Source organism: Dipteris shenzhenensis, chromosome 14, assembly GCF_047967505.1.
Source record: "Dipteris shenzhenensis isolate YYH24624 ecotype China chromosome 14, Dip_SZ_1.0, whole genome shotgun sequence".
Classification (NCBI taxonomy): domain Eukaryota; kingdom Viridiplantae; phylum Streptophyta; class Polypodiopsida; order Gleicheniales; family Dipteridaceae; genus Dipteris; species Dipteris shenzhenensis.
In genome coordinates this window covers 39,132,254-39,276,432 of record NC_141609.1, presented here as the reverse complement: position 1 = coordinate 39,276,432, position 144,179 = coordinate 39,132,254, and the positions used below count along the sequence as shown (strand labels likewise).

The 144,179-nt window shown below is 42.6% G+C and overlaps 3 protein-coding genes across 5 annotated transcripts; 2 read left to right on the top strand and 1 right to left on the bottom strand.

Annotated features, from left to right (window-relative positions):
- Positions 1 to 5,767: 5,767 nt before the first annotated feature.
- On the bottom strand, positions 5,768 to 7,150 carry LOC147894603 (uncharacterized). 2 transcript variants are annotated; one of them, XM_087384962.1, is made up of 3 exons: positions 6,747 to 6,881; positions 6,373 to 6,677; positions 5,768 to 6,271 (listed from the first exon to the last, which is right to left on the bottom strand). In XM_087384962.1, exons 1-3 carry the CDS (start codon positions 6,867 to 6,869, stop codon positions 6,079 to 6,081), a joined length of 621 nt encoding a protein of 206 aa, XP_087241088.1. In that variant the 5' UTR covers positions 6,870 to 6,881; the 3' UTR covers positions 5,768 to 6,078. The 2 variants fall into 2 exon arrangements, with proteins under 2 accessions (XP_087241088.1, XP_087241087.1); XM_087384961.1 differs by lacking the exon at positions 6,747 to 6,881 and adding an exon at positions 6,914 to 7,150 and having other exon boundaries at positions 5,786 to 6,271.
- A 41,624-nt stretch (positions 7,151 to 48,774) lies between these two features.
- On the top strand, positions 48,775 to 103,966 carry ARP8 (actin-related protein 8). Of its 2 annotated transcripts, none has more exons than XM_087384713.1 (12): positions 48,775 to 49,059; positions 66,239 to 66,318; positions 66,554 to 66,624; positions 71,492 to 71,559; positions 84,458 to 84,519; positions 88,088 to 88,185; positions 94,484 to 94,565; positions 96,682 to 96,824; positions 96,949 to 97,097; positions 97,479 to 97,618; positions 97,811 to 97,929; positions 103,565 to 103,965. In XM_087384713.1, the coding sequence occupies exons 1-12, from the start codon at positions 49,028 to 49,030 to the stop codon at positions 103,667 to 103,669; spliced, it is 1,149 nt and encodes a 382-aa protein (XP_087240839.1). In that variant the 5' UTR covers positions 48,775 to 49,027; the 3' UTR covers positions 103,670 to 103,965. The 2 variants fall into 2 exon arrangements, with proteins under 2 accessions (XP_087240839.1, XP_087240838.1); XM_087384712.1 differs by lacking the exon at positions 48,775 to 49,059 and adding an exon at positions 49,182 to 49,670 and having other exon boundaries at positions 103,565 to 103,966.
- Positions 76,906 to 83,468, top strand: LOC147894602 (uncharacterized). The gene is made up of 3 exons (XM_087384607.1): positions 76,906 to 77,204; positions 77,319 to 77,698; positions 83,395 to 83,468. The coding sequence occupies exons 1-3, from the start codon at positions 76,906 to 76,908 to the stop codon at positions 83,466 to 83,468; spliced, it is 753 nt and encodes a 250-aa protein (XP_087240733.1).
- Positions 103,967 to 144,179: the final 40,213 nt, after the last annotated feature.

Below are 144,179 nucleotides of genomic sequence, written 5' to 3'. Positions count from 1 at the left end.
CAATTGATATTTAAAAACCAAAGATTCAATTAATTAAATCATTAGTATGCACCTGCTCACAATACTAAGGAAGAACAAAGACCATCATAAATAGTTCTAAAGCATTTTACATCAAGAATGAAAATACTAAATTGTCTGAAATCAATTTCATAGATTTTGTGTATGGTCCCATAATAATCCAACTACGAGGAGATAAGATTGGTATCCGAAGCACTTGCTCGACTATCTTGTGTGAAGTTAGCCATGACTCCACAATCATACGTGACTCTCTTTCAATCGATGTGTTCCACATAAAAATGTCATTGGTATGTTTAGGAGCTCTAGAAATATCAAAGACCCGCACTCCTGTCCATCAGATTTGTAACTCCTCAATCAAAGGTACCATGTACATGGCCTCAGACTCAGACATCACGTGCATTGCCCCTAAAATAGAATCTATCATGTCCACCAATCCTCATATCATCTGGCACATCCGAGAGACTATACTCCTTCTCAAAGTGTGAATGTATATGCACACCACCCTCCTCATCGTGTCTCAAGGTTTCATGTAAATATAAGATCTTGTCTCAAGATTTCGTGTCGTGTACGCATGCAATATTAATCACGAACTCAACTAGCATTGACTTTCCGATGATCCATCACCACGTGCACTACCAACGGTGGATAGTGGTTTGGGCTCCTCCCCATACATCCTTAAGTGGCACATGAAAATACAGCATTGATGCAATACTTCTCGCTTGCAATGAGTGCAATGACAATACAACCTCTCCGTAAGCCAATTTGCGCTCCCAAGCATTGGCGCATCATTTGACAAGCTTCCACTCCCTTCCATCTGCACACCTCCAAAATCACAACACAAAGTGCAAGGAAATCCCTTAAGATCCAAAAAATAGCCACCCATGGACTCCTTCCCTCTCCTCTTAGATCAAGTATCCTGAATCGTCGCTATATAGCGATGCTTTACTCTTTTTGTGTGAAGTTATATTAGCCATGACTCCACAATCATACGTGACTCTCTTTCAATCGATGTGTTCCACACAAAAATGTCATTGGTATGTCTAGGAGCTCTGGAAATATCAAAGACCCGCACTTCTATCCATAAGATTTGTAACTCCTCTATCAAAGGTATCGTGTACACGGCCTCAGATTCGGGCATCATGTGCATGCTCCTAAAAATAGAATCCATCATGTCCACCATACCCTCCTCATTATTTGGCACATTTGGGAGACTATACTCCTTCTCAAAGTGTAAAGGTATATGCACACTACCCTCGCCACCCTCCTCATCTTGTCTCAAGGTTTCGTGTAAATATAAGATCTTGTCTCGAGATTTCGTGTCATGTACGCAGGCAATATTAATCACAAACTCAAATAGCATTGACTTTCTAATGATCCATCACGACGTGCACCACCAACAGTGGGTACTGGTTTGGGCTCCTTCCCATACGTCCTCAAGTGGCACATGATGTCATACTTCTCGCTTGCAATGAGTGCAATGAAAATACAACCTTTCCGTAAGCCATACTCCTTCTCAAAGTGTGAAGGTATACACACACAACCCTCGCCACCCTCCTCATCCTGTTTCAAGGTTTCGTATAAATATAAGATCTTGTCTCGATTTCATATCGTATACGTAGGCAATATTAATCACGAACTCAAATAGCATTGACTTTCCGATGATCCATCACCATGTGCACCACCAATAGTGGATATTGGTTTGGGCTCCTCCCCATACATCCTCAAGTGGCGCATGACAATACGGCATTGATGCCATACTTCTCGCTTGTAATGAGTGCAATGATAATACAACCTCTCCATAAGCCACTCTGTGCCCCTGAGCATTGGTGCATCATCTAACAAGCTTCCACTCGTCCCTTCCATTTGCACACCTCCAAAATCACAACACAAAATGCAAGGAAATCCATTAAGATCCAAAAAATGGCCACCCATGAGCTCATTCCCTCTCTTCTTAGATCAAGTGCCCTGAACCATCGCTATATAGCGATGCTTTGCCCTGTTTTGTTACTATATATCCATGCTTTTAGGGTATAAGTATATAGCGACACTTTTAGTATATAAGTGTTGCTATATAGCAACCTTTAGGATATAAGTGTCACTATATAGTGACACTTAGGGTATGAGTGTTTCTATATAGTGACACTTTTAGGATATAAGTGTCGCTATATAGCAACGTTGGGGGACTAAAACCCAAAACCCTGTGCGACATCGTCTTTTCACAACTCTATTGCGAGAAAATAAAAAATCGCTCCCCCCACATTATATTCGGTGATCTCGCTTTCCTCCTCTATTTCCCATACTCCTCATCCCTACCAAGCCCCTCTCCCATTGACACTTGTGCTCCCTCTCCACCCTTCTCCCTCTCTACTTGTGTGAAAGGAAGTTTTTCAAGAAGGTGTGTCTCTTTAAGCAATGTAGATTCATTTTTTGTGAGATTTCATTTTGTGAGTGTTAAAGCATGTTTGTCCTTACATTGCTAAGCCTATGTGCTAACTTTCATGCTTGATTTTCATAGATTGAGGACAAAAAACAAGATTTGCTCTTCTCTTTTTGGTATTTCTCTTTCTCCTCTTTCCCTTCCTTCCGTGCTTTCTCCTGGTTTGTAGGCTTATGCTTGTCCCCTCAATCCAATCCCTTTGGAAAGTTGCTTGTCCAAACTCCTCCTTCCTCAATCCCTTTGGAAAGTTGATTCTCCAAACTCCTCCTTCCTCTAACTAGTTATCTAAAAAATGGTATGTTTCCTCTCTTTTGTAGAGCCACAGTCCACGAAACACCGAACATGACTGTTTCAAGTAAGAAAATACTTCCTCTTTTTTCTTTTTTTAATTTTCATTATTTGCATTGGCCTGCAGCTAGCGCTTTAAGTGATGGGTATAGGAACCTTCTCTTCTCTTATTCCCTCTTCTTCCCCTCTTTTCCTCTTTTCCTCCCTCTTTCCCCCCTCTTTCCCTCCCTCTCTTATTTCCTCTTCTTCCTCTCTTTTCTTTTTTCCCCCTCTCTTTTTTCATTCTCTTTTCCCCTCTTCCTTCCTTTTCCTTTTCTTTTCCCCTCTCTTATTTCCTCTCTTTCGTCCTCTTTTCTCTTCTTTTCATAAGCATATGCATTTGCCTATGCTTATGCTCATATGCTTATGCCTATGCATGAGCATATGCTCATATGCTCATATGCTTTTCCCCTCTCTTTTTTCCTTCTCTTTTTCTCTCTTCTTTCTCTTCTTTTCTTCTCTCTTATTTCCTCTCTTTCATTCTCTTTTCTCTTCTTTTCATAAGCTCATGCTCATATGCTTATGCTTATACATAAGCATATGCTCGTATGTTTATATGCTTTTTCCCTCTCTTTTTCCGTCTTCTTTCTCTTCTTTTCCCCTCTTATTTCCTCTCTTTCATCATCTTTTCTCCTATTTTCATAAGCATGTGCATTTGCCTATGCTTATGCATGAGCATATGCTTATATACTCATGCATAAGCATAAGCATAAGCTAACTAGTTATCTAAAAAATGGTATGTTTCCTCTCTTTTGTAGAGCCACAGTCCACGAAACACCGAACGGGACTATTTCAAGTAAGAAAATACTTCCTCTTTTTTCTTTTTTTAATTTTCATTATTTGCATTGGCCTGCAGCTAGCGCTTTAAGTGATGGGTGTAGGAACCTTCTCTTCTCTTATTCCCTCTTCTTCCCCTCTTTTCCTCTTTTCCTCCCTCTTTCCCCCCTCTTTCCCTCCCTCTCTTATTTCCTCTTCTTCCTCTCTTTTCTTTTTTTCCCCTCTCTTTTTTCATTCTCTTTTCCCCTCTTCCTTCCTTTTCCTTTTCTTTTCCCCTCTCTTATTTCCTGTCTTTCGTCCTCTTTTCTCTTCTTTTCATAAGCATATGCATTTGCCTATGCTTATGCTCATATGCTTATGCCTATGCATGAGCATATGCTCATATGCTCAGATGCTTTTCCCCTCTCTTTTTTCCTTCTCTTTTTCTCTCTTCTTTCTCTTCTTTTCTTCTCTCTTATTTCCTCTCTTTCATTCTCTTTTCTCTTCTTTTCATAAGCTCATGCTCATATGCTTATGCTTATACATGAGCATATGCTCGTATGTTCATATGCTTTTTCCCTCTCTTTTTTCCTTCTCTTTTTCCGTCTTCTTTCTCTTCTTTTCCCCTCTTATTTCCTCTCTTTCATCATCTTTTCTCCTATTTTCATAAGCATATGCATTTGCCTATGCTTATGCATGAGCATATGCTTATATACTCATGCATAAGCATAAGCATAAGCTAACTAGTTATCTAAAAAATGGTATGTTTCCTCTCTTTTGTAGAGCCACAGTCCACGAAACACCGAATGGGACTTTTTCAAGTAAGATTCCTCTTTTTTCTTTTTTTAAGTAAGATTCCTCTTTTTTCTTTTTTTAATTTTTGTTATTTGCATTGGCCTGCAGCTAGTGCTTTAAGTGATGGGCGTAGGAACCCTCTCTTCTCTTATTCCCTCTTCTTCCCCTCTTTTCCTCTTTTCCTCCCTCTTTCCCACCTCTTTCCCTCCCTCTCTTATTTCCTCTTCTTTCTCTCTTTTCTTTTTTTCCCCTCTTTTTTCATTCTCTTTTCCCCTCTTCCTTCCTTTTCCTTTTCTTTTCCCCTCTCTTATTTCCTCTCTTTTGTCCTCTTTTCTCTTCTTTTCATAAGCATATGCATTTGCCTATGCTTATGCTCATATGCTTATGCTTATGCATGAGCATATGCTCATATGCTCATATACTTTTCCCCTCTCTTTTTTCCTTCTCTTTTTCTCTCTTCTTTGTCTTCTTTTCTTCTCTCTTATTTCCTCTCTTTCATTCTCTTTTCTCTTCTTTTCATAAGCTCATGCTCATATGCTTATGCTTATACATGAGCATATGCTCGTATGTTCATATGCTTTTTTCCTCTCTTTTTTCCTTCTCTTTTTCCGTCTTCTTTCTCTTCTTTTCTCCTCTTATTTCCTCTCTTTCATCATCTTTTCTCCTATTTTCATAAGCATATGCATTTGCCTATGCTTATGCATGAGCATATGCTCATATACCCATGCATAAGCATAAGCATATGCTTTCTCTTTTTTCCTCTCTTCTCTTCTTTTTCATTCTCTTTTCCCCTCTTTCTTTCTCTTCTTTCTTTACTTTTCCCCTCTCTTATTTCCTCTCTTTTATCCTCTTTTCCCTTCTTTTCATAAGCATATTCATTTGTCTATGTATCTCTCTCATAAGCTGATGCTTATACATGAGCATATGCTCATATGCTCATGCATAAGCATAAGCATATGCTTTCTCTCTTTTCATAAGCATATTCATTTGTCTATGTATCTCTCTCATAAGCTGATGCTTATACATGAGCATATGCTCATATGCTCATGCATAAGCATAAGCATATGCTTTCTCTCTTTTTCTCTTTTTTCCCCTCTTTTCTTCTTTGCTTCTCTCTTTTCTTATTTTCCCCTCTTCTTTTTCCTTCTCTTATGCTTATGCTCTTTTCTCCTCTCTTTTTTCATTCTTTTCCCCCCTCTTCCTTCCTCTTCCTTCTCTTCTTTTTCCTCTCTTATTTCCTCTCTTTCATCCTCTTTTCTCTTCTTTTCATAAGCATATGCATTTGCCTATGCTTATGCATGAGCATATGCTCATATGCTTTTTCCCTCTCTTTTTTCCTTCTCTTTTCTCATCTTTCTTTCTCTTCCTTCTCTTCTTTTCCCCTCTCTTATTTCCTCTCTTTCATCCTCTCTTCTATACCTAGAGGTTAAGCCCAAAAAGACCCAAAGGAATATCCTACGTCGTCTCTACAAGAAAAAGAGGAGATTAAATGTGCAAGAAGAAAAAGTAACATTACAGCACTAGATCTCTGATTGTTACATGTAGATGATCTGAATGTGAATCCCTCATGGTTGCATCTACATCAACTTTACTTATTAAAATCGCTTGTAACAAACATAGAAGTTGCTCGCTTATCACAAGCTTAGTTTAGAAAGGACTTAGCCGTTTCTGCAGCAAACAAATTGACCACAATGTGTGTGAAAACTTCAATGTTCACTCTATAAAGGCATTGGTTGAGCGGATCACTAATTCTTATGGTCCTTGGATAATGCAACACCTTTCAAATCACCTTTCAAATATCTCTGAATGTAGAACTCTGCACATGCGACGTTCAATGTCCAGGAAATGGCTATGGAGTAGTCAGCGACGCTGAAAATTGGTATATGTAAAAGCGGTTGAAGGATCATAAGAACTATCCGAGTGTTTATGACTGCATACCTGCTCAAGGTTACAAGAACATTGGAGACCATCGATCAGCTCCTCTATTAAAAAGTTTGATGCTAGCCACAAAAAATCGCAGCTTGTTCGTTAAAACTCACCCCATCACGGCTGCTCTGATCATCCAGCACCTGTGCTCCAAAATTCGTCTCTGTTTCGCAGCCGTTAGCGCCATCGCCACTGCCCAAACCTGTAGGCAGCCTCCTACGGCCATGAAGGTTCGACCCAGCTGCTGGAACTCGCTGTTGAAGGTCATGACCGTTGACCCTGTGCTGGCTAGGACCAGCGATGCGGCCACGAAGACGTAGCCCATCTGACGGTGCAGCTGCAGGTTCCGAGCTCTGAAGGAGCTGCTGAACTGGAACGGCGCAACGATCATGAAAGCTAGACCTACAGCAGCATGCACCTGCGTACATAATGTGTTTTTCCAGCACTGAAGCTTAATTTCGAACGGAGTACAAAGCCAGAAGTTCACCTCATTTGAACTCGTCAATTTCAGTGCGTGCCTATTCAACCAAGCGTGAAAGCCAGCATCGAAATCGTCCAACATTACCCATAGTCTTGAGCAAGAACTGGAACTCAGTAAGATGCGTTCCATGGTTTCGTCAGTTTGAAACAAAGTAAAGCAATGCTATCGAGTACCTGCCAGACGGCGACATGTTTGGCGATGTGGAGGCCAGCAAGGTCGTGACGTCCAGCAGCGGCAGCTAAGGTGAGGTGCTTGTAAAGCTCAAAGCTACCGAGGACAAAAGGGATGGAGTAGAGGGCAAAGGGCACAGAAATCGCAATCATCCACCACCATCCCACCCTAGCTAAAATCACTTGCTCCATTCGAATTGTCCTAGAAGAAGAAGAAGAACAAGAAGAAGAAAAAGAAGAACAAGAAGAAGAAAAAGAAGAACTTCACGTTCAGGACATGATATAAGTCCAAGCCTCAAGGTGTGTTAATATATTAAAGAAATATGACATCCCTTTCAAAGAAGAAGAAAATTCTTATCTATGTTTATGAATTGGCTAGCCTACCTCATCCATGACATCCCTTTCCTCCGTGGCAAGCTAAAGGGCCTCAAGGTGTGTTGATATATTAGAGCTATATGACATCCCTTTCAAAGAAGAAGAAAATTCCGATATATGTTTATGAATTGGCTAGCCTACCTCATCCATGACATCCCTTTCCTCCCTAGCAAGCTAAAGGGCCTCAAGGTGTGTTGATGTTTATGAATTGGCTAGCCTACCTCATCCATGACATCCCTTTCCTCCCTAGCAAGCTAAAGGGCCTCAAGGTGTGTTGATATATTAGAGCGATAAGACATCCCTTTCAAGGAAGAAGAAAATTCCGATCTATGTTTACGAATTGGCTAGCCTACCTCATCCATGACATCCCTTTCCTCCCTAGCAAGCTAAAGGCCTTAGGCTAAGTTCACACCACGTGGCCACCATCCCTTCCAAACTGCATGAGCAACACAGGTGGCCGTCAAGTCTTTTGTTCACACAAGAAGATGGCCATCCTTTGGACTCACAGATGATTGATTCGTGTGCAATGTGTGGGACAGTGATGGTCATAATCAACGCCCATCTCTTGTCCAACCCCTACTGGCCGAGTTGCTCTCATGAGCTGTAAAGTGCATGCTCTTCATCGGTCCACTTAGGATGGCAATACTTCAGATATGATGGCCTCCACCCAATGTGAACCCAGTCTGTTATGTCAACCATAATTGTGCAAGTTTGAGCATGGTTATGGTGAGGTGGGAGACCAAGAGGGCTTGAGAGTGCAACGGTGCACACACGAAATAATGCCTAGGCAAAATAGACCTAGCATTATAGAAGGATGCCAGGAGGGTCAAAAGAGTAAGGTCCTTTGAAAGGACACTTGGCATAAAAGGGGTCCACATGGCATGCACTAGGTTCAGGGGAGATTTCTAGAGAAGGCTCCACAAGGAAATGAAGAGCAGAAGGAACTCAGGACAAGGGAGTTCACAGAGTATGAACGAGGGAGCACTGTATGAAGTCGTGGTTGGGTGGAGAACAAGAGAAGTCCTCGAAGGCGTAGCATTGGTATAAGAGCCAAGTCGATCTACAATTGCAATGCAAAGTAGGCCAGAAACGTATCTCCCTATTCCAACGACAAGGTGTGGATGGAAGCCTTGTAAAAATTATCATCATTCAGAGCTAAGTAGAGCAAACTCTCCCTCGTTGCAGTGGTTCCAAAGACAAGAATCAACCCGATCATATCAGATTTTTCCGCAACACCGTCTAGCCTCTTATTCTCTCCATTGCTATCACGAGTAGCATCATTGGCTATGATGAGTTAGAGACCCGCTTCGCTCGGTCTCAAAGTGGAATCTTAATTTCAAGTAATAAAATTTTAACAAATAAAATTCAATTTTCAAGACCCCCTCCACTTGGTTTGGTTCTATGCTCACTTTACTCAACGATTCAACTAGATGAGTGGCCATGGATGTTGATCACACAAAAAATCCCCCGCCCTGCAAAGACTCTCTCTCTCTCTCTCTCTCTCTCTCCCTCTCTCCCTCTCTCCCTCTCTCTCTCTCTCTCTCTCTAGCTCGCTCACTCGCTTATATAATATTTCTCTCTTCATAACATAGCCATGTGTGCTCTCTCTCCATTGAGTGTTAGAGAGAGGGAGAGAGAGAGGGAGAGGGAGGGAGAGATGGGGAGAGGTGGGGAGAGATGGGGCTAGAGATGTGGATGGAGTGAGTGGGAGATGGGGAAGCTTTCCTTGGGCAAGGCATGCAAGGAGGAAGAATGTGGGAGAAAGGGGCAAGAAGAGGGTGCTGCCTTCCCTTGCACTCAAAAGGAACTTTCACAAAAGACACCAACTTTAAAAACCACTCCATGCTCCAACTTTGAAGCTCTCCCGCTGCATGCCCTAGCTCTAGCGTTGTTCTATAACTCCCTCCCTAGGAGGCAATAGGCTCAGCTCAGCTCACTCCTCTTTGCCCAGCTCACAGTCCATGTGCTATTAATGTGGCACGTCCCTTGGGTTCCACATGGCTGAGGAATATGTTGAGATATCAAGCTCTACCCTCGACATATCTCCTGGATGACTATCATTTACGTCACCGCCTATGTTAGTTGTACTCGTGGTGTAGTTAGACTACCACGTATGTTTTTGGAACCACGTATTCTAGGGTTTGACATATAGGGTATTTCCCTCTTCTATTGTATTGTTGTTGTGTGCAAAAGTGAAGAAAGGCTTCACCCTCCAACCTTGTGTCCTCTCTCTTTTGTGTGTTGTGAAGAAAGCTGAACTTGAGTCTCCTATCTCTCTCCCTTATTCTTTACATGGTATCAGAGCCTTGTTCGTGGTAAGGAGCTCAAGAAAGCAAGCCAAGTTTGTGGTGTCCTGGTAAGAGGACCAGTGTTGCTTTCCTATTTCGAGTTTGGGAGCAAATCTCTGTAGGTAGCACAGCCAGAAGTGCAGGAGTGCACTGTTTCAGATTGAGAGGCCCTTCGCAGTGTGGCGAGAGCGCAGTATATGCTGCGGGAAAGGGCGAAGCCTTCGGTGACTTTATTTTTTTGATTTTAGGCCGTTTCGGGGCCCGTTTTGAAGGCGGAAGTTCTTCGCAGGCACTCAGAAAAAGGCCCTGTTTTTCGCTGTGCGACCACTGCGCGGCTAGTCGGTGGAAAGGTGCCACAGAAATTGCATCGTATGCCTGTGTGCAGAGATATTGGGAGTTGCAGATTCATGCCTGTTGCCTGTTGATGCAAAATCGTCACTAGGAAGTGACTGTGTGGAGAAATACCACTTTCGTCAGTGTTGCAGATCTGCCCCTGTGAGGCTTTTTGCAGAAGTTTTGCTATTTGCCCTTGTGAGGCATTTGCTGTGTTTACAGGTTGCTGTTGCAATTCGTGATTTGTAAAATGTCTGAGAATCTGTCTACCATTGTCAGTGAGAAACTTGACAAGAACAACTTCCAAGCATGGAAGTTCAGGATGACAAACTTCCTTATGGGAAAGGGAGTTTGGGAGTACATCAGTGGTGAAACTGCAGAACCAGTTTTGGGTGCTGCTCCCACTCCTGCTGAATTGAAGGCCTTTAAAGAATGGCATGAAAAAGCCAGAAAATGCCTGTATTGGCTGTCTGTTAGCATTTCAGATTCTATGATTGTGCATATACAGGATGTAGAGACGCCTAAGGAGGCATGGGATACATTGGTGAAGCTGTATAGCACAAATACCAAAGCACGAAAGATGCAGCTAAAGCAGGAGTTGCACAATGTGCAAAGGAAAAATCTGAATATAAATGAGTATTCCTTGAAGGTGAAAGGCCTTGCAGATTCTCTTGCCTCCATTGGAGCACCTGTTGATGATGAGGACTTAGTGTCCGTGACCTTGAATGGTCTTGGGAAAGATTATGCACAGTTTCGGACATCCATTGGAGTCCATGAAACATTTCCTGATTTTCAGGAACTTATTGCTCTCTTGCTGAGTGAAGAGCAAAGGAATGGTGGTTCAGCCACCTCAACTTCTCAAGAGACTGCTTTCTACTCGAATACAGGTAGAGGCAGGGGTAGAGGAAGAGGCCGTTTTGGTGGCCGTGCAGGAAATCAGAACCAACAGCAACAACAGGAAAACCAGTCCTATGGAGGAGGACGTGGTAGTTCTAGAGGCAGGGGGAGCCAAAGAGGCCATGGTTCATGGCAAAGGAACCAGCAAGTAAATAGCAGCACAGAATGCTATTATTGTGGAAAGCCTGGACACAAGGAGAATACATGCTATAAAAAGCAGAATGACATCAAAAGTGGGAAGTTGCAGCAAAGCAACTATGCATCATCAAGTGGGCATGGTGACAACAGAAATGAGCACCTTTTTGTGATGCAGCATATGGTTAACTCCATGTCAGGAGATGCTGCAGCTTGCAATGATGTTTGGTATGTTGATTCAGGTGCCTCTAACCACATGACCAGTCATGGTGAGTGGTTTCATGATGTTAGAAATTTGGATGAGCCAGGTTATGTTGAAACAGGTGATGATACTGCGCACCCAATTACGCAGGTTGGTAAAGTGCCATTGGCTATGCAGGATGGCAAAACGAAGTACTTGGCAGATGTACTTCATGTTCCAAAAATCACTAAGAACCTGGTTTCAGTTGGCCAGATGGTTGAGCAAGGTCTGCAGGTTAGATTTAATCCTGATGGATGCTTTGTTGAGGACTTGAAAAATAAGTGCCGCTTGGTTGCGAAAGGCAACAAAAATGGCAGAATGTTCACCTTGGATGTTGATATGCCTGAGGTGAAAGCTGCTATGTTTGCGCATGGGAGAGGTGTCATTGCAGATATTGAGATATGGCACAAGCGCATTGGGCACGTGAATATACAAAGGCTTAAATCTATGCAAACGAAAAACATTGTTGCAGGTTTGCCTAAATTCAGAGTTGAGGGAATGCAAAAGGTATGTGAAGCATGCCAAATGGGTAAGCAGGCCAGACATGCATTTCCCAAAAATGCTAAGGTGAGCAGAAGACCTTTGGAAGTGATCCATTCAGATGTTTGGACAACCAAAGCTGCTTCTATTGGTGGATGCCATTATTATGTGACGTTTATTGATGACTACACTAGGAAGGTGTGGATTTATTTTATGAAGCACAAAAGTGAAGTGTTCAGCCATTTCAAGGCTTTTAAGGCCATGGTTGAAAAAGAGAAAGGTGTGCATATTAAAGTGCTAAGATCTGATGGAGGGGGAGAGTACTTTTCAAAAGAATTTTGTGAATATCTGAAAGAACAGGGAATTCAAAGGAAGTACTCATGCAGGTCTACCCCTCAGCAGAATGGGGTTGCAGAAAGGAAGAACAGGCATATTGCAGAAGTAGGACAGGCGATCCTAAATGAGAAAAACATGCCTGATTATTTTTGGGCTGAAGCAGTAGCAACTGCTATTTATATTATGAACAGAACCCCCACTGCAGCTGTCCATGGCATGATGCCTGAAGAAATGTATACAGGCCAAAAACCAGATATTTCTCACTTGAAGGTATTTGGTTGCATAGCTGATGTTCATGTTCCTGATGAGAAGAGAACAAAGCTAGATCCAAAGGCAGAAAAATGCATCTTTATTGGATATGCTCTGCACCAGAAAGGGTATCGCTGTTATAACCCTTCCACTCGCAAAATGCAAGTGAGCAGAGATGTTGTTTTTGATGAAATGAGCAGCTGGTATGCACCAACTGTTGGTAGGAGATGCAGATGCAGGAAATGGGAATGCTGCAATAAATGCAGAGCAGCAATCTCAAGCCTTGAGTGGACCCAGAGAGTCCTCTACTAGTGGATCTAATGCATGGACAGGGAGATTGAGATCTAGTGAATCGTCACATGGCAGCCCTGATAGTGTTGTGCAGGTATCACATAAGGGAAAAGAAAAAGTAGACCATGCTCCAGTGTTTGATGTGTCTGCTGGTAGCTCTCATGTTGATGGAGAGTCAAGCGGCTCTGAAATGAGCCTTAATGAGGAACTTGGGATTCCTTCTGTTGTTACACCTGGTGCAAGGAAAAGCAGGCATGATTTAAAGACTCCTGCAACTGATCCAGTTGTACGGAGGTCCACTCGTATTAAGTATCCAGTTGACAGGCTGAGATATGATGGGTATACAGCACATCACTATGCTTATATGGTCAAGGTTCTAGAGGAGCCAGAGCCCACATGTTTTGAGGATGTAGCAGGGCATAAAAATTGGGAAGCAGCTATGGATGAAGAGATGGCTGCCTTGGATGCAAACCACACTTGGGATTTGATGCCTTTGCCTCATGATAAGAAGGCTATTGGCTGCAAGTGGGTTTACAAAGTAAAGCACAATGCTGATGGGTCTGTTAGCAGGTACAAGGCAAGATTGGTTGCCAAAGGTTTTGCGCAGACATATGGAATTGACTATGAGGAAACTTTCAGCCCAGTTGCAAGGATGGCAACCGTGAGAGCAGTAATTGCTATGGCTGCTGCAAAGGGATGGTCTTTGCATCAGATGGATGTGAAAAATGCCTTCTTGCATGGTGATTTGCAGGAAGAGGTTTATATGATGCAGCCAGAAGGTTATGAGGATAATTCACACCCCGATTTTGTATGCAGGTTGCGCAAAGCCTTGTATGGCTTAAAACAGGCGCCGAGGGCATGGTCAGACAAGATAGGGCAATATCTTGTCACTATTGGATTTCAGATTTCCAATTCAGATTTTTCACTTTATGTGAAAAGGACAAACAGAGGGATTGTGCTTGTAGTCATCTATGTTGATGACTTGATTATTACAGGTGATAGTGATGCAGACATTAATGAAGTGAAGCTGCTGTTGAAGCAGAAATTTGAGATGAAGGATTTGGGAGAGCTGCGTTACTTCTTGGGCATTGAGGTTATTAGATCCCCGAGTGGGATATGGCTGTTGCAAAGGCAATACGGTTTGGACATGCTGTCCAAATATGGGATGACAGGCTGTAAGCCTATCTCTGTTCCATTGGAGTAGAATGTGAAGCTCAATGCAGAGACAGGTGAGCTTCTTGAAGATATTACTATGTACAGGTGCATAGTAGGTAGCTTGATTTACATGACTATAACCAAACCAGATTTGAGCTATGCTGTGGGGCTGGTGAGTCAGTTTATGCAGGCACCGAGGAAGCCACATTTGGATGCGGCTAGGCGCATACTGCGGTATGTGAAGTCCACATTGCATTATGGACTGTTTTATGAAGCTGGGTGTGCATTACAGGTACATGGATACACAGATGCTGACTGGGCTGGTAGTGTCTGAGACAGGAGATCTACTAGTGGTTTTATGTTTTCCCTTGGGAGTGGTGCCATCAGTTGGAGCAGCAAGAAGCAGCCAACAGTTGCCTTGTCGAGCACAGAGGCTGAGTACAGGGGTGCAGCAATGGCTGCATGTGAGGTAGCTTGGTTACGGAAGCTACTTGCAGATATGGGACAGACAATTCATGCAGCAGTTGTCATTCATTGTGACAACATTAGCAGCATCATGCTTGCTAATAACCCAGTTTATCATGCTAGAACGAAGCACATTGAGGTGCATTATCACTTTGTGAGAGAGAAGGTTCTAGCTGGTGAGATTGATCTTGTCTATGTCAGCACTGAGGAGTAGGTGGCTGATATTTTTACGAAGGCATTGGGTACCGAGAAGCTTCGCAGATTTAAGAGCTTGCTTGGTGTATACGTGAGATGGATTTGAGCTTGAGGGGGAGTGTTGAGATATCAAGCTCTACCCCCGACATATCTCCTGGATGACTATCATTTATGTCACTGCCTATGTTAGTTGTACTCGTGGTGTAGTTAGACTACCACGTATGTTTTTGGTTTGGGTTCACATATGAACCACGTATTCTAGGGTTTGACATATAGGGTATTTCCCTCTTCTATTGTATTGTTGTTGTGTGCAAAAGTGAAGAAAGGCTTCACCCTCCAACCTTGTGTCCTCTCTCTTTTGTGTGTTGTGAAGAAAGCTGAACTTGAGTCTCCTATCTCTCTCCCTTATTCTTTACAGAATAGAAGAATAGATAAAAGAATGGAAGAATAGAAGACATGTATTTTTCCTAAGTTAAGGGCTCAGTCAATGCAAAGATAGACTAAAAAATGAAGGTTAATTTGGTCAAACTTTTCGATTCACCCTTCATCTTTGACATTGCCATAGTCATAGCCACCATAGCTCCATTGTCATAGCCAGCACCTCACCCTCCTCACCATAGCCAACCGCCTCCTCTTTCCTCCCCTCCCTACTTTCATCTTGCTTGGAGAAGAAACCTTAGAAAATCGAGGATCTCTTGGTTGTTCCCATTCAGCTCATTGACTTCCTCCACCACTTTGCCAATGATGTCAATTGTCAGTACCTTCAATTGTGTGCCGAGATCAAGCTTGAGGCCAAATCCCTTGCTCATTGCCTCTTTGAGGTTGCTCTTCTCTCCCATGATGGTGCTAGAGGGGCTTTACATGTGCCCCTTGTGCTGCATCACTCAGGAGCTCCAAAAGTCCCTCCGAAGAAGCGGGTTGATCCTTGCTAGAAAATATAGCAAGAATGGCGTTATCAAGTGATTCACATTTGTGCATGATTTGAAATGGGTGAAAGTTCTTTTGGGGATGATAGGATTGTAGACATGAACTGGTTCCTTAACATATTATCGAGAAATTGGGGGATTCCATTGAGTGCTTCATTAGATCCAATAATGGGGGTATGTTGGATGCACATTGCATCCTGCTACATGGGAGGGAAGTATAGAAAGAAGAGGCAGTAAATCAGTTGTATGAATGTACATAGATCAATGAAAGGAATGCAAAAATCATAGTGGAAGAGAGTGGTTGCACCCTTGCTGAAGGTGTTGATGGATGGAACTTTAATGGCAAGAGGGCTACTGCTAGGGCACTTGGATACATTGCTAAGGATGCAAACATCATTAAACAAATAATTAGGGTGAAGTTAACCCCAGTGATTGTGGAGGTCTTTACTGGAACACCCATGAGAGTTCAAGCATCTAATGCTTGGGTGCTCGCAAAAGATGGTATGAAATGATCTAGAACATCAAGGCCTCTCTCTAAAGCACCTTATCATTTGGAGGTTGGTCGCTCTTCCTGCAGAGACCTAGGAAGAGTAGAGAAAGGGAGAGCCAATCTCTATGCATGCACTTATGTTTGATATGGACCCACTACTTCTTGGGCAAGGCACCAAGAAAGACTACTCGTCGGCAAGGAAAAGCCCAAGGGTGGGGGATTCAAAATTCAAGCCCTCCTAGTGCTATGCTGAGTACTTGAGAGTGGAATAGGGTCTTCCTTTGTGCTCACTACATGGTATCTCTCCTAACTCCCCCTCCTCTCTTGCTCCTTCCACATGGCAACTCTTCCTTAAGAAATAGAATAGAAGGTTCTATTCTAGGTTGACTTTACTTTCATGGGATAAAACCTATGCTTTTTAGGGAATTTTCAAATTGCCTAGGTAAGACTTAGCATTCCTTGTACTTGGGAGAATTGTTTTTTCATAGGGTTGCATGCATATAAATGCATGGCATCTATACTGTGTGTGTCTTTATTTATTTTAAAACATAATTTTAAAAAATAAAACACATTTTGTAGAAACTTTTATGTCTAAGGTCTCTCTCTCTCTCTCTCTCTCTCTCTCTCTCTCTCTCTCTCTCTCTCTCTCTCTCTCTCTTTCTCTCTCTCAAATATAAATATTATGTGTGTGTGTGTGTCATGAAAATACATACAAACACAATTGCATGCACACATGTACACACACACACACACACACACACACACACACACACACAAACACACATAGATATATAGATATAGATATAGATACACACACACACACACACACACACACACAGAAACACACACACATGCATGCGCACATATACATACATGTATATGGTAGAAGATTGCAAAAGCTTTGCAATACAACTATGCCAAAAGCTTTGGAATGCAGCTATTATGTAAGATAGCATCCAAAAGCTAAGTGAGGATTGCATGCCTCTTTGATCTCTAAGAGAGTCCTATTGCAATCTTCATCAAGTGGATTTGTGGTCATATTAGAGCAAAGTGAAGTATGTGACAAAAGATCAATTTGTACCCAAACATATCAAACTTTCACATGCAAGTAGAAAAGCATTTAGATGCACATCTAGCATGATTTATTTATTTTTCCAAAGAGATGTGCGGTGACTTGTTTGTCACATATGTCATCTCAAATCCATGTTGAGGATTTTGCAATAAGCAATGATGCCTTTTTTTTGGGGGGGGTGGTTGTGTGTGAAAGAAAAATTCTTATTAGAAGAGAGTTACAAAAATTTGAAAATCCCACTCTCATGAAGCAGTTTGCATGGCCTTCCCAACGAAGGCAAAAACATCATTTCTTCTGGAGAAATAATTTTAAGCATCTAAAAAACTGTGTCGCACCTAACTGGAAAAGCTTGATGGGATCAGCATATGGTGGAATACAACCTGATTTCGAATAATTTAGCCAAATGTGAGGGATAACCCTTGCTTGGAGTAGATGCCATACTCACCATTGAGCATCGTCAACCTTAGCCTTGTCATCACAACTTTCCAAGTGAGAAAAATGTGGAGATTAGCAAAATTGAAGCAAATCTGTATGTGTCGCCAAAGCCTTCATATGAAAATACATCGCCAAAGAAGGTGATAGTGATTTTTAAGATTCACCCTACATAGATGGCAATAGGATGAGGCATCCTTCCACTTCGTTATTCTATGTTTGGTGGGAGCTTACACTAGAGCACATGCCACAATACAAAATGAAACCCCTGGAGGGTGTGAGTTTGTTACAAAAACTGAAATCAAACATGCTTACAAATTCAAGATTTACCAAAAACCATAGAAACCAAGAACTAGGAAACAAGTGGGAGAGAGAAGAGAAAGAGAGAGAGACACTGCATGGGGTCCAATTTGCCCCCCCTAGATGGTGGCTCTTGCTTCCCATCTAGAGTATTTATAATGGTAATTCCAAAAAGCAAAGAGCCAATAATAGTACATCCAAAAGCATCCCTTGTCCACAATTAGAGGGATTGCTCAACATACCTCCACGAGCTTAAAATATCACAAGGCTTAATATGCCCTCATCCACAATTAATAAAATAAATTAGCCCACGGCTTAAAATTCACTAATTTACAATATGGCGGCCCATGGCCTTTAATAGCCATTAGATACTTTAATCAATCCAAATCACCTTCACCATCTCCGTTCCTCGTTATCCAACTCATCATCTATATTCAAGCTGCCGATTACGTTAGTTGTTACAATCGATTGATGAATCATCACACTAACTAATCCCAACACAATTGTATGCTTGATATACAAACACACACCTTGCGACCAATTGCAATAACACTAGTAACACTAGCAACATTAGTATTAACATGGAATCACCCACAATACTAACCATCTAGCCTGGCAAAAACACAGGCAGTTACGTGTCCCCAACTAAACCCCACAAAGCATCCACTAGGACCCCTGTCACGTCTGATGCGCTCCTATGGAATACTTTGCCATACTCACACTTGACTAAAATAAAATAATTTCCATAGCAAGAAATATTGGAAATACAATTCCGTAACAGAGTACCCATACCCTACCTGCTCTTCATCCTCCAAGCACCCAAAGAATTGAGAGGAGCATAGGCTTCTTAGCCCAAGTGAGTTTCGAAAGGCAATGCTTGTAAGTGGTGAAAGGATAGTATTCTTATGGGATTGAGTCTGGAGAGTTCCTTCCCTACAGCATTCACCCAACCTTTCAGATCATCAGACCATCATACCACTTGGCTGGTTGCAAAAGCGGCAATAAGTTTTTCTTCCTTAGGGAAAGATTAAAACGTTCTACAATCATATTTAGAATCAAGAAAGATTGTGCTTGGAAATCCCACAAAGAGGACCATGTGTTGCTCCCTCTACTATTGAGCCTTTTTGCCAAATGTGAACTAACCTAAACTGGAGCCACTTGATTCATATTAGTCCATTTGGTAACCCAAATATTAAGGTGTAAAGAGTGATCAACTTCCAACTGGATTGCACCCTGCCACTCACAATCTCCTAAATCTTTTCACCAAATAGGAATGAGTTGAGATAGCAGTTCAGAGCTCTCTATGTTAACTGAGAAGTAAGATAACATGATATCCTACCAAGACAGATCCATTTGAGGACCTTGGCACCCAAACAGTTATCTAATGTCTCCTAACCCCCCCTCATCTAGGTGGGTTAAGCCCAAAAGTGACCCCACCTCTTAACTCTTAATCCTAAGTGGGAACCAAAAAATTCAAAATTTGAAATTCGAATTTTGAATTCCCTCTCTCCTCTCTCTCCTCCCTCCCTCCCTCCCCCTCCCTCCTCCCCCTCCCTCACTCCCCCTCCTCACTCCCTCCTCCCCCTCCCTCCTCCTCCCCCTCTCTCCCTCCCTCCTCCCCCTCCCCTCTCCTCCCCTCCCCCTCCCCTCTCCTCCCCTCCCCCTCTGCCTCCTCACTCCCTCCTCCCCCTTCCTCCTCCTCCCCCTCCCTCCCTCCCTCCTCCACACCTACTCCTCCTACCCTCCCCCTCCCTCCCTCCTCCACGCCTGCTCCTCCTCCCCTCCCCCTCCCTCCTCCTCCACTGGCTACTCCTCCCCCCTCCCTCCTACTCCTCCCTCCTCCCTCCCTCCTCCTCCACACCTACTCCTCCTCACCCTCCACACCTACTGGTTTGCCCTTCTTTCCTCCTCTTCAACTATTGGTCCTCCCTCCCCCATCCCTCTTTCTCCTCGCCCTCCCTCTTCCTGCATGCTACTCCTTCAAGCCTGCATCTCCACACCTTCTCCTTCTTTACACTCCTTTAGTCATGGCCCCATTCGAGGACGTCCCCAACAAGTACCACGTTCACTTAGAGTTGGAGGCTGAATATGCAAACACAACTAGTCTAGGATTAAGGGGAGCTTTCAAAATCCACAGTCTTCGTTTGCAAGAAAAGAAGCATCTCAACCTTTGGGTAGAAGGATCCTTGTATCCTTTACATCCTGCCAACCAAAAGAGCCCTCCTTTCCATACAATGCATGAGCTAGTTCAGTTTGTTGGAACTGGACATGCGGGGTTGCTTGGTTATTGCAATCAGTTAAATAAGCTCAGTCAATGGCTATGCAAGCAAGCAAGATGCGCAGAGCCCAATAAGAGATGCTAGTACATTTAGGAAATAGCACCATTGTTGTAATGCATAACTCTATGCAGGATCTTCAAAGGAAGGACCAGGATCTTCATGATAAAGCCAAAGCATTGGACTTGGAGTGAAATGCATCGGACTTGGAGAAACATAAATTCGAAGAGTCACTCTGTAAGCTAGTTGAGTCTAAAAAATGCTTGGAAAGATCTATATACAATCAAGTTCGACGAGCCATAGAGAAGGAATGAGAGAAGGCAGAAGAACGAGTGCAAAAGATGAAAGAAACACCTTTTGGATTGAAGGAGAGGAAAAGAAGGTACTTACATAACATGGATGCATTGGCACCCATTGGTGGTGCTAGAAAGAGGAGAGTCCAGGCTACAAGGTCGGTTATCAAATGTTCCAATGAGATTACACTCTTTTGTGCTACACTATTTGTGACTACATTTTTACTATGTGCAAGAGTGAAGAACGCTGCTAGACCCACTGGACGCCGCCTCCACCCTTCCTCCTCTAGCTCCACCACCTCCATGGCATCTACGTACACAAACCTATCCGGGCCTGGTGGCACCTCCCCTAACTCTCGTGAGCCCTCCCTCAACTCTTGTGAGGTCTCTTAAGACTCTCATGAGCCCTCCCCCAACTCTCATAAGCCCTCTCCCAGGTCCCGTGAGCCCACTTCCCAGTCTCATGAGCCTTCCCCTCCTCCCAAGTCCCGTGAGCCCACTCCCTAGTCTCTTGAGCCCACTCCCAAGCCCCAAGAGCATGAGCCTTCCCCTCAGCCTTTTCCCACCAACCTTCCCCTCAGCCTTAGCCTCAGTGTGACCCTCAGCCTTCCCCTCAGCCTCAGCCTTCCCCTTAGCCTCAGCCTCAGCCTTCCCCTTAGCCTCAGCCTCAGAGCCTAACCCTCAACCTTGCCCTCAGCCTTCCCCTCAACCTTCCCCTCCCCATGAGAGCGCTCCCCCAATCGAACAAAATGTGTTTGATAACCTCCCAAACATATAGAGGCTTCCTGAGGGCTAATAGACTGCTAGGAAGAGCACAATCTTCCCTCTCCCAGTGATACAGCCCATCATAGAGATGATACTTGTGCCCATGAAGAGGGTAAAGTAGACGCCGAGGAAGCCCCATCCCAAAGAAGGAAAAAGCTCAAGACGTCCGCAAGAGGAGGATTTGGAGGAGGATCAATGCAGACAAGAGCAGCGGAAGAAATTCAGGGTAGACAAGAGGCTGTGGGATCGTGTTCAGGTACCTATAAAGCCTCCACTAAGAGTTAGAAAGCCGTACATAGCAAAGCCAGGAGCATAGGCCCTAAGGGAGATCAAGCAAATGCAGAAGACCACTAACAACCTAATCTCGCATGCTCCCTTTCAACGTGTGGTACAAGAGATAGCACAGGGATATAAGGACGACATGCAATTCAGCACAAGAGTTATGGGGGCACTCTAGGAGGCTATAGAGCAAGTGACCACCACTCTGTTCGAGGACACCAACTTGTGTGCCATCCATGCAAAGCGCATCACAGTCATGGACAAGGACATGGCTCTGGCGAAGTGGCTACAGAGTGACCCAAGTTTGAAGCCCTAGATTCTCTTGCAGCCCACTCTTAGGACTTAGACCACCCCGGCCCTTGAAGGCACTATCTTGTATCTAAGGCCCAAGGGCTGATATTTTTTAATAAAATATATCGACATTCTCTACACTATGTATTTTCCATTTCTATGACTACAGTAACTAATCATTTTAATGTAAGTTTTGAATTCTGTCAAATCCGAAAGAAATTTCACCATTGCGCAGAAGGGAAAAGTACCCAGGACATTGCCAAGACCCCAGAAAGCCCAAAACCTACCACGGCACGAATTTGGGCATTCTGGACTTGTCAAAAATGCCCGAATTTGTGCCGTGGCAGGTTTTGGGATTTCTCGGGTCACCAGAGTGCCCATATTGGCACCGTGGAGGGTTTTGGGCTTTCTTGGGTCCTGGCAACGTCCTGGACACTTTTCCCTTCTGTGCGACAGTGAAATTCTTTCAGGATTTGACAGAAATGAACTTTCAATACCCAAAATTAGTGAAAATGATACTAAATTGGCTAGAAATGTATTAAATTAACACAATTAAAATGATGGAGAAAATATATCAAAACAAAATACAATGGAATTCATGATGAGCAATGATAACTTAAAACAAATAATAACGACATGTAGCCATGTATCCATTTAAATATATGTTTATATATACAGAAGGCCTCACAAGCTATCTTTCTTCGTGGCTAGTTCGAGTACATCAAGTATAGGAATCTTTGAATCCCCTAGTGGATTCCTAGATATAAATCTAGCCACAATAGCACTAACATCCTCCTCTCCTATTGCCAAAGACATAGCCATTGCTGTCAATGTCCTACCATGAATGTTCGATCCAAAGGCATTGATAGTAGCTAGGTGGTGTACCAAAATGACTTTGTCGGCATTTTGAGTAATGTTAGAGTATTCGATAGCGTGTGACAATGCCTTGCACTTCAATAGCTCCGAAGGACCTTGAGAAGAAAATTTGCTATGAAAGACCACGATATGCCCTACGACTTTGCCAAGGTAATGGGCCAAAGAATAATCTTGCCCAAATGCACTGTGAACATTACCCCATCGAGATGAGAATTCATCAAGCTCAAATGCATCTTGTAACAATTCAACAAACATTAGAAGACCGACAAAACAAATTATACTGAAAGAACATCAAAATAAAAAATATTGTTTGAACTTACCACTTCAGTGTCGTCGGCTTCTATCCCTTCCTCCTTTGCAATGTTGATGGAACCAGGTGCTCTGTGATGTTCCATTTGGGAGGTGGACGCTTTCTCCTGACCTGTGTTGGAGGTGGAAGCTTCTGCATGAGAGGGTTGTGCATTGTTTACAGACATGTCTGCTTCCCTCATTGAAACTAGTGTCATCAAGAGAAAGTCTTCCATTGTCTAGTCTTCGGTATCTAAAACCCCAGGATCTTTGACACTTGTGTCAACGTCAATCCCCGATAGGACTCCAAGTGCCTCATCCTCTCATAGTCCAAAAAGAATCTCTATGTCATGGAGGAATATGTACTCTTCTCCATCAATGATGAGGGGGGACAAGGACCATAATTCTGAGTCTGGGTCAGTGGTCTCCGATGCAGATTCTTGCTCTAGTGGGGGCTCTTGAAGTAGGCTCGATGCTTGAGCTACTTCCATCTCCTCTATTGGATCATCAAGACTCTCTTCCATGTAGATGTCCAAGTCTAGTCTAGGGACGACCAAATCAGCAGTTCTACTAGAGTGGGTGCTAGATGATGAGGTTTCTTCCTCTAAATTTCCTTCTTTGAGAAGGAAGATGAATGTCATCTCCCATGAAAGGAATTTGGTGCCTGTATTTACTGCGATCCTCACGTCTAGGATGTCTTGAACTTCGACCGTCCTAAACCCTTCGTCTGTAAGGTTGTCACAAAAGCATGCCAAGCACTTTAAAAACTTGGGTTCCTCTACGAACAGATACTATATGTAATCTATGGGAACCCATCTCTTTGAAGAGTGGTCAAGTGTATAATGCATGTAAAGGATGAGATCTGAGAAGTCATCCTTAGCTTGGATATATGTGCCTAGGACATCTAAAGTCCTATTAAACACTAAAAATAGCTCTTCCTCACGATGTGCAAATGCAGTTCATGAGATGAAGTCATGGAACGCAGTTCTAGCTAAAGCCATGGCAAATAGTAGTTGATGGAGGGAGTAACTTCTGAGGACGGGAGTTTCTATGGCTCTCTAAACATGAAAGTGAGAATGTGATGTAAAAAGGGCTCTTACCCCTTAATATATATCAAAACCCTAAAAATTAAAATTAATCATAAAATCCCCAAATTTTTTGAAAGACATTTACCATGAATTGAAAGGAGAAAACATTAAAAGAAATAACATTTTTATGTAATTGTCCATCATCTTTTGAAGCAATAACTAGGATTTGACAAACAAAAATTAAATGATGTACTAGTCAAACACATTGTTAGCAATCTTCAAAGTTGCAGGAGGAATGAAATTGGCACTATGCATGCACTTCTCCACACGGCGGTTGATCTTACCACAACATTTAAGGTAAAGTAGAAGGACTCTGACATGCTGTCCTCTGACCAATAGGTGTTCTTGCACATCTCTTAGAGTCCATTGCAATGTGACATTCACATTCTTGACATCTCCCTCTTCAACATCAATAGAGAAACTTCCCCTCGTATTGTCTTCATCATTAGAGTCTAGGGGAAGCCACCGGCCATTTGATTTCTTTCAGTGCTTGTACTTAGTGAACTTGCCTATGAATGATTCAACTGGTTCCCACTCCTCGAAGTCCGAAGGGAAAACATATGCCACCATGAATAAGAGCTCTTAGAAACCAAACACAAAATTTCCAAATGGACTCATTACACTTATAGGTAAAAAAGGTACATAGATAGAAAGGCTCACAGTGTGATGGTATGTTAGATTGATTGAATGATGGAAAAAGCTGCATATCTTTTCCCATGTAAACATGTTGCACTTTTGTGAGTCATCCTTTCTTCCCAAACTTGAACTTCAAGATGCACCCCTTCCACTCATGCAAGATGTCACCTCTCTTGCTCTTGGGAAGCTTATGTGGACCTTTGGATGATCCTTTCATCACTATCCAGTCATTTAAGCTGTAAGTGCAAGGGATCCACTCATCCAATGCATTTCTGATAAAGTGGAAGACACAAGAGGTCATAGCATTGCATTGTCTTGTAGCCTTGCTCCTCACCATGATTGCAGAGGTTGCAATAGCAAGAATGGGAGTCCTACACAAGGCAATGCAGCTCCAACAGAGGCATAAAAGAGGGAGAAGGAGAGGGACAGAGCAGCAGCAACAAAGGCACAAGAGAGGGAGAAGGAGAGGGATAGAGCAACTCCAATAGAGGCACAAAATAGGGAGAAGGAGAGGGACAGAGCAACAGCAATAGAGGCACAGGAGAGGGATAGAGCAGCTTCAATAGAAGCACAAGAGAGGGAGAGGGGAGAGAGAGAGAGAGAGAGAGATAGAGAGACAGAGAGAGGAGCTACAGCAAGCAGGCCAGAGCAAGAGGGAGCATAGAAAGAGAGGGAAGAGGGAAAATGCATGGGATTTGGTTCAAATGGAGTGATTTGGTAGGCTAGACCAGAACAGTGGGGTGTAGAGGCCCTAGAAAGAGGGAGGGGAGAAGAAAATTTTGCCAGAAGGGCCCTACCATCCCATTGAAGGCAGTTTTGGGCTCATGTGGGGGAGGTGCACCTAGTAGGAGGGTCAAACATGGGTTAAGAGGGGGGGGATGGTTTGGGTGGTCCCTAGTGTAAGGGGAGCAACTAATAGGGGCTCTCTGCAAGCCTGCCCACCCTCCACCTCAACATACCATTGCCCCACTCCTTCTAGCACTCTCATTGGTACACCTCAAATCACTCTCTAATCCCTTGAAATTAGGAAACACTAATTGGAGGCCCTTTTGAGACCCTAATGTATGCCTCATCTTTAGAACAAACCAATAAAGCCATTGGTTTTATGGCTACTCCTAGACCAAGGGGATATCCAAGGTATTGGAATATTTCTCCTGTTTGAATTACTATGAGTCCATATCCTTTGATCCATACCCTTGAATATTTCTCCTGCTTGAATTACTTTAAATCTTTATCCTTGGATCCAATTCAATGGCTATCCCAATGTAAGAAAAAGCCTAGAGTTTTGGCATGATTGATTTTACAGTCAGAGACCTTTGCAAAATCTGCATAAAGAGAGGATATTATCTAGGTATCATTGATCAACTCTAATTCCTAAAGCATCATGCAAGATGTAGATTTCAAAAATTGGAGTCCTCACGTTGCATATAGCATAATAGACTTTCACAATTGGGGGCTAGGTTTGGATAAAGCTCTTACACATTTGTAAGAATTCTAAGTTCACTTTCTATCCACTTTGACCTCCCTATTGCTTGAAAATACTTGTTTCGACCACATTAAAGTAGAGCTTGCAAGACTCGTGAGGTGGATGCACACAATTTAGAGTTTAAATTGTGGAAGTGTACAAACAAATTTCATCCACATGGATACAAGGGTTGAGCTCTATTCATCGAGATCAAGCATGTGAAAGTATAGATATGAGGGTGGCTAGATCACTTTTTGCTATTGGTAGGCCAAACTCCAAAATCAATGATTCTTCTACAAATTTCTATGAAAATCTTTTATTTTAAGCTTTTTGAAGAACCCACCATGCAACCAACACATATTTGTGCTCCACAACCTACCATTCTCCCCCAATCTATCATCTCAAACCAAATAGAGAGATACAATTAGTCTTAATTATTCCACGATATTTTCCCTTCCTAATGGCAACAACTCAACACGATGGGGTAGCATCTCTCTTCTTGTTACTATAGCTCGCAAAGAAGAATAGTGCCACCAATGACCAGAGTCCAAAACTCTCATAAGCTTGCCTCTTGAGAGATTTAGTTTGAAATATGTTCACATACATGGAAGATTTTGGCTATCAAAGGCATGCAAGGAGTTTCTCGATGCTCGAGTCAAAGTACAATCCGAACCAAAACCCAGAAAGTAAGTGCTAAAAATATCTGCATACCCATAAAAATATCTGCATTCGTAAGGATTCTTAGCAAATCAAATGGGAATGCCCTATCACACATAGAGAGCGACCTTGTCCTGTGAGTATAGTAGGGTGAGGACACCAAGGCATTCTCCAAAGTTGACCAAATTGAAAGCTTGAGCTGGCCACTCTTGAAGGCCAAAAGAGTAATTCGATCTAGTAAAACGAAGAGGAAGATCAACGTAGAATGTCCAATTGTAAAATCAGCATCTCATGCACTAGAACACATCTAGAGCCCTTTTCAAAATCAAGATCAGGCATGCTATTAAGGTGTAAACAATGTGAAAATGGCAAGTCGCAAGCGAGAGGTTCAACAAGGTACTATAACTAAGAGCTTATCTAGGTGTCACATTATGGTGATGGTGATGGTGGCAGAGCCCCTTCCTACTACTCCTCATTGTATTCTCTTGGAAAGGCCTCTACAACCTCCTAAGATATAGACACTCCAAGCTCTGAGCCAGCTTACACCCCTTGAAGGATCACCACCCCCTTGTCAAAAAAGCTCTCGAGCTGAATTCTCCTACTCACCAGAAAAGCTCTCGAGTTTGGCCTCTTGCAGACCTACGCCATCCCTTAGATCTCTCACATCCTTTAAATGAGTGACGATGCTACAAATAGCTTGGTCGAGGGATTATCAATGAAGGCCGAGGATCATTTTCCGTCCGTCAAAGAAACATCCTCCACTTTAACTACCTATTAACAACTCCAAGTATCTCTATGTCCTTTCCATCTTCATCTTACTGCCTACACCTGGCAAAGCTTTGGTGTTGTTTTTCTACTTATTGGTTGTTTTATTATTTCATATGCCTTTGACCTTCAACTATACTGTTGTAGAGTCTGGCAAGGTAGCTATGTTGTCCTCAACATCAAAATCCAAAAAGGTTGAATGAAACCTAAAGTCATCTGGAAACAATATTGATCATTGCAATGCTATCCTTAGGCTACCTCCATAGCATCATCGAGACAATCATAAACTATGTAGGGCCTCTTGGAAGCTACTACAACCTTTAGTGTTGCAATGGTTTGCCGATAATCATTCAGCCACTACCGTAGATACATATGATTCACTTAATTGCCTTGTCACAGGAGTTGCCAATATGATGATGGTCCAGAACTTGAAATTTGGGGTGCAGAATGCCCAGAGGAAGAATGATGCTTGTGCAACATCTACCCCAGAGGAGCTTTGGCTTGGGCAATTTGTTGCCTATTTGCAGCCTGGAAGGAGTGGAAGGCTAGGAAGAAGCATGTTGATGTAGACTATCAGTCATTCACCTTCAATCCAAAGTTGGAGGATAGGAAGCTCGAGGATGTCCTCGTCGGGTGGAGGGGAGAAGAATGCATAGTGTAAAGAGGATGTCCTGGTCGTGGAGGTGAGAAGAATGCACATTGCAAAGAGAGGGGGGGGTCTTGCACATTGGTCTCACAGACTTTTGAGTACATAGGAGAGTGTCTCTTGGCACATCTGGCTGGGGGTCTTGGGGAGGGGCAAGGAGTGACGGTCTTGGCAGCATCAACACTCCAATGGTGGGCTTTCCCATTGGGATGGTGTCCGCAATGCTCAGGCACAGAAAAACCTTCACGACCTTTGCTTCTTATACCACTCTGGTAAGTCTAAAAAGATTGTCGGCATCTCTCGTGTCTGCAAGACTTTCTACCTTGACCCCTTCGATGCTTCTGGCAAGTGTTGTATGGTGGATATGCAGGACGTCTCTCAATTCCCTCATGTCGTTAGTCTTAAACACCTCAAAAATGAATAGTGCCTCAAGGATTTCATCATGTTTTGGTAGCCCAAACTGTCAGTCGTGCCGGTCAGTGACGTTCAATGGGAGCGTATTTGCAAGCTTGTGGAGGAAGAACTTGACGAAGTCCCGAACGAAGACATTAGGACGGAGGAAGTAGCATAAAACAAGTCAAAGGCATTGAATGTTGGAAGTAAGAGAATCAAAGAGCAGAGCAACAATTGTATTGAGGGAATGAACTCGCATAGAAGGGACGAACCTAAAGAGGAGGATGTGTCCTTATGGAGGTCACGGAGAAAGACGAATAGGGGAGGGACAAAGCAGAGGTAAATGTGTGTAAGGAGACAATGGGAGGGGTGGCAGTAGAGAGGGGGGAAATGAGAGGGATTGGAGGAAGGCGAGCTTTAAAGAGCAAGCTATAGTGTTAGAGTGCAGGAGGTTCAAAATTCGAATTGGGATGCCCTTTAGTGCTTCCCTCTACTCCCAATTATGTGACAAGTGGTACCCTCTAGGCTCTCTCCACTCAATGACACATGGCATAGTATGGCCTCCCTCCCTCCTTAATATATAGTATGAGTAGCATGACCCATCTACGATGGGATCTATATATGAAAAGGAGTGGCTATATTTACAAACCCCAACATTTAAATGCTTTTTAATAAATTTCTAATCAAATCCCAATGAAGCCCTAGTAGTTCCTTTATCCATAAATTGATCCAGATTAATTGAATTACAATCATGAACTCTATTCAATCATCACTTTTTCATTTGAAGGTATAAATACTACATATTAGTATAAGTATAAATATTTATATGTGTGTGTGTGTGTGTGTGTGTTTAAAATAAAAAACCTTTTAACAACACGGCACACGAAGCTCAGATAAGGGTGGATAAAAAATTATTTATTATATGGTTGTTCATACAAAGTGTAAAAAATTATAACGCCGGTGCAGTCTTGACAAGCATCTTACTTATTGAAGAGGAGAATCTACATACCTGCCACCATCCAACAAGAAACCATGATAAGAATCACGTTAACTTAAGTTGGGAAGACAGGTGTCATAGACACTCCTCCCCTTGTTATCGGGGTCACAATAAATTAGAAACTTAGCCAAAACTTTAACCAGCAAAAAGTGTCCACGTGTAAAAGGACGGATTTATGCAAGTGTGGATTAAATCAAGTACAGGGTTAGGTTGCGTATTTCGGGGAGGAATCCAAAATATTTTAGTTATGAAAAAAACAAAGGGTGTATGGAAAACTTTGCTTGGGGGAACTAGTAAGGGAAGGAAACCATAAAAAATTTAAAAAGGGACTTTATTTATGGTAGTCATAAAGAAAGGGCAGGTAGAGTAAATCAAAGAAATTTGTTTAGCAAAGCGAAAAGATGGTATGTGGGGGGGTTTCTTAAAAAAAATTTGGGAGAGTAAGAAAGACTATATATTTTTAAGGAAAAATTTGGTAGAACTGTTGCACCTAGAGTAACAAATAAGGGTGAGGAGGGAGCGAGGCTTTATACACATTTTATTCTTTCAAGCAAGAGGGGGGATGTAGAAGTAGTTGGGTAGATTCCTATGAAGATAAGAGGGGGCAAATGAATTGACAAAACAAGGGGAAACAAAGGGGTTTTAGATTTAATTGGAGAGGGGGGTTGGAGAGAGAAGAATATATATGTAATTAGAGGGGGGTCATTTAACAAGGATAAAAACTCAGAGAGGGGGTGGGGGTGTAGATTAAAAATAAGTAGAGAGGAGGATGGGGGGGAATATATATATATATATATATATTACTGAGAATATATACGTAGAGAGGGGCCGTGGATGGAATACATAGAGAAATGGTGGGGATACCTTATAATATGAGACAAAAAAAGAAAAGTAAGTATTGAAGTTTGAACCTTTAAGGCCAAGGTCGCCGTGTGTAGCAAAAACTCGAGGAGCGCGTCAATGCGGAACTCGAGGGCTACGATGGTTTGATGAGTAGCTGAGCTTTATAGTGATCCAAACGGTCAGACTAGCAAAGCCTCCATAGTGGTCCAAAGACTCCACATGGTCAGCACGTCGTTCCGCATAGGAGTGTACTACAAGCTATTGCAAAAGGTACCATAGCTATCTAAGAGGGGCAGTAGAAGAGAGTGAGGTCTGTGCGCAGGGGGGAGACTGAGCTGTGGCAGCATCATGTCATGAGTGGAGAACTTGGAGAAGGTCTGCTTATAGTAGAAGGGCTTTTATAGGGTATGAAGAGAGTAGTCGAGTGGTCGATTAGGAGAGGGGGTCGCGGCTCGAGGTAGGTTAGGATAACAGGTGGACATATATAGTTTAGGGAGGCGGGTCAGCTAGGTGAGCATAAAAATGCATGTAGGTGGGTGGTTTAGAAAGTGCGGGGAGGGGGTCTAAATAGGTGAAGGTTTTATATAAAAAAATGTTTTTTTAAATAATTTAGGATTAGGATTAGGGGTTTAATTAAAGGGGTAAATAGGATTAGGGGTTTATTTAAAGGGGTTTAGCAATAGAAGAAAGATTTGGGAGTAGTTTTAGTTAAAGGGGTTAGTAGTAGATTAAATCAAGGGGGTTAGAACTTAACGGAAAAAAAATAAGGTAGAAAAAGGGGGTAATTAGGAAAAGAAGAAATTAGGAAAACATTAGGAAAGAGAATAAATAATTAGGAAAATTAGGGAAAATTTTAGAAAACATCATGAAATAAATAGAGAGAAAATTTAAAGAAAATAATTAGAAAAAATGAAAAATAATTCCAACTTAACAAGAAAAATATTGGACAAAATTAGGAAGGGGGATAATTAGGAAAATAAGAAACTAAGAAAAAATTAGGAAAGAGAAGAAATAAATAGGAAAATTAGGAAAAATTAGAAAACATCATAAAATAAATAGAGAGAAAATTTAAAGAAAATAATTATAAAAATTTATGAAATAATCAAGAGGAAAAAATGAATTTTAAAAAAAATACAAAGATAAATTAAAGAGAAATTAAGGAGACATTAATTAAAAACCAGAGAGAGAGAGAGAGAACGAGAGAGCGAGATAGAGAGAGAGAGAGAAGGGGGTCAAGGTCTAAAAAAGCGCGGAAATTATAGGAAGAGTGTGTGTGTGAGTGTGTGTGTGTGTGTGTGTGCGTGCGTGCGTGCGTGCGTGCGTGCGTGCGTGTGTGTGTGTGTGTGTGTGTGTGTGTGTGTGTGAGAGAGAGAGAGAGAGAGAGAGAGAGCGAGCATGGTGCCAGGGTCTATATATAAAAGAGAGGAAGGGGTGTGTGTGTGCGTGTGTGTGTGTGTGTGTGTGTGTGTGTATTTTCAAGAGGTTTCATTTGAACAATAGTTAAAATGCATTTAATCCAAGAAAACTTCTAAAATTAAAGAAATAAAATTTTGAAGGATAACCCCTATGAATGCATGCAACCTCATGTATTGAAGTCTGACAGTATTATTGTGGTCAAATGTGTGTATGTTGAAGATGTGTGTGTATGATGATAATGTTTGTACATGCACTTAGGAGTGTGTGTGGGCATTGTCTGTGCATTGTGGATGAGTGCATGTGCTATGGGTCAGCAAGTGCAAATGCCTGTATGCATCCGTGTGTTTATGTGTACTTGAATATATTTGTGTAGTCGTGTACATGCACATGCATGTGCGGGTGTGTGTGTGTGTGCACACGCGCACCCGCGTGCATATCATATGCACGTGCATCTCTGAATGCAAATGGGTGGAATATGCATCCCATGCACATGAGTATGTGAGAATTAGATGTGAGACCAAAGCAAAAAAATAGGAAGAGCTTGTTGGCCTATCTATTCTAATAAAATGATGAGTTGTACTTCTACAAAGTTGATCTCTTCTATAAACCCATCTTGGGAGAGATCAAATGCCTCATAGCAGTGGAATCGGTGAATCCTACTCAAGCTTAGCTACCTTTGATGTGTCTGCTTACGTAGTAATTGAGCATTTTGATATTGAATAGCACATTTGATGATTTAGCCATCGAGCATTCAAAAGGCTTGCTATTATCAATAAATTTTCCATGGCTGCTAGCTTTTGTCATGCTCTCCACCAAGTCTGCGAGCTCCAGAAGTATCAGAATGAGATCATCATGCTATAGTAGAACTTGAATGGAGGGACAGTGTCATGAATACAAACTTTTGGGTTGCTTTTATACACTGGATGCTTCTCTTCATCTTGTAAAGTCCAAAACTTTGAGTGTGGTAAAAAATCTTACCTTCACTGTAGGTTGTTGTGGCTATGGAACACCCTCTCCTTAAAGCATCCTTGCCTTTCTTCCTCCCTAGTGATGACATCCTCTCTCATTTGAGCTCCCTAGCTCTCGTTATGGCACCTTCCATCCCTACCATGGATCCTTCATAATGCTTCACTCTATTTCTTGTTTTGTCTGGACATGGGTGGTAGAAAGGTGTTGGGAAGGTCTCTTGGGCGGCAGGATGATGTGTTGGGCAATGCTTATGATGAAAGCAGGGGTTGAGGGGGAGGGGAACACTTGCATGTGCGACACCAATACCACTCCACTCCTCTTGAATTTCAAAAACCCCATGATTCGCTCATCAACATTCGCTCTGAAGAAGGATGCTTCCTTGCTTACCACATGGCACCCCCTTTTCTTGCCATGCTCTCTCACCTAGTGGCACATGGCACTGCTCCCCCTTGCCTCGAGCTTATGGTGACATATGGCAACTCTTCCTCAAGAAATAGAATACACAACTATGGCCTCATGCATAATCTTTCCTAATATGCTAAAAACCATTTCATCTTCATGAAAGATGATGCAAGTATACTCTTGATATCTATCCCAATCACCTTAAAGCTCATCACCATCTTTAAACTCTCTTGTTTTTCCCTTGGCACAATGGTACTTAAGCTCCTCAATTTTCCTCTTTACTTTCTCTTGCCTCTTCCTAGCTATCTCACCACCCCCTTGTCTCTACCTCTCTCTCAATTCCCCTCAAAGATTCATGGCCCCTTACCCTCTAGTCTTTCTCCCTTCATGATATTCACCCACTCTTGTAGCAAGTTCTCTCTTAGCCCCCTCACCTTCACTCCACCTTGCCCTCCCCTCTCCTTCTAGATACTTCCTCAACCCCCTTGCCTTCACTCTTCTTGTGGCTTTCCCCAAATCTCCCCTCTCCTCATGGTTGATCCCTCAACCCCTCAGCACTCCTCTCCTTGTGGCTACTCTCTCACATCCTCTCCTTGTGGCACCTCCCTCAACCCCTCACTAACCCTCCTTATGTAGCTTCTCTCTCAGCCCCCCCAAATTTGCTCCACCTCGTCCTCGCCTTTGCTCAATCTCTCCGTACCATCTCCTTATAGTATGATTGCTCTCTCAACTACTCATCTTTGCTCACCATTCCCTACTCATGGGATGTAAGCTCTCGCCTCCACACCTTCCCTCCACCTCTCCCTCCTTCTTCCTCATGGATGCTCTATCAATCCCCTTAATCTATACTCACCACCCTTTCCTCACAACTTCACTCTCAATCCCCCTCACCTCCCCTTGTTATGACCAAGAAAAAAATATGGGTGAAATGCAAGCATTATAATCTCAAACATATTATTGTGCCAAGAATGCAACAAAGTATCAATGGGTGAATATTATTTTGCATCCAGGCTTCTCAAATTTCAAAGTTTCACAATTAGTGATCAGATTTATAAGACATGAAGGAAGAAGTGAATTGAAACTTCTTGGAGGACAAACCCATTGGTTAGGCAAAGTAGAGACAACACATCAAGGCAAAGTCAAAAAGCATTGCATCGAAACAGTTGATTGCCATTGCCATCTTCACAACTTGCAAACTTATGAAAAATAGTTTTAGGGAGGTTGCCATGTTGTAGGCAGAATCAATGAACCTCTAAGGAAGGAATGGGAGAGCTGAATTTACCGTGAAGCAGGAGAGGGATGCCTTTCATACTTTCTCTCTCGAAAATCCTTTGTGGAGAGAGATCTTAGAACATCTGTTCACTTATGATTTTATTGTTAGGACTTGAGTAGGTTTGTTGCAAGTTTAAGTAGGAAGCATATTGTCAGGTGAAGGGGGAAATTGAGTTCAAGGAAACTCTAGGTGCTATGGGAACACCTTGGGAGATGTATTTCCTATACTTTGTATTCAAGTTTAAGTAGGGAGAATATTGTGAGGTGAAGGTGGAAAAGGAGTTTGTATCAAACTAAGTTTGAAGGGGGCATATTGTGAGGTGAAGGAAGAAATTGAGTTAAAGGAAACTTTAGGTGCCATGGGAACACCTTGGGAGATGTATTCCCTATACTCTATGTCCAAGTTTAAGTAGGGAGTAAGTTATAGCAAGTTTAAGTAGGGACTGTATTGTGAGGAGAAGGAAGAAATTGAGAAGCCTGAAATTTTAGGTTCTATGGGAACACCTTGAAAGATGTGTTTCCTAAACTTTGGACGTGGGTGCAGTTGAGCTAATGATTGTATGTTTCCTTGAAGAAGGGATAACTGACATTTCCTTTCTTGTAGCAAGCTTAGCCATCCTATACAAACTTGATGTCCCCCAATCCTTGTAGTTGATAAGCCTCTGTTTGAACACTTCCTTAGTGATTTGTCATGCTTGATAGCTACTTTGAGACCTCTCAACACTTGCACCAATTGGTTAAGCTCATGGGGGGACCATTCCCAGCTAATATTGATGCCACGAATCTAGTAGTCAACGAAGACTATTGCAAAGAGGTCGAGGCTAAGGGCAAGACCGTACAGATGCAGGTAGTTTCTCTTCTCTCCATTGAGTCTTGGAGAAATTAATGCAAAATATTTACAACCAATTAGAAATGAAATTTGAGTGGTCTCCTAATAGATTAGCATGACACTATTAAGGGTCTTGGTGCTTTTTGAGAGTAACCTAGGGCAAGCAGCCAATTTCTCTCCACCATGGTTTTATCTATCACCAAATCTTCAACAAACTCTCATTTATGTAGAAGGCTATCCATCTAAAAAATATGCTAATGAGAGGTCCTCAAGGAATATTCAATGGAGTCTTCAAAGGTGAAGTTCAAGGACTTAAAGAGAATAGAATAGACGCATAGAAGACAATCAATAAATTACCCCAAGCTCAATATATTGTCTTCCCAATGCGTTTGCCAACCTCTTATAGATGCAAAAAGATCAACAATTGCTAGAGTCAATGATGTCTCACTGCTACACAAAATAACATAAAAGAAGAATGTATAATCCTACAATCTTCAAAGAATTGCAATGTTGTCGTTGTTCCATACTTATAGCATTCTCTTGTGTTTCTCATCTGAGAAAAAATATGGCCGCCTTTCTTATAGATTTTTAGTTCCAAGTGAGCTCAATCTTTCCACTTAGGCACTCTCCAAACTTCAATTTATAATCACCCATTGCATGGCCAACAATGCAATTGCATATACTATTTGTTACCTTGCCTCTTTAGGCTTTCCTTTGCCTTTTTTCCATAATTGTAATTCAAGCTCAAAAACATGTAGATTTGCCAAAATTGTGTCCTCTTATAGATTTAATTGTTCTCCACTAAAGGTTTTTGACTCTCCATGAAGGATTCAAGCACAAGCATTCCATGGATGGATCTGTGTGGAGTTGATGCTGGGAAGCCATGTGCAATGCCTCTTTGGGCATCATAACATCCTTGCTCAACATGAGATCCTTATTGCATGCCTCCTTCATATCTCTATCATTGGTGGGTAAAGCTGAAGAAAATCATTCATCACCATCCTACATGAGCCATGTAATATGCCAATCATAAACCACCCACAACTTCTTCTAATCTTGATGGAGAGTAAGTATAAGCTACCAAACAAAGAGAGAGAGAGAGAGAGAAAAAGAGAAAAAGTTGCCAAATAGATTGGCTAGACAATGTTTTGGCACCAAAGGAATTGGCGATGATGAAACTATTGGACGATGGAGTGGATGCAACAATCGATGGGAAGGTTGATGAAAATTCAATTAGAAGGGTAATCATTGGCATGCTACTATCCTCCATTTTCATCCACCCTATCAAGTTGTTTGCTGCCACCTTGCCCATTGCTCTAGAGTGCTCAATTCCAAGCTCCATAACTTTTGCATCTTCATTATCATATGGTTTCGACTCACTCTGCAGGCTTTCTAGTGCCCAATTGCTCCCTAACGCTGGATGGCAAATTTGGACCGAATATTCTACATGGTTCAATTGTATTTTTGCCAGGCAAAACATCAACGTTTGGGGAGCTGTTGTCAAAGCCGAGGAAGGTCCACAATGCCATTAGTTTTCATTAGGAGAGATTCTTGGCTTCACAATGGTTCATAATGTCTCAGTACTTGTAGACAATCGTCCAAGAACACACAGGTCTAAAAACAATTATGCTTTCATCACTTTTTCATGCGCCGTCGCCCACTCTTCCTAGAACTGTTGTTTGCCAACTATGAAGGGGGCTTACTATTATATGCTTTGAAAGGCACTGACATGTCGCTCGTCAGAGAGTGTGATCATTGGCAGCCAAAGAGAAGAGTCTGTAGTTAAAATTCGAGCAGAGGAAAGCCCAATTTATTTTTTACACCAATGCACCTCCCTCCCTCTCTCTCTCTCTCCCTCTCTCTCTCACGAACGAACGAACGAAAGAATCAAAGATGATAGCAACCAATGCAAAGCTACTGAAAGCTGATTTTTGAAGACTCAAAGAAAATAAAAAAACAGCTAACGCTTGTCATACTCAGAATATAAAAACACAGCTAACGACGATTGAATGACAAAAGACATTGAATAGTTCAATCCGAAGGCATCAATCTTCTAATTTGTACAGACAGAAGGAAATCAATTTGATGAGGCAACGGACTTCATTTCCTTCCAACTATTCCATCCTAAGAATGATAAGATTGACGATCCGAAACGCAACAGTGAGCATTGTGGATGGTGGAGCGATGCTCCAAGCGAAGAAAGTGAACTTTGTGGAATTCTCTAATCATGAAAAGGCCAAGAGAGTTAATTTGGAGAGCGTTCCAGGATGTTGCACAGCGGAACTTGAAGTTCGTGTATGTGCGAGAGTGTAGGTGGACTGATTATGCATGAAGCAAATTTCAAACGTTTGTTTTGCAATAGAAAATATTGCATCCTGTCGGAACATGCAGGAATTTTTGTGAACCCACCTTGACCAATATATTCTCTTTGCGTCTCTGTGTCGCTTCCATTTTGTGCCTCTTCCCTTTAAGCTCCACGGCCCTTGCTTAGTGGTTCATTTTTATCTCCCACCAAGATCTACAGGATGGCATCAAGGCTACACTTTTCCTTCGATGATGTCAACACAGGTGCTCAAATGAGATCGGCATCGAGTCCTCTTGGATCTAGCTCCTGTTGGGGTATGATTCGAGAACCCAATATGGGAAAAAATCCCCACATCACGTAGACCAGATTTCCCAACTCGGGATTTTGATATATCCAGATTCCAAGCAATGGCCTTACAGACTCAATGTGACCTTATAGGCAATAACAGTAGTCCGCCATGCTTTCTGGTCCACGGAACGATTGTACAAAGTGCCCTTGCATTGATGCCACCAGAGCTTAACCGAGCTGCAGAGGCTGTGTAGCTTTTTGCACTTAAGAATCAGATTGCACAAAAAGTTTAGGGGGTAGAGATCTCTTGCAAGAACTTGCATCAATCTTACTCCAAGAAAAGTAGACTAATCGACCTTCATGAATCGCAATCGTGGCATTCAATCTCGATCCCTTTGCCAAGCTCTCAACCTCGCAACACTCCTCGGAGTCATGCTCTCTTCTTCTTGTTTCCCTCCTTGGACTGGCGTCTTCTGCCCTCTAACTCCTTCTCTTGGCCAACTTCTCCGTCCATGATCCCATCTCTCTCTCTCTCCTATACGATCTCCAATTGCACTCCTTTGCACAAAACCGTCTCGCTCCTCCCTAGTTCGGCTCGGTTCAAATACTTTGGGTCCTGTTACTTGGCAAAAATGATTGTTGGGTACTGTCCCAATAAGAGTCATACAGAATCCATTTGTATTGTAAGCAAAACTGTAAACATCTCTTCTCATAATATACGCCGAGATGCTAACCAACTCCAAATTCATGAACATACCTCAGCCTTGAGGAAGCTCGATCTCGCCTCCAATCGTCTCTCGTGAAGCATCCCGCCTCTGCTTGGCATGCTCACACGACTCGAGTTGCTTTATATAATAAGAGTCATACAGAAGCCATTTGTACTGTAAGCAAAACTCTAAACATCTTCTCTCACAATATACGCACAGATGCTAACCAACTCCAAATTCATGAACATACCTCAGCCTTGAGGAAGCTTGATCTCGCCTCCGGCAATCGTCTCTCAGGAAGCATCCCGCCTCAGCTTGGCGTGCTCACGCAACTCGAGCTGCTTTATATATGGGCAAACCCGATGATGGGTGTTATTCCACTGGGCTTGACAAACTGCTCCTCTTACGAAGCTCGATCTCGCCTCGAACACGATCCACTCTTTTTTTTAATCAAACAGACATGGAGAGTGTGGGAACTCCAATATTGAACTATTCTATGATCGAAGTTTTTACGGTTAGACATCCAAGCCTTGTGCAGCAGGAGAGCACCTGTAAAGTGCCATTTTGGGATAGAACAGTTTCAGTCCCGGAACCTTGAAGGAGAAGGACACTGAGTTGTGTCTGCAAATCCAGCTTGCGCGGGAGGCAATTCAAAACTTCAAGTTTGGACCGTGGAGGTGATGGAAGATCAAAGTATTATGCAACCTTATATCGTGGTGGCTGAGGAGAAGTAGCTCGACATGCGGAGAGAATCAAAGGTCTTTAGACCTTTGAAAAGGCCACATCAGCAAGGCTTTTATACCCCCCTCTAAAGTCTGAACCCCCTTTCTTTCCAAAGGTCTTAAGGTTCTTTTCACCGCCCTCTTTCTCTCAAAGTTTCATTACCCCCATAACCTTTTTAACTTTTAGCCTCGCCAAATTCATAGAAGAGTATCAAAGCTCATGTTGAGGGATTTGAGATTAAAGGAAGCAAAAGAGCAGGATTGAAAGGAGAGTTTGTGAATCAAAAGAGAGTGTGAAGACAAATCCAAGGAGAGCGGGATCGAAAAGACAAATCCAAGGAGAGCGGGATCGAAAGAAGAGTTTGTGAATCAAAAGAAAGCATGCAAACAAATCCAAGGCCATCAAACAAATCCCACGGAAGTGGCAATCATATTTTTCTCTTGATAAAGCTTTCTGCTTTATAAAAATCTGGAAAACTCGCATTTAAAAATGTCAACTCCAGAAAGAGATGAAATGGTTAGGGAGAGCGAGAAAAGGCCTAGAAAAGGAAAAGTTGTAGCTGGAGAGGAAGTACAAAATGAAACTTAGGAGTTATCAATGGAGGACATAAACTACAATGATTATGGAATTCTGTATATGGAATTCACTAAACTTGAAACTCAAACACAAAATATGGAAACACAGTTAGGAACTATTAGTGATACTTTGAAAATCCTAGCTGAAGCCATAACCAAATTAGCCGATTCTCAATCGATAACTCCTATGGAAAAATCACCGACTCCTCCTAATCAAGTTGAGAGGTCCACCTCTCGACTAAGATAAACCTTTAACACTCTTAAGGACTTGAAATCGCCAATTTTCAATGGGGAAGAAAATGAGCACAATAAAGATGCGATTAATACATTCTTGCAAAAGTAGCAAGACTTCCATTGACTCAAGAATATGTTGGGTGTAAGTGCTCCACTAGGAGTGCTCTTTGTGTGTGGTCCTTTGTGTGTGAGTGTGTAGGTGTGCCATGTGGCACCTAGGGATTTATCCCATATAGATTAGTGTGTGGTACATTGTACTTGGCACTATATATTGTAGTGTCACATCATGAATAAATCAATCTAGATCTTTGTGCCTTCTATCATGTGTACTTTCCTTTCCTTTCTCTTTCATCCTTAGATTTTAGGATGATACCAATTCCCAGCAATTGGTATCAGAGCCATAGATTCCTCATCCATAGCTCCCTCTTCCTAGCTCATAGTTAGTCTACTCTAGTTTTTCTCCCTCTTCTAGCTTATCTCCTAGCTCCCTTTCATCTTATTCTCTTCTCCTCTCCTTCACCTCAGTCATAGCTCACCTAGCCTAACGTAGATTCTTCTTCCCTCTCAGCTCGAGATTATCCTCTCCAAACTCCTCTATTTCTGGTTGCAGGCCGCCATGGTTCTGGTTACACCTACCTCTGGCTACGAACACCTTTCCAAGATTGTGCGCATCTCATGAGCTGCTCTTGACCGGAAAACTTTGGGCTGTGCACATGCCCTCTCTCCATCTCGATGTGCCCACGTTTTCTTTCATGATACGATGCTGGTCGCTTCCATTTTATTGTCGCAAAAGAAGGCCATCCTTCTCTGTTGTGCTCCTGCTGATGGCTCATTTTGTTTGTCTTGTAGTCGCCCAGCTTTTAGAGGATTTGGACAATGGTTCAACTAGCTAGGAGAATGACGAGGTAGAATGACAGGGAGATATCATCATTTTTTCAGTTCAGCTTGAAGGAGTTCTCTCGGGTACAACTGCGTGACATTTCTGGATCTACCGGTTTGAAAGCTTGGTAGTGCCGTCATTATCTGAAGCATATCCCTGTTGCTACTGCGTGATATTTCTACTGGAGGGGTTTGTTCCTGATCAACATGTTGCTTTTCATGGCTTCTCTAAGGCTGCTCAAGCTGTCGACAGCCATCTCTTCTTTATTCATTATCATCGATATAAGGTGATGCTGCAGCAGTGCGCCACACTGCCTTCTCAAGCTGCACTGCACACATTCATTTTGTGATTGGTCTCTACTCAAGGTTCTGTTGTCCTCTGTTATATTCAGCAAGAAAGTATTGTTCTGCTTCTTTTTGGATATCTTGCTGAAGAACAAATTATTTTTCTGCTCTTGATTATGTGGTTCCAAAGGGAGTTGTTTTCACTCAGATATTCTGATATCTCAGCTCTTTGTTGCGTTCTCTTGCCATACAAAAAGATGTATTTTTTATGAGCTGCAGACTTTTATTTCAGTTCTCTTCTCAAAGATATAAAAAAACTGAATCTTATTTCTCATGTAAAGGATTAGACACTGCCACGAAAAGTGGTAAGACCTTCCCATTTTCTTCATGGTTCTGCTGGGTTCTATGCACTTGCCTTGTGCATAAAAAGATTTATTCTCCATGATGATATTTTATGATTATGGGTACTCTGCCCTGGTACAGCCTTTGTACACACCTTTGGCTACCACATGATGTAGGCCATGTGGAAGATCTCTCTTTTATGTGTGTTTTGATGTGTAATGAGTTGTGGGCCTTATTATTTTGTCCCTACCCATGAGGCACCCCTGACATGGCATGAGAAACTGGACCATGAGTACCAGATTTATCCTTGACCAGCAGGAGAGATGTCCCTTGAGGAGGGTTGTGTGGCAAGGTCCATCTCTCTCTCTCTCTCTATGTGATTGTGTTTACCAGAACCTTCTCTTGTCTCTACCCTTGGAAACCCATAACTGGCATGTGACACTAGTGCTATGAGATTTATCCTTGACCAGAGACACTGGCATGAGAAACCATAAGCCTAGATTTATCCTTGACACAATATGAGGATATTCCTTGAGGAGGGGTTCTTTGGATCTTGGTTCTTTTGTGGTTTTTGTCCTCCTAGTGTATCACTTAAGGAGGGTTTGTTGGGTGTAAGTGCTCCACTAGGAGTGCTCTTTGTGTGTGGTCCTTTGTGTGTGAGTGTGTAGGTGTGCCATGTGGCACCTAGGGATTTATCCCATATAGATTAGTGTGTGGTACATTGTACTTGGCACTATATATTGTAGTGTCACATCATGAATAAATCAATCTAGATCTTTGTGCCTTCTATCATGTGTACTTTCCTTTCCTTTCTCTTTCATCCTTAGATTTTAGGATGATACCAATTCCCAGCAGAATATCCCTCCTCAAAATCAAGTCATGGAAGCAAGTCTTTCCCTTGGAAACAAGGCCTATAAATGGCGGATGCTTAGAGAAAATGATAGAATTCCTAGGTATTGGGCTGAGTTTGAACAAGCCTTCATAAAAGAGTTTTTACCGAAAAATGAATTAGAAAGAGCATGGGAGGCTTGGGACAATTGCATTATGGGTAAAAACATCTAGTCCAGTATATAGCAAACTATAGGGAGGTAGTCCTTAAGCTAAAAGGAATTGATGAATTCCACAAGATAAGGGGTTTAGTGAGAGGTCTCAAAGACACTTATAAGGTTGAGGTGAAAAGAAATTCTCCCAAGAAGTAATTAAGTACGCCCAAATATACGATGATACGAGGGGGAAATCCAAAGTTGGAACTTCAGAACAAACGGTCTTGTTCCTGCGTTCAATAAATTTCCTAATTTGAAAAAGGAAGGGGCACTTTAAGAAGGAGGTTCCTTAGGCACCACCTCGAAAGGGCCAAATAGGAAAATCTTTACTTCAAATGTTTGGGCAAAGACCATGCTACGTGGAACTGCCCTAAAAATAAACAAGCAGGAGCTAAAGCCCCAAAAAGACCTCCACAAAAACAAGTACATGCGATGTAGGTATTGCCACTCAATGGTACTGAAAAGCACATTGAGGTAGAGGTCTATCATGAGGATAGCACCCACATGTGCTATCTATCATCAGCAATGTGGCAGCCCACCTTTGGTTCTCGTGATTTAATGAGGATGTATGGAAAAATAAAGGGGCAAAGGCTAAGAGTGATGGTCGATGATAGTGCAACACATTTCTTAAACTACTCGTTAGTTTAAAAATTATAATTGCCTGAGAGTCCAAGTGCCCATAAATATGTGGTCTCTTTGGCAAAGGATTGTGATAAGAAGGTTTGGGACACCATGATACATGGTGTAGAGGTGGATCTTCAAGGCTATCTGGATTTCTAAATCATGCATCTTGATCGAATAGACGCAGTGCTTGGTTGAGAATGGTTGTATAGTCTTGGGCATAGCTTACAACGAAGTTATCTTAATAACTCCATTATGTTTGAAAAAGAGGGTAGAGTCTTCCAGATTCAAGGAGAGCATGATGTGCCCAACTCTCCTCTTCTTTGTTCGATGGAATTGGAACGACTACTATACCAAAAAGAATGCAAAATATATCTCTGTGAACTTACTTTTTTTGGTGATTTTGTGTCTTCCGCATGGAAAATAAGTAATATTGTTTTTGATAATGTTAAAAAGTATAAATCTTCTTTCAATGATTTAATGTTTGAATGTAAAGATGTTTTTCCATCTAATTTTCCTGATGGTTTACCCCTTGAGAGAGAAGTAGATCATAAAATAGATTTGATTCCTAAATCTACCCCTGTTTGTAAACCCCAATATAGGCTTAGTCAAACAGAGGAACATGAGGCAAAAGACAATTAACTGAATACCTTAGGAAGGGCCAAATTCAACCAAGTAGCTCATCTTGGTCTACACAAGTTTTACTGGTAAAGAAAAGGGATGGTGCTATGCGTTTATGCATAGATTTTTGAGCACTAAATAAAATCACCATAAAAAATAAGTATCCTATGTCTCGCATTGATGAGCTCTTTGATCAATTGCAAGGGGCAAAATGTTTTACTAAAATTGATTTAAGGTTAGGATATCACCAAGTACGAATTAGGGAAGAGTATGTTCCTAAGACATCATTTTGTACTAGATATTGACATTATCAATTTAAAGTAATGCCATTTGGATTAACAAATGCTACAGCAACTTTCATGACAGTTATGAATAGTGTCTGAAGGCCATATTTAGGGAAATTTGATGTAGTATTTTTAGATAATATCCTTATATATAGTAAAACTAGAAAAAAGCATTTAGAACATTTGCAAAAAGTGTTCCAACTGCTTAAAGATAATTCACTCTTTGCTAAAGAATCCAAATGTGAATTCTTTGCAAAAGAAGTGAAATACTTGGGACATTATCCCAAGAAGGGGTTCGTATGGACCCTGAAAAGGTAAGGGCCATATTGGAATGGCCACATCCTACAAACCTAGAAGAATTACATATATTCTTAGGTTTATTTGGATTCTATAGGAGATTCATCCAAGATAACTCTAAGATTGTTGTTTCGATGATGGACCAGCTTAAGGGGAAGGGAAGTACCTTCATACGAGATGAACCTCAAATTGAAGTTTTGAAAAAATAAAAGTAGCTGTAGCAGTGGCTCCTGTCTTAAAAGTAGTGGATCCCAATGAACCATTCGTGGTTGAGACAGATGCCAGTGATTTTGCTGTTGGGGCAGTACTTTTACAAAAAGGTGGATCAATGGCATTTTGAAAGCAAAAAGTTAGATCATGCCCAACGGAATTACTTGACATATGAGAAGGAACTGTATGCTATAGTTTGTGCTTTGAAGAAGTGGGGCACTATTTGTATGGTGCCAAATTCGAGATCTTTTTTATCAAGAGAGCATTAAGTGGATTTGCAATCAGCCTGAGCTTAAAGGTAAAAAAGCTAGTGGGCTGAATGGGGGCTGAATTAATGCAAAAAAGTCACTACCATGAGTATTATGCTCTCTCTCTCTCTCTCTCTCTCATACAATTGACATATCAGAAAGGGAAGTTCAATATGGTAGCAGACTCCCTTAATTAAATGCCAATTGTTAATGAATTGAGTTTTACTTAATTTCAGAATGATTCCTAGAGTTCTTAAAGGGGAAATGTGAGTTTGATCCTCATATCTTAGAAATATGGAAAGAAATTAGAAATAGGGATCCAACAAATCGAGAGGCTTTCACTGAGGAGTCACATGGAAATGATGACACACCATAGGTAAAGGACTCAAGTGGAAAAAATATACTATTGAGGTTGAGTGTCATGGTAGTCCGAGTGTTGGACACTTGGGAATTCAAAAGAGATATGCGCTACTGAAAAGGCAATTCTTTTGGCTTGGAATAGGTAAGGACGTTCAAGATTATGTATTGAAGTGCCAAAAATGCCAGGTCAATAAGGCTGAACACCTTAAGATAGGAGGTCTCCTACACCCATTGGAGATTCCATCTGGCAAATGGGAAAGAATCTCCATGGATTTTATTGTGGGATTACCTATGACACAAAGGGGACAAAAATCTGTGTGGGTAATTGTTGATCAGTTGACCAAGATGGCTCATTGTCAAAACTCCAGAATTAGCTAGGCTGTTTGTGAAGCATATTTATAGAGTGTATGGGCTACCAGCCGATATTGTTAGTGACCGGGATAGCAAATTTAATAGCCATTTTTGGAGGGTTGTGTTTATGAGGTTAGAAACTTCATTGAATATGAGCACTACGGATCATGCACAAAGTTATGGTCAAGCTAAAAGAGTCAATCGATTCACCGAGGATATGCTTCAAGCATATGTAAGTAAACGGCAAACTAATTGGGAACAATATTTGCCCATATTAGAATTTTCATATAGCTATAGGTTTTAGTCCATTCATGATGATGTATGGATTTCAACCAAGAGCCCCAATGGTAGCAGGACTCGAAAAAGAGAAGGTTCCAGCAGCCAAAGACTTTCTTGAAGATATGAATCAAACGCTTAAGTTAGCTAAAGATAACATAAGAAGAGTTCAGGATAGAGCATGAAGTTATGCAAACCCCCACAGTAGAAGGTCGGAGTTTGAAGTAAATGAGAAAGTCTATCTCAAGGTACCTGAATCTTTAGAATCTCTAAAGACAGGTAAATGTCAGAAGTTATCTCCTAGGTATTGTGGACCATTCACAATACTTAAGAGAATTGGAGAACTTGCTTACAAATTAGCCTTACCTTAGGGATGTAGAGTACATCCAATTTTTCATGTTAGTAGGCTAGAAAGAAAATGAGGAGATGATGATAATCACATTAGAAATGAAGTCCTAGTTGAACTCATTGAACTTGCATCTTTACCACACGAATTAGAATTTTTTTTAGATGGACAGGAAAAAAGAACACGACATACAATATGGCAAGAATGTCTGGTTAAGTGGAAAGATAGACATGAAGAGAGTTCAATGTGGGAAAGGGTAAGCAATCTCCATACGAGGTTTCCAAATTTTGTTTTTGAGGTTGAAAACCATGCTTAAGGGGAAGGAAATGTTACATCAGCAAATAATTGCGCAAGTTTGAGGCATGGTTATGGTGAGGCAGGAGATCAAGTGGGCTTGATAGTGCAACGATGGTCACGTGAAATAATGCCTAGGCAAAATAGACCTAGCATTATAGAAGGATGCCAAGAGGGGTCAAAAGAGTAAGGTCCTTTGAAAGGACACTTGGCATAAAAGGGGTCCACATGGCATGCACTGGGTTCAGGGGAGATTTCTAGAGAAGGCTCCACAAGGAATGGAAGAGAAGAAGGAACTCAAGACAAGGGAGTTCACGGAGTATGAATGAGGGAGCACTCTATGAAGTCGTGGCTAGATGGAGAACAAGAGAAGCCCTTGGAGGCATATCATAGTCTTAGAGAGCTTAAAAGAGACAAACTCCTATTTGAAGTGGGTCTTTCAAAGATCTCCAAGTCCAAGTGTGGTGGCCTTTTCCCCTTAGTCACTCGGTTGTAGCAATCCTTTTTGAAATGGCCTTTCTTCCCACAATAGAAGAATTCCAAATCCTTTTTGGCATGAGATTTTCCTCTAGATTTGCTTCTAGACTTGCTTGTATTTCTATCTTGGTATTTCCCCCTAGAATATGACCTCCCTCTCACATTGAGAGCACTTGAACTTTTAGTTCCAGCATTGTTCTTTCTATTTACCTCCTCAGTGAGAAGGCTACTCTCAACATCACTGCTTGTCAGGCCTCTTGCACGGGCTGAATTGCTTATAGTAGTCCTAAAAGTGTCCCAACTTTCAGGAAGGGTGACCAATAAAAACATTGCCTTAATTGAGTCATCAAAGGCAAATTTTTGAGCTGAAAGTTGACTGAAAATTGTGTTAAACTCATTTAAATGGCTAGACATTGAATTCCCTTCTTCCATGCGAAGATCTATGAGTTTCTTCAGCTGATGCACTTGACAAGCGGCACTCTGCTTCTCATAAAGATCATGCGAAAAGGGGAAGTGGGAGGACAAAGCATCAATGTACTACAAAGATTGCTATAAGATAGTCACAGACGTTACGTAAAATGAGCACGTAAGAAATGTAAAGCTGTAGAATGAAGTGCTGAGTATTTTGAAACACAAAATGAGCATGTAAGACATATAAAGCTGTAGAAGGAAGTGCCGAGTATTTTGAGAGTAGGGGGCTTTGGGCTCGAGGATAAACATCCAATGGATACTTGAATAGTGCTTCCTCTTGGTGAATGTGAGGACACCTTCCTCTCTCTCATATCTTAATCTCTTTGTAGTGGTGCAGAATACAACTAAGAAACACTTTGTGCTTGCTTTATGGGCTTTGTTGAAGCCTTGTGTCTCCTCAATGATTTGGGAGCTTCTCATCCCCTTTATTGTCAGCTTCCTCAGGCTTTGGCTCATTCTCAAGGTCTAGCATTAAATGCTCCTTTTAAAGGGTTAGGTTATCCATTTTCCACCTTGGCAACCATTAGTCCTCCATATGCTCTATCGACTGCTGCTAGTTTGCCTACACTTACTTCTTGAATATCTTCTTGCATGTTGAGCTTCCATGCACCACTCAACTGCCATCTTGGCTAAATCCACGTACTTTCCACATGCGAGTCTTTGCATGTGGTCGTGGGGGTTAACACTTGCCTAGACTGTGCCTAGACTTAGTCCTTGCTGTATGAATCTCGAAAAAGTCTCTGCGCCCGCCCGCCCTCCCACCACCCCTGCCCACCCCCCTTAATGTCAAATGCTGGGCATTTGCGGCCTTAATCTCTGATTTCTCAAGTTGGGGTTATCATAATCCCAATCTGTAACACAAATGTTAGGATTACTCTAATAGTGAGACGCCAACAGATGCGTCCTCATGGTTCTCTTGCAACCATCTAATAATTGCAATGCAACGCCAATGTAAAAGAGACATTCATCTCCTCATGAATACAATCTAGTCTTTTGTTCGTCTACACTCGGATCATGTCGTCTCTCTCTGTCTTTTATGCATGCATTTCTTTTCTTTGTTTTCCTTTATTTCACACAATTGTTGCTTGTGTATACTTGTCACTAGAAATTTATGGGGATGCAACAAGTGTGTAAACAAACTAAGGTCCTGTTTTCACATAGGGGGGCAGTGGCCATTGGAGCATTTGGGCATGCGATTGAGTCCAACAAAATTTGTTGGACTCGTTTGGCCACTCGGTGTTGGATACCCACCCTATGATTTTTGTCAATCTACAACCTCCGTACAGAGAGTTTGCCAGCCTGTCCCTGCAGGGTGGCCTAAATGGCGGTGGCCGTCAAGCCACTCTTCCACTCACCAAGTGCCTAGTTGGCCCACTGTATCGGGCTGCGTAGAAAACATGCCTTAAGATGTTGCAAGGAGGAGACAAGTGGCGATTAGTCCTCTATGGTTAAGGAGTGTCAGAGCCGTCCCCATAGACACGTGAGACCACCTTTGGCAGTTAGGTGCCTTTTGCTAGTGCTATCTGAAGTACCCTCCATCGACGAGGGTTTGAGGGGTGGGAGGGATACCCCCACACTTCCGTTCGAAGATGTGCGCCTACATGGTGGTTTCGCCATCGACGTGTGGAGGCGCCTAATGAGATACGTCGAACGAACTTGTCCATTGTTTTCGATGGTGGTCGACATGCAATTGCAAGTAATGGGCTGTAGCTAGGACCATGCCAGAATATGCGGACGGCATTCATGTTGGAGGGCACCGTCTGACAACATCCACATGAGGAGCTCCGCATGGCAGCTTGTGCCACGGTATAGGGACGGTCTTCTTACCTCTCTAGCTCAGAAAGAGAATTGTCTTATATGTTGCGATAGATTCCATTAGAGTCTTGAGAGAATCTAATTCAAATTCTCGCCACGTTGGCAAGACAAGTGTGGACAAATTTGTACGGCCAGCATCCGGAAGGCCAGACCGACCGTGCAAGCACAGGCCGTCGAATTATTGATTGAAACGAAGATCGATTACTTGTGATGTTTCGTTGACACGAATATTTATTAGCACCCATTTCTCATTTGCAGTTTTTCGGATTCCTCACTGATGCTTATCGATCTTCCTCACCCATGGCTGGGCTCCTCCGTCGTGTCTGGCGCTCAGTTCTCTCCCCTTCCTCCTCTTCCTACACTGATGAAGCTCCCGACGCAAGTTTTTGCTCTTTCGATCGCATTTCAGTGGACATTCTCTTTTCTATATTCGCTCGCCTCCCAGCCCACGATCTCGCTTCCGCATCCCTCGTTTGCAAGGCCTGGCTCTTTGTTGCGAGCTCAGAGATACTCTGGGAGAACTTGCTCATCGCCAGAACCGGAAACAGCTGGCCTTTAGTGCATTTTGCTGAGAATTGGCTCCGGGCGGGTCCGTGCTTTAGGTGAAGTATGCCAAGAACGTCTCAGTTTAATAATCAAGATTACTACTCAAGACTTGCAATTAGCGCTGTCTTATGTTTTTGATGGGCGTATTCAACGGCTAGCTTATGTTGAAGAATAGAAAGACAGGATGTAGCTTGTGGCTGTTCATGTCATAAACATCAAAATTGCTAAGTACTCGAATTATATCGCTCGCACCCACTTGCGGAAATGAAGGCTACGAATCTCAGTGTGCCATTTTTGAATGTATATCCTTTGAGTTGAAGGAGGAGACCACACTTGAAATCCTATCAATCTTGTTGGGTTTCAGTATGGATATGAACATAATTCAGATAGTAAAGAGCAAATGTGCTTAAAACATGTTGAAACACGTTGAAAATGATATCTAACACAAGACATTGTGTCAACCATTACTGGCATGTTCCCAATTCGCTCTTTTTAAAGTTTTCTCAGGGTAGTTTTTGGAAGCTCCATTGCAGATGGAGGGGATGTGTTACAAAATTAGTTGGAGATCCTTAGAGTCATTCTGCGGGATATACCTTTGTAGACAAAGCAATAACAAGATTCTTGCGAATGCAAGAATTTGCCAGGATTCGTGAGTCCATTCCTAATTCTCAATATTTGGCAGAGTTGGGATTCATTTCTTTGGCTCTGGAGAAAACCAATAACATTTGAGATGTGGTTTGCTGGATAGACAGTGCTGCTCAGATAGCACATTTTTTGTAATTTACACACTAAGTAGCCTTTGTGAAAGAAAAAGTGCACACTGGAAATGGGTCACCTACCAATAGAGCGGAGGAAGATCACCATGACATCTAGACGAAAAGGTGCACACTGAGAATGCGTCACTTTCACCTAAAGCAGAGGAAGATAATAATTGAAGAGCTGTTCACATAAAGAGTATAACGAATCACTATAACTCCAATCTAAAGCACACCAGCAACATGAGGGAAGAGATGGGAAAACAGAGAGAAAGAAAGATGTATTTACGTCTTCGGGAGCCCTCGCAGACCATGAAATATAGTAAAACAAAAAATGTAACTCATGCAAGCCACTTTGGACTGAGGCAAAGAGCTCACTAGGGCCCTTGCTGTGAGAGAGAGAGAGAGAGAGATGATATGGTATTACAGTCCACATGAGACCCTTCAAGATCTATGGGACGAGCGATCATTATGCATAAATACTGATCCTTACATCTAGTGAAAGAAAATATTACAAACTTGCTATATCCCCCGGTGCATCCAAATGTGCTTGCATGTGTTCTTTGTTTTTTGGAAGAAAACTACATCATCTGCATAGATAAGCGTGAATAGAGCATAACCTACAATTTGGACACCCTCCTTGCTGTGTATTCTCATCCACTCTTCCAGGTTGTTGATAAAGAGTCCAAAAAGAGTTGGCAACAGGGGACAGCCTTGCTTGACCCCCATGTCACTGCTTATGACAGCTTTTCCCTTGGAGCATAAACCATCCACTAGTCTCTGTGCTGATTGCTAAAACTTTCTCATAGAGTCTGTATGTGACCTCTCTGAGTTCTTGAGGAACTTTTCCCTTGGAGCATGTGCATCCACTAGTGTCTGTGCCAATTGCTAAAACTTTCTCATAGAGTCTGTATGTCGCCTCTCTGAGTTCTTGAGGAACTTGAAGCATTTCCCTTGGAGCATGAACCATCCACTAGTGTCTGTGCCAATTGCTAAAACTTTCTCATAGAGTGTGTACGTCACCTCTCTGAGTTCTTGAGGAACTTGAAGCTTTTCCAATCTTCCCCACAGCTTCTTGCATGGAACCGTATCGGAGGCTTTTCTGAAACCCACAAAGCAACAATAGGCAGCCTCTTTCTTATGCTTGGCTCCTTCTGATGCAGCCCTTATGGAAACCAAGTGGTCTACCGTGAAGTGTTTGGGGCGAAATCCTACCTGGGCTGGTGCCCTTACTCTGTGTTCTGCCGATTTGCTGATTTGTTGCTCAAGGATGGTGCCATACTGCTTGGCAATTAGGCTGCTCACCATGATTTTTCGATAATTCTTTGCCAACTTGCTATCTCCCCCCTCGTGGATCGGTACAATCTTACTCTAAGGGAACCCTTCCTCTAGGGCCATATTAAAAAATTTCAATAGTATTTTCTGTCTTTTCTCCTCCCCATGTTAGCATTTCCGCCACCAGCCCTTGTGTGTCTGGAGCCTTCCCGTTAGCTAGCTTTTTCAGATCTTAAACCAGGTCTTCTTCTGTCGTTATGTCATTTCTTGCCTATAGAGTAGAGTCGTGATTAATTTTCTCTTCCTCATGTCTTTCGTAGAGGCTTAAAATAAATGATATGACTCTTGATATGATATGATTGTATTAAAGTACTTTTGAGACCTTCAGGATCTATGGGACTGATGACCACTATTAAACTAAATATTCGTCAATTACAACTGTTGAAATAAAATTCTTACAAATCTTTCTACATTTTTAGCATTTGCTGGGCTGTTTTTTGTGCTAGTCCGAGAACTTTGCTACTGTGTTCAAAGATATTTCTTCTAGGTAGCTTTCAACTTTGTGGGCTGGCTGCTCTAATAGATTCTTCAGATTACATCTATTGTTCCCACGATTCTCCCTGATGTGTGCGTATGCTCGACATTTAAGGAGCACATGCTGATTGTTTTCTACCTCCCCTGTAGGGCAGATTTTGCATAACCTTGCCTCTTTTGGAATCTTGGGCCGCATCTATCTACCCTTCTCCACTTCTAGATCATGTGAGCTGGTCCTTAGCGTGCAGATTAAATGCCTTTTGAATATTGAGATGTCCTTCCCAAGATATTTCTGCATTGCATAGCTGTCCATCAGGTTGATTTCTGGTTTGTAGAACTGCTTTTTTGTTTCTGAGTCATGCCCTATGTTTTGCAGCATTTTCAGTGTCACTAAGTTTCTGATTTCACCCCATATCTGTACCAGACTGTAGTCTTAGTGGCCTCCATTGCTTTGTGTGGTATCTGGTGTGCATCCATCTTCTTAATGTTGTTGATGTATCCCATATAAAAGCATAGTGCTTCACCTTCCACTGGTATCATACATGTTGACGCTAACAAGATGGGATAAGGTGTCTGTTTCTTAACTCCCAACTCTCCTAAGATAAAGCGTTTGTACACTATTTCTATGCTTTTCCAATAAGCTCGGGAGAGCCACAGTGCCCAGGCTAGACACCCATAGAGAAACCGACTGTTTGTACAAGCATGGTGTATAAAAATTTCCTCATCTTCCAATTCCACATATGTGCTTTTCTGCATTTATTTTGGAAGCTGTACAATGCTTTTAAACCTCCCAGAATCCTTCATTCCACACATGCATTCCACTTGTAGTTATCTGTAAAATCCAGCCCTAGACATTTGTATGGAGTGAGTGTTTCCAAGTCTCCCCTTCGAATGTGCATGCTCCTCTTGAGTTCCAGGGGACTTGAAGCTTTTCTAGTCTCTCCCATAGGTGCTGTATCAAAGCCTTTCTTGAAATCTACAAAGCAGCAATAACTGGCCCCTTTCTTGTTCTTTGCTCCCTCAGTTTCTGCTCTTATGGCTACCCTACCGTCAAGTGCTTGGGACGAAAACCTGCCTGTGATGTTGCCCTGACCTGTGGTTCTCAGCCAACTCTTCACATCTTCTTTCATTATGGCATTGTGTGCTGCTTTGACGTAAAAATCATGCTAACCTTTTCCTCTCCTTTTCTTTCGTATAGGCTTTAACAAAGTGTATCATGTCTCCCCACTATGCATCCTCTCTTGTTGCTTGTTGCCATATAGCTTCTGAAAAAACTTTCTAGGGTTCTGTTTGAGATCCTCGTAGCTCTCAAGTTGTTTGCTCTTAAGAAAGTATCTTTTTTGCTTCTCACGTTTTGTTTGTAACTTTAGCTTATTCCCTTTCTCCTCTGCGTTGGCTGCTTTCCATGCTCTTTTTGCTGTCTTGTAATTGTGGTCGTACCAGTGGTTGGAGGGCATACCTTTGCTCCTTCCCCTGCTCTTTGTGTGCATGGGCCGTTTTCTGCAGAATTTCTGTCATGCAATTATTCATGTCTTGGCATGTGTAACGCATTTGACATTGTGCTATCTGTATTTCCAATTTCTGTTATATTGTGAGCCTTTTTATAGTCCATCCTTAGTCTGGAATGTGCTGTAGGTTCCTGTTTTGCTCCATCATACTTTGTCCCTTTGAGTCCTAGTCACATTCCTTTGTGATCGGGTTCCAAGGTCTCCTCATCAATCTTGAGATATTCCAAAGCATGTCTCGCATCCGGACTGATTATCACATAGTCGATTACGCTTGACCTTTGTGGGGTATTGCAAGTGTACCCCCTGTGTCTTTGGAGAATGATGTGTCTTTTTATAGTCCATCCTTAGTCTGGAATGTGCTGTAGTTTCCTGTTTTTCTTCATCATACTTTGTCCCTTTGAGTCCCAGTGACATTGCTTTGTGATTGGATTCCAAGGTCTCCTCATCAATCTTGAGATATTCCAAAGCATGTCTCGCATCCGGAATGATTACCACATTGTCAATTACGCTTGACCCTTGTGGGGTATTGCAAGTGTTACCCCTTGTGTCTTTGAAGAGTGATGTGCCATTACATATTTGCAGCCCAAAACAACTTCAGAAGGTGAGTAGCTGCCTCCCCATTTGGGTGACCTCTCCTGTGTCTCAAGATGTCCTTTTCCACTTTTTCTTTCCTCAGTCTCTTTAGGTAGGTATGTTGTGTTTATGTATTGGTAATGCTTCCCTCCACATAGGCTCTCTCACCTCTGTTGTGATTATACCTTGCCTTGAGCCTGTTCTTGCAATGAAGTCCTCTACTAAGATAATTGTGCGATCTTTGCATGCATGGATCGTCCCTTGAGATGTGACTGTGTGTTTGTAAATGAGTGACTATGGGGGCGCGAAGTAGCATGCTGCCAATCTGATATTTCTATTCTGGAAAAGGCAATTGTGGCAAAAGCTCCCAATTTCTGAAGAGGGCAAATGTGCCAGCCTGTGTGGGTCCTCCTTGATGATCTTGGCTGCCTTCTCCCATTTTTTGCTGAATCTCTTGGTGTTCCATATTGATGTCTTTGAAAATACCTTCATGTTCCCATGTGTCTTGATCTATAAATATATCAGTTTCTGAGATTTCCTCTTCTAGTGCGATGGCCTTGTCCAAGGTCATCCTCTATAATCCATACCTTGATCTTGAGAGTTTGGAGTTCCTCTTTGTGTTTCTCCCCTCCTTTCCCTTTCTCTTTCTCTATGATGATTGCTTTTCCATCTTTCAAGTAAGGACTTTCCCCTCTTTCTTTGCAATTCTGATTTTTTCAAGCTCCCTGCTTTTCCAACTGTATTGACTTTGTGTGAGCTTTTCATTTACCCATATGTAATTCCCTTTGAGATGGTGCTTGTGGTTTAATACTTTAGTATGAGACTGTGACAAAATATGAAGAGGGGAGAGGAGAAGAGTGGAGATGAGGAGAGAGAGAGCACAGCTAGAGAGCACACCACAAATGATTAACTGTACACTAGATTTAGTTGAAAATGTAGAATATATACAAACCTTAGGGCATCTAACCCTTTCCTTTATAGCACTCTATTGGGTTTGTGCTATATAGAGTGTTTGTGCTATGCACATATGATCACATGATGTTGAGCGTGATCTCTCAATACCTTCCCTCAAGATCAACATCATGAAGTAGGCCTTTCCTCAAGATGATGATTCTAGGGAATTGAAGAAGGACTGAGCATGACATTCCATCACACCCCTTTAATGGGAATGTCCTTCCTCTGCGTCAAACCAAGAGCTAGTTGGTGTTTCTCGAAAAGCTCTTTAGCGAGTGGTTTGATAAAGATGCCTTCAACATTCTCTTTGTTATCACAATGCTGTAGTGTGATGTCACCAAGTAACACTCTTTCTCTGATGAAGTGCTCTCTGACATCAATGTGCTTTGTCCTGGAGTGATATATTGGATTCTTGGCCAATGCTTGAGTCGATTGATTATCACAGCATATTTTTGTTGGCTTTGACTCATCAAAGTAATCTGTTTCTGATAATAGTCTTCTGAGCCATATAGCCTCACATGCTCCTGTAGTGAGTGCGCTATATTCTACTTCAGTCGAAGACAAAGAAACAGTTTGTTGTTTGTTTGACAACCATGATGTAGCACATTGACCAAGGAAAAATGCATATCCCTGTGTGGATCTCTTGGTCTCATGATCTCCGGCATAGTCACTGTCACAGTATCCATGCAACCGTGGATAACTTCCTTTGTATTATATCCCAGACTGTCTTGTACCTCTGATGCATCTCAAGACTCTTTTGGCTGCATTCCAATGAGACTATTTTGGATTTGCCACAAATTGTGCTAGTGAGCTTACTGCATAATAAATATCTGGCCGTGTGATAGTCAGATATATAAGAGATCCGATGAGCTACCTGTAGTATCTGTCATTGACTGTAGGCTTCTCTGAATCTTTAGTAAGTTTCAAACTCTATTCCATGGGAGTGGCTGCAATCTTGCAATTTGCCATATGAAACTTCTTCAGGAGATTGTCAACATACTTGAGCTGACTTATGAAGGTGCTGCCTGAATCTCTCCAGAACTCAATACCAAGACAATAGTGCATAATTCCAAGATCTTTCATATCGTACTCTGTAGATAAGTCTTGTTTTAGCTTTCTGATGAAGCTATCCTTGTTTCCTGTCACAATTAGATCATCTATGTACAAAAGTGCAATATGTCTTCCCTTTGGACTTTGTAGTAGAGAGTATGATCTGCATTGGATTTCATGTATCCCAGATTAGCAAAATACTTGTCGATTCTACTGTACCAACTTCTGGGTGTTTGCTTTAAGCCATAGAGACTCTTCTTGAGATGACAAATCTTATTCTCCTTTCCTGGTTTAACATAACTTACTGGTTGTTGCATGTAGACTTCCTCATCTAGATAACCATTGAGAAATATATTCTTGACATCGAGCTGATACACATTCCATCTGCTGAGTGTCGCTAGTGATATCAAGAACCGTATGGAATCCATCTTTGCTACTGGAGCATAAGTCTCATCATAGTCTTGACCATATTGCTGTGCAAATCCTTTTGCAACTAGTTTGGCTTTGTATCTTTGAATACTGCCATCTGGATTGTACTTCACTTTGTATATCCATTTGTTTGCTATGGCCTTCTTTCCTGGTGGAAGGTAGCATAATTTCCAAGTATTATTCTTATACAAAGCATCAATTTCTTCATTCATAGCAGTTTGCCATTCTGGCTTGTCTACTGCATCTTCGAAGTACACTGGCTCTTCTGTAGCCATGATGGTAGTCATAAGAGCATAGTTGGTGGTTTTAACCTGAATTGCTTTGCCTTTTTGAGCATATGTCAATCTGGCTGGTGTTCTGCTTTCCCTAGTAGACCGTTTGAGCTGCTATGGCTCTGCTTGGGGTGTTACTGGCAATTCTTGCTTTTCTTCATCAACCATTTTTGTAGATGACTGTGGAATCGGTACGTCTATCTCCTGTGTGTTTGAGGTTTTCTATTTTGATTCCTCATCAAATATTACATCTCTGGAGATAATGACCTTGCAGTTGATGGGATCATACAACTTGTATGCTTTGCTTTCTTCACTGGAGCCAACCATGATGCATTTGTGTGACTTCGTATCCAATTGCCTGCGATGATCATCATGTATGTGGGCATATGCTATGCAACCAAATATGCGGAGATGCCCAATGTGTGGCTTGTGTCCAGTGAATGCTTCATAAGGTGTCATACCTTGTATCGGGTCGGTAGGAAGCCGATTAAGCAAGTAGTTTGCAGTGGCTATTGCTTCTGCCCAATACTGATTCGGAAGATGCTTCTCACTAAAGCATTGCTCTAGCACTGTCTGCTAAAGTACCATTCTTCATTTCAGCTCTTGCATTCTGTTGAAGAGTATCTGCACAAGTGAATTGTCTTCAAATGTTGTGACTTCTGCAAAAGTTCATGAATGTTGAAGACATGTATTCACCTTCTCTATCTGATCTCATGACTTTGATCTTTCTGCCTGTCTGGTTTTCTACCATGGCTTTGAATTCTTGAAATCTGAAAAAGACTTCAGATTTCTCTTTCAAAAAGAAGACCCAATAATATTTGCTGTAGTCGTCGATGAAAGTCAAGTAGTAAAGTGAACCATTGATGCTGCGGGTCTGGGCATAACCCCATACATCTATATGTATCAAATTAAGAATACCTCTTGCTCGAGAGGTGCTTTTACCAAAGTTGGTTCGCTTTTGTTTGCTGAAACAACATGCTTCATAAACTTTTCCAAGAAACTGTAGCTTAGGAATCCCGATTGCCATATTTTGATTACTCAGATCTAGCAAGCTCTTGAAATTAACATGATCATATCTCTTGTGCCATTTTGCAGATAGTGGCATCTGTTGCGGTTGAGCTGACATGGCATGGAAATCTGGTACTGTAGCTAGCATTCTGTACAAGCGTCCTCCTTGACACCTTTTCCTACTAGCTGACATCTTTTGGATTCATCTCTGATAGTGCATTCATCTCCGCCAAAGACGACTCGATAGTTGTGTTTCGTCATTTGATCTACTGACAAGAGGTTCTTGCTGAGCTTTGGAACGTAGAGTACATCTTTCACCAATCCTTTCGTACCAGTGAAATTGTTCATAGGGATAATGCTCGTCCCTTGAACTGGATTTTGGTGTATTATCTGCTGTGTAGATGACATTCTTTTGACCTTCTAATGGTTTTATCTTTGCGAACCATTACTGATGATTTGTCATGTGAGATGATGCACTGCTATCGATGTACAATCCTGTTCTGCTTGGTCGACTTGATAAATGAAATCCTCTTTTGTATTGAAATCAGTGTCTAGATACACTGTATCAGTATTTTGCATTTCCTCATTTGCAAGAAACATATTCCCATGTTTATTTGCAAAATGACTGTGACTAGAATGTCCACCACGATGATTTTCTCTGCCGCGGAAATTCCCTCGATTACTGCTGGATTGACTGCCTTGGTCGTACTGCTTCTTGCGGCAATCTCTTTCATAGTGTCCAAACTTATAACAGTAGTGGCACTTGATGTTTGACATGTTGGTGGATGCATTCCCTCGTCCTGGGAATCTTCCTCGATTGGAATGATTTCCTCTTTGCTGATTCTGATGTTGATGATGCTGATGCTGATGCTGACTTTGCTGATGATTTTGTTGTTGATGATAACCACTTCTCTGGGATGATCTACCTCTGCCTCTGCTTCTGTCTGAAGCTGTGAATGCTTGATCATTAGACTGACCTTTGCGTGCATGAATGACCTGAGTTCTGAGTTCTTCACCAAGTAAGACTTTCAAAGCATCCCCTCTATGGCGATCTAGTCTACTCTGAGCTAGATCTATACCAACCGTCGATCGATGAAAAAACAACAAATAATTTCTTTTCTTTGGTTCTTTTTATGTGCTGGGTTAGATGTGTCGATGTAGAGGCGGATGTGCGTGTAGGAAGTGGATTTGTCGACAAGGCTCAAAAGTGAGTGATACTTGCGTCGAAATGTGCGTGTGATGTGACGAGTGCGTAGAGCATGAAAAATCGATCGTTTCTTCTTTTTGTAGCTCCCTCAAATTTCTCCTGGAACAAGAGATACGGCTTGATCTAGGTGGAGGGGCAAAAAACGAGTGAAAATGTGCTTAGTGAGATGTGACACTGTGAGTCACATGAAGTGATTGTGCCTAGCAGGGACTGTGTTTGTGGAACCTTGTGTGAGGTGGCACCTGTCAAGCAGATGGATTTCGTGGAGGAGTCGCTAGAGGTTTGTGGTAATCTGCGTGTTGGAGCGGTCGTCGACTGGTAAGCTTGGAATAGTCGTCGATGGAGGTCCACTACTCGTTGAAGGTGTGGACTTCGATGGCTCGTAGGCGGCTTTTGTGCAGGCTCCGTTGCTGGAGGTCGCTCAGTCGGCCGAGCTTTGGAGCGCGTTGGAGCATAAGGTCTTAGGAGAGGCTTCTGTAGTCAGCTGTGAGCATTGAAGGCTATGAGCCTAGAGAGCGTTGGAGCATTGTGAGCTATTTGAGATGGAGCGGCCGTGGTGTGAGGAGGCTCGTTGGCACTGAGGATGCTGGAGCGTTGAAGCTCGGTGATGCATGGATTCATAGAGCGTGTCGTGTGTGGGCTGATGGAGCCACTGGGGTTGTTCGAGGCTGCTACTTGTGTAGATCTACTGGAGATGCAGTTCGTAGGAGGCGCCCGTGTGTGTAGTAGTACACAGAGTAGACTATGGGTTGCGCTATTGGCTATGGTCGTCTGCAGCAGGAGAATAGAGTTTGTTGCAGGATTCGTGCTTGTCGTTGTTGTAGAGGCCACCTTAGCTCATCACCTTTCTCTTTCCCTAAGTTCTCTCAGGCACAAGAAGACTCTCACTCAAAGTCTTATCTATCTCTCTCTCTCTCAACCGGAATTCTATCAAAGAAATCAAAGCAAACACTCAAGAAATCTAAAGAGATTAACGGAAATCTCTCTACCACTCAATGAACAGAAATTCTCTTAAAGTGGACGGAAATTTTCTATCAAAGGATGGATGAAGGTCTCTCATCGGAAGTGGACTCTCATAGAGAACATTCAAGAGAACTCTCAATCTCACAATCTCTCTCATACTCTCAGGAATCGCAATGCCTCAGCGGAAGGCAAGGGAGCTCTGATACCATGACAAAATATGAAGAGGGGAGAGGAGAAGAGTGGAGATGAGGACAGAGGGCACATCTAGAGAGCACAGCACAAATGACTAACAGTACACTAGATTTAGTTGAAAATGTAGAATGTATACAAACCCATTTAGGGTTAGGGTTAGGGCATCTAACCCTTTCCTTTATAGCACTCTATTGGGTTAGTGCTATGCATATATGATCACATGATGTTGAGCGTGATCTCTCAACAGACTGCTTGTCTAGGAATTTTACTACTATTTGTGGCTTTCCCCATTTATTCCCTATTCTGAAGGCCTCTTGCCATCTTGTGGCAGAAATGTGCATTGTTTTTTGGAAGAGGACTTGTTCCATGTCCTCATCGTCGCTTTCCTCTATCCCCATAATCTTGATATTTAGAGCCTTTTCCTGCTGCTTTTATTGCTCTCCCATCGAGGAGGTTAGCTTGTCCATTTTTCCGTTCACTATATTATCAATTGTATCCAACATATTTTATGACTTTCACATTTTGCTGGTTTGGCTCTTCTGTCACCTTTGGTTCTTGCATTTTCTGCTCTAGTTTCTTGTCAATGTCATTGACCTTAGCATAGCCCAAATCCACTTTGCTTTCTACTTCCTGCATTCGCTTGGACATCTCCTTCATATTATCCATTAGCTGATTTACAATATTAAATAGACTGGTGTTTTCATTTTGCAGCTGAATTATTGCTTCATACATATGTGCTTGTGGTTCTATAAAATGAGAGTACGGGGTCATTATATTGGGTCTCTTGGAGGTACTCTTTGGGGTAAACATCGTGCTGCTCCCTTCCCACTTTTACTTTGTGTTCTTTGAGCAGTAATCTCTTCCAACTCTGTTAAGTTTTGAGATCCCTTCTTACTCCATCTGTTGATGAACGCCATCTTGCTCAGTAGAAATTGATAGTAAATATGCCTTTGTATATTTGGATTCTGATGCATTTAAGTCTTGTACTTGAACTGTTATTGAAATTAGGCCTTGGATCTATTGGACAGCTTCGTGTGTAGTTGTGTCACTGTACAATTTCCGATTTCGCAGACCCACAGAGGGGACCGGGGCGGGCTGGGGGGGCAGAGAGAGAGAGATAAGAAACTTGATACAACAAGTTGAAAGGGTGGAGCTACCAAAACGAGCATCATCACCCATTCTAGATGCTCAATGCTAAATAGTCATAAAAAGCTACATCAGCCATTCTAGATGCTAAATGCTACATAGTCATAAAAAGTATCAGTACTACATAGTCATAACATCAAAATCATCTACATCATCATCATCATCATCATGTCAGTTCAAATCCAGAGTCAAGCTTGGCCCGATAGCAGATACTGGGGCTCTAGAAGGGAGTCCATGGTGGACCAAATGGCTGGTGGGGCTGCGGTGGTATAAGATCAGAGATAGATCGTTAGCGGCTATATATGGATGCGGTCCAGCGTGCACTATGTAGAGAGAGAGAGAGAGAGAGAGAGAAGAAAGTTTATTAAAGTCTTCGGAAAACCGATGGGTCTATGAGACTGTGAAAAACCGGATATAATGAGCTGTGGTAGTGGAGCTACTAAATGAGCATCCACACCAATGCTGAATGCAAAAAATGGAAAATGGCAGTACTAAGTCCTAAGTACAACATAGTCATATCCCGACTATATATATCAATCTCAGCATCATCGTTGGCATCATCATAACCATCATCATCATCATCGTCATCAATAGGACATCAGGATGGATGAGGCTGTGGAAGTGGAGGCATGAGGTCAGCAATAGAACGTTGTCGCCCCCTCAAGGGTGCAGTCCTGGTATGTCTCCTGGTCGTAGATCTGTGTCTAACCAAGGCCACTGTGACCCTCGTCGGTCGGGCTCGGACCCTAAACAAGGAAGGGATGTCCCTAAGTGTGATCTGTGAGTCAACCCTCTGTTTGAGCTATCGGGTCACAGGCTCCGGGTCATGGTCATGTCAAGATCTCACCTCGTGGGGGTCTATGTGATATGGCTGAAAGAACTCCGTGATAGAGCTCTGAGAGGTATCAGTCGAGGGAGACGTCTGCTCATGTCTCCGTGCTCGGAGTATCCTATCGCAGTGTTTGAGCATCTCATGAATGAAACCAGCCAAGCATCACTGGTCTGGGTAGGAGAGGACACGGGCCAACATCCCATAACTATCTCTGAAGAGGCAGTAGAAACGCCCTCGGATCTCATAGTAAACAGTTAACCTGAAGATGAAATGCTTCTCTGTCTCAACCTCCTGCATGTCACACAATGTGCATATGCGCCTCTCCCTGGGTAATCGCTCTGCTCGGCTGCTCTCGATACGAAGTCTGTGTGAAGAGACCTGCCCAAGGGAGATCCTCAGCAAGTGGGGTAGGTGAATCTGCCTGTATCCTGGTGGATCAATGAAACCCTCCGCTATGATATGTAGGAAGTGATCTCTATAGAAGCCCAGCTTCACTAGAAGATCACTCGGGCCCAACCAAGTCCGGAATGTGTGTAGCTGTAGTAGATTCTCACGGATAATCTGGTTGACCTCGTGTGATAGGAGGGGAGAGAAACGAGCATCCATGCTGTACTCGTTGGAAAGGAGGTAGTCTATCCATGTGGAGTCCTAGTCCTGCAAACCATCTCTCTGTGTGTGCATACCAACACCTCTGATCTCCCCCTGTTGCAAGTGCCATAGAAGAGGACAATGCTAGCCATGGCATCCTGCTACGCCCGGATGTGTAATCCCCATACTCCCTGACTCGGTACAGATATGTAATGACCTAAAATGTAGCATCTAGCTGTACTGGGGGTGACCCAAACTCTGCCCGGATGATCTGGTGAGGGACATATGGCTTACCACGGATCATCCGTGATAACATGAGAACATATTGGCCTGAAAGTGTGAGGAAGAGACTGGAGGCTGGGTGGTGATTGGGTAAGATGGGTGCGGTATGGGGATGATGAGGCGATCCCAGCAGGGTGAGGGAGTGTGGGCCGACTGAGAGGCAGAGGGGAGAGAAAGGTCGAGTAGTGCGGAAGAGTGTACGACCCCTCCAAAGTAGGTGTCATAGTCGGAGAGAGAACTGTAGCGGGAGAAGAAGGGAGAGATGGAATAGATGGTGTCAGTGACAACCCCTCTATCCTAGGGGAGGGCGGGGCAATCGATGTCATGGGTAGGGGTATATAAGAGCCAGTAGTTGTAATAGTAGAGGCTGTGGGCGGAAGTGGAGCTGGAATTGGACTTAGAGCTGACGCTGAGGTTGAAGCTGAGGCTGGCATTGAGGCTAAGTATGAGGATGTATCTGATGTAGTTGAGACTGAAGCTGAGACTAAAGCTGAGGCTGAGGCTGTGGCTGAAGTTGAGTGGGCCCCGCCTTTGCGTTGCTGTCCACTCTAAGTCCACTTCTCGTGTGTTCACATCTTCGAGTTTCAGGTGTGTCTGTTTTTCCTTGGCGGCTTTATCTGTATCCTTGCCACCTTTTCCCATTTCGTTTGATTGACCCGTGTTCGGTGCAGGTCTTAGTGCAGGAGCGGGAGCATGAACATGAGCTCTCTTCCCATGATGGGGGGTATCCCCAAGGGGATGAAAAGAGGTTTGAGGGGTGGCGGGGGGGTTGTAGGTAGGCTGAGAGCAGGCGGGGGGGCTAGTAGGGAAGGGTGGGGTGGCTGGAGAGCAAGGGGAGTAGCTGAGGGGGCGGGGAGCTGAGGGGTGGCGGGTGGCTGGAGTGGAGGAGGCAAAGTAGAAGGGGAGGAGGGGGCGCAGCAGAGGAAGCTGCAGCAGGCGGGAGGGAGGAGCAGAAGCGGGGGAGAGAAGGCGAGCAGGGGCGGAGGAGGCAGTGGGCAGAAGGGCTACGGGTGGTGGGGGGAGCTGCAGGCGGGGCTAGGCGGGCGGCGAGGGAGCTAGGCGGGCGGCGAGGCTAGGTAGGGAGGGAAGGAGCTAGGGCAGCGAGGCTAGACAGGGAAGGAGGGAGTTGCGAGTGGAGAGGGAGCTGCAGGCGGGCGGAGGGAGCTGTAGCAAGCAGAGCTGCAGGCGGAGGGGGAGCAGCAGGCGGACGGAGGGGTTGCAGGCGGAGAGGAGGGGAGGCAGAGCTGCAGCAGCGGGCAACCTCTAGAAGAATATCATCCGTGGATCTAGAAAGTATACGCCCATCCCCAACGTCAAAGACAACTGCATCCTCCCCAACGCCTCAAAGAGCGATCACCTGAAGAGGAACTGTTGTCCTCGAGAAAGCTCCCATCCAATTGGCAGAAGTAATAGGCATATCAACTGTCCAGTCCATCGGGATGGTTGCATCTATCTGCTAAGACTTACGTGCTACCCCTCTGAGGTGACTCATGGACTGTAGTCTCTGATCCTCAGGTAGCTTGATAAATGCTTTCCAAGTGCCTACTGTGAAGGTGGGGCCTCTCTCGCATCTAGATAACTGCATGTAATGCGAAGTGCCCAGTGGTCTGCCATGCTCATTAAGAATACTGTCATTCCAAATGACTGGCTGCCTATCAATCTCTTTGAGGGTAGAGGGCGGAACCCTGCGAAGTGTATTCCTGAAGCTGCCCCAAGCTTTCAGGATGGCAGCCATGAGAGGAGATGCAGGAGATCTGAGAGGGGCGGAAGTAAAAATCCAGCGAGGGCTGTCCACTCAATCATCTCCCAAGGTAGGTGTGCAAGCCTGAATGCGTCCAAAAAAGAGTCCTTCAAGGTTCCTCCCCAGGCATGAGACCCCTCACCACCACCTTACAAAGCAGTGCCCTGCATTGCAGGTTCAGGTCAATGATATCAAGGCCCCCTTCACATGTAGGGAGAATAATGGTTTCCCAGGCCACCCTCGCTGCAACATCTGCCGTGCCATCGAGTCCACTCCATAAAAAATTTATGATTGGTCTAATGAGCTGAGTGATGCACTCTCTAGACCGGCACCAGCATGAACACACAAACCAGGCAGTGGCCAAGAGAACCTGGTTCACTACCACAACTCTAGATGCAAGGTCAAGTTTGGCTGAGCTCTAGAAGAGAAGCTTTTTCCTTATACTCTCCAGTACTGGGGTAAACTGCTGTGCTGGAGAGATGCCCAACCCTACCTGGCATCCCAAATATCTGACAGGAACACCCCTCTGAATCTAGGAGAAGCCGATGTCAACTCCCCAGCCTGGAGTGTCCTCAACGCTGATCCAAAAGCCAAAGGATTTATGCTAGTTAATGTGTGCTCCTGCAGCTGAGCAAAAGATATCCAAGGCTGTCCGAAAAGCATTCAGTGACTGCGAGGAGGCCTCCATAAAAATGGCAGTGTCATCAACCAACTCATAGTCTTGAAGCTCTTGCTCCTGTCTCAAGGGCAATCTCAGCCCATATAAACCAGCTTGAGATCTAAGAAAGATACTCATAGCTTCAGCCACAAAAAGAAAAAGGAAGGGGGCTAAAGGGCATCCGTGACGGACTGATCTGGAAATCTGAAACCTGTCACCCCTTACCCCTCCAATCAAAACCTGGCTGTGGGCTGATCTGTAAAGGGAGGCCACCCCTCTAATCCAAGCATCTGAAAACATCAAATTAGGCAATTAGGCAATTAGGCAAACATCAAATTTGAAAACAATGTTGAAAATAAGCTTTTTAATTTCAAGTGTTTGTGTACTTACCTTAGCATCTTAAATACACGATGATCTCAAGTAAAGTGGGATCCATTTGCACACCCTAGTTTCATGTCAAATCCTCAATTGGGATTCTCAAAGATAATTTGAAACATTGTGGGAAAGTAGATGGTTCTACTTTTTTAAACATTTGGGAACTTGGAAGATGAAGATGAAGGTATGAATGAGATGTGAAGAAAAGGAGAATGACATCCATTTATCTTTCAAGCAGATACAAATTGTTAATGTAGTTTTTGTCCCTTGGAAAATTTGCAGGTCCATTGAAGTACAATTACCTTCATTTCGTCAAGTTTATAGTGCAAGATTGCAAGTTCCCTCTTCTATCATCATTGATGGCAAGTCTGCTTTCTATTTCAAATTCACCTTGTTTTCATGGAAAATCAATTATTGCAACTACGATTGCTCAGCAATTGCATTTGCAATTTCTTGCTAGAAGTGTAATCTAGTTTCACCTCACTTTACATGATGTCAAAATCTGCCATTTTTGTGATTAAAGTGATGTGTTGACTAGTAATATTATATAAAAATTTCCATTAAAGCGATGTGTTGACTATTAAAATGTTGATAAAGGAGGATCCGGGTATTGCAAATATGGATGGGGCAATTTCGATAGACCTTTCGGGAGATTTCCAACATTTTTGGTATATTTCTAGTTTGAAGTTTCAGATGGATTCTTTGGTTGCTTATTACTTCCTTGTCATTTTCTCACAAGTTCAGATTTTTAAAAGATGTTTTTAACTAGTTTTTTTTTTTCTCTCTCTCTCTCTCTCTCTCTCCATGATAATGCTTTGATTCCTCTTGCTCTCTCTCTATCCCCCCCCTTGCCCCTTTCACTTAATAATAAAGTATTAAACTTCATTGAAGGTTCAGATTGGTTCTTGTCCATTGGTGCATGAGGTTTCTTTTGCCTTCAAGAACATCTATTGTACAATGCTCTTCTCATCTCGTTATTGCTTTGTATTGATCCTCTCTCTCATGTAAAACCAAGGTCATGATCTTCAACATATCCCAGCAGCCGCATGTTGAGATCATTTTACCTTCGACAGGGAACCAGTGGAGATTGTTGCATCCTACACGTAACTTGGGGTCCTCTTCTCTGGGCCAGTCTTCACAATGAGTCCAGCCATGTAGGCTTGTTCGAGCAAGGGATATGCCACTTTAGCGAGACTAGAGTGTCAATGCTTTCACTCCCATTTCCAAGACCCCAAAACCAAGTCTCTTTTTTTAGACTCTCTTGTCCATCCAATTGGGATGTACAACAGTCCCTTTTGGGGGAACAGATCTATTGAAAATAGACTGGTCCCACATAGAGAGACTACAGGCTTTGCTTCTGGCTCGGATGATTCATTTAGCAAGTCATCGGATATTGTGCTAGTAGAGTTTGGGGCCATGCCTTTATAGCTTGATGCATTCTTTCAGGTGGTTAACTATTTTCATAGATGACACCTCGACATTTGGATGACACAGATTGCCATGGCTGGCCTTGAGCTCCATCTATTGCACTAGAAGCTGCTGGGAATCAGAGGAGATGGTATGCTCGGACATGCGGTTGGTATGCAGGCTTGGAACTCCATATCGACAGGCTACCACCGTTTTAGTATAGCCTTGAGACTCCATCCATTCTATTCTCCTATTAGGAGGTGAACGAGGTCATCAGAGAGGATTTATTACAGCTCCATGCATAGGTGCGAAACCATGGAGAAATGCAAACAGAGAAAATCTATCAATCTGCGCATGGATGGGCATCTGGCGGGTCCCACACCCATACCTCCAAGCCACACAGCCTCCCCACTAGCCAAAAAGAGCCGGCTGGGATAGTGGGACGGGTCTCAAACCCTCTTTTAATCCAAGGAACCATACAATCCGCTCTTATATATGGGATCTCTCCCCCATTGTTCCTGTGTCATTTGTGCACCAAGGGGCCTCAATACCCCTTCCAATAAGGGGTTAGGATGACACCAAGGCCATAGACCCATATTTCCAACACACCCTTATGGGCCTAACACCACGAGTGAGAATTGGTCGGCCAAATACCACTGACCACCCACACAGGGCCAGATCAGCCACAAACTCTGACCACCCACATAGGGCCGTGTCAGACCAAACAATGGCAACCGCTCACACAGAGCTAGGTCACCCAATCATATATTCGGACAAGTCACAGATGACTGACGTAGGCTATTGGTTTTGCGCCAACCGCCATCTTTCAAATCTCTGGTTCAACGTTGTTCTGTCACCTGTGCCACACACACGTAGTGTAGTGTGATTCTGCATACAGTCTTGTCTTCCTCTCGGTAGTCCATCAAAAGACACACATCATTGCAATCATAGCGCACCCTGGGTTGCTTCTTCTGTGTACGTGCAATTAGATAGTCTACCAGGTGGTCTCCCACCACCAAGGTACACAGTCCACATAGTGCGCGTCATCAAAGATGCCGCGTGGCTCAATCACGCCCATAGGTAGGGAAGCCCTGATGTGATACCATGTTGGAAAACCACCAGATGCTGCCACTTGGCAACCATAGGAGCACTGAGTACAAGGGGTCTCACACCCCCGTCTCCTAGCCACGCAGCCCCCCTACTACCAAAAGAGCCGACTGGGATAGTGAGGAGGGTCTCAAACCCTCTATATCTCCAAGGAACCATACAATCCACTTATATATGTGGGATTTCTCCCCAAATGTCCACGTGCCATCTGTGTACCAAGGGGCCTCAATACCCCTCCAATTTCCACATTACCATATTTTGTTCCAAGGTGCCACATGGGGGTTAGGACCACTCCAATGCCATAGACCCGTATTTCCAACTTGAGGCATAGTATGAGAAGCATCATTTGTCCAAGAATCTCTGCTGCTGAATTGGAAAATAAAAACATTCCCAAGCTACTCTCTCAAGAGAGTGGATGCCACCTTCTCTTTCTCCTTTTAATCAGTAGGCAACTCCACCATCTTGAAGTCACTTCTAATAATCCATGAATCTGCAATGGGGGCCCAAGAAAGAAAGTTCCTTCCAGAAAAGAACATGCTCCACTCTATTATTAGGGGCATAAAGGTTGAGAAGGCCAACCTTACGTCCACCAATACGAAGTAAAATCCACTTTGCTCTAGAGGGTGTGATGATACCATGTCCAACCACAAGGAGAGAAATGTATCTGGAACTTAAAATGCATGTTTCTTGCTTATTGCCCAAGGAAGAGACCAAAAAGTGTGTCGAGAAAGGAGTTTACTTGACTTTGCATAGTCTTTAGAATCCAACTTGTGTTTAGAATGTCAATAAGAACCCGCTTAACACCTAGATGAAGCTGATTACGAATCATGTGACTTTCCGGTGGCAATGAGGAACACCTCCAAGGCCCTAAATATTCCAGCTAACAATCCTCATCAACAAGAAGTAGACTAGAAAACCTTGCCCGACTTGGTGGGAGAAACACGTCCCTACCTTGAAATAGATCTCATGGAGTAGTAGAGGGGAGGAAATTCCATAGGGGAAAGGATTCCAACACCTGTGGAGGTGAGCGCTCTATTGGTAGGATCTAGAAGAACAACATCCATAAAGGTAGAGGCACAAACTCTACCTCTCCACAATCAAACAGAGGGGAGAAAGTGTTTCTCTGAACCAAACACGGCACCGAAGCCCGTAAGATCTTTGCCTGTGAGAAAACTGTAGAGTCAAGGGCCACACTCTTTCCTCGATCGATCAAAGGTACTTGTAGTACAGAAGGGGAAGGAGGAGGGCCAAGATCTAGACAGGAGGGAGCCTCCCGATTTGCAAGAGAAGGAGCTAAAAGAACTCCATCTCCAGCCACAACCAAAGCAGGGCGAGTTTCAGGAACAAGAGAAGGAGTCTCTTGATTTGTAAAACATGGTGGAGGAATGCCAACTCTAAATCCAACCCATTGAGGGACAGCAGGTGTTGGCAACAAGTCTTGGACGTGCATCAAGGGGTGCTGAAGGAATGCTCTATCAAGAGGAGGCTGCACCAAAAGGTTGCCTTTTCTTTTGGGTTACTTCTTCTTTGGGCGATCTCTAACAAAGTGCCCAAAGATCTTGCAAATCCGACATTGATTGTGTGTGCCCGTAACCTCGACTCTCTATTGAAAAAGAGAGCCATCTAGACACCGGAGCATAATGTGGTCATCGGATATGTTAGGGTCAATCACAATGGCCTTAACTTTGGTGGAAATGGTTAAACTAGGGAGAGGGGGGATCTCTACCACTACCCGAAGGAAGCTCCGATCGGGGCAAGGCGTTGGTGGTAGAGGTAGATCAGGGAACTTGATAAATAGTAAAGTGACCCGCCTATCTGATTGAAGCCTCGTGAGAAAGGTAAGAGAAAGATCTTCCTTGAACTAATTGCCAAGGGCTAGCCTTGAGTACTGTACTTGCAACAACGGGAGAAAAAAAAACCAGTTGAAAGAAACCTCGCCCCAATAAATGAACATCTGAAAGGCGGGGGGTGAGGTCTGAAGGCAAGGCAACAACAAGCATCCAGTCCCTCTCCTAAGTCCTGGAGGGGTGGGACCCATGCATGCATGCAAGAAAGTGATGGAGCTCTCGAACTCCACATCCTTTTGAAGCTGCAGCAACTTGTTTGTAGTAGAGAATATGCATGTTCTCTCGGCCGGCGGAAGGGTGTGAGGATTCACTGAATGGGTAACCGTTTCCAATCGAAGAAGGAAGGCTGGTGCAAATAATTTAGAATCCGTCTTCACTTGAGGAAGAAGACCAGGATGAAGGAGGTAGGGGAAGGGCAGCCAAAAGGGAGGAGGGGAGGGAAGATGACGGGGAGGGGTATGGGGGCATTGGCAGGGGGAGAGGTGTGGGGGCTAGCAAGCAGGAGAGGCAGAGTGAAGGGCCAGGGAGGAGACAGCAGAAAGGGAGGGTTGGAAGGGGAGGAGACAGCAGGGGGAGGCGGAATGGGAGGGGACAGGCAGAAGGGGAGGGGAGGAGGGGGAGCAGACAGCAAGAGGCAGAGGGGTAGGTGTGAAAGGGGAGGCAGCAGCAGTGGGAATGAGTGGGTGGGGACAGAGGCGGATGGCAGCAGGGAGGGAGGGGGAGGGACAGCAGCAGGGAGGAGGGGTGACAAGGAGGGAGCTGCAGCTCCAAGGTTAGATCCTGCTGAAATTAAGTGTTGTAGCATTTGAAAACTCTATCATTAATAATTCTAAATATTCTCGACTCTGTAATTTTATACGAGATGTGATACTGTGAAACCAAAATATCATATGCTGAGTAACTTATGAAAAGGAATAAGATAATTGCATGAAGTCGATCTGTAATGTCTACTTAGTGTTGTTGAATCTCTTTGTAATTTGTGAAGTTTTGAAGATGAGTGTAGCAAACATCGAACCCTGGATTTGTTTATATGTATGTATGTATGTATGTATGTATGTAAAGAGAGAGAGAGAGAGAGAGAGAGAGAGAGAGAGAGTTGCATATTATCAAGCTGTATATTTTGTTCTTTGGCATTTTGAACTGTGTTTCATGTTTATTTTACTGTCCTGATCAGGCATTTGGCAATATTGAACTGCCATTGTATGCGACTTTAAAGGATTTTTTTACAACCATTTATGGACGGTAAGCAAAACCTTGAAATTCTGCATTTGTGTTAAATTTTCCTGGCAGAGTTATGGAGATGTCTTTGCAAACAAAAACTTAGAGAAGAGACTTAATATGTGTTGCCTTACTGTTTTCCCTCAAGATCTATATTCCATGTTTCTGGATTTTGGAAGAGAAGAGTAATTCATATTCTACCAAAGCTTCAATAGACTGTGAAGGAGGATGATATTGTAGTCTTTTTTATTTAAAAAACAAGACTGCTTCTTCTATGCCAAACTGAATGAACTGATCTTATCTCAAAATATAATCTATGTCGAGATAGCAGGAAGCAAGCGTGAATGAGAAACAGCCGGCTCGTATTGATAATTCTCTCGCAGTCAGAGAGAGACAGCATAAAAATAATGTGTGAGAAGTACACACATTGACATGACACTAGAAACACATTTAGTTACGAACTAGGGTTTCTAGAAATGACATGGCAGGCCAAAAAATAATACCTGGGCCATTGTAATGATAAGCTGCCCTAGTTGATCGTAATTGATGTCAGATGAAATAACATGTCTTTGCACCATTCAAACTTGCTGCCACCCAATTGCTTTGTGAAAACATCAGCATTTGCTGCTTTTGTGGTGCAAAATATGAGATCCATCTCCTATGATACAATATTTTCTCTAATGAAATGGAATCACACTTCAATGTGCTTTTTCCTTGCATGATTCACATGATTTTTTGCCAAAAAAATACAGCTTCTGTTGTCACAAAACATAGCTGTACTGAAAGCGCCCTTGAGATAAAGTAAAGGGAGGTGAATAATTATTAACCAGCACATACCATTATTTCAGCCACCTAGAAACTAATTTCAGCAACACAAAGAGAACACAGAATCCACAATGGGCAGTTAGATTTCTCCTGCTTAGAGACTGAATACCCGATTGGCCCCAAAACTTGGCACCCCTTTCGGTATTTCTTTATTTAGAAGGCAAATTACAGCAAGGCTAAATGCCCTTGCACCTGTCCAAACACAGCCCAACTGAATCTCAACACTGGCCAAATTCTTGACTCAAAAAGGGATCCAAATCCAGTGACTAATCCATGGCCAACGGTTCCAAAAATCCCATCAACACCTACAAGGCAGAATGACCCTCCTCTTGGTTGTCCAAGCATCAATCCCTCAGACACGCAAGGTTTGCACACAGCCCGACTCAGCCATACAGCTCTCACAGGCTGTCACTAGTGCCAACAAACCTTTGCTGCCCTCCTAGGGATACTCTAGCTAACAGAGAAAAGAAGGCGACTGTCCATGCAAACTATCTGATAGAGAATTCTGGAAGCAACTCTCTTTGTTGTTCGGAGCTGGCACACAACGCTAGACCGAACAACTGGCCCTGGATGAAAACGAATCAATCTGGAGGCTCCCTGGCAGTAGGCGATGCAATTCTGGAGGCCCCTGGCAGTAGGTGATCCAATCTGGAGGCCCTCAGGCAGTAGGCAATGCAATCTGGAGGCTTCCAGGCTGAAAAACGATTTCTTTTAGAGGCTTCCTGGCTGAAAAACAATTCCTTGGTTGAAAACGATTTCTTTTGGAGGCTCCCTGGCACAAAAACGAATTTGTTTTGGAGCTTCTGGTAGCCTTGGCAGCTCTCAAAGAGCACATGGACTGCTATGGTAGTCAAAAATCGCAAGGTGATTTGTTAGAACAGCCCTGGGGCACTTTCCCAGCTTGTGACCTGCCTCTCTCTGCCTTCCTCTTCCAGTGAATTTTGACTCTTTTGCTTGCTTCCCAAGCTAGCTTGCCAAACGTGGCCCATGGAGCTATTTTTAGCAGTGGGATTTTTACCCCTCTCTGCCTTCAGCTCCTTGCCTAGGCCCATGGAATTAATACACTGGATTAGCCCTTTTTACAATTCTAATCAATGAGAGGCCAAAGGTATTCAGAGGTCTAGAAAATTCACGACCCCATATGACAGTACTGCCATCCTATGGCAGGCCAGTTTCATGTCAATTTCTTTGAGTAGAAGTCTTAACCATTTGGCTTCACATAGTGCTACGCTGGATGCTTTGTACTCTGCTTTAGTGCAAGACAATTCAGTAGTCTATGCTTCTTGCTAGTAATTGCACATGGGCCAAGAGGAATGTTGTAAATTTTTTGTCTTCCACTAAACCTTCCGAATTTGCATCTATAAAGCCATGAAGATCCGTCTTCAGCTTTGCATATTGTCAAGTGCATTGATACTTCTCTCTTGTACGTACGGGTATTCAGATAGATTCTAAGGGTTCTTTACTATCCTACAGATACTATAGTGAATCCAAATCTGAAAGGGAAGTATAGTTTAGCAAAATTGGCAGGACATTGATTGATTACCACACCATTATGATTTTAAGATAAATCAGAATCGGGATGTTTAATAGAATATTGGATTTTACCCACTCAAACCTTGGATCAGAATTGAGTATGTGACTTGGAATCGGTTTCTGAGTTTGGTGAGAGGGTTCTAGAGCTAATACTTCTCCATTTACTATGCTTGGTAAATGCCTAGATTTCAAGCTCCTTAGAGGATGCCACCTTACAGATTTTTCCATTGGAATCTGACTTTGTAGGCTTGATTAAAATGTATTGAAGTCAAGGCTAGACTAACTTGAGATTTTGGGCTCAGCTAGCAGAGGAGGGAGCATGGCCGGGATATTATCGAATTTTGTATTTTGTCCCTACCTAGGGCTAGTGGTAGTACCATACTCCATTAGCCTCTCCCTCCCAACCTTCATCGCACATCAAGCCGGCTCTCGTCTTCACGTTGCATTTGATGCTCTGACGTGTAGTCTAGTTGTACAAGTCTAGTTGTACACTAGCACAGCCATAGAGGAGATTAAACTCCACCAAGCCAAATAAGCCATTGCCATATCATCCGGTTAGTTCCCACCAGCATCGGGCCCTTCAGATCTATCATCCGAAGCCAAGTAAGCCATTGCCATATCATCCGGTTAGTTCCCACCAGTGTCGGGCCCTTCAGATCTATCATCCATGTACACATTGACACATTTGACACCAGCTTAGTCCCTTGGCATTCGGCAGTTCAATACTTTAGTGTGACACTTGGCAGAGTCATCTTCCTATTGGATTCAGGATTGTTGCATTCTTCTTGCACACACACATGCCACCCATGTACAATCACACATTGGTGACTATTTTTTGGCATTGGTTCCTACACATATCCATCAGCCTTGTATAGCCTCTTGGCTACTCCCGACACACAGTTGTCATGTCATCTTATAGGCTTGATCCTTGGCATACACATATTCTCACATGACTTGGTTTGGACCGCTTAGCGTAAGGCCCCAGCGGCAGCTTGAGCATAAGGCCCCAGTGGTAGCTCTCACACAGTGTTCTCATGGGTAGACAATCTCATCGGTACATGTGTAAGCCTCTTGGACAGAGCACTAGACTGTCTCCAGCATGGAGTTATTTACATCACTTAGTTGATGATATACCAGTCATGACTCTGGATTAGATCCGTGAGTGGAAAGAGAACCTACTTCGACCATTCATTGCCATAGGGTACATAGCAGTTTATGATGTAGATTCCAATCTCATTGGTCTTGAGAGATCAAACGCGGATGTTCCACATGTTAGCATGGATTAGCCCACGCTTTCTGATCATGCACATTTCTACCTCGTTAGTTGTATGGGCCTCTTCATCAGCAGAGCAAAGTATCATACCTGCACCTTCAGCCCAGACGACAACCTACTGGTTATTTAGCCATGCACACATCAGACGACCTTCAGCTCATGACAGTTGAGCATACAAGTTGGAAAGATTCCTATGCCTTATCAGTTGTATGGGCCTTTTCATTAGTAGAGTAGAGTATTATGCCTGCACCTTCGGCCCCAGATTCTCAGCCCCTGCATCACTGTGTCCACACCGACTATGTAGTCTTCTTGTACCGTATCATTTGACAGAGATTATAGTTCTACTGTAGCATACCTCTGACATTGCTGTAGTTCTTTTGGGTTGGTGACACTCTTGTTTGTCACAACCTACTGTTAGAATTATTGGCACATTCTAGGCAGTGACCAATGTAATCCATAAGTGAGTCAGGGGCACTTTTCCCTCACTAGAGTTTTTCCCCCTAACCACAATTAGTGGGTTAGTGTGGCTTTGTCACTTGGACAAAACCACCTCCTCAATTGTAGTCTTCAATCTTATCTATTCTAGCTCAACGTTTTGCTCTCTACTCTCTCTTGCTTCTTGCTCCCACCTTTCAACATTTGGTATCGGAGCCTCGTTGAGCTCCTGCTTCCAACCCAAGCTCCTTGTGTCAGTTGCTGCCCGTCCGTACAACATATCCATACTAGCTCGTCCGTACAGTCCGTGCGACTATATGGATTTCATCATCATCCGTACTGTGCAGCTCGCCGTACAGCCTGTACGGTTCTTGCTCCAGCGCAAGCTGTCCGTACAAGCCCGCTGCACTTGTCCGTACCGCACGTGGAGTCCGTACGTCGTACTACCTCAGTTGCCGTACTTCGTTAGCGCTGTCGTTACTCCAAGTTGCACCGTACACTATATGGTGCCCGTACACACCAGTTGTGCAGATCCTGTCCGTACACCGTACACCTTGCAACCGTCTGTACATTCGTACGGATTTTGCCGTACAGGCCGTACATTCATAGTACTGTCTATACATGCGCATGCGTCCATACATTCGCACAGGATTTCCGTACATCTTGCAGTTGTTTTCCTTGCAAGTGAATCTTGCAGGTGCATTTTGTAGATAGCCATTGTTTGGCAAATATTTTGGAAGCAAATTTGGGGCATTTTGTTTGTTGCAAACATTGCAATCAGGTTGCAGAATCTGCTCCGAAAAATTTGGGGCTTTTTGGTTATGCTTGCAATCTTGCTGACAAAATTTGGGGCTTTTGCAGATAATTGCAAAATTTGGGGCTTTGGGTCAATTTGCCCTCTTTTAGTTGCAATTTCTTGCAGGAATTTGGGGCTTTTGCATTTTGGATGCAATTTGGCAGTGGATAGATTATTTGGGAGCTTTGCAAGCAGTTTTGGACTCACTGTGAGTCACATTGCAGACTTTTGTTAATTTTTGCAGACAGATTGTGCAGATTTTGGGCATTTGCAGAGCATTTTGGTGCATTTTAAGCCTTTGATAGGCTGTGACAGCAATTGTCATTTGGGCAGTTTTTTGTAGACATTGGTTGTGCATCTTACATCCTTGGAAGGGATTATACTTGTCTAGTTTGCTGCATTTTTGAGTTGTCAGGCAGATATGGCTCAGAACAATTCCAATGAGGTCTTTGGAGTCCTCAAATAGGAGGATAAGTTGGATGGCACCAACTACTCCTTGTGGAGCTTTATGGTGCACAACATTCTAGTTGGTAGACATTTATGGGATTATGTCAATGGAGATGAGACAAGGCCAGAAACTGTGGCTACACCTGTCACTCCTACAGGTGGAGGCAAGGGTAGAGGTCAAGGTGTAGGAGAAGTGGTAGGAGTAGCTACTTCAGTGGCTCCCACAACGGAACAGAAAAGGTGGGATTCACGTGATGCACAAGCTCTTTCAGTCATTTCCCTTTCTGTCAAAGGGTTTATCATTCCTCACATTCGGTCATGCAAGACCTCAAAGGCAGCTTGGGATATCTTAGAGAGCATGTTTGCAGCCAGAAATGATGCTCGAGTCTCGTTCCTGAAGAGAGAGCTATCTCATACACATATGGATGAGGGTGATTCCATGAATGCTCACCTCACCAAGCTTCAGGATTTGAGGGAACAATTGCTGAATATAGATGAGATCATTCCTGATTCAGAGATGATTACCACCACTTTGAATTCTCTTCTTGAGTCTTATCTCGGTTTTCATACCTCACTGAATTTGTCACTGAGGGGGGGTAGCAATCCTCTTTCTTTTCACGAGTTGGTAGGACTCTTGTTGCAGGAAGAGCAAACAAGAAAGAACATGGCCGCACGGGCTGGCGAGCATGCCATGCTTTCAAAGTTCAAGCCCAAAGGGAAAGAGCAAGAAAAGCAACATGGAAATCAGCCCACGCATCAGCATAAAGATGATTCCGGACAGCCCTCTCATAAGGCTAGAGGCAATGCAGAGAAGCCAAAGAGGAAGGGCATTTATCACTACTGCAAGAAGCCGGGTCACTACATTGGTGAATGCAAGAAGAGAATAGCAAAGGAGAAGAAAAAGTATTCGGGTTTGGCTGTCTCAGATGCATCAGCTCCTAATGCACATGGAGGGGATGTTATAGCCACATGAGCATCAAAAGCAACATGGAAATCAGCCCACGCATCAGCATAAAGATGCTTCCGGACAGCCCTCTCAAAGAACATGGCCACACGGGCTGGCGAGCATGCCACGCTTTCAAAGTTCAGGCCCAAAGGGAAAGGGCAGCAAAAGCAACATGGAAATCAGCCCACGCATCAGCATAAAATGATTCCGGACAGCCCTCTCATAAGGCTAAAGGCGATGCAGAGAAGCCAAAGAGGAAGGGCATTTATCACTACTGCAAGAAGCCGGGTTACTACATTGGTGAATGCAAGAAGAGAATAGCAAAGGAGAAGAAAAAGTATTCGGGTTTGGCTGTCTCAGATGCATCAGCTCCTAATGCACATGAAGGAGGGGATGTTACAGCCAACTTTGTGGAAGAGGATTATGCTTTTTTGTCTTGCATTTCAGATTTTCCAGTGGCTGGTCCAGAGACTACAGCCACTCTTGAGGATGACTCGTATGCTTTCTTGACTTGCGCAAAGCTATGACCCTTCGAAGGATGCATGCTCTTTCAGTGTCAATGAGACACTGAACACATGGTATTTTGATAGTGGTGCCTCCAAGCACATCACCTCAAGGAAGAGTCTTTTTGCATATCTGCATGTACCACCCGCTAAAAAGAAGGTGACATGTGCATACAATTCTTCTTATTCAATGTGTGTGGAGTGGGTGACATCATACTTACTTTCACGGATGGCACATATTTCAGAATTACTGATGTTCTTTATGTGCCAGGTAAAAAATAAAAAAAAAATACTTTCAGTGTCCTCTCTCAATCGAGGAGGATTTCAGGTTATCTTTGATGATGCTAAGTGTGCAGTCCGAGACAAAGAGAATGATTATGCTTTGATGTTGTCGGGCACTTTGTATCGGGATCTTTTTCAGCTTGATATTTATGAGAAAAGATCCAATCTTGCACTTGCAGTGAGCAATCCCATTGCTGCTATGTAGAATGTGGAGTTATGGCATGCTAGATATGGGCACATGAGCTATGATAGCTTGATGACACTTCAGAAGCATGCTATGGTTGATGCATTTCCTCCTTTGGACTCACCTCCTTCTCATGCCTATGAGGGATGCATCCTTGATAAGATGCATAGATTTCCCTTTAAAAAGGATGGTGCAATACGAGCTACTTGCAAATTAGAGCTCATATGTAGTGATTTCTATGGTTTCATGAGGACACTTGCTTTTGGTGGTTACCTATATTATGCTTATGCATTTCAAACACTTTGTGGCCATGGTTGAAAATGAGACAGGACTCAAGGTGCAGACACTTGGCATTGACAGAGGGGGGGAGTATATGTCTCATGAATTTGAGGCATTTTTGAAGGATAAAGGCATCACAAATCAGCTTACAGTGAGGCTTAACCCTCAACAAAATGGCAAAGCTGAGCGGAAAAATCGAACTCTCATGGAGATGGATAGATGCATGCTCACTAGCAAGAAGTTGCCTCACAGATTTTGGCTAGAAGGCCTCATGTGTGCCCATTATGTTTTGACTCCCTATGAGGCTTGGCATGGGAGGAAGCCTACAGTGGATCACTTTCGTGTTTTTGGATGTGTTGCATATGCCCACATGCCTGTGGAGTTTCAACATAAGTTGTCAAATAAGACACTAAAGTGTATTTTTGTTGGGTATAGTGCACAAAGCAAAGGCTATCGTCTCTACAATCTTGCCACACGCAAGATTTTTGTGAGTAGAGATGTTAGTTTTTCAGAGAATTCAGCTTATACACATGCTGAATTCACTATTCTAGCTTATCTAGATGATGTTTTTGAGGGTATGCTTCCTATAGCTTTTGGTTCCCCAACTGAGGCTCATGCTGAAAACCAGATTTTACAGCAACCTCCACGTGCTCCACATGCCCCAATTCAGCCACTTGCTGATTTTGTTCCTCCCCATGCAGTGGATGATGTTGTTAGGCAAGAGATTCAAGAGATACATGTACCAAAAACAGTTTCAAATTGGTTGCTACAGACTCTCAGGGAGAGTAGACTTGAGGCACATTTGCCTGGCAGGACTCGTAGTGCAATAAGGCACGCAGGGGGGGCTCTTTTTGTTGAGTCAGCTTATGCAGGTACTCTTCTTGATGAAGAAGAACCTGAAACTTTTAAAGAAGCCAAGGATAATGTGCACTGGATGAATGCCATGCACAATGAATTGCAGTCCATTGAGAAAAATCAGACTTGGGATGTTATGGATTTGCCACTAGGGAAACATGCCATTGGTACCAAATGGGTTTCCAAAGTGAAAAGGAAGCCAGATGGGTCTGTTGAAAGGTACAAGGCACAGCTGGTTGCCAAAGGCTATGCTCAGAAAAAGCGCATAGATTATGAGGAGACTTTTGCTCCTACGTCCCGGATGACCACCATCAGGTCAGTTATTACCATGGCTGCAACTTTTGTTTGGAATGTCCATCAGTTGGACATAATAACAGATTTCCTTAATGGGGACTTGCAGGAAGAGGTTTATGTTAAACAAACTCTTGGATTTAAACTTTCAAGTAATGCACTTCAAGTTTGCAAGCTGATTAAAGCTTTATATGGGCTGAAACAAGCCCCACGTGCATGGTATGGCAAGATTGATGCCTTCCTGGCAAGTAAGGGGTTACACAATAGTCCCATAGAAAGCACTCTCTACATCCAAAAGGATAGGGGGGATATTTTGGTCATCATTCTTTATGTAGATGACATGCTGCTCACAGGGTCAAATGAGAAATAATTGCAGATTTCAAGGCTGAATTGAAAGCAGAATTTGACATGACAGATTGGGACATGTTCAAGTTCTATTTGGGGATCCAGTTCATACAAGACAAGCGTGGCATTGTTCAATCCAAGTATGTGCAAAAGCTCTTGGATAGGTTCAACATGCAGATTGTAAGCCTATACTGATTCACCTGCATCATACATAGTAAGCTTCAGCCCTGGCTCCATGGGAGTGGCTGGATGCCACACTTTACAGCTAGGTTGTTGGATGCCTCATTTATTTGTGTAATACACGACCCGATATTCAGTATGTAGTATCTCAGGTGAGCAGGTATATGTCCAGCCCAAAGACAACACATTGGCAGGCTCAGTTATTTGCAAGGCACAAAGTCTTATGGGTTGATGTTTTCCCAGGGGGGTGACTTGCAAATGCATGCTTACAGTGACTCAGATTGGGCTGGATACTATGACACTAGGCAGTCCACAAGTGGTAATTGTTTCTTTTTGGGCAAAGCTTGCATTTCTTGGCTGAGCAAGAAACAATCTACTGTGGCTACTTCCTCATGTGAAGCTGAGTACAGGGCAACTTTCACAGCGACAGTTGAATGCGTCATTTGTTTGCTGATCTTCATCTCTTATTGGAGGGTCCTTCTCCAATTCTCACTGATAGTCAAAGTGCTATAGCAGTGGCAAAGAATCATGTGTTTCATGCTGGCACGAAGCACATTGAGGTTCATTATCATTATGTCAGAGAGAAGTTGCATGCAGGGGAGATCAGTATGATCTACGTGTCAACACATGACAATGTTGTAGACATCTTCACCAAAGCACTTCCGCGTGAGAAGTTTGAGGCATTTTGCAGTACCCTGAACTTATATCCTTTTGGTGATTGATCACTTCCTTGTACATCACATTGACACTACAAGAGGGTGTTAGAATTATTGGCATATTTTAGGTAGTGACCAATGTAATCCATAATTGAGTTAGGGGCACTTTTCCCTCACTAGAGGTTTCCCCCCCTAACAACAGTTAGTTGGTTAGTATGGTTTTGTCACTTGGATAAAACCACCTTCTCACTTGTAGTCTTCAATCTTAGCTATTTTAGTCCAACGTTTTGCTCTCTGCTCTCTCTTGCTTCTTGCTCCCACCTTTTAAAACCTACCGGATCACATCTTTATGGCTACACCGACTAGCTTCACATGCCTCTTCTACAGAGTAGCTGCATAGTCCACGATGAGACATGACATTTTCAGCATGCAGCCATGCATGCAATTTTCTTTCGATCGACCAATCTTTAATCCTGGTGGACTTTACTTTCTGCATATTTCCTTTCTCTTCCCTTAGGCCTATCTTTTGGTTTTTATTCCCAAAGGTGAAGGATGACCCACAACTTAAGAGGGGGAATTCACATTTATGTAGAAGATCATAAGTTGTACATGCTTCTGCTACGTAGTCACTGTGCTCACAACGTTGATTCCTTTTCGGTTTTCTTTTACAGTTTTGGATGCTATCATATGCACCAAACGAAATCCACAAAAAGATCTTGTCATGCACCCTCTACTTACCCAGTGCAATTTAAGAGGGGGTGTTGAGGATAGTGTAAATTGGACTATCCAGATAGGGGTCATAGGGAAAACCCTAACCCTAACTCTAAGGGATTCTCATGTATATATTCATGTTTATGTTCAATACAACATAGTGTATAGGTAGCTGTATTGTGTGCACTCCTCTCTCTCTCTCTCTCTCTCTCTCACTCACTCCCCACTTTATAAGCCTCATTGAGCATGTTTGCTAGGATTAGAGCAAGTGTGCCCCACCCATGGGAAAGAGTTCTTCTTGGAGGCCCTCTTGATCCTTGGCTTTTCCGTTCTGTAACTTTTTGATGGCCTGTTTTAGACGAGCTATGGTGAAGAGTGTGGAAGTGGTCGGGAGAGGGATGTTGTCTAGGGCATGCATAGACTGGTCAAGAGCATTATAGAGCGTGTCCGCGTAAGCTTTCCAAAGTTTGATGTCCTTGATAGGACATTGTGATCTCCTTTCAGTAGGTTCATCCAAAATGCTTTAGAGTTTTTGCTATACATGATATTTAAGAGCTTGTTCATGGCAAGCAAGAAATCGTCTTTTTTTCCGACACACTAAACATCAATACTCTTTTCCAGTCTGTTCCTAGCAGGATGTCCATGTTTGGTCTCAGCATGCCACGGATGCGGCACTTTGCACTCATCATCATACCAACTATTTTGAGGTATAGATCCTTCGGGTGGCTTTCTGTGTGCTTGATGGTGTAGGGAAAGTGCTGTTGTGCTGCGGGTGGAGGGAGATAGTAAGAAGAGATTTGGCATCTATATCTGGTTGCTCATCTATATGCTCTAGGATAGTGGCAAGGTAGCTACAGTATATGTGATTTACTGAGTGGTCAAAGTCAAATTGGTAGTATGTAGATGAGGGGGCCCTGTGAGTGTCCTGAATAGGCTGGGTGGGATTGGTCTACTCCTGGCGTGAGGGTGTGGATTATGAGATTAGATATCTGTGAATTGAAGGCCAGGGATCCTATGATGTAGTCACCACAGTGGCAACCTCCATGAGGGAAGCATGTATGTATATCTCAGATCCTGGGCATCCATTGTATCTTTGCAACTCATGTGTGGTGCACATGTGCAGTAGATGCCTCCCATACTGTGTGACAGTGGCCCGGTATGTAGATCCTCTGATCTCCTAATAAAGATGAGGTGGGATATGTTTTCATTCTCCTAAAAATCAAGAATCTCTGCCTACATATATCCCTGGTTCTGACATTGAAGGTCCCCATAAGTAGAGCCTCATCTACTGCTTGTATCCCTGGATATCCTCATACAGTGCCAGGAATGGTGAGGGATTCTCTGCTCCCAGGGGCAGTCCTAGCATGGTCAGATGTCTATAGGGGCGAATAGCATGCTGCAATGTATGAGAGAGAGAGAGAGAGAGGGAGAGAGGGATGTATTAACTTCTTCAGGAGGCCTTGCGGGCCTATGAGACAGAGTACAATCAGAGAAGTAACTCATACAAGCTACTGTGGGGTGAAGCAAAACGGCTCGCTTGTGGGAGGTGTGAGTGAGGGAAGGGAAGGGAAAGGGGGCCAGCTGTAGAGCGAGGTGAAAGGGCTGAGAGGGCACAGGTAGAAGTATGGAAACTAAACAGCTGATTTAAATCTCCCTCAAGTCCCTGGAGGCCACACATCCAAAATGTAAATAAGGGGTGGGCTATGTAGAGGAATAGGAAATGGTGAACAACGAGGTTCGTACAGGTAGAGTACCAGTAGGAAGGGAGGGGGGATAAGCAGGGATGGGCAGAAAGGGGTCGGGCGAGGGCAGAGGGGTGGTTAGCGGGTGCCCTGAGGGGCAGAATGAAGGATGGGGGGGTGTATTAAATGCTTTGTATGGAGTAATAAGTTTAACCACATAGTCTCTTTGGCTGTTGCACAGATGCTAGCTACTTCTAATCAATTGCTTAAATCTTGCTGCATCTTTTGAGTCTGTCAGCTCATAGAGTAACTAAGTATATTAGAAAACTCCTTTGAATGGAAGTTCAAGGCATAGTTTAGGAATGCAAGTAACTTTATTATTACACTCAGTCTGTGGAAACTTTCCAGAGAAATGAAAAACCTTGCATGGGATCACTTTTGATTCTAGTGTATATGTTGATATTTATCTTTGCAACCTGTGAACTATCTTATCTTTCTCTTTATGTCTCGTGTGTATGTTTCCTGACCATAAACTTCCCAAGGCATTACCTATTGGAGGTTGTCTTTGGGAGTTCTTTTTGCTGTGAGAAAACTATTGCTGGGCCAAAATGATATTATGTTTGACTGATTGTAAGCGGGTGCTATGACATATCTTTCAGTAAGCAATCATTCGGTGCTGATTCGAGCTCTTTCTTACAGCTTGGCAGCAAAACCATCAGAGCAGCCAGTAGTCATATCAACTCCCATATGTTATTCTTATGGTATGATCTTCAACCTGATTAAATCTCTGCTAAAAGTGAAAAGAATCATTATGTATCATACCAATTAGCTACTCACAAGCGATTTTCAATCTGCAACTAGTTGGATGCTGTGAAGCACTTTTTTTTTTCCTTTTGCTGAATCAATTTCAAAGCATATTGTAGAAGGTTCACATTACTAGAGATCATCTTGCATATCACTAGTGTTCACAGAAAACTTGCAAACTACATACAATGAACCTGCAACATTTTCAATTTCACCTATAAATTTTTTTTCCTCAATTTTGTAAATCTGCAAAAGTTTAGGCCATTTTATATATTTTAGCTTAAAAGTCTGCAAATTCACAAGGAAAACCTTTCAAAAATTGGAAACCCCAAGTTTTGTGATTTGTTGAGAAAAATGTTTTCAGTGAACACTGCATATTACACTTCAAGAATGCTGTGGGCATGCTGTAACAGGCCTTGCCAGGTAATAGGATTGAGGATAGGAAGAGATTGTCATGGATTGTACACAACCTACAGACTCAATGAGATAGATGTCGTAGTGATTCCTAAGTTCCTAGAGATAGAGATGAGACTTACCTCAGGTCATGGCATCTCTTCTGGTTATAGAACGTAACATGAGCCGGCACTATATCTCATATTTTAGTTTCCATAATAATACTCTAGACCAGGATGTCCTATTGTTTGGCCCTTCCACCATGTATATTTTTGTTGCTTATGTGAGATTCTTGAGAGTGGACAGAGAACACACAAAGTTGGAGAAAGCTTGAGAAGCGGAAATGGATTTCACACAACTTTGCAATACAAAGAATCGATGGGTACTGTAGGAAATCTAGTCCTAAAGTCCTTGAGTGACACGTGGCACAGTGCCACATGTATGATGCAAAAAATTATTATTGCACATCCTCTTGGGAACCTTAAACTCCTTCATTGATAAGATCATCCACATGAAGCAGGACGAGTATGCAACTGGTGAAGAAGTTGGGGTCTGAAGTGGCCTTCTTGATGTCAAACCTTTTGCAGAAGGCATCTATCTCTATGTTCGACAACCTGGGTGCTTGTTTAAGCCCATAAAGTGACTTCTGGAGCTTGCAAACTGCCCCTTCTGCACAAACCTCCTTGGCTGATCCATATAAACCTCGTCCAAATTCCAGTTCAACAAGGATGATTTGACATCCATCGGCTATAGAGGCAATGAGAAATGTGGCACTATGGAAAGCACGATTCTCATTGTAATAAACTCTGTAATTATTGCAAAAGTCTCCTTGAATTCCACCCTCTTTTCCTGGGCTTACTCTTTTGCAATCAGTCTTGCCTTGTACTCATCAATGGACCCAATCTACTTTGACTTTCTTCTTGTATACCCAATCATCATATCACATTTTTTCCAGGTGGAAGGTTCCACATGTCATTCTTAATAATGGTATCCATTTTGTGTCTCATGAGAGTTCTATTTCCAAATGCTATAATTTGGATGGCCGCCTCCTACTGCAAATTTTCATCCTCCAATTGTCTCCACATACCATTTCGGTAATTTCTCAGGAGTTTTCTCAGCTTCTTTGGGTTGCTGTAACTGTTGCTGCTGTTTTTCCAGATGTGGGGGTAGGATAGTCTTCCTCCTCATCCTTGGAGTGTTCACTTTGTTAGATTATGAGTATTGTGGTGTGAGCACACCCTTGAGGCACTTTCCCCTCTAGTTAGGAGGTTTTCTTCTTTAGGATTAATATCAGAGTTGGCTTCCTTTGTAAAGGCTATATTCATTCTCGTCATTCTTTGTAACACAACTCTTGCATTCTCAATACATTTCATGTTTTCGTGCTCTCCTCCCAGTCATCCCCATTCCCAACATTTGGTATTACAGCCCTACTCCTCTAACAGCTCAAGCTATAGTCCTACCTTAGAAGAAGGTCCTCCAACAAAGCATCTTCCTTTCAAAGAAAAACACTCGATTCCTGGATAGGTGAAGACTAGATCTCTTGAGGTAACATGAATTCGGAAGGGTCAGTAGACATTTTCTTTTAGAGGGCCGGCTTTTATATTGTATTTTGTTGTGTTTCAATTGGCTTGAACTCTAGCACTGTGCCAAAACACCTTTGATGGAAGACAAGATGGATGGTACTCCTTTGGGAGCCCTATGAAGCGGACCATCATTGGGATTGGTGGCTCATGATGCGTAATGTCTATGTTGTCAATTGTGTGACCAGCAGGGCCCAGGAAATTCCTCGCAATCCAAGGATCACTCCTTGGACAAAGCTGTTGCAGGGGGCCAAGGTACCCATTGATCTAGGCTGTGCAGAGCCAGAGCTGCAAGGGGGAAGCAACCAACAAAAAGGCTATTGTGAAGCAGCACGACATTCTGAAACATGCGCTGAAGCCCACTGGAGGGTCAAAAGGGGGAAGGGACTGTAGAAGCTGATGAGGAGGTGAGGCAAAGCAAAGACGAGCATAGATTGAGGCAGAAAAGGGTGGATCGGGAGGCAGGAGGGGGCGGGAGTACGGCAGGATGAGGGTGAAGCTAAAGGTGGGGACGGGAGGAGCTGGAGCAGGGGTGAGGGGGGGGGGGCTGACGGGGTGGAGCGAGCAGCTTGACGCGGCGAGGGAGATACGGCTTAGCCAATCGCTTTGCAAGACATCTAAGTTCAACTTTTTAAAAGAAAAAAGGATAGATCCACAATGTATTCACTATGGTGGTCCTCTGTATGTTGTTTGAGAAAGCAGATCCATTGGCCAACTGAGAATGGATAGGAGGGTCTGAGCGGACTGAGGGTTTGCGGGGAGATTGTGCCATGGAGGGATAATATCCAGGATAGAGTGCTGATGTCGATCAACTTATGTGGTCCATTGTGGTCTCCTCGCAGGGGCCCCCTGTTTGACAAGTGCCACTGTCACCCTGGTCAGCTGTGTTCCGAGTCCAACATAACATGGAGAGGAAGCCCCCAGCCTTATCAGTGTGTCAACGCGCTGGCAAGTCTGTCATGTCTCTCACTCTGAGTCTTTGAGAGAGAACTCACAGGGCCAAGCATTATATCATAGGGATAGTGTAAAGAAGTGGTAGGGATCGTTATAATCCATTCATGTTTGTTTCATATATAATCATAATTATGCAAGGCTAACACATGCTGTGATGCACATGGTGATCTCTGAACCAAAGGATAATTAGCATTAAAGAAGCACATAATGTTTAGTGAGGAAAAATGTGCATCAATGTTTCCAATTTAAGTTATAAGCAAACAAGTTTATTCTTGTGAGAAAGGCACCAAAGTAGTGCATGACAAGTCAATAGCTTTGGGTCAGTGTAGCCTGATACTGGAATGACTTTAATTGTAGGCAGACCCTATGTGCTCATGTTAGGAAGCCCGTCATTTGCAGAAGAAGGTGAAATAAAATTATTCATGATGGCCACTTATTCTTGATTGTAACGGAACTCACATATCTTAACATATAAGGTGCTAATTACAAAAAAAAATGCCAAGAGGATGTTTATGTCAAGTGCATGTAACATTAGTCTTGAATTGGAAAGTTTGCATGGTTTACTTGACACTCCTCTTCCTTGATGATACTGAAACAGAGACAGAAGTGACTGTATTAGCTCGAAAAAATTTGCGGCAGGTTACATACAAGGTTCTTTTTGATATGGGTGTATGTGCTGTCTGTGCAGTTGATCAGGTAAAATTTCATCTTTATACAGATTTACCTAATATAGGGAGGTGGCTTTGAATTTTTACTGTTTAATATCACCATTGAGTAATGAAAGTTACTGCACAGAGGATTCCCTGTTACAACAAAATTTGCAGACAACCCGATACATTTTCCTGCTTTTTGAGTGCGCTATACCGTTTTCTTTATAAAATCTAGGAAAGGGGGCCACAATATCCAGAGAAAACCGCATTTGTACAGCTCGTGAGAATCTCATACTGAGCAATGTCACTAAAATCCCATGGGATAGATATAGGAGTTTATTTCATTCGTTCGATATTTTGAGATGAAGCAGAGGTCCTTTTGAGCTTCCACTGTCCATACATATGAAACACCACAATCCTGCTAATTTATGCTTCATCTTCCACATGCTTGCCGCTACCAGTAACACCTCTCTGTGTATCTTAATGGGCCAGCATCATTAGCAGAGCTTGTGTTTGGTCCCCCTTATCTCTCACATGTCACTGTTTTTCTGCAAAAATGTGGCAGTACCATAGTGTTTGGGTCTTTGGCAACACAAACCTCCAACAAAGCCTCCCTCTCTTTCATTTCCCTTATATTCCAGTCTTCCATCCATCGTTCGCCTCTGTATGTGAGCTTTTGGCTGAGCAAGCACTTGGAGACGTCACCCCCGATATCTTTGAATAGTTTTCAGCTTGTACACCAGGTTGATTCCTTCCCGAAATTGCTTGTCTTTAAGGTTTACAACCTCAGTAGTCTTCTTCTGAATTGAGTTTGGATAACTACAATGAATGGTAAAAGATGTGCTGTTTGACTACTATGCAGCTGGTTTTCTCGGTGTCTTTTTGTGAAAGTACGGTGAAAAGATTGAGGTGTAGCGGTTGGTCCAGCCAACGAACCCATTCCCAAGAATGACCATGCTCGTGGGGCCTGTTTCAGCCCGTAAAGTGCCTTCTTCATCAGTTTGCAGACTTTACCTTCAAAACCGGGGATCTCAAAACCTGGTGGTTGTTCCACGTATACCTCCTCCTTGAGATCTCCATTCAGAAAGGCGGATTTTACATCCATCTGAAACACGGGCCAACTTCCCTGGGCAGCTAAAGCCAAAACACTGCGAATTGTGGTTAGTCGAGATGTGGGAGCAAAAGTATCCTGATAATCAAAACCATGTACCTGTGCGAATCCTTTTGCCACGAGCTGAGCCTTGTATTCCAACGTGCCGTTGGACTTGTACTTGGTCTTGTACACCCACTTGGTTCCGATTACCTTGCGTTTTGGTAGTCGATCCACAAGGTCCCAAGTGTTGTTCTTCATTATGGAGCCATACTCCGACTGCATAGCCTCCATCCTCAATTGCAAACAACCACCAGGATGGTTTAGGCAACCACTAACCTGGACTTACAATTACCTTCTTGGTAACAGGGTAACCCTTCGCCTCTTCACTGTAGCCCAAGAAAATACACTTCTGGCTCTTCGGTTCCCATTTGGTCCTGTTAGCATTAGGGACATGCACAAAACAGTCACATCCAAAAACTCTGAAATGTGCAGCTGAAGGTTTCTTACCAGAAAAGGCCTGCAGTGGAGTCATCCCGTTCACAGCTTTCGTGTAGCTATGATTGAGAAAGTAAACTACCGTGTTACATGCTTCAGCCCATAAAGTCTTTGGCAAATCTTTCCCTTTCATCATACTCCGGCCCATTTCACAGATGACGCGCATCTTGCGTTCTGCTACTCCATTTTGTTGTGATGTATGTGGCGAGGGTTTCTGCCTCTTGATTCCGTGACTTTTGCAGTAACTTTCAAATTCATTTGATGTGAACTCTCCACCTTTGTCTGATCTCAACTTCTTCACCTTCCTCCCCGATTCTTTCTCGACCATTACATGCCATTCCTTGAACTTACTAAAAGCCTCGTCTTTAGTCTTCAGGAAGTATATCCATATCCTTCTACTGTAGTCGTCGATCAGGGTCATGAAGTAGTAGGAACCACCCAAAGCTTCTGTCTCCATCTTTCCGCAGAGGTCCATGTGAACGAGCTCTAGAGGAGCCTTTGCTCTGCTGGCCTCTTTAGGAAAGGGATGCCGATGCTGCTTGCCCATCATGCAAGCTTCACATACATCGGGTAGATCTGAAATTTATGGAAGGTCTGCAATCATTTCACTTTTATGCATCTCCTTTAAAGAACTAAGATTTAGGTGACCAAACCTCTCATGCCACAGCTTAGTGTTCTTCACATCGGCTCGAGCACTGAAAGCTGAGAGTTTGTAGATGTTGTTGCGCCGTGTACCTTTACCAACGACCTTCCCTTGAAGATCCATGATCTGTGCACCATTCTTATCGAATTGAACTTTGAGGTCCCGATCCGTGATTGCGGAAACGGACAACAAGTTCCTCTTGAAATCTGGCACATAAAGAACATCAGACAACTGTTTTACAACTCCATCTGACTTGAGAGCAATCGTACCTTTTCCTTTTGTGGGACATTTTGCATCATTGTCGACTGCTACCAGGATGTCATTTCCTACCGGTTGTAGAGAGGTATACCAATTCTTCGGACTGGTCATGTGGCGCGATGCACCACTGTCAATAATCCAAGGTTCATCCGCAGGTACATGAACTACCTCCGTGCAAATCTCCTCAATTGCTACGAACAACTCTACTGGTACTGCTTGCGCGCTGTTGCTGGACTCTTTCTTTACTCCGTTCTTCTCATCTGCAATCTTCTTTCGGCACTCATTCTGCGGTGATGCCAATCGCAGTCATCTGATTGCGCAGATTCTTCACCCTGGTGATGAACTTCTCTGTCGCTTCAGACTCAGACAGTTTCTCATTCGCGAGTTGAGTCTCCAGATTCTGAATCCGCGTCTGATTCATGGTCTCGTACTGATTTTTCAAGACCCCTCCTCTGCTGTGGTGACATGTTGAATTAACGTCATGACGGAATCACTTACACTGCAGACAATAGAACACATTGCATCTGTATTTCTTCTTGTCCACGCGAGAATCTCATCCGCAGTTGGTACTATCTGTTGTGCTGCATTGGTCGGATCCGGTCTCGCAATCGGCTTCACGTCCACCCCAGTAGCAGTATCCCAAAGCTCGTATGCGCTTAGGATGGTCTTCATCTTGAACTTCCAAAGTGGATAATTAGAGCCGTCCAACTTTCCGCTTTCGCCAAACGGTGGGATTCGCAGTCTTGCAGGCTGGGCCATCTCTCACAATCTGCTCGCAAAAATAGAGCAACTAACCTATGGTTACCGTTCGGCCCAGAGCCATGCGGGATCATCTGAGGCTCCAAACGGGCCCCGCAACCCGAGAGTGGGCTGCCTCGAGAATTGCTCCATCTACCCTCAGTGCGGTCAGTCATGGGATGCCTTCCCGCACTTGCATGTAGCCTAGTTGGCGGTGTGCCAACTCTATCTGAAGCCGTCCAGCCATCAGGCCACACATGGCCCCCATCTGGTGTCCAAACCAGGACCTACCGGATAACCGAGCTACTCAAATGCCTTCTCCTCATATGGGGGGCTTACAAGTAGAGTTAGCTGGTTCCCGCGTAGTTACACGAGAGTGGAGCATTGATATCTAACACTTTCCTGAGAATAGCATCTTCATGTGAACTTCCACACACGATAATTTTGAGTGCCACTTAACTTTTCTTCCACATGGGGCATGTTATTTGAGATCATGCCTGCAAACAAATGCTATCTCAAAATAATACTGCTGTGGTATTTAAAATTTTAGTAGTACCTGTGTAATTGGTCAGAAACACGGATGTGGGTTTACTGAAATCACCCATGAAGAGCTAGGGCACTTATCAAAACTTCAAATGTCACCTTGAATTGCAAAATCCCTTTGGCAAACATTTCAAACTGAATCGAAATGTGTGTAGTATACACAAAATACAAAAGCAAGTTCAATTTGCTGTCAAAACTGTCACAAATGCTAGAAAGACCTCGATGCAAATTGCATCCAAAGGTGAAATTTGTGAAGTGAAATAAATTATTAGAACTTGAAAAAACTGCAACACTACGGTGCAAGAATGTTGTTTTTAAAGATTTGAGCCCATTTTAAAGTCGTTTTTGCCCGTTTTTGTTGTTGTCACCAGCTTGGATGTGCAAACATTTAGTATAGACTGAATGGACACTGTTTTCGTCCGTCAACACTTCTGATTTCACGGCCATTTCTTAAAAAAAAAAACCTTCTAGTTTTTCGGCTTTTTGGTAGGACTCGGGGATTATGTGCTCATGTTCTTGTAGCCTTGTGGACTAGTCAAAATCTAAAAAAGATGTGCTGCCTTTCTACAAATCACCTTGGAGTACATGCCATGTTGTTCGGCTGTGTGCTTGCTGCCCCAAGCTATGTGGAGCACGCGTGGAATAAGTTCCGGCGATGGAATTTCTGGTAATTGCTGTTTGTTCCTCTGGATCACCTCTAGGGATTCACAAGTGCATGTGTGTGCAACACTGCCCTGAGAGACAGAGAGAGACTTGGATACCATAGCTACTAGGGAACGGTGTTCAAACATCCGGAACGTCTGGAATGCAAGGCGGAACCGGAACGGCCCCAGAACGTCCCCAAAAAAAGAAAAAGGGGGGGCTCTGTGAAAGTTTCAAATGGGTATTTTAGAGCTTATATAGAAAGTTTAAAGCTGTAAAATGTTAGTTTCTTTCATTTTCTAGCATAGTTTAATGTCATATGATGACATGTTGTGTATGACGTGGCTTTCCGGTTCCCGTTCCCCCTTCCCGGAACGTTCCCGTTCTGACACCCGAATTTCCGAAACGTTTCCATTCCTTGGTAACTATGTCTGATACACCTTGTGAAGTTTAAGAGAGGGGGAAGAGAACACACAAGGTTGGAGAAAGATTGAGAAGTTGAAATGAATTGAACATAACTCCAAACCCTTTTCTAGAAGAACTAAACGCCTTCTTGTTGCTCCCTTGGCCTTGCAACTTCAATCTTGCTTTCTCCTAGTGCAACAAAGGAAACCTCCTCAAAGGTGCGACGCTTGAAACTTTTTCCAGGTGTCAAGGCAGCCACCAACCCATTGAAGCTGTGTTGCAGCTTGCTTATAAACAACTGGCTAACGGATTGCTATCAACATTTGGACCAACTACCATGAGTTGATTTTGAGAATGTTCACCTTGACTAGATGGTCATGATGAAACTCTTTCTCACCGCTAATTGGTCTTCAGCTTGTTGCTGATATGCACACTGGAGTGCTATGGAATGAACGGCTGAAAACACCCCAAAGAGGCTCCTTTTTAGGGCTCGGACGACCCTAGTAGATGGACAGGCCCTTTATTAACAAGAGTGCTCCCTGCTGACCAGAGTTCTGCTGGGCCCGTCTTTAGGCCATCGGACTATCAGCCAGGTCTGCTGACCTGTTCCCCTAAACCGCCTATAAATAGACCCTCCTACAGGCATGTTTTGCTGGGTCTACCCCCAGCCCATCTGTCCAGGCTCCACACCTTGGTCTCATGGCCAGGCATATACAAGCCCATGAGCCTGCCCTGAGCCTTTTTGCGAGGCTTATGTGCTGGCCTGCCCTGAACTAGGACTCTTTGCCAGCCTTAAGTGCTGGCCTGTGCATCCCAGATAGCTGCCCTAAATAAACACTGAGAAGGGTGTTCTCATGCTGTGCTGTCCACATCCCATCATGGGTGTTTACCTCGCATCTCTTGTAGACAAGTTGATTATCGCTGGAGAGAAAACAAGAATAGATATGTATTTGTTGTATGTATGTCCGACATAGGGCAATGCTCAGAGGATCCAGTGCCTTTTCTGAAGGTGATGGACAACACATGTTGCTCAGATAATCATGATGAGAACGAGGCTGTTGGTGGGGACCAGGGTCCAACAGAATGTGGAGTGGTAGAACATGGTGGTGAATGACCAGAGATTCAAAAGGAGTCTGTTTCGACAGGTACATCGTGAGGGTATCTAACTTGCTCCAAAGGCTAGAAAAAATCATACCAGGGTACGTTTTCTCTCTGTGCATTAATATGGATTTCCAATGCATGCTGCGGTCGCAATGTTTGTCCCGGTAGAGGGTAAAAATTTTAGCTAAGCTTCTAGTTCATTGCCTTCAAAATCTAGAAAGGATCTATCCTACAAGAATACATACTCCGTCTATCCATTTTGAGAAATGTGCCATTCCTGATCGTATATGCTTTAGTACAAAGCGTTCGATATACCAAACAAAGTTGTGACCTTCCCTCCTCTTTTGTCCTTACTGAGGTGAGTCCTTTTCTCCCTTTTTTCCCCTGCATAGATTTAAAAGCTTTAGTGGTTATCGTTTTTTGCAGGCAACCTTGGCACTTTTTGCTGCAAAACAAACATCTGGCATTGTTGTCAACATTGGGTTTCAGCTCACTTCTGTTGTCCCCAGTAAGTCTATTTTTCTTAAAACAGTAAGTGCATCTGTTGGAATCAACATAAGGTTCTGTCTAGCTTTATACACAGTATCGTACTTTAGTTTCCTCTAGATATATATTTGTAACGATCTTATGTTGGACAGCTGACAGTTGTGATAACGTGTTAGTCACATGCATGTGGGAGCTTTATTTATTTGCAGTTGTTTTTGAGCTCTGGTGTTATATACTATGTCCCTAGTGCGGCTCATATTAGGCTATAGTAACGACATGCTTTCTGTTGAATTAGAGCCTCAATTCTCTTTCTACTTCTTTGAATTCCCATGTCGATTAGTACAGTATCAATGTGTAGCCGAGAGATCCAATTATGACAACTGGATTTAAGTGACTGCATCTCACTGAATTTGGTTTAAGGGACAGCATTCATAAAATCGCTTTTTAGCTTATCCTCCACTAACTGCTGCTCCTTCACAAGTCGTCGCTACTCCTCCACTAAGAACTGCTCCTTCATAAGGAGGTTGTATTGCTCTTGGCAGTGCACCCCCTTAGAGGTGATGCTGCCCCACCCACGGCTGCTACTTGCACCATAAAAATGAAGTCTTTTGAATTGCCTGGTGCTTCCTTTGCAGTTTATCCCATCCCTCACATTCAATCGCTTTGAACTTCCTCCTTGGAGTCTGACTCAAGTCACATTGAATGCTGTGGCTATTTCAGGGGAGACCTCTTGCTGAGTTGGTGGCCTTGAACCTAGGGGAGTGGTCTTGGTGAGCTTCCATTGCTCTCAGGTTCTCCTGTTCCATTCTTTCAGTATTCCACGAGGATTGATAGGGGATTCAGCAGAGGGCCAGCCATCATCTACCCAAAGCTGTTCAGTACTGGCAAGCACAAGGGATTGTAGAGCATCATCTGTTGGGCATTTTGGTCTCGTTTAGGGAGAAGAAAGTCTCATACTTTCTCTTTGGTTTACTGTTCATAAGAGGCATTCCAGTTGGCTCTGACTTCAACAGATGGAAAGGCCTTCCTTATGTATGAGCTGCCAGCTTGCAAAGGAATCTAACAAGCATTGTTTATGGAGCTGCCATATTGCCCGGATGGTTTGGACGGGAGTCTTTAGATTATTCTCATACATCACCTTTGAGTCCCACACTCTTCCCATCCCCATTTCTTTCTCTATGGGCAGTCTCAGTTTGGGAGTTGATTTCAAGCAATACTTTATGGCGGATATAGTGTTCGAGATGTGATCAGTCATTGGTGGAAACACATCCAATGCTGCTGATATAGTGGCATCCATTTGGGCTGATCTCATTTTTACTATCCAGAGTCAGTGGGAGAGATGCAATGGGACCTCTTGCAGCCACTCGAGAGGGATTGATAGCATTCGTGAGGACTTGGGATTTTTCTTTGTTCTTTCGTGTTACTCCAATTGCCTTGTCGTAGGCTGAAATCCTAGCAAACAGCATTCTGTTTCATATTCCACTGCAGGTCCCTGCTGTATACAGATATAATCATTTCCTTAAGCTCTCATGGATTTGATACCTCATAGCATGAAATCAGTGTCCATTTACAGGCCTGCAGTGACATGAGATCCAAGTCAAGAACGATCTCTTACACCAATGCCTTCTATGGAAGGTTAAGAATACTGGGCTGGAAAGGAGGGCAAGATATATTAGACAGGATATTCACCCAAAGGCTTAAGGAATCAATCTGTATTTTTTCCTAGACAAACCCAATGGGTGTAAAAATGTTTCTGAAAATGGCTAAAGAATCCTGCAAAATTCTATCAATATCATGGCGTGGAGCAGGCATGTCTATGAGTTTTGCTTAGTGGTCTTAGGGGATAGAAAGTATCAAGTAAAGCTCGCCAGTTTTTTGAATGCAAGACTGTTGTTCGCAGTAGCCTTTCTCCTTACACAGGTCCTCTCTCATAGTATCAATTAAAATTTTCTTGAGAATGTTTTACATGCTACTCACAGCCCTATGCAGTGCCTAAAACTGGCTCCATTTTGTTAGAAATTAGAGTTTTTGTTTGCAAGACTAAAGGTTCTTTTCCTGTTGGGATGTTCTGGGAATTCTAATATTAGCTGAATAAATCATATTGAGTTTCATGTATATCTGCTGTTTTGTGGCAACAGTTCTGCATGGTAAAATTATGCGTAATGCTGGAGTGGAGGTCATTGGCCAAGGGGCCTTACAATTGACAGGCTTTTTATGTGAGCTAATGCAGCAGAGTGGTATCTCTTTTGATAATATTACCACAGTGAAGGCTCTAAAAGAGGTTTACACATGGCTCCATCAATTGCTATGGCCTTTATTTTGAATGTCATCAAATGTTTTGGCTGCTATAAAGAAGCATGTTGCTAGGTTGGAAGCTGATTTCCATATGTTTGTAATTTGTGCAGAAGCTTTGCTATGTGGCTCAAGATTATGAAGCAGAACTATGCAAAAACACAGAGGCATCCTGCACATTAGAGAACGTGGGGCATTTTAAACTAAATCATGAGCGATTCAAAGCCAGCGAGATATTGTTCCAGCCGCAACTTGGAGGACTGTATGCATGTCTCCCGTAGACTTACAGAGGGCCGAAATTTGTCTCTTTTCATTTGTTTAAGTCAAGACTTTTGCTAAATGACAATTTTTCTGCACAGTCATGCTCAAATGAGAAACTGCTTCTTTCAATTCTTTTTGAATTTTGGTCCATGTTAATGCCTATCCTTTGTGTTATTGAAAAAATTCCAAATGCTAAAATAGGCAGTCAACAGCTTCTAGTTTTTGGGAATTTCGTGTGCTTGCCATGGAAGCACGTGCATTATGGTCTGCTTTATTGTTTTCATCTACACCTGATTTTAATTCTCTGTCTCTTTATCTCAAAAGATCTGGACTCTGATTATCACAACCTTTCTCTAATTTCTAAGCACGTAAATATTTGCAGGCAAACTATGGGCTTGCATCAAGCAGTAGCGTTATGCATGGAACATTGTGCACAACTAACCATTGATGATATGGGTGAAAATACGTGGTACAGTACTATTGTGCTGTGTGGTGGTACAGCTTGTTTACCTGGCTTGGCTGGTACGCTGAGTGAAAATTTGCAAGCATGTTTTATACAAGAGCAAGAATATTGTCTGTCTTTTAAGTTGAGGAAGAAAAAAAGGCTAGGCAGAAAGCTCCACAATTTCCTTTACAGATGATGGTTCACATGCTTTATTTCTTGTTGCGTAGCTTTCTGGCTAACTTATTTGGTGAACTGCCATGCACTTACAGAGAGGTTGGAAAAGGAGCTGTGCAAGACGCTGGCATGTGGGTTACCACAAAAAGTGATGGTGATTCCCCCACAGTATGGAGCAGAGTCAGTATGGTATGGTGCAAAAGTGCTCAGCAATGTAAGAAATACTCCCCTTCTGCTAGTGGCTTTCCATGCCAGAAATTTCCCTTGTTATGACTATAAAACAAAATATGCAATGGGTTAGAAGCCCAAGTTTTAAACTCCAAGGTGCTGACTAAAGTACAGCTCGTAATTCTTTGAAAAAAAAAAGTACAGCTCGTAATAGCATTAAGAACGTCTTGTCACAGCCTATATGGTCTACCAGACAAATCAAATGGGCTGAATATCAGCAATCTCTTGGACAGTGTGTATTGGAAATTGGAATATAACCTAGAAAGGAGAATGTGGGGGCAGATGGTTGATTTGAAAGCCTAGTCTACATACAATCTCACAATTCAAGAAAAAGTATGGGAGGCTTGAAGACTATGCTGAAATTACTGGAAGGAGTAGATGAGTGTCTTGAAGGGTGTTCATTTTTGGTAGTTATCTCTTATTGGTCTGTGTACCCAAACTCTATCAAGAACTTATAATGACTGGGTACTCTCTATGCAAGCGTAGAGGTATTAGTGGAACCATTGACAATGTGAAAAAGGTATTTCCTATTGCCCTGAGCAAGGAATCACTACCTTCATTCAACAATGTGTAGTATCTCAAAAGATAAAGAGTGATTTGGGTAAGATACCAAGCTTACTTAAGCCTCTCCTTATCTCTTCTGAGAGATGGGAACATACCTCCATGGACGTTGTGTGAGGATTTTCAAAGAGTGCAGGTACTTCTTAGATTTTAACTATGGTAGACAGATTGAGTAAGCAAGCACGCTTCATCCATTGTAGAAAACACATTACAGCACCTCAAACTGCTAAGTTCTTGATTCGAGATATCTTTAGATTTCATATCTTACATAAGACCAATACCTCTGACGATGAATTGAATTTTGTGAGCCATTTTCGGACTGCTCTTAAGAACCAAGCTGCAATCTTCAACTGCCTTCTATCCCCAAACTGATGGTCAAAGTAAGATGCCAATAGAGCTATTATTAGTATGCACTGAGCCTACGACCATGATCAGCCTAAACTTTGGATGCAATACCTTCCTTTTCTAGAGTCTGTGTACAACAATTCTATCACACCTCTACCAAGGAGCCGCAATTAGAAATTATGTACGGTCAAACCCTTGCAAATAAAGTCACATATCACATTGGGAAAAGGTTTCTTGCTGCTTATCAATTTGTTGAGACTATGTCCTAGGTATTTGAGTAGGTTAAAGAACAAATTAAGAAGGCTCGAATTCAATTTGATAACGTAGTCAATAAGAAGCAAGCGAGAGATTGTGTTTTTTCAAAGATTGATAAATGGAGAATCAAATCTGAAAAGCTTGCAATGATTTTCAAGGTGAAGGTGTTTTCCAGGAGAAAGTGACCTGCGCAGAGTCAACAATTTGAAGGATAACCTCCCTCAGAACCTTTGATTGAAGAACCAAAACTTGAAGACGCAGTAGACCTATTGGTACCTGAACATATTTTTTTTCATCAAAACAAGGGTAGCAATACTTGCTGAAGTTTAAGAAACATCCAGCACTATGCTCAGTTGATGGAAGAGATTTTATTTCATAAATATCTAGATATATTGAAGCTAGACCAGGAAGCTATGCAATTGAGGACAAACTGTGACATAAGCAGGAGGGAATTTATGATTGATAACATTCACCAACATAGTCTTAGATGTGTCTTTATCTACATGATGGCCTTATTATATGGATTAGATCTCGATTGGTGGTCCTCAAGTCTTGATGGGATCGAATGGTATGGATAGTACCAACAAGCTATGTAATATTCACCAATTTGTATTAATAAAGGTATGCACTGATGAGTCTAGATCCTAGGGGTTGCAAGACAAGGGTGCAGTAAGATGTATTTCATGTTAGCCTCCTCCCGCCAAGTCTATTCACCCTCCTCTCTCCCTCCTATGCTGCCTCTCTTCCTATAGTCGTTGCCATCCAAATTCATTCCTTTCAAGTGGGAAAGACACTCTTTGTCTATTATACCATTGCAAGGAGGACCTGATGAGACAATTAAATTTCCAACCATATGTAGCCATTTTTGTTAAGGCGTATTGTGTAATTCTTTTGAAAGCCTGAGGAGGTTGAACACATGGATCTGGGGCCAAGCAGGGGGTTACACACAGAGGGACAGGAGTGGGTCAGGTGGGGATGACCTATGCTGGGTAGGTTGGGTTAGGTTAGGGGGTGTAAATTTATGTGTGTATGTGTGCATGTATCCCTCCAAGTAATGAAGAAAGGGGAGGAGGAAAACCTGTGCAGTAGTTCTACCACCCGAGTCCAAACCCAAGAGAACTTCAGAGCCTCCTTCAAAAAAATATTTCAATCTCAAAGGTAATCTGAAAACTCTTCCAATGATGAGTTGTGGAAGGTCTCCAACTTCCTACTGTAATTTGAAATTTTCTAGCATGACTTATTGTTAAACTAAAAAAGGGAAGACCCTTTGTGTGGTTGTCTACTACAATCCACTCCCACTCATCTGTAAAACTAAAAAAGGGAAGACCCTTTGTGTGGTTGTCTACTACAATCCACTCCCACTCATCTGGATCCCTTCATGGAAAAACCCCCAAAAATCCAAAGCCTCCAAATTCCACAAGGGAGAATCTAGGTACCAGCTAGAAGCAATATAACACTGCTTAGCAAACCCGTGGCTCTGATTGGCTCCAGGTGCGCATAAAAAACCACATTAGAATCAGAAGATCAGACCACCTTTAATGGGCATTGATTTGGCTTTCCAATGGCAATGCTTCGGCCCTATGAGGGCAAAAAAATGAAGGGCAGAGGGGGCGGGGCTCCCATTTTGTTTGTGCTTCATAGGGCCCAAGATTTGCCCTTTGAGTATCTCCGCAATGAGCTTTGAATGCCCAAAAATTAGCTAGGCTAGCCTTCCTGGATAGCCATGTTAGGGCATTTGCCATAGCTATGTTACCCAAAGCACACCTCTTGGCCATCATGTCCATTAACATAAAAAAAATGGGTTCCTCGTCTATGCCTCTTCAACAATGTATTGGCCCTTCAACATACAAAAAAAAAGGTTCCTAGTCCATACGCTTTTGGCATTACTTTGGCCCTTTGAAGGGCAAAGCTTGGGCCCTATGAAGGGAAAAACAAATGGGCAGAGGGGGCTTCCAGAAAGCCGTGATATCATGGCCTCCTGTGAGCGCCCTCTGCCTGAAGACTAAAGTGCCCTTTCCATTGTCCCACAAGAGACCTACGACCTGAAGTGGGACACTTGTGCCTAAAAAAACACCCATCCACCTAATATGTTATGATGTTCCCCATCTATAGAGGCCCACTCTAGAGCAATAGCTGCATGTATCCAAGCAATCCTCCTACATTCCCTCTAAGGTAACTACTCAGCTGAGTCTATGTTTTTTAGGAAGACCCTTGAAAACCTTCCAAGAGCCTAAAGAAGAAGCAGGACCTCTCTCTTGGACCACTGTACATACCACAAGCCACGAAGAGGTCTACCAATCTCATCCATAATAGAATCATTCCGCATAACAAGATGGCTATCAACCTCATCCTGCAAAACAGGAGAAACCTCCATAATCGATGTCTACAAAAGAAAAGATTCACCTAGGGATGCCCATCGAGTCATATTAATGTCCACAGGAGATCAACAGGTCTATAAGACAGCCAAAAAACCAGCTAATACATCCATTCAGGGAGGGCAGAAAGAAGCTCCCAAGGAGTGCATAAGAGACTCCAAGTTATTATATACTACTTTTACATTGTAGTCTGAAAAGTAAGACAATATGCCATACATCAGTTTAAGACTGAAGGTCTTTTATAAAGTACATGATAAGGGCCACACCTCACAATATACTGCCCATTTGCCAGCAAGTTTAGCTGCTGGACCTTGGCCAACTCGCTTGCCTTCTGACTCAGTTGTGTTCGAGTGTGCTCCTTGGCTACCCATACTTTTTGTCCTGTCGGTTTGTTTGACTGGTGAAGAAATGTCAAGTCTTGCAGCCTGTGAGCTACGAGTAAGTACAGCATTGGTCCCAGCTTGATGGATGCGCTTTATCAATGCATTCAATAATGTTTAGTTTTCCCACTTGGGTCGGAAAAATTAAGGTCTTCCAAGCCACTCTGGCTCTCATACCTGTGGACCCATCAAGTTTGCTCCAAAGAAAGTTGTTGATATGCCTTTTGAGGTAAGTAATGCAGTCCCTAGAGTGGCACCAATATGAGAAAACGAACGAGGCATCAGTGAGCAACAGCTGATTGACAACTACCACTTGAGAGGCTAAAACCAGCATGGCTGGAATCTGAAAAGAAGCTTCCTCTTTCATACTCGCCATCAAGGGAGCAAACTGTTGTGATGAAGAAATGCCAATGCCAACCTAATAGAACAATATCTAACTGAGAAACCTCTCTGGACCCAATTGAAGCTGAAAGCCAACCCCCATTCAGGAGAGTCGCCATCGCCGATCCAAAAGCCACTAGATTTATGCCAATTAATCTGTGCACTTGCTGCAAGGCATGAAAGTTGTAAGGGTTTTAGGATAGGCATCCAAGTAATGTGTTGTACCATCTGCAGGTTCACAAACTAGAAGCTTCTCACCCGCCCAAGGGGGAGTCTCATGCCAAGGATGTTCGACTGAGATCTAAGGAAGAGACTCATAGCCTTTTCCACAAACACAATATAACAAGGGAGCATAAGGGGGCATCCTTGACAGATGGGTATGGTAATCTGAAACCTCTCTCCTCTAGCACCTTTGATATGAACCTGACAGTAAAGCGAAGGGGACACCTCTGATCCATGAATCAGAGAATCCAAAATGCAGCAGGGTACCCTTCAAGAATTCTATCATAAGCTTTCACAAAATCCAAAAGGAGAATAGCAAGGTCCTAGCCACTCTATCTGGCCCACTCCCGGGCCCCAAAATGAGAAGATATAATATTATCAAAGATGTTGTGCCCATGCATAATGCCGGCCTGTGTGTAATGTATCAATTCAGGAAGTAGAGGCTGTAAACGAAGGCTGATTGCCTTAGCTAAAATCTTATATGCAGTGCCCAAAGTGTAATAAGCATCCACTGATTTCTTCAAATACCTGCAGCCCCCTCTCGGGATAAAATCAGTGAGACCCTCAGTAAGTAAAGCAGGCAGAACATCAGAGTAAAAAATGCTTTGTAGAGTAGAAGTAATATGATCACCAAGATCCTCCCAGAAAGCAATGAAGAAATCTGGACTGAAATCCAGTCCCTACCCTGGTGCCCAGTGCAGCAGACCAAAAAGTATGACCCGCTTAATTTGCTCTCTATACATTGGAGTCCCAATTGGTTGATCCGCTGGATGTCTTGACTTGGGTTTGAAAACTCATAACCGTAGGATGTCAACTCATTGTGTGCCAGCGGACACGAGGTTGGCAAATTGAGAGTGGTCAGTGTTACTATTTTTTCAGTCCATGTCTTGCTGGTGGATTCGTTTCAGGGCCATGATATACATTTGCAACTGCTCATACCTTACAAGTATATCCTACAGTCTGATGGGAAAACCTGGGTTCAATACCCTTGAATTGTTAGGTTTGGTTACATGTGTGTATGGTATATCTTGACCCCGTTCATGTGTGTCACCTCAACCCTTGCACCACCTCTGATTATTTTAAATTCTTCTGATTTGTGCAGCTCAGCAGTTTTCGAGAGACATGGTGCATTACAAGAAAAGATCACCGACGGCATGGCCAAAGCATTTTAGATGAGAAGGCTCTTGATAACGATGCAGGCTTCTGACTCTACCATGTATTATTGTAACATAAGATTGGTGTCATTAATTCCTGAGTGCACAATGAATCACAATGTAACTTAATTTTTGTGTACTGGGCAGAAAATTAATCAGTGTAGCTTTAATAGTTAAGACAGGTGGCCCCTTCATTTCCAGTTTATTCATTTCATTGAGTGGAAGTTCAAAGTAGAGCTATTGTTGATTATCTTTCTGTGTGGATAACTAGGAACATCATTCCATTGATTTGGTGCTTGAATGACGACTATGACATTATATGAATGCAGACATGAAGTAAAAGCTCACACAAAGTCCCAATTCATATAAGTTCACCAACCCTTTTGCCACACTATATTAGCCTCAAATCAAATCAGTCAATACTCAAAGAATGCATATTTTCTCTATTAAACATTGAAGAGACATCGTAAGTTAGAGAAGATTTCCCTTGATGAAAGCCATACTGTCATTGAGATTCTTACTGAATGCAATATCATAGATGGTGGAAGTTTGTTGTGTCCGAGATTCATCTCCAACTTGAATTAAAATGTTCATTTGTGTTTCTTTATTTTGAAGGGGCTGGTGAGAGTGTGATTTCTCTTTTTATATGCCTTTTTAAAGATCATCAGGCTTGAGCTTGCAGCTTTTTCCCATATGGCCTCCTATCGGTGTACTTTATATTTAAGTCCATTTTAAATTGAACTCGTTCATAGTGAATTTGGGCTCATAGTTTTCATATTGAATTTGGGAGCAAAAACTTTTGGGGGTCGAGTAGAATATAGAAATAATTGTGAGGTTGTAGGGAGTTTATGTATTGAATGCATTATATGTTGACATCAATGTAAATTGAGGATCAAATTAAAGAGGAGATAAATTTAAGTTGGCACCAATGTAAATTGAGGCTTAAATTAAAGAGTAGGAGATAAATTTGATGTCTTAGGAAAACAATAACCGTATTTTGTCATGGGGCATGTGACTCAATTGGGTTGGCTTTGGCTTTCATAAAGCTAGTTTTTAGAGCCGCCTTTTAACACAAAATATGAGTTCAATGATAGGCTCGTTTGCAATCCAATCCCGCCTGCCTACCCCCTCTCCCCCCCCCCCCCCCCCTCCCCGCCTCCCTCCCTCTCTCTCACTCTGTCTCTGACACACACACACATATTTTTTTTTGGGGTGAAAATATTGTTGCTTTTATATTACAAGATGAGCATCCCAAAGCAGAATATGCCCAAAATACATCAAGCAAAGATGTCAATATATGACAAATATACATCCTGATCTAGAGACCCTGTTTGCAAACAATCATATAATGATTGTTGCAAAGCGTGCCTGAAGAAAGAGTAAGCTAAGAAAGGCGGGTCACCAAAAACTCTATGATTTCTATCCTGCCATTGAGTCCAAAGTGTCCAATATCAAACCCAAATAAAGAAAAAAACAAACTGATGTCGAGGGGGATGTATCCCAAACAGTACTTGCCAAAAGTAAAGCTTGGAAATCTGGCGCATAAAGTTTGACCCAATAATGCCAAGAAATCACATGTATGAGAATAGTGCCAAAAGAGATGAGACGGAAGCCAAACATCGGCGACAAAGTGGTGCAGTAACATGGCGTTGTCAAAAACTGCCCAGTTGGAAAGACTCCCAATAAAACACGCCATAGAAACACCTGTTGTCGAAGAGGAATTTTTGCTTTTCAAACCCCATGCAATCTTTTTTGCCACCACTTTGCCGTTCTATTCATATGCCAAATTTTATTTGCCCTCTGTGCAGCCCAAGGCAAAGGCAAAAGAACTTTATAGAGTGTCAAAATTGTAATATTGGATAGTTGCAAAGGACATGTCGATCCTGAAAAATGAAGAGTCCAGTCGTGCAGTCGATCCTCCACTTCCAAAGCAGGTATAGAGTAAAATTTTGAATCAAGGAGATAATCTTATGCCAGACCGGATGATAATGCAATCCAAGACTATATTTTGCAGTAGCCTGAGGTAAAGAAAGAGGGGTCCCATCATCATGAACAATATCGAAAACCAAAAGGATCCCCTTTAGACTCAAAAAATAAGACCGTCGAGGCTCTTGCAAAGTCAGCAGAGGGAAAAAGACCCGAGACCAGTGTACACTTTCAGCCCTCAAGGAATTACCCAATAAAGTATCCTGGCCATCCCATTCCAAATGCGAAAGAACATGTTTCCAATCCATCAACATATTGGAAACTAGAGGGCAACCTTTGATTTTCCCTTAAAGAGCACCGAAGAGGAAATCCCAGGGAGTGGGCTGCTAAAAACCAAAAGAAGATGTAGTAATCTGAGAAAGCAAGTGATGTATCATGGCAGCCCATGGTTGTGATCCGTGCAAAAATTGTAGCATCATGACATTTGCTTTTTAGGAAGTAATTTGACAATGCCCTTTTTCCATGAATGTGGCAAATGCTATTTTTCCCAAGCAGAATTGATCATGCATAAGAGAGGCAGCTTAAGAATATCCCAGTATGCAAGAAAGAACTCAACAGTGAGACCATCCCATCCTCCATCTACCACAGGATTTCAAAGCATCAAATAGCTCCCGTTCAGTGAAAGGCACTTCCAAATTGACAGCCTATGTAGGAGAAACAATTGGAGAAACATAACGAAGGAGCTTAGCTCTTGCTGAAATAACCTCTCGAGAAGGAAGATATGCCATGCCAAACTGTGTGGAAAAATGAGCAACACATGCTGTAGCAAGTTGTGCCCGAGAGAAAGTCCAAATCCCATCAGGCATTAGAGTACGATAGATATTTGAAGATTGCTTCTTGGAATGTAAACTTTTAAAAAATTCCTTAGATGAGCAACCTTTATCTAGAAAAGCTTTCTGCCTCGCACGGGTTTCCCATTTAGATACTCACTGAGATCATTACTTTGCAAGCAAAATCTAGCTTGATAGATCAAGTCATTTTCTTCCATGGAGAGAGGCTTGGAATGACTCAACTCAGTTAATGATTGACGATTTTTTTTTCTTGAGCCACATTTTCCCTTAAATTTTTTCATGTAATTTTTTCCATAATTCGTGATAACAGATTGCATTCTGGCAACAAAAGTAGTCTAGGCATAGTCTAAGTCAATGAGACTTTAACAAGAAAGAGGGTGACACCCATCATAGACCAAAGCTTTGTAGGCATCATATTGCAAGTCTGTTGTTCATGATAAGCATCCATCTGTGTGACAGGTGATCATCTGGCATGTCATGGAAAGAAATCCTCAACCATAAGAGGGGCATGATCTAAATGCACAAAATTGTAATCCACCCACATTTTTGTGGTCAAAATGTCACAATGTTGTGGATTGACCTTGTACCAATGATCCAAGCGTGCCCAATACGAGGAAATTGCATTATGCTAAAAAGTGAAGCCTGGAAAAGAAGGCTGAATTTCTTTCCATAGATCAACCAGTCAAAGTTGAAGCAAAGCTGAGACCAATGATCCCGTTCATAGGCCAACATATATGCCTTACCAGATGAATTATCTCCTAAGCTGAGGCGCATTATTAAAATCACCACAAATGAAAGCATAATGATGCTAGGGATAGCTCTGCATATCCTCCCATATCAGACCTCTACCACGAGATGATTGCGGGGCATAAACTAAGGCGAATTCAAAAATCTCGCCTTGAATTAGACACTGCATAACCATCCACCTGCCATTTGCATCATTGTATGCCACTACAAGTTGCAAGTCATGCCGTATAAAAAATGCCACACCCGAGAAAGAATGCTGCCCAGCATAAAAAATATTATATCCATTAAAGTGACCCTACTGTCCAGCATACATGTGTTGATTATGCTCTTGCAAAGTCACAATGTCAAGCCTGAAACTATTTAGATTCCCCCATACCAACTTCCATTTTATAGTATCACACAAACCCTATACATTGAGCATTAAACAGTTAAGATGTGAAAACATATTTACAGAGTATGTACAAAGGACAGCAAAGAAATCAAGATTGCATGTCCACCTCAGGGTCAAGGCCCCTATCTTGAGGTGTCACCAAAGTCTGTGAATAAGACAACAAACCCACAATATCCTGCTCTAGGAAGAGGGTTCGATTGGCTATTACAGCAGCCCAAGTAATGCTCACAACAAAATTTCCTTGAGGGGTGTGGCCATTAGAAGAAGTACCACTCCAAGTGCGTGAAGGCAAAGGTCTTCTAGTTGTGATAGTTTTCCTTGGAGTCTTCCAAACTTCCTGCAAGGTCTTCTCTTTTCCTTTGGATTGAGAAGTTGAAGGTACTAAAGGAGAGGCATTCCCATTAACAACATCCGGCTCTTTACCTTTCTCTTGAGCAACATACACTTGTTTAATCCCTTTATTTTTTGTCACAGTAGAAACAACACTATCCTTATTTTGTTGAAAAAAAGGCATCAAATCTTTCAACAATTGCTGCAAGCACAAGGGGCATTGTGATGCCATATGCCCAAATTTTTTATAGTCAAAACAAGCTCTTGCAAAAGCCAAACACTGAGGAAAATCCAACACCTCCACCCAAACCGGGCATCTATGTCAAATCAGGGCTTGATAATCCTTAGTTGGGGACCATGGTAAGACATGCACCATCTTCTCTCCAAAGAAGAGAGGAGAATACTCTAAGAGCATTTGCTTATGCTCCTCATCAGTGAGAATGACCTCAAAGAAACCGCATGCTGCATAATGAACTTTGCACACAAAGGAACCCAATAAAGTGCCTGTCAACCACTTGCTAATATCTACAGCAACAGTCATACATCCAAGGAAGAAAATAATAATAGCATGTTGGGCATAATCCCTGACAGGGTCCACAATATCATCTATCTTAACTATGAGACCAACAGTCGGGGTTGAATCCTTCCAATCTTTACGTGTATCCTCAAAGCCCTCATGCATGACATCATATACCAGCTTGGCTTCTAAGGAGTCATGAACAGGGTCATCTTGGCCCTCACACTGCTTCTGCTTCTTTTTCTGTCCCAGACGATCCCAGTGGAAAGTCTTTTCAAATGCATATTCAGCCATGGTGAATTATTCACAGCCTATCACCTGTATAGAACCCAAAAAAACCCCAGACAAACTCTGGATAGACTCCCTGTAAATGAACGCTGAATGATTCCCAAAAGACTTGTAATTTGTTCAGGAAGAACCCTTGTAGCCTACAACAATTCTTTACAGAGGCTATACGAATGACACCCTGGCAGAGCATGAAAGAAGAACCTACAGCACCTGTACGGAAGCAGAGACTGTACGGGAAAACAAAAAGGACTGAACGAAAAATGTAAGAAAAGTTATATGAAAACTATGAGGAGACTGTACGGAATCACAAAGGTGACACATGTACAGTACGGGCAGATAGTGAGGTCGTTGAAGCAATAGAAGGGTGCACAGGAACAAAGCCAAGATCACACAGAAACAGGGAAGGCGAGCTGTACGGAAACTGAGAGTAGACTGTATGAAAACATTGAGGTGAGAAAACCTCCGTTGGGCTTGCATGAAGTCATGACCTGAGTGATGTGCAGTTTGCGGGCAAAGTCTAAGGATTTGAAAATGAAGAAAGGCTAGGAAACGGGGAACTAGAGAGCAAGAAACACCATAGATAGCTTGGAGAGCTCTCTCGCTCTCACGCTCACCTTCACACACTCTCTCTTTCTCTCTCTCTCTCTCTCTCACACACACACACACACACACACACACACATGATGAAGAGCGCATGCACACGCACACGCACACACACACACATTTTTTTTGGGTTAAAAATTATTTTGCATTATATTACAGAGCCACTATCCCAAAAAGGGGGGAAAGTGCTCAAATACATCAAGAGAAGATTTCAAGATATGACAAGTATAGGGGGTTTCCATTTTCCGAGCCAAAACCCCCGAGCGATGAGCATCTGGGTTATGGTGAAAGTGGAGAGATGGGCTATCGTCTCTGGGATCCAGAAGAAAAGAAGATCATACGCAGCCATGATGTAGTCTTCAATGAGAAGAAGATGCATAAGGCACCCATGAGGGATGTGCAAATGAGGAGAATCACTTTCCAGGATGTGAATCGACCTGCATATGTTGATAGATAGCAAGCTATCCATGCACCAAATGTGCAAGAAATGGTACCACCAAGTACTCCCATAGGTATACAATCAAGGGTAGATGATGGATCATCTATTGGTGGAAATGATGAGCCAAATGTGGCTGATATGCAGGTGGGACAGCAAGCTGAAATGCCCTTGAGAAGATCATCTAGAGTGTCTAGACCGCCTGATAGGTTTGTTCCAGGGGTAGACTATGTGATGCTTACTGATTGCGGGGAGCCTTCTTGCTATAGAGAGGCTATGATGCGCGAGGATCAACGCAAGTGGGAGTATGCTATGCCATCAGAGATGAGTTCACTTATGAAGAATAAGACTTGGGACTTGGTTTCTTTGCCACATGGAAAGAAAGCATTGCCATGTAAATGGGTCTACAAGATGAAGGTCACAGGTGATGATGTGCCTAGGTACAAGGCCCATTTGGTTGCTGAAGGATTCAAGCAAGAGAAGGGTGTGGACTTTGATGAGATATTCTCTCCAGTTGTGAAGATGACCACACTTAGATGCATGCTTGGACTAGTGGCAGTAGAGGATATGGAGCTTATGCAGATGGATGTCAAGACAGATTTCTTGCATGGGGATTTGCATGAGGAAATTTACATGGTGCAGCCGGAAGGCTTTGAAGAAAAGGGCAAAGAGCATTTAGTTTATAAGCTGAAGAAGAGTCTCTATGGTCTTAAGCAAGCGCCTAGAGAATGGTATCAGAAGTTTGATGCTTTCATTCGATCCCAGGGTTTTAGAAGGAGTGAAATTGATCACTGCCTCTACACTAAAAGGGCTCAGGATAATAGCCTGATACTTCTGACACTATATGTGGATGATATGCTATTGGCTAGCAAGAATACTTATGAGCTAGATGCATTAAAGGCCAACTTGCATGAGGCCTTTGATATGAAGGATTTGGGACTTGTAGGTCATATTCTTGGTATGCGCATCACGCGGGATCGGAGTAGGAAACTCCTTTGGCTTTCACAGAAGGAGTATGTTACAAAAGTATTGCAGCGTTTCAATATGGAGGGGGGGAAGGTAGTGAGTACTCCATTGCCTCCATATGTGAAACTGAGTCATACAAATAGTCCCAAATCAGATGAGGAGAGGGCCATGAAGGCCAAGGTTCCTTATGCATCAGCGGTTGGGAGTCTTATGTATGCTATGATAGCTACTAGACCAGACATTGCATTTGCAGTGGGAGTTGTTAGCCGGTATATGGCTAATCCAAGATAGAGGCATTGGGAGGCAGTTAAGTGCATCATGAGGTACATGAAGGGTACCAAGGAGATGTGCATCTGCTTTGGTAAAGGAGACATGCGTGTACGTGGGTACACAGATTTAGACTATGCAGGGCATGTGGATAGTAGGAGATCCACTTCTGGTTATGTGTTCACCTTTGCAGGTGGTGTAGTGTCACGGATGTCTCGCACACAGAAGTGCGTTGCTTTGTCTACCACAGAGGCTGAGTATGTTGCAGCCATAGAGGGTTGCAAGGAGGCTATATGGCTTGATCGGCTAGTGGGAGATTTGGGGATTCATACAGGTGTACTTTTAGCCGGAAAAGAAACCGAGACCAAAGGCTAGAGACTAAGTATGGCGACGCTCAAAGGCCATAGAGAAAAGGAGATCACGAGGGCGAAGGGATGTCATAGGGGTGAATAAGGAATTAGAAGTGGAGGGAAGGAAAAGGGAGACTATGACACAAGGGGAAAGGGAGAGTGGGAAGAGAAGCAAGTACATGATAGGAAGAGGAATGTTGAGATGTAGACATCAAGGGAAGTGAACCATACTTTATTGGAAAGGAGGGATGAGAGGGAAATATCAAAATACTAGCTAGGTGGCTTTACAAGAATGAGCGTGTCTCATCAAGGAATAGCCCCTTCCTTTTATAGCCAAATGAGGGGGTCTCTCCACATTAATGTATCCTCCCACATGCATGGTGTGTGTGGAAAAGTCTTCCATGTGGGCTAGGTGGGTACACACTCTCAATTGTGTGCGACAACCCTTTGCCTCCATTTTCCACATAAATCAAGCCCCATATCTCAAGTCCATGATACTCTCTTGGTCTCTTTCCAATTTTATAATAGGTTCAAACCTCTAGGAGGACAACTGGAGGGTTGGCACAAGGAATCTTGCCACCTCGTCCTACTTTCCCCATTATTTAACTAGCTCTCTTTGTCCTTCTATACCTCCCCCACATGGGCCTATCCCATATGGAGGGAATAACTCAATATAATAGCCATCTCTACCCATTTTATATTGCTTCTCCCATGGACTTTGAGTCATATCTCAATTATTGCATCCTAGGTGGAGGGGTGGCACATGGAGGAGCCATGCCACCTTGCATTTTATAATATTACTATTATGGATTATGTACAACACACCTTATGGGTCCTCTTACATGGAAGGGTAGCACATGGTCATGCCTTGCCACCTCAACCTTGGGCCCTATGCACACCATATTTGATTATACTATTGCCACATATACAAACACACATACAGTTCCCCCCCCCAGGCAGGGAATGCACCGCATTTCCATGCCTGGGACCATCATGCACAAAGAAAGGCTTGAGGTAGCGCTTGTTGATCACCTTCTTGCCATATGGTTCATGCACTTCCTGAACTTGTACAGACCCATTGCTACGTTCTTTGATGACTTTGTATGGACCAGCCCACAGTGGCAGAAACTTCTTATCCATTTGGTGGTCCAATCTGTTATCAAAGCATAGCACAACATCCCCCTCAGCAAAGTGTCTTACCCATCCCTTGCGAATCTTAGCATCCAATCGAGCCTTTTGCCGATTCTTTTGGATCTCTGTTTGATGTAGTGCAAGGCGTCGGGTCTCATCTAACTTCTCAAGTTGTACCAATCTGGCCTCTACATGTTCATCTTCTATCATCCTCTGTTCCTGCGCCAATCTCAAGGCCGGAATCTCTATCTCAAGTGGTAAAACTGCCTCAGTACCATACACCAACTCAAAAGGGGTGTGACCTGTAGATGTTTTATGAGTGATGTTGTAAGCCCACACTGCTTCAGTGACCTTCTGATCCCATTGGCTCCTATTCCCTACGGCCATTTTTCCTATGGTTTTACAGAGGAGGCCATTGGTCCGCTCTGTTTGACCCATGGATGCTGGATAATAGATGCTAGAAGTGTGATGATCAATGCCCATGCGATCCATGAGTAACTCCACTGCTTCATTTAAGAATGGACTCCCATGGTCAGAGACTATCTCCATGGGTGTCCCAAACCTTGTGCAGATACGTTCAAATATGAAACTTGAAACTGCCTTGCCATTTGCAGCAGAGAGAGCGATAGCTTCAGCCCACTTAGTGACATACTGAGTGGCTACCAAAAGATACTTCTTTTTGCGGGCAGTCATGGGCAAGGGCCCGACAAAATCTATTCCCCACTTCTGAAACGGATGGATGGACATCACTGGGTGATGTTGCCCGGGACGCAAATCCTTCCTACCGAAGAATTGACATGGTTCACAGGTTTTGCAATACAAAGTGACATCCTTGAACAATGTCGGCCAATAGTATCCAGCATGTAAAATCTTCTTAAGCTGTATAGTCACTGGCATAGTGGCCTCCACAAAACCCATCATGATAATGCTTCAATACCTTAGGCACTTCATCTGCATCAATGGCCCTCTGAGTACCCCATCCATGCCTTGACGGTACAACACCCCATCAAGGAGGGTGTAGCGCCTACTATCTCTGCGGATCTTCTTTCTCTCATAGCTTGTACTTTCTGAAGGAAAGGAGAAAGCGGTCAAAAACTTATATATACCACCATACCAAGGATCCCCAACTTCTATGGCTGCTACCAGGGTTACATCAAGGCACTCCTCTAAATCAATCAAAGCATTCTTCAAGTTGGAACAACCCCCTTTTACAATTTTGAAAGAAAAATCATATTCTTGTAGAACTGCCAACCATTTGGCCAACCGGCCCATGGGATTTGGTGATTGAAGAACCTGCTTTGCAAGACCAGTGTCAGTGAGTATAAAGAAGGACCTTCCAGCCACATAATGCTTAAATTTCTCAATGCAAAACACCAAAGACAAGGCATGCTTGTCGTCCTCTGAATAGCGTCGCTCAGTGTCGAGCAATTGTCGAGAAGCAAATCGAACGGGATACATGAACCGATCCTCCCCTTGCTGGAGAAGAATACCTGCCAGAGTGTGCTCTCCAAACCTAGGATTGATATAGAAGGTCTTTGACCAGTCTGGATTGCGTAGAATGGGTTCTGAAGCCAGAGCATTCTTGATTTGTGCAAACCCATGATCACAATCCTCATTCCAAGAGAAATCAACCCCATTTTTTAATAGCATAGTCATGGGCCGTGTCAAAGCAGCATACTGATCAATGAAGCGGTGATAGTATCCTGCTAGATTGACAAATGAGCGTACCTGACGTTTGGTTGTAGGTGGGGAGAGCTTGAGGATGGCTTCTACCTTCTCGGGGTCAGGCTTGATGCCCTCGGATGAGACATGTCCCAATAACCTCCCTTGAGTGGCTCCAATGGTGCATTTCTCAGGGTTGAGACTGCCATTTGCATCATTGACCCTTTGGAAAGCCAATCTAACCTTCATGATGTGCTCCTTACGTGATGAGAATATACAGAAATCATCTAAAAACACCTCCAAGAAATCCCCCAAATAAGGAGCAAACACCATCTGCATGAATCTTTGAAAGGTGGCAGGAGCATTGGTGAGGCCAAATGGCATTACTTTGAATGCAAATGTCCCCCAGGGTGTGGCAAATGTGGTTTTAAGCACATCTTCCTCGGCAATTCTGATTTGATAAAACCCAGAGTAACCATCACAGAAAGTATACATCTCATGTCCACTTACCTTCTCAAGAATGAGGTCTTGAAAGGGTAGAGGATGATGATCCCTCTTGGTGGCAGCATTGAGCTTCTTATAGTCGATGCAGACCCGCCACTTGTTGTTTTTCTTTGGGATGACTACCACTGGTGAAACCCATTCAGTATTGTGAACCGGAACAATAAACCCAGCCTCTACAAGCTTCTGCAACTCTGAGCGCAAAGCGTCGGTCTATAGGGGCCCTAATCTCCGATACTTCTGAGCCACAGGCTTTGCATCAGGCTTCAGCTCTATCTTGTGCTCTATGGCAGTCACATGGCGAAGGTGGTGGTAGCTAGTTGCAAAGAGGTCAGGGAAATCTTTGAACATTTCAAGAAACTCATCTTTCTCACCTGGAGTGAGGTCTGGAGAAAGCATTGATTCGAGCTGTTGAGGACTAGCTGTTATCTTTTCTGCAGGTGGCAGGGTCGGAGGCACCCCCATCATGTAAACTTCCTCCTTTGAGAATTCCTCCCCCCCGTCTGATTCTTCCATGGACTCAGATAGGACTCAGACACAGGACTCAGACACTGAAGATGAGAGAGTATCACTGTCATGCTCCTCTTCTTCCGGTTCCATGGCACCAGGTTGCACAGGGATTTTCTCCTTGGAAGCACCAAAAGACATGTGTCCTGTCTTCCAATAGCTGACTGCATCACTTTTTCTCAACCATGGTCTCCCGAGTATGGCAGGGTAACTTCTGCCTGTATCTTCAATGTCCACTACATAGAAATTGACACTGGTGGTCAGCCCGTTGATAGTGATGGGCAAATCCTCAATGACTCCCATGGTGGCGAGTCGTCGACCATCTGCTACCTTGATTCGAGTGGAGGAACGCCTTGTACATTTCAAATTCAATTTCTTCATGATGCGGGGCACCATGATATTACATGCAGCTCCCCCATCAACACACACATTTTTGACACGGCAATTATCTATGATGACATCTACTGTGTGTGGGTGCCGATCAATTTCTTCAGAGATAGAAGATACCTCTCGTACCTTTCCCTTTTTCTTGCTCTTCCTTGTTGAGAGACCTTGCTGCAGCTCACGTCTCACCTTAGGGCTTAATGCTATTAGTTGAGGGAGTGTGATGCTCAAAGAACGATGAGCAAGGTCTTGAACGACCGAATAGTCCTCTTGCCCTGAGCCGATGGGAAAATCCGAGGGTGACCACTTACTCCTGCGAGATCTTTTAGTCTTCTCTGTTGGTGGGTCTGCCATCTCAGCGTCTGAGGGCTCTGAGAAGGACACCTTCTTCCTGGGGCGGCCCGGTCCACGGTTTGGAGAGGGGTCCGAGGTAGCACGAGTTCTTTTCCCGAGATCAAGGATCTCCACATCAGAATCCTCAGTGCCCGACTCACTTAGAAGATTCACCCTTGGAATATTGGGGCATTCTGTGCGATAATGACCCTTCTGGTGGCACTCGTAGCATACAACATTAGCACGATCTCTTGGAGGGCGGTTGGCTTGATTTCTGATGCCCACCATCTCAAGCCGAAGATCATTCAGGGCCTTGGCTAGGTCATTGACTCTAGGTTCTGTTGCAGGGGGGGCCTCTTTAGTTGGAGGGGCCACGGGAGTAGAGAGGAGGGGGGCTCGTGGGCGAGGCTGGGGAAATCTTCGAGGCGGAGGATGAGGATATCCACCTTGTTGAGGGTAAGCAGCTAAGGGAGGACCATACATCTGAGGTGGAGGCGGTGGATACATCCCTGAGGGGTGGGGGTATGCCCCTGAGTTAGCCCCCCTAGGTTGTTGTTGCAGGAATGGAGGGGGATGCGGAGGGACAATCGTCTTCTTTGAAGCGGGGTCAGACTGAACTTTGTCAAACTTTTGAGCAATCTCATGTGCTAGCACCATAGTTTCTGGATTCTCCCATTTAAGCTTGAGGCGGAATTCATCACTCGCTCCTGCTACAAGGTAGCCCAGCACATGCTGAGTCATTCCAGCTCGAAATCCGGCATTGTCCTCCTGTGTGGCAATCAAACGGTCTAGGAGCACGGCTGCTCGATCCACATATCGACGCGCCGTCTCACCTTCTGACTGCTTCAAATTTGCCACCTACAGGTACACATTCTCCGACTCCTCTTCTTTGCTGAAATACTCAATCATTGCTGCTGTCAACCTTGGCCAGCTTTGGCGAACATCTTCGGTTTGCTTCTCATACCATACTTGAGCGAAACCTTCTAGAAATGTGGGGAGAACCAATAGCCATCTGTCTTCAGTAAGAAAGTTGAGAGAAACACAACGGCGCTTGAAAGCCACAAGATACTCATTTGGATTTTCTTCTACCCGTCCACAAAACACGGGAATGTCAGCCATGCTTGGAAGATGGAAAAGAGGGGCTTATCTATGGACAAACAATAGTAAGAGGAAGCTTGAACTGAAAATCGGGTGAAGATACATCCAAAAAGCACACATAGGCAGGGTAAGGTGTGACTGGTGTAGTGTGAAATATTACACGAGAAAAATCTTCAGCATAGAATAGCACATAGACAATCTTAAAAGGACCAATCCTCATGATATCACTTTGATCATTACACGCGAGGGTTAGAGGTGCGGCGTCGCATGAGGTTGTTCATCAAGGCAAACAAGAATGCCATGACAAATGTCAACAGTTGGAGAGCTTGCACATCACCTTCAGCTTCTTCCAGTTCTTGTAGTCGCCATTCTATTTCTTCAAGGGGTGTGCGGTCTGGCATCCTTCTTTTGAGCAATGTCCTTGAGAACCCTCCTGATGGTCTGCCGAAGTCGGTGAACTCGTATCAAGTAGGCCCAACACTTAGTTTCATGATGACCACAACCTTTGCATTCCTTACAAATGATCACTCTCCTTCGTGGCTTGGGGCTTGGTTGGGGTGGCGCTTCCACTCGCATCATGCGTGATTGAAATACAAGCTTCACGTGCCAAGAAATCAGCAACAAGATTTCGAGCTCGAGGGATATGCTGAATTTTTACCTCTTCAAATTGGTTGCAAAGTTCCAAGGCTTGTTGACGTCGTGGAACCAAGCCTTTGCTCCGCACCTTCCACCTTCCACTAACTTGTTCACACACTAGTTGAGAATCTCCTTGCACCTCCAATTGCTTGGCATGATGTTCTTGTGCCTTTTGTAGCCCAAAAATGAGCGCCGAGTACTCAGCTTGATTGCAAGTACTTGCGGGCGAAGACTTGCTGTAACAAAACTCTTCACCACCCGGTGAAGTGAGCTTCACACCCACGCCAGCCGCCTTGGTCGAAGGTTTGTAAGCTCCATCAAATTGAAGAATCCAAGATGTCATCACACCAAGACAAGAATTCGGACATCCCAAGTTTCTCGATAGTCCAAGATAGGTAGGAGGAGAGGGTGGGGAGAATTCAACACTTGAGCCAAACGTTCAGCACCAAATAAACTTGCAATTCTTTGTTGATAGTTTATCTTAAGCCCAAAAAGAATTACAATTTGAAGCTCAAAATGAGGCACAAAAGGTTGATTAGGTACAAATGGATTCCTTGGTCGAAACATTACCAACCATAGCCAAGGCCTAGAAACCTTTGTAATGAGATTGTGAAATAACCATTCAGGACGAGCTTTTCCACAGGAATCAACAAGCAGATGCACCAAATCTCCCCCCAAGCTTGGGGAACATCCCACCCTTCGAAGAAGGAAACCGTTTTGATTACCTCTGAAGCAGCAAGTAGTTCGATCACCGCACAATGAGTAGAAGTAAAGTCAAAATCCTCCCAGCGTATCAGTAGTTCGTCACCCTGAATCATCCACGGTGTGTCATTCCACCCGTCATCACCATCAATAATGCACTGTGGACAATCAGCCGTTGAAGGTCGACATGAAGATCAAGGAATACATCTCGTGCATTGGTAGCCGTAAGGTGCGGAGGAACAGGCACCAATTCCTTAAACGCGTCGAGAAGTGACATAAATGTCCACCCTTCTCGTGAGGCGTGCATCCGTGAAGTGGGCTTGGAGAAGTTCTGAATTGGCGATCTAGCAAGAGAAGTGGATAGAGAACATAAAATGAAATACTTTTGCTTTTTACATCAAGAGCAAACTCCTTATGGTTAGAGAGTTACAGCTCCCGCAATTTCAATATATGAACAAAAATCAATACATTTTTACCACTTCCAACTTGTTGGCCCAATGATAAGACTTTCTTTTGTGAAGGGGGAGGTCTTGGGTTCCAATCCTACTCTTTAATAAAAAGAGAGGAGAGGAGAGGAGAAGGAGAAGAGAAAGAGAAAGAGAAGGACAAGAAGAAGAAGAGAAGAGATAGGGGGGGTGCGGGATCTGCTGTTCCTCTTTTTGCAGGGGCTCAGGAAACAGTCCGCGGCCAGAGCAGTCCAGAGAACTGTCGAGCGGAAAACTGTCTGCAACCAGAAATCGCAGCAGTCCAGAGAACTGAAGCGCAGAAAACTGTCCGCAACCAGAAGTCGCAGCAGTCCAGAGAACTGAAGTGCAGAAAACTGTCCGCAACCAGAAGTCGCAGCAGTCCAGAGAACTGAAGCACAGAAAACTGTCCGCAACCAGAAGTTGCAGCAGTCCAGAGAACTGAAGCGCAGAAAACTGTCCGCAACCAGAAGTTGCAGCAGTCCAGAGAACTGAAGCGCAGGAGACGCACGAAGCGAATGCACGCACAGTAGCTTAGAAAGAGCACAAATGGTATAGTTTTGTTGATGTAACCCGTACGAATAGAAGATTCGCCAACAGCCATGGAGATTCGTATCCCAGCAGCCACACCAAAACTTTTAGCTGGAAAAGAAACCGAGACCAAAGGCTAGAGACTAAGTATGGCGACGCTCAAAGGCCATAGAGAAAAGGAGATCACGAGGGCGAAGGGATGTCATAGGGGTGAATAAGGAATTAGAAGTGGAGGGAAGGAAAAGGGAGACTATGACACAAGGGGAAAGGGAGAGTGGGAAGAGAAGCAAGTACATGATAGGAAGAGGAATGTTGAGATGTAGACATCAAGGGAAGTGAACCATACTTTATTGGAAAGGAGGGATGAGAGGGAAATATCAAAATACTAGCTAGGTGGCTTTACAAGAATGAGCGTGTCTCATCAAGGAATAGCCCCTTCCTTTTATAGCCAAATGAGGGGGTCTCTCCACATTAATGTATCCTCCCACATGCATGGTGTGTGTGGAAAAGTCTTCCATGTGGGCTAGGTGGGTACGCACTCTCAATTGTGTGCGACAACCCTTTGCCTCCATTTTCCACATAAATCAAGCCCCATATCTCAAGTCCATGATACTCTCTTAGTCTCTTTCCAATTTTATAATAGGTTCAAACCTCTAGGAGGACAACTGGAGGGTTGGCACAAGGAATCTTGCCACCTCGTCCTACTTTCCCCATTATTTAACTAGCTCTCTTTGTCCTTCTATACCTCCCCCACATGGGCCTATCCCATATGGAGGGAATAACTCAATATAATAGCCATCTCTACCCATTTTATATTACTTCTCCCATGGACTTTGAGTCATATCTCAATTATTGCATCCTAGGTGGAGGGGTGGCACATGGAGGAGCCATGCCACCTTGCATTTTATAATATTACTATTATGGATTATGTACAACACACCTTATGGGTCCTCTTACATGGAAGGGTGGCACATGGTCATGCCTTGCCACCTCAACCTTGGGCCCTATGCACACCATATTTGATTATACTATTGCCACATATACAAACACACATACATATTAATGCCTTTTTCCTTAGACAATTTTATCCATAACAGTACCGACATTGCATAGTGATTCCATGAGTGCTATTCAGCTAGCACGGAATCCGGTCTTTCATGCAAAGACCAAACACATCGAGGTCAGGTACCATTTCATCAGGGAGGTACTTGAGGACAAGCGCATAGAGCTTGTCAAGGTTCATACAGATGATAACCCTGCAGATATGCTGACGAAGAGTCTACCTAGTCAGCGGTTTGAGTATTGTCGTGTATTGATGGGCATTGGATAGTATGCTCACTGGTTGTTCTCCCTTAAAGGCACATTGTCCTTTAAGTGGGAGGTTGTAGGGGTTAAAGGTCACTGAGCCTTTACCCCGGTTATGTACAATACTCAAACACATATATAAATGAATGAAAAAGAAGATTAGGGTGATCTGCACCCACCAAAACTTGTGTGGCTCTCTGTTTCTCTCTCTCCCTCTTACGTTCTTGATTCCGTTAAGAGCACTCTCATTTCCCTAATCTTTAGCAATCCCATATTTGAAGTTCTCATATAACAATGTATACCATATTCCTTGGATGAGTAGGAAAAAGATATTGGAAACCTTATACTTTTATAGCTATAAAAAGTGTAATTTTAAGCCTACCATTGCATAGATCATGAGATTCTGAATATTTTTCCCTTTTACAGCTCCTCAATCTGAGCTAAGGGGAGCAAAAGTTATGACCCCTTCGGCGTAGGCTCTCCAAGGGTATTCCGCCGGCGGAATAGGGTTGGGGCAAGCTCTTCAAACCATATTCCTCTGGCAAAATACACTTAGAGGGTCTATTAAAAAGGTATTATATATTTTTCTTAGGTCAACCTGAGGAACTGTAAAGAGGATATTTGCTCAAAATTTCATGATCCAACCAATGGTAAAAGGAAAAGAAAGGATTTTTGAAAGTCGTAAATAAGTCACCACTTAGACATTATATATGTATATTATATAAAGGTATATTTATATCTATATCTATTTATCAATATTTCATATTTACTTACATATTCCTAAATACTTTGGATTTTTTTGCTCCCCAAAAATGACTTGAGCCTATATATTTTGACCCTCCCACCATGCATTTCCTAGACTTACGATCTAGCTTCTTTTGAAGCTCTTTCGGCACATGTGCATATGCCTCACACCCAAATATACGCAAATGAGAGTAAGAGGGCTTCTTTCCACTCCATGCCTCTTCAGGAATACCACCATCCAAACTCTTACTAGGTGATCTATTGATCACATGCACTGCAGTCTTCATTGCCTCAGCCCAAAAACCACCAGAAAGACTTGCATTGGAAAGCATGCATTGCAACCTTTCTTGAATGGTACGGTTCATCTTTTCTGCAATTGGATTTTTCTCTGGAGTACGAGGGGATGTGAGCTCCCTCTTAATCCCACGTGTGTCATAGAAATGCTGAAAGTCATGAGAGAGATACTCTCTACCATGGTCAGTCCGTAGGCATTTAAGCATTCTACCTGACTGATTCTCAACCAAGGCCAGCCATTTCTGAAATACCTGGAACACATCACTCTTTCGAGCTATAGCATAAGCCCACACTTTCCTAGTTGCATCATCAATGAATGTCACATAGTATTCAGCCCTGCCTAATGACCGTGTAGGCATGGGACCACATACGTCTGAATGCACCAAATCAAGCTTTTCAAACTCTTTCTGTCCCCTTCTTTTATGGGCTGATTTAGTCTGCTTCCCATAGAGACAGTGCTCACAAAATTCAAAATCAGAGAAACTCAAATGCGGTACATAACCCAAACGGCATAAGAGTTTCATTCCATTCTGGCTCATGTGCCCCAACCTGCAATGCCACAAAGAAGTGCTTGGCTGCTCGGTTATTGCAACAACATGATCAAAAACCCCTGATACATGTAAGGGATACAAAGTCCCACACTTGGCACCCCTGGCCAAAAGCATAGAGCCCTTCTGAATTTTCCAACTCTGAAAGCCAAAAGTGGTGTGAAAACCAACATCATCTAGCTGACCCACTGAAATAAGACTCTTGGTCAACTTAGGCACATGTCTCACATGTTTCATTGCAAAAGAAAACTTTATGTCACCTACTCCCACTATGTCACATGCATAGTCATTTCCAAGATGTACACAACCTGTCTTTCCACTGTCATAAGTGGAGAACCATTCCCTATGGGGAGTAAGATGGAATGAAGCACCAGAATCCAAAATCCAATCCTGGGAATATGCATCATCTGAAGTGCTAAGCAACTCTGTAGATAAACTAGACATGAAGAGAACATCATTATCACTATCATGTGTGACTGCATTGATCTCCTTGATCTTGACTTTTCCTTTGTCCTCCCTTGGACTCTAAAATGAGGGTTATAATGAAAAATAAGTAAGTATATGGTTCCATAAATGAGAAATTAAGAAAGAATTGTATATTCCTTTGAGAAATATACAAGCATGGTTGGTGTCAAAAATTATCGCTCGGACTTTTATGCTCGTAGGTTTTTGCTCGAAAACTGTGCACATCCGTGTACTAAGTTTGCAGACAATTATAAAAGGATTGCTGCTGCAAAGAGCGCTTAAAAAAGGAGAAAATTAAAAAAGTTGGATCACCAAAGGCTCGATGATTTCTATCATTTCATAGAGTCTAGCATGCCCAATAGCGAACCCAACAAAAAAAAAATCAAACCCTTGTCTAGGTGGGTGAATCCCAAAAAGACAGAAACATTTTCCAAAAGTAGCATTCGGAAAGCTGGGTTCTCAAATGCTACCCAAGGAATCCCATAAAATCACGAGTATGGGAGTAGTGTAAAAGAAGATGATGCACAGACTCTCGTGGAGCCAAACATGTGCGACAAATAGCTGGAGCAAAATTCTTGCATGTCAATAAATGCCCAGATGGAAGAACTCCCAATAAAACTCACCACAAAAAACCTGTTGTTGAAGTGGAATTCTTAAATTCCAAATCTATCTCAATCTCTTCTGTCACCGCTTGGCAGTGTGATTCATTTGCCAAAGCTGATTTGCCTTGTTGGAAACCCAAGGTGGAGGCAAAAGCGCCTTATATAAAGAAGAGACAATAATATGTGACAGCCCAAGGGAAGAGAAGATGACCTTGGAGAAGAAAGAGTCCATAGTCTTGGAGATGATCCTCAAGCTCTGAAGGCATAATGGGCTAAAAAGATGGAAGCATCCCAGTAATAGTTGCCACATGAATATGTAATGCATATGTTGTAGGTGAACACAACATAGAACGCGTCTATACTTTCATGCACAGAATATAGTTAAAACTTCAAAACTAGCTATACACGCAGAATTGAATCGGAACAGAAATAGACTATGAAAGATCACTACACAGATTTTCAAAGGCAAAAACTGCAGTCATTCACTGCTGCATGCAAGAACTTCCTATTTCATTTTATGTCATGGAGATAACAACAAGATCCGTCTTGAGGCTTGCATTAGCGATTACAATGCTCCACCCAAAGTCTAGTAACTGTCAAACTAATAACATCATTGCAAAGACAAATCCCAAGGTAGTGGTCTTGCCAAAACTGTTAACTGCCTTTTCACCCAATAGATAACGTATCAGGGATGATGACTTATCAGGGTGGTAGAATAGCCCTCAACACTTGGCACTTTTCAGGGTGGTAACCAGGTGGTAGAACACCCCTCAACACTTGGCACTTTTGGTGGAGAGGATTTTAAAAAATCCGGGGACACGAACCCTTACTGAAAATATTCCTTACTATATTGGAAGTTGATTGTCTAGCTACATTTTATGCCAATGCTTTCTATCATGCCATGCAAGGTATTTTATTTCCATGTAGATATCCCAGCATCAGGTGGTCGGTCCTCTACTAATTGTGAGTCAGCCTCATTCTTTGTGATAGTCTACTCTTTCTCACTGACTTTCTTTGTAGCATCAGTCGCAGACTCTGTAATTGTTTGCTCAACATCAACTTGTATTGCCTCCTCAGCATGAGCCTCATTGCTAGACTTTGAAGATATATCAATTGGGACATCCTTTTTTGTAGTGGCCTCTGCGACTATTGCTTCTGCTAAAAGCTACACACTAGCTTTGAAAAAGTCTGGGTTGCATGCATGGAGCAAAGTGGATTGCTCATCACTAGTTTTTTCTTGGCCTTGGCTCCTTTTCCATAATGTCATATGCATAAACTGCTGAGTCAAAAGCCTCATAAGTTTTTTTTGCAATGAGCAGCAACCTGTTTTTCATATTTGTCCAAAGACCTTGTGAGGTCTTAGTTAATTGCATTTTAAAGTCATTGATCTTTGTTTCTGACATGAAGTTGCCATCCACTTCCTCGGTCATCTCCCTTAATGACTGCTCTGCTGCTTCCAATGCTCTAATTCTCTCTTTAAGAATGGTATTCTCCACTTGCATATCGGTGTTCTTGGCTGCCAATCTCTGAAGCTATAAGAAAAACTCACTTTTCATCTCCTGTAGCCACTTTGTCACTGTGGTCATGCACTCTTTTTGAACCTTTACCTGTGCTAATAATTCAGCCACATATTGCTCTTGTGAGTCTCTATATTGTTGCAATTCCTCTTTCATGGTTGCCAACTCCTACTTGCAATTTTCTAACTCTTTCTTGTGCTGCTACATATCCGGTTGTTGTTTCATGGCATCCGTCTCCTCTTGCAATTTTTGAATTTGCTAAGTTAGCTCTTTGGTTGCAATGCCTTGTTGCTCATGAAAGAACTTTAAAATTTCCATGGCATTTTCGACTTTCATTACAGAGACATGAGTTATCATATTTGCAGTTGAAGTGGCCTTTTGTGTGGTCGGACTAGATTCCAAAAACCCTTTAGATGGTGTCAGTATTATAGTTTCAAGCTCATCCCCAAGAGCTTGGAACTCTCTGTCAAGTGTATTGGCAGCTACCTTCTTCGGCATCAACTTTGTCTTTTTGATTTTCTTTGGCTTAGAAGGACTTTCAAATAGGTTGTTTCCTGCAATGGGTGTATCCAATAAGCTATTGGCTAGAGATTTACCAAATGTTAACTGACTTGCCTCCTCTATACTATAATTTGTAGCTTGCAAATTTGCAAATGTTTACCACTTTGCCTTTTGATCATGCATGCCATGCTTTTGGTCGGATCTCTCCTCTGTCTGGGGAATAGGCATCTCCGACGATATGACCTTAGATTTGCCAGCAAAATCGTAGAGGGAAAAAATAAAAGGAGCTACCTTTGAATGCTATTTATGTTGCTTAAGTCCTTCTTTGTGACCTCACTCATTAGCCCCGAGAGTGAAGGAGATTAGCCCAAGATACCTTGTTACCTTTCTCTGTAGCTCTCAAAATTGCATAGCTATCCCTACTCATTGTGTTGATCTTTACGAGGAGCTGAATCCTCTTTAAGTACCACTTCAATTGTTGATGGTGATGGGGATCTTGGATATTGTTGATAAAGAAATAAATTTTCATTGTTTCTAGAGGCCCGAATTCTTTTCTCATTTTAGCCTCAACGTCTTAATCATAATCGTCCTGGGTCAAGGGTAGGTTGAAGACCTGTGAAATTAGCATGCCCCTTGTTCTCTAGAATCTCTCGTATTGCTGCAAGGCATCGGGTTGGGATTTCCACACGTTCCAAGGCAAACTGGCAAATTTAAATAATCCTACCTTTTGAAGCCGTACGATTGCGATTGAGGTCTAAGGAGGCCCAAAACTCTTTGAAGCTTGCTTGGAGCATCTACTTTTTTGCTAGCGAACAGGAGCACGTCTTCATCTGACTCGTCTTCGTTGGGCAGTTCAATCGCCATCGTCTCGAGCTTTGTGATGTCGTTCTTGCATGGGATTTTGCAAACTGGTGTTTGGCCTCTTTGCGAGTCATCATTGCTTCGGCAGCAGCGATGGCTGTGGCATTGAGGAGTGCCAATTGCAAATTGTCTTCAGCTGGAGCTTGCGATTGCACAATTGAGAGTGAACGCTTGGGGGCCATGTAGTCTGTGAACTTCATGAGAGTGGAGTAGTGTGTCGGCGAGAACTGGAGATCAATACATGTGAACTGAGCCGAAGTACCAGTGTGATTTATAGTTTGCTGTGCGCAGAGTCAGCTGGTGCATGTGGATTGTGATTTTTGTGCTCGACTTGCGTGAGAGTGGTTGTCAAGTAGAAGATTGATTTGCTCCAGTACAATTTGGAATAACCGTGATGATGATGTCGAGAGTGATCCACCAATGGTCAGAGCCTTGTGTAGAGGTCAGACGTTGGCGGGTGAAGCTTGGTGCAAATGTCGGACTCCAGTGGCTCAAGGCCTCAAAGAGGAGTCAGATAGCGGTGTGTCGCATCACAATCGGATGTCGTGGGGTATGCATTTTGCTGAGGTGCATATCGGTGTCAGATCGTCATCTCTTTGTAGTTTTTGAAGTTTGTGGACTGAGGTCAGACTTGTGTGGACGGTCAGAGTGTGGGCCCGATCAAAGTATGTTAAGTGGGTCAGATTTTGCTTTGTGGTCCGACTGTCTTCCACGTTCTTCACCATGATTGGATGCCTCGTCTTTTGGTTCCCAATTAAGCGTTCTTACAGGGACAATGTTCCTCCTTTGGTGTTGTCCAGTAGATCCAGGCACGGATAGCCGTCCGCTATCTTCTTCTCATGCAGCGGCGGCAACGATGCATTGTACTTGGATCGATTGGCTTCTTCCAAGCTTGTGGCGGGTCAGCTTTCATCCATGTTGAACCAGTTACGTGAGACATTATCATTGTTGAATTCCTCAGAGTTGGTGGTGTGGCGAGTATGTTTGTTGGATCGCCTTTGGTCTTTGAAGTTCAGTTGTGTGGCAGAGTAGGCCAATGGTCGGATGCAAAGATCCCTTTTGCTAGTACCTATATATGACATAAATGGCAATTTCATGTTGAGAAATGCCATTAGAAGTGACTGTACTCACTAGATGTACCTTGGGTGCTGAAGGATCAAGCCCTATATATGGCTTGAGCCGAAAGCAATTTACTGGTTTGTCAAAGATGTTGCCATGAAGGCCAGCTAACTAGAAAGTGCCTTGTGCTAGCACCTCTATTACGTTCTATGGGACATCATACGTGAGTTTGAATTTTCCCCGTTTCTTTCCCAATCTTATGTTGAACATTAATATAAGATCACCTTTTCTGAATGGTTTGAATTTTATGTTTCTGTTGATCTAGGAAGCTCTTCTTTTTTGAATAATGTTAGCAATGTATGAACTTTGAAGCCTATCCTCATCCAATTGTATGCCTGAAATGGAGTGATGCTTCTAAGGAAAGTCTGTGTTCCATAGCCACTCTTAGGCTTCCTGCCAAAAATTCCATTGGAACTATAGCTTCACATGCATATACTAGTCAGAATGGTGCCAGACCTATAGCCACCTTGTAGGATATTCTCAATGCCCATAAGATTGAATCTAACTTGTGATCCTAATCTATAGGGATGTTAGCGATTGCCCACTTGAATATTTTCTTCATTCTTTTATTTGTATTTTCAGCTTGACCATTCCCTTGTGGGTAGTAAGATGTTGATTTCTTGTGAAGGATCATATGTAGTTTTGTGGCTTTTCTGACTGTCTTGTTGATGAAGTGTGTCCCCCTATCTAATACAATCTCGATAGGGACACCAAATCTTGTGATAATATTATGGTATAGAAACCATGCAACAAATTTTCCTTTTTTGTCTTTGAGGGTTACAGTCTCCACCCACTTTGTGCAATAATCAGTTGCACCTTGGATGTATTGGTTTCCTATGTATTTTGCTGCTAGTTTGATGGGGCCTATGAAATCTAGTCCCCATTCCCCATTTTTGAAATGGGCCCAATGCAAGGATGGGATGATGTGGCATTCTATCACGATCAAGTGGTCTGTCATCTCTTTGGCATGGTAAACATGATTTTGCATAATTATGAGATCTTTAAGTACTGTTGGCCACCATAAACCTACTTGCATGATCTTACTTTGTGTGAATTCCCCTGAGAATTGACCTCTTGCTAATCCTCCATGAGCTTCTTCCAAGACAACCTTTTGCTCATGACTTTGTACACATCTCCTTATGACCTGATCTATTCCCCTCCTATAGAGAACTATTGCAATGACCAAATACGGCTTGCTTTTGTAAGACAAGCTGTTTCCTTTGATCTCCGATTAAAGAGTTAGGGATTAGACCATCAGTAAGACATAATAACATTTTATTATACCAATCTAGAAGATTACCTATTCGGGGCATGAATATTTCTACATCAGGCAACTCGTCCGGTATTCTTGTCGGATCTTCTCCTGATGTCAACCTGCTCAAGTAAGTTGCAATATCATGATGTTTGCTAGGCTTATGTATAATTGAATAATCAAATTCCTGTAGCAAAAGCATCCATCTTGCAAGTCTTCCAGTTAGTTAGGGTTTATTCACCAAGTAGATAAGTGCTTGATGATCTACATGAAAAATTACCTTATTTCCAAGTAGGTAGTGCCTAAACTTGTGCAATGCATATACCATTCCAAGTGCTTCTCTCTTAGTGACTGCATAATTCTTCTCATGCTTTGTTAGAATTCTACTGGCATAGTATACTGGTATGAACCACTTTTCTCTCTTTTGTTGCATTAAGACTGCACCAACAACCACATATGATGCATCCACAAAAACATGAAAGGGTAATGTCCAATTAGGTGGTTGGAGTATGGGTGCTATGACTAACCTCTTCTTCAAGATATTTAAGGCTTCTTGTTGTTCTTTCCCACATACATATGGTTTTGATTCTCTTGTTTACTTGGTTAGTGGATAGGATATTTCAGATACGTTTCTTAAGAATCTACAATGCCATATGATTTGACCAATGAATCTTTGTAATTGTTTAACAATCTTTGGAGGGTTTTCCTTTTGTATCACTGATACCTTCTTGGGATCAATTTCCATTCCTTGTTTAGATATGATATGTCCTAAAAGGACTCCTCTTCAAACAACAAATGCACATATACCAGGGTCTATCCAGTTTGCACTTTTCAAAGCATACTCGAAGGTGATCAAGGTGCTCATGTCTTTGGCCAATTACTGAGAAATCATACAAAAATACTCGTGTGAAAGTTGTTAAGTATTCTTCAAATACTTTCTGAATGTACTACTAGTGGAAAGTTGGTGGTGCATTATTGAGTCCAAATGTCATTACATTAGATGCAAAGACTCCCCACTCAATTACAAATGTTGTTTTATCCTTGTCTTTTGAGGCCATTCTGAATTATAGCTGCTGAATCCATCCAAAAAATTGTAGATTTCATGACCTGTAACTGCATCTAGGATCGAGTCACAAAATGGGAGTGGGAATGGATCAATAATTATTGCAGCATTCCACTTTCTGTAGTCCACACATTCTCTCAGTTTGCCATTCTTTTTTGGAACAATGACAATTGGTGAAAACCATGTGACATGATCCAATGGATATATGAATCCAACTTTGAGTACTTTATCCAGATCCTCTTTTACTTGTTTGGCATAATTGGGGTTCATTCTGTACCTTTGTTGGATCACTGGAATTACATCTTTTTTTAGATTGAGCTTGTGTTGGTAGAATGTAGGATCTACCCCTTTCATATCAGTATAGTGCCATGCAAACACATCTTTGAACTCCATTATCAAATGTTTAAGATGTTCTTTGAATGGCTTCTGAAGCCTAGTGCTTACAAGCACTGTTTGTGGTTGATGACAATCTCCAAGGTTCATCTCCTCTAAGTCATCCTCTTTTACTCTTGCAATTCTATTCATATGTTCTTCAAATTATTGTTGTGCCTCAATAATGGCATGCACACATGTTTTGGGATTGTCCTGTGCAAGGTATCATCCTTAGTGTCTGATTGATCTCTGCATCATTATCCTTTGGTTTGGACAGAGTTTGCATCCGAATTCTGTCCAATTTTGTGTGCCTGTGTGGTTGGGAAAGTCGAATCAAAATGCTGTGGTTTGTTGTCCGAACTACCATATTGCTCCACAATGCTCATCACATCTACGTCAAATAGAGGTACAACTGATGGATTCCTTCTGAGGAACATTTCCTCTTCATCTTCCTCTAATTCAACTACCATGTTGGCACCTTCTGCCTACAATGGTTGCATACATTAGGAAAACGGGAGCTCATTTTGGGGCCTTTTGGCCAAGAAAGAAAATAGCCCTCCACCAATCAAAGAAGGGCCAACGTAACATTGAAAAAATTAGAAAAAGGAAAACAAAAGAAATGCGGTCGAGTTTGCATTCAATGAGGACACTTGAGCTACTTTATTATATTTGATGTATGGTGTAGAATTTGGTATTTCTGACATCACTGGTGCATCCGAAGTAGGCCAAAACCCCTGGAAAGGCTTTTGAAATGCCAAAAACGTGCCCTTGAGGCTCGAAAAAGGCCCAAAAAGCAACCCATACAAATGAAAGCGATTTGACACGTTGAAACTGATGGGCCTTTTTGGCCTTTTTCGAGCCTCCGGGGGCCCATTTTTGGCATTTCAAAAGCCTTTCGTGGGTTTTGGCCCGCTCTGGACGCGTCGGTGATGTGAAAAATAAAAAATTTTGCACCATACGTTAGTGGGGTTATGTCATATTTTATTGTTTTAGAGGAAAGAAAAATGAAGAAATCATGAATTTCTCTCAGGGCCCCAAAATGAGCTCCCTTTTTTCCTAATGTGGCGAGGAAAAGTTTTCTTTGTTGTCAGAGAGATCTTAATCTTTTTCTTACCTTTTCTAATTGTAATTTTCTCTGCTCCCCAATCTTGTTTTACTTTGGCAGCACTGAGCTAAGGTCTTTTGAGGAGCATGGAGTAGGAGCTGTCTCTTTCCTCCATTCAAAGTACAACAAATGTGATAGCGAAGCTTAATCCCCCTATGTTGATTTCTTGGCCTTTGAGAATGCCCAGTGGCTGAATCCTCCTCTAATCATCCATTCTTACTTGGAATGGGGATGGAGCTAATTCATTACAACATAATTTCTTGAACAATTATTTAGACAATATGTTTAGTTTGGATTCTCCATCAATAAGTACATCATGTATCGTATAGTATATCAATTGTGGGTATTCTGTAATCCACCTCTTCCATAGTTGAGGTGTAGATATCTGTAGCTTCCTCTTCTTCCTCCTTGAGCATTCCTTTTGGTGCCTTAGGGAGATTGTCATTTTGTAAGCCTCAAAATAATTGTGCCTTAAATGCAGGTACCAAATTTAGTAGAGTTGATCCAAGGTAATTTGGACTTTGGAGCACAGCAATTCTCTGAAGAAGGCATCAGATGGACTATGTTTGTTGCTTGAATGTGATGGGGTACCCTCCCTCTGAAGTTTTGGACTGTACCAACACTTCTCTTTTTCATTATTATCTTTGCCATAGTACTCACAAGAAATCTTATCCTTGTTGGGTGACAACATAAGATTTTGTAATTATTCCTTGATCATTTGTTCTAATCTAGAGTCTCTATTTGAGCTCTTGTAATATTTTTGTTTGTTCTTTGCCTTATCTTTGGACTTTTTCTTCTTGTCTTTCTTCCTCTTTTTGCTTTTGCTAAACTCTTCCTCTTCGAAATCTTCATCAGAGCTGTTTAACTCTGAGTCATCATCACTGTCATAATCCTTTGCATAGGAATCAGTTTCGGTGTTCGAATCTGTGTCAGAGTCATGGGCTTTTTTCTTCTTTCATTTTTTTGATTTTTTGTGATATCCACATCTCCTCTCAATGTCTGTAGTTCTTCATGGATTGCTCCCTTGTTGCTTTGTATTGGCGACATTTTGTACCATCCACTTTGTGTAGGAAAGGAATCGTATCACGTCTAGATACCTTTCACCTATAGTACTCCATCTTTCTAGGCTCAAAGATGTAGTAGGATCACCAAATGTATTGTAGGTGATCACAACATAGAACACTTCTATACTTTCATGTATGAAACATAGTTAAAACTTTAGAACTACCTATACAGGCAAAATTGAATCGAAACAGAATGAGACTATGAAAGATCAATGTATATAGATTTTCAGAGGCAAAAACTGCAGTCCCTGCTACATGCAAAAACTTTCTATTTCATTTTTTGTCTTGGAAACAACAACAAGATCCATCTTGAGGTTTGCAACAGCCATTACCACGGTACACACATAATCCAGTAAACTGTCGGACTGATAACATCATTGCAGAGACAAATCCAAAGGTAGTGGTCTTGCCAAAATTGTTATAACTTCCTTTTCACCCAATAGATAAGATATCAGGGATGATGACTTATCAAGGTGGTAATGGGTGGTAAAACACCCTTATTAGCATACCAAGACCAAATTTTGCAGCTGCCAAAGGAAAAGAAAGGGAAATCCCATTGTACTACCAACGGGGGGAAAAAGCCTTAGACCAATATATGCTCTTTGCTCTGAGAGAGTTTCCCTGCAATGAATCCCAACCATGCCATTCCAAGTGAGAGAGGACATTCTTCCAATCTAGTAACATATGAGAGACCAAAGGACAACCTTTCATCTTGCCATCAACACAACTCAAAATAAAATCCCATTGTGTAGGCTGCCAATATTCAAAAGTAGGAGTGGTGAGCTGTAAAAGCAAATGATGTATCAAAGCAGCCCAAGACTGACTCACCCTGCAAGAACTGCATCATCATTTTCCCCTATCATCATTTTCCCCTTTTGGGCAAGAATATGCACCTGAATGTTAAGGATATTCAACCCCTGTGCAATTTTGGTGAATAGAGATGCTGTAACGAGAGTAATCTCAAACTCTTATTAACATGTTTAGAATGCCAAAAATTTTCAAGAATAGTGGAAATAAAAGAAGAAAGTTCTTCCTTGCTAAACATTATTAGAGGTAAGTAAAAGTGAATATAGGCCACTAGAATTGATTGAACAATGCGTAACTTGACATGTAGAAGCCATGTTGCCAGCTTCCAATTTAAGCATTTTGTTTAATTTTGCTAATATCCAGTTAGCTTGTTGGCGACAAGTACTCAACAAGCCCAAAGGATAGCCCAAATGATGAACCATTTGATTGGGTGGGACAATTTTCCCCATCCATAAAAGAGTACACCACTCTTTTGAATGCAAAGGCAATAACTTAGATTTTGGGAAATTTACATGAAGACCAGCTGCCCACCCATATAAAGATAAATCTTGCATCAAGCAAGAAAGATCATGCTCTATATTCTAAGGAGTAAAAAATGAATCATCTGCATAACCTTGAGCTATCAAAGTACTACTGCATTGAATTTCCAAACCATCAAGTACATCAGCGGCTATGAGATGATCCATGCACTGAAGCATGGGATGAGTGGCCATGGCATATAAAAGTGCACTACGTGGACAGCCCTGACAGACCAAATAATGAAGGGTCTATGCTTCAAAAATATCTCCAGATAGTATGCGAGCAACTTTGCTATCCCTATAAATCCAATAAATAATATGGTGCAATTTTCGCCCAAAGCCCAATCCATGCATAGTCTGTGAAATAAAATCCCATTGGACTGTATCAAAAGCTTTGGCAATGTCAACTTACAGTAACAAAACCTCCTGTTGAGTATATTTAGCATATTCTATTACAACATAGGCATTTGCAATATTATCAATAATGTGCCTGCGAGACGAGGAACAAAACCATATTACGTAGGATGAAGGCCATCATGTAAATACCATTTAATACAATCAACCACCAGTTTAGTAATGATCTTGTAAATGATAGGCATAAGGGTAATGGGCCTCCAATCAACCAAGGATTCACATATTTGCTTCTTAGGAAGAAGTTTTACAAGGCATTTTTTGCATGAATCCGACAGTACTGCTTTTCCTATGCATAGTTAATCATACGCACCAAAGTTGACTTGAGGATATTCTAGTATGCAAGAAAGAATTAAGCTATAAGACCATCCCATCCTAGAGATTTCCATCTGCCATAGGATTTTACCGCATTTTGTAATTCTCTTTAAGTGAAATGACTTTCCAATTCTAGAGCTTGAATAGGAGAGAAAATGGGAGAAACATGCTGCAATAATTGACTTCGTGCTGTAAGAACCTTTTGTGAAGGAGGATCTGCAGCCCCAAATTGCTTGGAAAAATGACCCACATAGGCTGCAACAAGTTGGGCTCGAGAAGAAGTCCAAACACCATTAGGCATATGGGCCCAACAAATATTTGTAGACGATCTCTTGTAGTGCATACTTTTAAAAAATTCCTTTGAACATCAACCTTTGTCAAAGAAAGCCCTCTATCTTGCTCTTGTCTCCAATTTAGTAATTTTTCTATGATCATTGCTTTGCAAACAATGTTTAGCATGACATAAAGATGTGCTTTCTTCAAAAGATAAAAGTAAAAAATGATCGAGCTCTTAGTCAAATATTGACAAATGTTTTTGGCTCGAGCAATAGTAAGTCTCAATGTCTTCATGTATTCTTTACCATAATCCCAAATAATTGATTTTATTCAAGCAAAAAAGGCATCCCAGGCATATTCCATATCAATATGATTCTAATCTAAAAGAGGCTGACAGGTGTCATAAACCATTTTCTTGTATTGATCATGCTCCAAATAGTTGTTATTTACAATGAGGAGTCTTCTATGATAGACGATCATGCAGTATTTTATGAAATGATATCTGAACTTGATGCATTATCTCCTTGTTGCTCAAGGGCATTGTTGAAATCACCACAAAGAAAAGCATGCTATCTCTAGGGATATCTCTACATATCATCCCAAAGCATACCTCTACTGCGAGAGGATTGAGGTGCATACACTGAGGCAAAATCAAAGATGTCACCCTAAATAAGAAACTGCACAACCATCCATCTTCCTTGTGCATCATTGAAGGCAATAGGGGGTTGAAGATCTTACTCTACTAAAAAGACCACTCTTGAAAAGGAATGTTGTCCAGCATAAAAGATATCATAAGCAACAAAATGACCATGTTGTCCAGCATACATGTGTTGGTTATGCTCTTGTAAAGCCACTACGTTAGGCTTCAAATGATTGAGATACACCCATCCTATCTTCCATTTTTGAGCATCACACAAACCCTGCACATTAAGTGTCAAACATTTGATTTGTGCTAACATATATACATATTATGTACATTGAAAGAAAAGCTGACTCAAGTTTGCATTTCCACCTCAAGGTCAGAACCTCTATCCTGAGGTGACAAAGGTGCCTAATGAGAGGACAACAAACCCACCACATCCTCTTCAGGGAAAAAAGTGCGACCACCTGTCATAGTAGCCCAAGTAATGCCAACACCTGAATTTTAATCAGGAGTATGGCCATTAAATGTAGTACCATTCCATGTGTGTGGAGGTAATGGTCTTTTGGCTAGGTCAATGTTAGCTTGGATGTAGCCAATCACGAAACTATTTTCAGGGCCATTTTGGGGCCGTGATGCAATGTGCTTCTAGATGAATGTTTGAATTTTGTGTGGACCTGCGCTCTCGTTGGAAATTTTCTCGATGTCATGAAGGCGCACTGACGTAATAATGAGACACAATCTATTCATTTAGAACATCGCATAGCTTAACACATGGCATCTTTGCACTGCTTCGCATAGTGTAGTATCTGGCCGTAGTCTGTGGCCTATGCCGCCTGATCACTTATTACCGCATAGCCTTTTGTTGCAGCTTTGCCACCTGTCACTGGGCACGCACCCATGCAGATCATGAAAATTGAAGGTTGGCTTGGAGAGACCACCACGTTGGTTCTTACCATAATAATTAGATGCAATCTATCATTTTGAACACTGCTGCAGCGCAGTCTCTAGCTTGACCATCTGTCATCTTGCAGCCTTTTGCTGCTTCTTTGCCCACAGTCCATGCAAATCATAGGTTGGCTTAAAGAGACTACCGCACTCATTTTTGGCATAATAATGAGACACAATCTATCATTCTGAGCATCGCCTCAGTGCAGTCTCTAGTGTGACCACCTGTCATCATCCAAAATTCAAGGTTGTCTTGGAGAGACCACTGCGATGGTTCTTGGAGTTATAGCTCCGTTACCTATTTTTACGTATTATGGGAGGAGATCTATGAAAGCCACCGTGTGGTTATATATTTGTGTACCAAGGAAAATGTATTTCGTTGTGCAACCAAGCAAAATGTAATTGATGATATGGCCCTTGAGGGGTCCCCTTTAGGGGCAAGGGCCATATCTACGTGCATTATACAATATTTAGGACGCCACTGGATAGAAATGGCATATCGATATGGCCCTTGCCCCTAAAGGGAACCCCTCAAGCGCCATATTGTCAATTGCATTTTCTGAAAGTTTAATTGTATTTTTCTAGATGTATCTCCATGCAACCACAATGGTGAGGTCATTGGAGTTATTTTAGCGCTATTTTGGTAATAAACCAAGGAAATTGTAGTCCTTCTTTTCTGGTATTTTAGTCCTTGTTGTAGTAAATATAAACGATGGCAAAAGTACAATTTATCGAGTGAAAATTGAGCAAAAGAGATTACAATGTACATTTACGTCCAATAATAGGTTATATGAAAATTATCAACTTATACCGAGCAAAAATTGAATAGAGGATCTTACATTTATAAAAACTCGACAATTGCTGAGAGCCTTAAACAAAAGATTATAGGTAGCAGCCATAACCATTCAAATACAAATATAAAAGTTAACAATTATGCATACTGAGAGCCTCAAATTGAACAAAAAGAGATTACATAACTGCCTTAGTCTCTTAGAGATCAAAACATTACATCTAGTGATGAATTTGTACAACTCATTTTGCAGGCAGTCTAGCTTATTGCATTAACAATTTTTAGGGATCCAAAGGAGGATAAAATTGGTGAGGCTGAAGACCATGCATATTGCCAAGACTTGGTTAATCACCCCCCCATCAAGTCGAGAGTACTCTGATATGAAAATATTGAGGGCTTCGTTGACATCTAGGGGGAACCCATACAGCACAGCCATAAAGAGGCGCTCTGTGAGCATGTTATCCAAGGTGATGACATTCAGATGTGTGGGGAGTCGCTTGTGGAATGAAGAGTTTCCACTAGTGCAAGCATTTCTATTCCAAGTGAGTGCAATGCAATCACCTTATATGAGAAGGAAGATATTATTAAAATCACAGAGCATCGAGGGGGGGACCAACTAGGCATGCTGAAGATGAGTGGGTGAGTAGAAGATGAGCAGGGGAGCAGCTGCAGTGATGAGAGTTGGAGGAGCAAGCATGGATCAAAGTAGAGTAGGAGCAAAAAAGAGATAGAGGATAGAGGAGGGGTGTGGAGCAAAGTAGCAGAGCATGGGTGGATCAGAGCAACATAGTAAAATGCCAAATGCCACGGATCTTATATATATATAAAGTTTGAGCCACCGTGGTGGCTCAAGCCCGGGGTTCCATCCATATTAATTGTAGGCCACTGCAGTGGAATCGCCCAGATGGGCTGGTAATCATGAAGAAGATGCCATGTGGTGCCACTCCGGTGGCTAGTAATTAACTTAGCCACGATAGACGTGGTTGATGAGAGCCACCACCACCAGGCAGTAATTCTCATTACCATGTCTAATCACTCATTACCATGCACTCTAGTTCTCTACTAAGCATGCGATCCCAAAGACTAGTAATTTTTACTGCACTCAGTGTGATTATGCATGCTAAAGCACGGTGGTGGGTGAGCGGTGGCACAGTGGAATCGTAGCCATGATAGACATGGTTGATGACAGCCACAACCATCAGGCAGTAATTCCCACAAAAGTAAAGCATGAAACTAATCACCTCTAATCCCTCATTATTACCATAATTTACTGCACTTGTAGTAATCATGCATGCAAGCCTAGTGGTGGTAACTGGAAGCTGAGTAATTGCAGGCCACTACAGTGGCTGGTAATTAACTGACAGCCCTGTGGATCTTAGCTGCCACCACAGACGTGGCTGGGAATCTTAGATGCCACCACATCTAATCATTCATTACCATGCAAGTTAGTACTACCACCTTGAATTATTCAAAATTCGGGCCAACCACCTCAGTGGCTCTCACCTTGACGGTAGTCAGGCTACAACCACTATGGTGGCTCTCACCTTGATAGTGTAGTCGGCTATTCCATTCCCTTAACTATTTTCTATTATATCCCTCTCAAACGTTTCATTCTCCCTTGCAATCTCAAGCCTCCACTATTCCATTTCCTTCACTGCTTCATCTTCTATCCCTCTTGACCATTTCTTTCTTCCTTGCACTTTTCCTGCAACTTCTATCCCCTCTCGTAATGGAGTCCGGGAGCTTCTCACACAATCTTTCCTCCCCCTCTGTAGCACAGTGCTAGATCCTTTCCTCCCCTCATCTCGAAATCATGACATATGGGAGCTCCTCTCTCGCGATTCAAAAGCCCAAATTGAATGCTCTCCAAAACTTCACCAGGATGGTGCAGGAGGTGAACGTGAAGGAGGGGCAACTAGTTTGTCAAGGTTACAAGATTGCCATCAATGAAACCGTGATTGAAAAGGCTCTAGGAATTTCTAGAGGCAATACCAAGCACACTTTTTCGAGAAGCAGTGGAAGAGACAGGATATTCTAGACATATACCCCAACACTCAGATTAGTAAAGATGGTGGAGTCAAGATTTTGAGCTTGCCAACAAACCTCCAAGATGTACTGAAGAAGACAATTCACTTCTTTCCTAATATGAGAGGAACTTGCAAATGGTGTTGAGTGTGTGAAATGTTCCTTGCAACATGTTGGTGGCACGATTGCATGGCAGTCACCTGTTTTTTCCAAGGTGACGGTATGGTTGACTTTGGTTTTATATATACATCTTATATACTTATTTACTTTTACTCTTTTATATTTGTGTTTATACTTAAACATACATACGTATAAGTATTGTAACCTTTTTTAATTTAATAGTCAGCTCTTTATAAAATATTAACACGTTTTATAATGCTTCGTTACTTTATTTAGGTGTGACCTATTTATATATATATTTAGGTGTGACCTATTTAAATAAATAAATATATATAAAACGTGTTAACATTTTATAAAGATATATATATATATATATATATCCTAGAATCCAAGTTTTCCTTTTACACTTTTTTTATATGTAACTTATTTCTTTTGTTGTTTAGTTTTGTTTGCTTTTGTAGAGATTTGCAATTGCTTGCATTTATTTTTATTTTTTTTCTTTCTTTAATTTTCTCAAGATAATGTGTTCCTTTTAAAATTTTCATTTTATTTACTTCTTTTTTGTATTTCCTATATTCCTATCAAGTCCGTGATTCAATTGCTTTAGGTGGGTACTTTTTCTTTCAATTGCTTTATGTAATTTAATGCAATTTGCTTAGTTTCCTAACGCTTCTACCAACTAGTCATTTAATTGTTTAAATAATTTTTTCTTTGCTTAAGTTCTTCCCTTATGAGTTCTTTGTTTACTTTTCCTAGTTGCTTTTTACTTTTTGGTTCAATATTTTCTTTTTCTGACCTTTAATTTCTAATCATGGTTTGAACTAACCCCGTCGTCTCATCATCTTCTACTTTAAATTTTCCAGTTTTTCATGAAAGTCTCTCAGGATTTCTTTCTTGTATAGGTTATATTCTAGTGGTTTTGTGCTAACTTTTTTTCTCTCCATATCCTATTACAAAGTGCAATTATTTTCATGGATACCTTGCTAAATACCCTATTGGTTTACAATAAAATGTTCAAGTTATTGTCACGGAAACCATCATGAATTATTGAGATAGTGGATTACCCACCTCATAAAATTGCTTTTATAATTATTTACCTATGTAATTGTTGTTTGACCATAGCAATTTTGTTTCCAACGTTTTAGATTATTGATGGTTTTATGGTTCTTGATTATCATTCACGGGTGTGACTACCTTCCATGGTTATGACATGTTTTTAATCTAAAAATATACATATACCTTCTACTTTAGAATCTTGATGTGGTTGTCTTCAGTTTCTAGGTAAAGCAATAACAAGCCAGGGTGCAAAAGCATTGCCTGTCTACCCAAATCAAGCTATATTGTTCTAACGTATGGTTTGTTTGGATGGCGACATTTAAGTGGACCCTGGCCTCGGAGCCTGGACTATCTGACGGATTCGATATTTTTGTACTAATTCTAGTCAGCAAACTCAATATAAAGAAAAATTCATTTGCCATCTCGCCTATTTTCTTTTTTATAAAAGTTTTGGATTGCAATATTGTCAAAAGGTACTTCAATTTAGTTTTATTTATTTATATTTTCCAACCAATGCTTTTTTATCCACATTATTGCCCCACCACTTTAAAGCTTCTTTTTAATGCAACGTACCCTTTAAAATTTTCTTGACTGTTTATAATTTATTTAACCCTACTCTTCTTTCATTTTAGAATATATAATTTATTTATATTGAATTAGTTTTTCCCCCTCCCTTCCTTACCTCCTTGTTTCTAAAGCTATTTTATGAATTATTACTAATTATACCCCCACACACACTCATAATCTCTTAAGTATATAACCTCCTTTTTGGAACTCAGGCTTTGGAGTGGATAACATCCACTGCCCCCTAAACCCTCACTTTTCTCTTTTACTAACCCCCTAAACCTTAATGTCCATCTAAATAACCCCCCCATATACCTTCCCCTATGCTAGCCTTACCCTAAGCTAACATTCATTGTTTTTTATCACTAACCTATATGCTCCACCCACGAAGCACCCCCTCGGTTTGGCTTTGGCTCTAACTCCACTTTCATCCTTAACAAGTGCTTTACTCTCTTATAATAGATCTTTCCCCCTACTTGCACACTTCCTTCCCTTACACACATATACACACACCCACACCCAGACACACTTACAAACCTTTTGTACTTATGAGCCCCCTTCCTCCCTATGCCCAAACCCACCCCCCTAACCCTCACAAACCTTTTGTACTTATGAGCCCCCTTCCTCCCTATGCCCAAACCCACCCCCCTAACCCTCACATTTTTTCTTTTCTTCCTTAAAATTAGCTTTTTCTCCCCCTAATTGTTAACCAAAAAACCCCCCTAAACCTTCCCGTACCTTAACCTTTCTCCTCTAAGCTAATAACGACCGTTTCTAACAACCACCCTAGGTGCCACCTCCCTTGATGCACCGCCCTAGTGCCCCCTTAACGGATCGACTTTGTTGCTCTCCTCTTCTTTATTTATGATTTGCTTTATGCTTGCCTTTCTATGCTTTTGATGAAGTTCACGACAAGGATGAAGTTATCTCCCTCCTCCTTTGTGTTGTTGCGCACCCTTTGTCGTTAAGCTCCTTATGACCTCTTAGTGTTTTGCTCGAGTTGGCGTGCCTCTCGGTTTCGTTCTCGCTTCTTTGTCTTATAACCGTCTCTACTGTGAGAGCAGCGACCTCTGCTTCCCCTTTTGTGATAGTTCACTTCACGACGGCAGCCCGTAATGACTCCTTTCAGGCTCACCTTCCTAGCTACCTCTTTAGCTTGTTTTTGGCTCACCTCCTTTTGTGATCCTTTTGGAACGACTGATAGGCTCAAAGTGATGCGCTAGCTGTTTGTTTGGACACCCTTAAGAAGCTGCTTGCTTGCACTGACTCCGCGCTTTCAACATTTTTACGTGCGTCTTCTACGCTTTTGTGGGTTTCGTGCTTCCTTGCAAGTTCGCACAGTTGGCAGCATTTCATTCTACTTGCTCTTCTTGTTACTCGCACAATTGACATTCCTGCGCATTACGGTTCTTTGCCTTCTTTTTTCTTCTCCTCCCTACGCTATTCAACCCTTACCACCTTTTGTGACTACCGGATCGCCAACTGCATGGCCATTGCTTTTGTTTGCCTCTTCCAGGGCCGATTGCCTCAACTCCTACTTGTCTTTCCTTACCTTACTTGGCTGTTCTTTTGGTTGCCGCACGATACCGTCGCTTCTCGTCTTGCTTCTTTGACTCCATGATCTGTTGCATTGCGCCCTCACTCAGCTTGTTGCTCCCCGGCTCTTCATCTCTTGGTGTTGAGTGTGTGAAACGTTCCTTGCAACGTGTTGGTGGCACAATTGCATGGGAGTCACCTATTTTTTGCAACGTGACCGTATGGTTGACTTTGGTTTTATATATATGTCTTATATACTTATTTACTTTTACTCTTTTATGTTTGTGTTTATACTTAAACATACATACATATAAGTATTGTACACAACCTTTTTTGGTTTCATAGCCATTTCTTTATAAAATGTTAACACGTTTTCTAATGCTTCGTTATTTAGGTGTGACCATATATATATATATGTAAATAAATAAATCCTAAAATCCAAGGTTCCCTTTTACACTTTTTTATATGTAACTTATTTCTTTTGTTGTTTAGTTTCCTTTGCTTTCATAGAGATTTGCAATTGCCTGTATTTATTTTCATTTTTTTTCTTTCTTCAATTTTCTCAAGATAATGTGTTCCTTTTAAAATTTTCATTTTAATTACTTCTTTTTTTGTATTTCCTATATTCATATCAAGTACGTGATTCAATTGCTTTACGTGGGTCCTTTTTCTTTCAATTTCTAATTTATGTAATTTAATGCAATTTGCTTAGTTTCGTAGCACTTCTACCACAACTAGTCTTTTAATTATTTAAGTAATTTTTTCTTTGCTTAAGTTCTTCCCTTATGAGTTCTTTGTTTATTTTTCCTAGTTGCTTTTTACTTTTTGGTTCAATATTTTCTTTTTTTACCTTTAATTACTAATCATGGTTTGAACTATCCCCGTTCTCATCATCTTCTACTTTAAAATTTCCAGTTTTTCTTTACTTTAAATGAAATTCTCTTAGGATTTCTTTCTTGTATAGGTTATATTATAGTGGTTTTGTGCTCAGTTTTTCTCTCTCCATACCCTATTACAAAGTGCAATTATTTTCATGGATACCTTGCTAAATACCCTATTGGATTACAATAAAATGTTCAAGTTATTGTCATGCATACCATGATGAATTATTGAGGTAATGGATTACCCACCTCATCAAGTTGCTTTTATAATTATTTACCTATGTAATTGTTGTTTGACCGTAGCAACTTTGTTTCCAATGTTTTAGATTATTGATGATTTTATGGTCCTTGACTATTATTCACGGGTGTGATTACCCTCCATGGCTATGACATGTTTTTCATCTAAAAATATGCATATACCTTTTACTTTAGAATCTTGATGGCCGTCTTAAGTTTCTAGGTAAAGCAATAACAAGACAAGGTGCACACGCATAGCTTGTCTACCCAAATCAAGCTATATTGTTCTAACATATGGTTTGTTTGGATGGCAGCAGAAGTGGACCCTAACCTCTAAGCCTGCCCTCTAAGCCTGGACTACCTGACGGATTCGACATTTTTGTACTAATTCTAGTCAGCAAACTCAATATAAAGAAAAATTCATTTGCCAGCTCACCTATTTTCTTTTTTATAAAAGATTTGGATTGCAATATTGTCAAAAGGTACTTCAATTTACTTTTATTTATTTATATTTTCCAACCAGTGCTTTTTTATCCAAATGATTAAATTAATTGTATGGTTCATTTATTGATGGGATTATTAAATCTACACACACACACACACACACACACACACACACACACACACACACATGTGGGGCAAGCAATGGGCTTGTTTGCAATCTAACTTTGCCCCCACCCACCCCCACAGACATACTCACCCACCCACACCCCCCCCATACACATGTGCACACATGCACACACACGCACATGGAGCAAGCGATGGGCTTGTTTGCAATCTAACTCCCCCCCCACTGTCTCTCTCTCTCTCTCTCTCTCTCTCTCTCTCTCTCTCTCTCTCTCTCTTTCTCTTAGCAAACCTTGAATCTTTCATTTCAAAGTAGTGGTTACTGAATTGATCAAATGCCATAAATTTGACGTTTTACAAAATCCTTTAAAAATGTTTTAAAAAAGAAACTTTTAAGGGTTGAAAATTTTTTGGGGGTTTTTGTTTCAACAAAAATCTT

Bases quoted from the DNA above. Each gene is read 5' to 3' on its own strand.
- LOC147894602 (XM_087384607.1), top strand. From the start codon at position 76,906: ATGGTGCACAACATTCTAGTTGGTAGACATTTATGGGATTATGTCAAT. The intron at 77,205-77,318 runs GTTTGCAGCCAG...TCAGGATTTGAG, and splicing joins TGGGATATCTTAGAGAGCAT to GGAACAATTGCTGAATATAG. The intron at 77,699-83,394 runs GTCACTACATTG...ATCCTCATACAG, and splicing joins TCACTACTGCAAGAAGCCGG to TGCCAGGAATGGTGAGGGAT.
- ARP8 (XM_087384712.1), top strand. From the start codon at position 49,369: ATGGCTGGGCTCCTCCGTCGTGTCTGGCGCTCAGTTCTCTCCCCTTCC. The intron at 66,625-71,491 runs GTATATTTCTAG...TGTCCTGATCAG, and splicing joins GGAGATTTCCAACATTTTTG to GCATTTGGCAATATTGAACT. The intron at 71,560-84,457 runs GTAAGCAAAACC...TCTTTCTTACAG, and splicing joins TTTACAACCATTTATGGACG to CTTGGCAGCAAAACCATCAG.
- LOC147894603 (XM_087384961.1), bottom strand. From the start codon at position 7,102: ATGGAGCAAGTGATTTTAGCTAGGGTGGGATGGTGGTGGATGATTGCG. The intron at 6,678-6,913 runs GTACTCGATAGC...TTATGTACGCAG, and splicing joins AACATGTCGCCGTCTGGCAG to GTGCATGCTGCTGTAGGTCT. The intron at 6,272-6,372 runs GTGAGTTTTAAC...AACCTTGAGCAG, and splicing joins ATCAGAGCAGCCGTGATGGG to GTATGCAGTCATAAACACTC.